Below are 144,179 nucleotides of genomic sequence, written 5' to 3'. Positions count from 1 at the left end.
TGGCCCCCCGAATTTGGTGGCGCATCATTCTGCACCAAGATTGCCATTCTTGGGGATTGAGTGAACTCCAGGGGTGTCCTCGCTTAAGAGCCCGCTCCGAGAGTTACGGAGGGTGGTGAAGCGGCTGAACCCGCAAAATGGTGGCCGACGCCCTGGGACACGGATTTCCTCAGGGCGGCGGACTTGTGTGGCTGGAGTACGCGGGGGCCTGGTCCTGTGAGCGTGAGCCCACGATTGGTGATGTCCTTGATGCCCTGCAGTCTCTGTATGCGGCCTTGGCCCCCGGTGCCCCTGTGAAAGGTATACGGTCCGCCGCCATCTTTGATGGACCGTTCTTCATGGACGCGGCTCGACTTCGTGGTGGCGCTGCTTCGTCCCCCTCGATCGCTGCGAGGAGTGCTACCGCTGTGCATCGACAAGACTGCAAGCCTGCGGCCCCGAATCTCCTGGCAGTTGTGAGTGTGGAGTGCGAGGGCGCGGGCTCCATGTTGGGGCCCTATCCTGCTCGAGTGTTCAAGGAGCGTTGTGGACTGCTGCTCCGATCTACTTTGGTGAGGTCGTGCTGTTGTACTGCGGGGGAACCTCTGCTTTCTTATACGGCGAGACTGAACTCCTGTTTTTTGCTGCTCTTGGTGTCATTGTTGAGAGTTCCGGACTGCAGAGAAAGATTCTTGTTTTGTTGCTGGTTGCGGGGGGGCCCTGGTCTACACCCTTGCCTTGTTTTGTTCCGATTGAGTGGCCTCTACATCTTGCAATGTTTACTTCCCACTGCTATATCATGTGTGGTAGTGATGACTAGGAAAGGCCAGGGGTGATCCAAACTGAACCCCGAATACTACCGGTGAACGGATTGTGATGAGGCAGACCCCCAATCATGCTAATATGAACGATCCCTTTGAGAGTTTATGATACCTGAGATTGTGTCGATCTCGTTTAGACGCTGCATAATTGTGTGGGTGGGCGGGGGGCTGGGGCCGAACTACTCGATTGATGGTCTCCTTCCCCACTCTCTTGATTTCTTTTCCCCTTTTTTGCCTCCTTATTCCTCTCTCTCTTCTTGACTTCTCTATATTTTGGGTTCTGATTTAGGGCGACAGGCACGCTGCTGGGGGGGTAGGCCGTAGCCTTCTGCAGGGGTGCAGGGTGGGGTGGGTGGGCTGGGGCTTCTTCTTGGTTTTCTTCCTTAGTTCTATGGCTCTTTTGTATCCCTTTATGGTGACCGTCCTGTCCTCGGAAGAAGCGGTCGCTCCCACCACCTCCTCCCGACCTGGCATCTTACCATAGCACTTCAACTTAGCTAAGTACTCCTTTCTTCCGACAACCTCTGCTAAATTTACCGCACTGCTGGGCATTTGTAGCGCTTGCACTGCTGGGCTTTTGTAGCGCTTGGTGATATCGCACTGCTGGGCTTTTGTAGCGCTTGCACTGCTGGGCTTTTGTAGCGCTTGGTGTTTTACTGATCACCGAGTACACCTCACAGCTCTGAAATATTCTGCGCTCTGCTCACTGCTGGGCTTTGTCATTGCTGAGTAAGGAGTAGTTTCTGTCCTGTAACTCCAGTTCTGTAGTAGGGGTATCTCTGTTATAGTCATAATCTAGTGAATAGTCCCGCCCATGTGCGTGGACCCCGGAGCAATCAAAAATAATCTCTTACAGTGTCAAAAAATGCAGAAAATGCATAGACACTTAAGAGAGAATTTAAAGACAGATAATGCAGCCAAAAGGCTACACTGTCCAGTACTTCAACTAGAAATTTCCACCATAAAATCCACAAAACAGCAAAGCCTGTACAGATTTCCCTTGCTTAACAGCAAAATCCCTCAGGAATGATAGAGAGAAGAACCTGGACAGACAAGCCCCATAGGCTGCCATTATGTGGCTTAATTAGGATACTGTGCCTTTAAGAGAACCTTCCAGAACCTTCTCTCAGTATCCCAGAATGCATAGCAGGTCCAACTTAGCCTCAGTTCTTTTCGAGGGCGTAGGAAACGCCAGACCTGTAGCATTATGATCATGAACAACACTCCACCGGGGAGGCGGGAGGGCGCTTATGACTATAACAGAGATACCCCTACTACAGAACTGGAGTTACAGGACAGAAACTACTCCTTCTGTAGTAGGGGATCTCTGTGTATAGTCATAATCTAGTGAATAGAATGGCAAGCCCATCCCCACACCAAGCGGCGGTGGAGAATAAAATAACGCCACTACTGTGCGAACAGATTCCGCAGCGAAGCCTGCCCAACCTGAGCGTCTGCCCTGGCATCAGTGTCCAGGCAGTAATGCTTAGCAAAGGTATGGACCGACTTCCAAGTGGCCGCCTTGCAGATCTCTGCAATGGGAACATTACGGAGCATAGCTGTCGTAGCAGCTTTGCCCCTGGTGGAATGAGCCTTAGGCTTACCTCCTAAGGTCTTATTAGCTTTGTAGTAACACAACTGTATGCAGGACACAATCCACCTCGAGATGGACTGTTTAGAGGTAGCAAGACCTGTCCTGACTGAGCCATAATTGACGAACAATTGGTCTGACCTACGAATATCTTTAGTCTTATCAAGATAAAACTTCAGCACCCTCCGCACATCCAGGGAATGTAAAGACCTTTCCGCCGGAGATGAAGGATTCTGAAAGAACGTAGGCAAAGTGATAGTCTGATTGATATGAAAATCAGAAACAACCTTGGGAAGAAACTTAGGGTGAGTACGCATAACAACTTTAGCATTATGAAATACAGTATAAGGTTCTTGGCAACACAATGCCTGAATCTCACTCACCCTGCGGGCCGATGTAATGGCCACGAGGAACGCCGCCTTCCAGGACAGGTGCTGCAACGAAGCCTTATGAATGGGTTCAAAAGGCTCCTTCATCAATCTGGACAGCACCACATTCAAGACCCATGAAGGCGAAGGAAGCCTGACAGGAGGGAACACTTTCTTCAAGCCTTCCAAAAAATCTTTGATCACAGGGATCTGGAAAAAGGAAGTCTGTGAAGGGCCTTTCCTGTAGGCAGTCAAAGCAGCCAGATGAACCTTAATGGAATGGACATTAAGGCCCGACTGCGCCAGATGAAGCAGATATGGAAGGATGACATCTTCCTTGCATGACGTAGGGTCATAGTTCTTAGACTTGCACCAGATGCAAAACCTCTTCCACTTGTAAGCATAGGAAGTCCTAGTGGAAGGTCGCTTAGCCTCCTTCAGTATGCCCATACAATCCTCTGGGAGATTCAGATGGCCATATTGCACTATTTCAGGAGCCATGCCGCCAAACTCAAAGACGAGAGGTTGGGGTGCACCATCCGCCCCCCGAACTTCGTGAGAAGGTCCGGCCTGCACGGCAGCTTCATGTGAGGAAGGAGAGATCGGTGAAGCAGGTCCGTGAACCACCACTGTCTGGGCCATTCCGGGGCAATCAGAATCATTCTCGCCCTGGATTGAGACAGCTTGATGAGAACCGCCGGAATCAGGGGAATTGGTGGAAAAGCGTACAGAAAGCTGTTCGACCAGTTGATCCATAACGCGTTCCCCAGCGTCCCTGGCTGGTAGTACCTGGAGGCGAAGCCTCGGCATTTGCTGTTTTCGGCGGTGGCAAACAGATCTACGTCTGGAGTTCCCCACCTTGCGAAGACTTCTCCTAGTACTTCGTCGTTTATGACCCATTCGTGGTTTTCCTGCACGATTCTGCTCAGCTCGTCTGCCTGAACATTCTGCACACCTGGCAGATGGGTGGCCGTTATCGACAGTCCTCGAGCCAGAAGCCAGTGCCAGATCGCCTGCGCCTCCTGCGACAGAGTGCGCGATCTCGAGCCCCCCTGCTTGTTGAGGTAATACATCGTAGTCGTGTTGTCCGTCTGAACAAGCAGAGAGTTGGTCTGAAAGGACGGATGAAAGGCCTTCAGTGCCAAGTGAACAGCTCTCAGTTCCAGGAAATTGATGTGGTACGTGGACTCCGTCGGGGACCACGTCCCTTGAATTTGCAGATCTCCGGAATGCGCCCCCCAACCTAGGAGAGACGCATCCGTCACGATGGTCTGTGTGGGAATGTCCTTGTGGAAGGGAACGCCTCTGAGGAGATTCTCCTTCGAGCACCACCACTTCAGAGACTGAAGAGCATGTAGAGACAGTCGTATCCTGTCGTCCCAAGAACCTCTCCTCTGGTCCCACTGATCCTCCAAGCACTCCTGCAGAGGACGCATCTGTAGCCGTGCGTGAGGAGTGAGAAAAATGCAAGAGGCCATCGATCCCAGTAGAGAAGACACGGTCCTCACCGTCGTAGACGGAGTTTTCATGAGAGCCTGAGCCTTCCGAACGAGTGATAAACGTCGCTCTTCCGAAGGAGACACGCTTGCTGACAGCGTATTGATGGAGGCCCCCAAGTACTGGATGCACTGCACCGGAATCGGGACCGACTTGGACATGTTGATGTGCAACCCCAGCCTGTTCAAGAGAACGCACGTCTTCTGGAAGTGTGCTCGAGCTTCCGAGAAGGAGGAGGCTTTGATCAACCAATCGTCCAGGTACGGGTAGACAAACACCTTGTTCTTCCTCAGGTGTGCCGCTACCACTGCCATACATTTTGAGAATGTCCTGGGTGCAGACTTCAGTCCGAAGGGTAGCACCGTGTACTGATAGTGATTGGTGCCGACTTGAAAGCGCAGAAATTTTCTGTGTTTGCATGCAATGGGCACGTGGAAGTATGCGTCCTGTAGATCTATGGCACACATCCAGTCTCCCCGTTGCAGCTGAGGGTAGATCTGATGCAACGACAGCATGCGAAACTTTTCTCTGCGAATCCACTTGTTTGCCTGCCGCAAATCCAGAATGGGCCTGAACTCGTTTTTGTCCTTCTTGCGGACAAGAAAGAACCGAGAGTACAGACCTCTTCCTCTTTGAGACAGAGGTACGTCTTCGATCGCCCTTTTCCTTAGCAGAACGTCCGCCTCCGTCTGAAGCTCGCGCAGTTGATACTGCGAGCTGACGGGAGGAATCGATGGAGGAGGGCTGGTGAAACGTAGACTGTATCCATTGCAAACAATATTCAGCACCCACTTGTCCTGAGTAATTTTTCTCCACTCTGCCAGAAAAAATTGAACGCTTCCCCCCACCGGAGCGGGTAACGGACGAGGGGGAAGTAACAGCTCAGGGACGGGACCCGGCCGGGCCCTTGGTCGCGGTAGAGGACTGTTGACGACCTCTACCACCCTGTCGCTTCTGGAAGGGCTGCCTGTACTGCTGCTGCTGCTGCCGCTGTTGATGTTGACCAGCAGACTGCCCCCTTCCACGACCCTGCGCCCCAAACCGACGCTGGTACTGTCGGAAGGGTTTCTTTTCCTTGGGCTTTTCCAGGCCCACTGCCGTCAGGGTCTCCGCTTCGGCCTTCATCCTGGCCATCTCATCATCCGCGTGCTTCCCGAAGAGGGTATCTCCGGAAAACGGGAGATTCGCCACGCGTTGCTGTGCCTCCGGTTTCAACGATGTCAACCTGAGCCAAGCATGGCGTCTCTGGTGAATCCCGTGGCAATATCCGTGCGCGGACAGCAACGATATGTCTGCTGCAGCGCCGATGGCCTGATTAGAGACCAACATCCCCTCCTTGACGATCTCCACAAAGTCCTCCTTGCGGTCTCGAGGGACGAGGTCTGCGAACTGCTCCATCGAGTCCCAAAGGGACCGGTCGTAACGTCCCAGCAAAGCCGAGTCACTGGCTGCCTTCATGGACGAGGCGGATGTCCCACACGCCTTGCGACCAGCAGAATCGATCCACCGGCTCTCCTTGTCCGGAGGCACCGTGGACGCAGGGGAGGTGGAATGAAGCTTCCGAGCAGCAGTCACGATGACTGAATCCGGTACCGGGTCTTTCCTCAAGAAGGCTGGGTCTGAGTCCGGAGCCCTGTACTTTTTCAGTATCCTGGAAGGGACAGATCTCACCGTCGCCGGCGTCAGGAATAGCTGGTCGGCGGGCTCAAGGAGCCCCGGCACCAGAGGTAACAGGGGGCGAGACAAGTGCCTCTTGTGTAAAGTCTCAAAGATTACCGAGGTAGAAGCCGTAGGCGCTTCAACCTCAATGCCCAACTTCGCCGCACCACGCAGGAGAACCTCCTGAAATGTGCTAATATCGTCTATCGGAGACACCCTAGTCTCCGGCGAATCGGACAGCGTGGGCGAGTAGGAACGGGTCCCAGAAGGAGAACGTGACCTGGACCGACGTCTCTTGTGATGATGCCTGGATCGTGATGAAGATCCGCGGCCACTCCTCGATCTGTCCCGTCTCCCCGAGCGAGACCTCGACCTCTTGGGCCTCGGACGCTCCTTCGGCCTCCCAGGGTCAGGAGCTCCAGGCTTCTTAGGAGTCTTCTTCGGAGGCGTCGGGAACTTAGGCATCGACACCTCCCTCGGTGGGATCGGGGGTGGAGGGGCAACCGGACGCGGGTCCCGCGGAGCCGGCTTCGGAGGCGGGGTAGGGGCCTTCGGAGGAGGACCCTTCGGCACAGCAGGCCGCGGAGGAGGCGTAGACGGCTTCATCGGAGTATCCACCCCGGAATGCGCCGGTCCCGGCGAGCCATCACCTCTACCAGAGAGTGGGGAGCCCCCCACAGTCCTGGGCCTGTCCTTAGGACCTACAGACGCTGAAGACCGGTGTCCAGACGACGACCGATGTCCCCTCGACGTCGAACGGTCCTTCGGCGTCGACCGAATCACACTCCTCGACGTCGAACCGTGTCTTCGTCTCGACGTCGACCCCGACCAGATCGACGAGCCACGAAACCTCGACGACGGGCGATGGTGCCTCGACGGCGACCTCGACCTCTTCGCCGGTCTCGACGTCGACTTCCTGGATCGCTTCGACGGCGACCCTTTGGATCTCCTCGACGTCGACCTCTCCGACCTTCTCGACGTCGATCTTCTCGACCGTCTCGACGTCGGCCTTTTGGAATGCTTCGACGTCGACCTCTTCGGCGCCGGAGATGCCTTTTGTCTCGACGGCGACCTTGACGACGAGGATCCCCTCGACGACGATGTCCTCGACGGCGAACGGCGGTGTCGCCTCGACGGCGAGCGCCGACGCCGGGCCCTCCGATGTCGATCACTCGACGCCGACAGCGACGACGAGGATATCGACACCGGCTTCGACGGCGGCCGGAACACGTTCCTCGACGTCGACGGGCGACGTTTTCTCGACCCAGAGCCCTGGGGAGACCTGGAACTGGCCGTTGACCGTCCCCTCGACGTCGTGGTCAGCGCAACTGACCCAGACGGAGACCTTGGGCGCGGGCTGGTCTTCCTGCCCCTGGGGAGCCCCCCAGAGGCCTCAGCATGGGTAGAAGGAGCCCCTCCTGACCCACCTCGTGCCTTCAGCTTCCTCTCCTCAAGCCCCTGAAGCCTGATCTTCTTCCTCTCCTTCAGGGTCCTTCCAGAGAAGCTTCTGCAGATCCTACACTCCTCAGGGATGTGGGAAGAGGGAAGGCAGAGAATACAGACCTCATGGGAGTCTGTCTTGGCCTTCTTTCTTGAGCACTCAGGGCACTTGTCGAATAATGCAGGCATTATTGGACAAAAAAGAGTGCAGAAACACAGAAAGAAAGTCACCAGAGTACTTTAAAAGTACCAAAAATCGAAATCAGTGTAAAACACCAACAAAAACCCTTGAAAGGGAGAGCTCAATGCTCCAGGGTCCTGCTTGCAGGAGCCGGAAAAAAGAACTGAGGCTAAGTTGGACCTGCTATGCATTCTGGGATACTGAGAGAAGGTTCTGGAAGGTTCTCTTAAAGGCACAGTATCCTAATTAAGCCACATAATGGCAGCCTATGGGGCTTGTCTGTCCAGGTTCTTCTCTCTATCATTCCTGAGGGATTTTGCTGTTAAGCAAGGGAAATCTGTACAGGCTTTGCTGTTTTGTGGATTTTATGGTGGAAATTTCTAGTTGAAGTACTGGACAGTGTAGCCTTTTGGCTGCATTATCTGTCTTTAAATTCTCTCTTAAGTGTCTATGCATTTTCTGCATTTTTTGACACTGTAAGAGATTATTTTTGATTGCTCCGGGGTCCACGCACATGGGCGGGACTATTCACTAGATTATGACTATACACAGAGATCCCCTACTACAGAAATCTTGCTTCGACTTACTGGCTGCACAATTCGATAGCTTATTGCACATTACCTATAGTACTGCCAAATCTCGTAGCGCTTTACCCTCCCCCATAAGGGCTCCACTATTATTACTGCCTGTGCCTAATCTCGTCCTGCCTTGCAGCATTTGTTTACTGTTGCTGCCATTTTGTTTGTAGTGCCGTCCTCCCACACCGTCACTCCACCGCGACCCCACCTCCCAGCGGCCCCTCCCACCCACTATAGCTAATTGGCGTCCGAGCCCTCGTGGAGAGCTGTGACCGTCCTGTCCTCGGCAGAAGCGGTCGCTCCCACCACCTCCTCCCGACCTGGCATCTTACCATAGCACTTCAACTTAGCTAAGTACTCCTTTCTTCCGACAACCTCTGCTAAATTTACCGCACTGCTGGGCATTTGTAGCGCTTGCACTGCTGGGCTTTTGTAGCGCTTGGTGATATCGCACTGCTGGGCTTTTGTAGCACTTGCACTGCTGGGCTTTTGTAGCGCTTGGTGATATCGCACTGCTGGCCATTTGTAGCGCTTGGTGATAACGCACTGCTGGCCATTTGTAGCGCTTTGTGTTTTACTGATCACCGAGTACACCTCACAGCTCTGAAATATTCTGCGCTCTGCTCACTGCTGGGCTTTGTCATTGCTGAGTAAATCTTGCCTCGACTTACTGGCTGCACAATTCGATAGCTTATTGCACATTACCTATAGTACTGCCAAATCTCGTAGCGCTTTACCCTCCCCCATAAGCGCTCCACTATTATTACTGCCTGTGCCTAATCTCGTCCTGCCTTGCAGCATTTGTTTACTGTTGCTGCCATTTTGTTTGTAGTGCCGTCCTCCCACACCGTCACTCCACCGCGACCCCACCTCCCAGCGGCCCCTCCCACGCTCCGTCCCCTCCACTACCCATTTATGACAGATGTCCCAACGCGCAGCGTCCACGCGCCGAAGGTGCGCCAAAGGTAAGCCCGTCCGCGCCTGGACCGCGCCCAGCGCCAGACCCCCGCTTCACCCACCCCACCCGCATTACATACGACGCCTCCACCATCTTAGCACTAAAACGCGGTCGACTCCCCAACTGCGCCCAAGCCGCACCTGGACACACCCATGGACCCTTCACTTGCAACTCCTGCAAGTATGACGGCACCAATACCAACTCCTCATCCACAAACACCAAACAGAGATCTGACACCAACCACCTAAAATGCATCCTGCTCGACACCCGCTCGGTCCACAGACACGCCATCGACCTTTGGAATCTACTAGACACCATTTCTTCGGACGTCGCCTTCCTAACAGAAACCTGGATGAACGCCTCATCAACTCCAGACATCACCATAGCCATCCCGGAAGGCTACAAGGTCATCCGAAAAGACCGCACAACCAAACAGGAGGAGGCATCGCTATCATCCATAAGAATTCCATCCGCATCTCAACCAGTTCAGACGTCAACCTCGCTAGCGCCGAACACCTTCACTTCCAGATCCACACCAACCCCAAGACCACACTCCGAGGCACCCTCCTCTACAGGCCACCAGGACCCCGTGCACAATTCAGTGAAGACATCACTGACTTTATCACCCCACACGCCCTCCCCTCCGAGGACTACATTCTATTGGGAGACCTCAATTTTCACCTGGAAAAGAGCAACGACAGCAACACCGCCACCCTCCTGGACAATCTCGCCAACCTCGGACTCAAACAACTTGTTAATACCCCCCACACACTACGCAGGACACACACTCGACCCTATCTTCACCTCCAGCAAACACATCTCCTTCAGTCACACCACAGTTCTCCATTGGACGGACCACAGCTGCGTTCACTTTGTCTACAAAAAGACCACAACCCACAACCATCTTCAACCCACTCTGCGAAGAAACTGGAACAAAATCACCATCGACCAGATTTCCTCATCGCTTCTTCAAAACCCCCCTGCCCACTCATCGAACCCCAACCAAGCAGCCATTAACCTCACTCAATGGCTAACCAACAGCGCCGACAACCTAGCACCGTTGAAAAAACGTCAAATCAAACTAGGCAACAAAAACGCCCCCTGGTTCAACGATGATCTTAAGAAATCCAAGAAACTCTGTCGCTCCCTTGAGAAGGCCTGGAAAAAAGACCCAAACACCAGCACGAGGGACGCCTTCAAAAACGCCACCCGCATACACCACCAACTGATCCGGACTGCCAAGAAAGCCGCATTCAAAGACCGACTAGACAACGCCCACAACAGCAAGGAATTATTCAACATCGTCAAAGAGTTTACCAACCCCACTGCCAACTCCAACGACATCACTCCCTCTCAAACCCTTTGCGACTCCTTAGCTTCGTTCTTCCACGACAAAATAGCAGACATCCACAACAGCTTCGACAACCAACCCGGAGACCAAGCCACCCAACCTTCTACCATACCTTCACCCCCCTTGAACATCCTTAATAACTGGAACCCAATCTCCACTGAGGACACCATCCGCCTGATGAACTCCATCCACTCAGGACCCCCCACAGACCCATGCCCTCACCACATCTTCAACAAAGCAGACTCCATCATAGCACCACACCTCCGAGACGTCATCAACTGCTCCCTCAACTCCGCCACCTTCCCGGAAAGCTGGAAACACGCCGAACTCAGCGCCCTTCTGAAAAAACCCACAGCTGACCCCACCGAACTCAAAAACTACCGCCCCATCTCGCTCCTTCCATTCCCGGCCAAAGTCATTGAGAAAGCTGTCAACAACCAGCTCGCCGCCTTCCTCAAAACCAACAAATCCCTCGACTCCTCACAGTCCGGCTTCCGAGCCAAACACAGCACTGAAACCGCACTCATCGCAGCAACAGACGACATTCGAATTCTACTGGACAATGGAGACACAGTCGCCCTCATCCTCCTCGACCTCTCTGCAGCCTTCGACACAGTCTGTCATAGCACCCTGTTACAACGCCTCAGAGACATCGGAATCCAAGGAAAAGCACTGGAATGGATCACCTCATTCCTTGCCGGAAGAACTCAGAGAGTCCGCCTCCCACCATTCAAGTCAGAAGCCACCGAAGTCATTTGCGGCGTGCCACAAGGATCCTCTCTTAGCCCCACCCTCTTCAACATTTACATGAGCCCCCTCGCGACCATCGCACGCCAACACAACCTCAACATCATCTCCTACGCTGATGACACTCAACTGATCCTCTCACTCACCAATGACCCTAACACCACCAAAATCAACCTACATGAAGGAATGAAAGAAATAGCCGAGTGGATGAAGCACAGCCGTCTGAAACTGAATTCAGACAAAACAGAAGTCCTTATCTTAGGTACCTCCCCCTCCGCCTGGAACGACTCTTGGTGGCCAGAGGCCCTTGGAAAAGCACCCATCCCGACGGACCACGCACGGAACCTGGGCGTCATCCTGGACTCCTCACTCTCGATGACCGGACAAGTCAACGCCGTTTCTTCATCTTGCTTCAACATTCTTCGCATGCTCAAAAAAAGATTTCGCTGGATCCCCACCGAAACTAGAAAAACGGTCACCCACGCACTGGTTACAAGCCGCCTGGACTACGGAAACACCCTATACGCCGGTACCACCGCAAAACTTCAGAAAAAACTCCAACGCATCCAGAACGCATCAGCCAGACTCATACTAGACATCCCGCGTAAAGACCACATTTCTGGTCACCTGAAAAACCTCCACTGGCTCCCCGTCAATAAGAGGATAACTTTGTCTCCTCACCCACGCACACAAAGCACTTTACGAACTTGGACCCGAATCCTCAACACGCGACTTTCCTTCTACACCCCCTCCCGCCAGCTACGCTCTTCCAACCAAGCCCTTGCTGCTGTTCCTCGCATCAACAAAACCACCATGGGAGGAAGATCCTTCTCCTACCTGGCGGCTAAAACCTGGAACTCACTTCCCATTCACCTTCGCCTCACTCAAAACCACCTAGCATTCAGAAAGCAACTTAAAACCTGGATATTCGACAAGTAAATCCCCACCCTTCCTCAAGCGCCTTGAGAGCCTCTGGGTATGTAGCGCGCTATATAAATTATCTGACTTTGACTTTATCGGAGCGCCGCGTCTGTGCTTGTCTCCCATGGTACGATTGAGGGTGGGAACTGGAGGTGTATTGTTCTCCTTCTTACGGTTTTGCCACATTGCTCTTACGACTCACATGCCCACCTTGCTGGCGATATCCTTACTTTCTTTGCGTGCTTGCATCGGTGGGGCGCTTGCATCGGCGCGGCGTTCTCTCCTCCTTGCTTTTATTACTTCTCCCCTTTCCTCCCTCCCTTCTCCCTTCTTTTTCCTTCTTAGGTTAGTATAGCGGATGATTATATTCACTGTTGCTATTCCGGTTCCTCCGTTCTGTCTAAAACATGTAACTGGGTGCTAGGTAGACAAGAGACGAGCCACGGTGGGTACTGCTCTGATATATGGCGTCCATATCCTGATTGATGTACACTATTGCTGATGCTTATCCATATTGATGCCCTTATGTTTTGCTGTTTGCTTCGTGGCCCGCTATGGGAACTTGGATATCCATAAACTGCAATTGATCCTGCTATACTCCTTATTATAAAATTAACCTTCTTTGATCCTGCTCGATGGCCGTATTCAACCTTTCCAGACTCAACTGATTGCTTCTATATTGTTGGCTGATTCCAGGGCACATCCTTCCGGAGTCATTGGCCTTTCCTACTGTGTCGTGGCCGGCCTGACTGGTTGTAGGCCCATATTTGTATATTCCTTACTGCATAATAAAGGTTTTAAAAAAATAAATTAAAAAAAACACTGAGCATTCTTCCTGATTTAAACTTGATGATGATAAATTAAAAATGGGTAGAGTATCTATTCTTCCTTGTTCTCCTCCCTCAACCATCCCTACCGCCAATACTGCTGTTTCCTTGTTTTCAAATATGGCTGCTGATGTTGAGGCACCATCTGTTGTGGCTCTCGTCTGTCCGGGCCCCATCTCCTGTTCCTCCCACGAAATTGGCCTCCCGATAAAAAAAAGGAGATTGGTCTTGGTAAGATTGTTGTCCCATCGATCTACCATGATAGGGGTGAGTATCGAATTGTGGGTCATGCATTTCTTGAGCTGCATCATTGTCTGAGTCTGACGAAAAGGTCTCCGAAAAATTTAGGACCCTTCTGCGATAACCACTAGGGTTTCCTTGTTGGCCCGGATTCTAATTTATGTCTTGACAGTACTTAGAATTGAGATAAGGATATGCCCTCTCTTGGGTATACCACCTGATATCTTTTTTTAGTTTCTCAGTTTTTTTGTTTATCAGGTAAGTCTCAAAGTCCTTCATATCGTTATTTATTCTTTCTAGTCTAGCCTTTGCTTCTTCGAATGGCGTTGAGGCATTACATTTTTCTTCTAGTGTCAAGATCTCCTTATTCAATACTTCCATAATTTCCCTTGCTGTTTCGATTATCAGCATCATCCAGTCCCTGGAGCAGCGGTCAGCAAATTGTAGTTCTTTTGCATAATTGTAGTTCTGTCATCATAGAAGTTTGTCTTCTATGTCGCCAATAGTCCATTCATACGTAATACGTTCAGCACGCTGAATGGAACCATTCACTAAACACGGAAGCGAGCGGCCGGTAAAGAGAAGTCGTTTGCACAAAGTTACAGAGTAAGTGAAAAATAATAAGCAAGCAATCGCGGGTAAATACTAGTTAACGGTAAGGCCATATAGACATAACGCGCTAACAACGTGGCAGGACCGCGGGGTAGCAGCTGACTAAAGTGCTAGAGTAGACAAAATCGTTTACCACCACTAGTTTTGACATATTATGAAGCAACGGGCAAACACATTAATCGTAACAAAAGTCTTCCTTGTACAGATCTTTTATACAGATTTCCCATCGTACCACGCAACAATTACGTGAGTAAAATGGTTTTTCGTTTCATACGCGAAATGCATGTTTCACAACTACACAGTTAAAACTCACTATTAAAACACACAATGCTGCATGCACCCACAAAGAACCAATGTAATTGAATAGGTTAAGTAAATTGTTTAAGCATATCCTGGTATTATAATGCATTTTCAATATTATTTCCATAGACTGTACTCCCTGATGAAGAGCAAACATTGCTCGAAATGCATTGGAGAACAATGTAAAACTAACATGTGGAAATTTAACCTGTAGTACAGAGGAAATTGAAGAATAATGTCAAAAAATAAAAAACAAATTGAAGAATACTAATGAATGAATAAAATTCATTAATAAGATAACAAGAATTTTTGTTTGAAATTTATTGAAAACTTTATTGGTCACAGAAAGGAGTGCCCCAAAGGGGGTTGCAACCAAGACATTTGGAAGTACTCATAAATATTAGTTTACAAGACGTTCATACAGGACGGAAACGTCACCCCTGGGAGCAACCTAAAAACACAAAAAATACTTATCGAAATTGGAAACTTTCACAAAAGGAAACAAGATATATACCATTTCTAAAAAAAACTGGTTGTGCGCAAGCAATCCTTAAAGCAATGTAGAAAGACACCAGGAGCCAGGATGGATATTTAGGTCTTCTTTATTAATCTTCAGTTCAGGTTACATTTGTCTTGACTCCAGCCAGCCTAGTGTGGTACCAGCCCCACCAGGAGCAGCCTGCCTAGCTGCTCAGCCCATCTCTCACTGTCGCATTCATCCCACTCAGTCACCCAGGCATTCCACGCATCACAGTCACACCAACATTCCAATGAACAACTCGCACTCTGGCTGAGCAGCTAGAGGCAGCAGGGCTAGAGTACATGTTATACTAGTAAGTAGGGTATAACATTATCCCTTTTTCTTTAAACAAAAACAAAAATGAAACGAGAGAACTAAGCACAACTAGAATAATGTAACGAATCACAAAGATGCAGCAAATGGACAAAGCATCAAAGAAAAATCAATAATAGTACAAATCTTTAGGATGCAGCAATAAAGACAAAACATCCAGGAGAACGAACCATTAAGTAAAGAAAGGATGGTTAAGATAAATACATTTGAATAGCAATATCCCCCTTAAAATAATTTTAAAACATATTTCAGTACGTAGCATTTAGTATAATATACAGTAATGTAAAGCACTAAAACGCAAAGGGTAAAAGACCCCATAACACAAATTCCCAAGAGCATAGTGCTAAAGGTAGAATACTCTGCAACTAAGTCTAAAGTTCAAATCTGCCAGTCGCCAAAAATATGTTGTGTTCAATGTATAAAGACACCAGGAGCCAGGATGGATATTTAGGTCTTTGTGGGCATTCGAAGAGACTCACGGACACTGGAGCTCGGGGTAAAGACGGCTTTATTAATTTATATGAACGTTTCCTCTGGATCGTCTTTCGGTAGTATGGCAGTGGCGTGTCCGTCTCTTCAGAGAGCCGATCCAGGCGTTTCAGTGCTCCGACTCTTCGGTGTTCCCTGGGGATTCTGGGACTGGTAGGCCACCTATCCTCGGGATATCTCGTTGTCCCGTCCAGTGTACCGGGGAAGAAAGATTGTGGTTAGGATGGGGCCGTGGCTCGTGCACAGGGAAGGGGGTGTGACACACACGTGCAGTTAACCAACCCAGATTCCAGTGAATGGGTCGTGAGGGTAGGGGTTTACACTAGGAAATGGACGGTGGTTCAGGGAGGCTTAATCCATCTACGACCCGCCCAGCCCGCAAAGCGTGACCGTACCTGCTCAAGCCACACTTCCCGGGAAGTGTGGCAGGGCGCAGCGCCTCTCCGTTAGCCTCCTGGCTTGTCGCAGACGTCTCGTCCCGGTCTTCGCTCTTCCCCTCGTCTCCCCGACTTGCCTCTTCTGTCTCCCGCTGGTCTCTGCTCGCCTCCTCCGTCCTCCGATGGTCTCCGCTCGACTCCTCTCCTCCGCTCGCCTCCTCCTTCCTCCGATGGTCTCCGCTCGACTCCTCTCCTCCCCAGTCTTCTTCGCTTGCTCCGTACTCCCAATCCGCTCCTTCCTCATGCCAATCACCTCCGGGTGTAAAACACACCTGCTGGTTCTCTGGGCTGGGTTTTACCTTGGACGGGAGGGTGTGGTTCGGGTCCAGCTCCGCCCAATTAAAGAAACATGGTTCCGACGTTACTTCTGGTCCATTTATGTACGCGGCGTCCGGTGTCTTCCAGGACTCGGTGTGCTGTATAAAGATAGGGGACACAGGTAAGCCTGGCGGGTCCGGGTCCCCCTCGTTACAGTCTTCTTTATTAATCTTCAGTTCAGGTTACATCTGTCTTGACTCCAGCCAGCCTAGTGTGGTACCAGCCCCACCAGGAGCAGCCTGCCTAGCTGCTCAGCCCATCTCTGTCAAATTCATCCCACTCAGACACCCAGGCATTTCACGCATCACAGACACACCAGCATTCCAATGACCAACTCACACTCTGGCTGAGCAGCTAGAGGCAGCAGGGCTAGAGTACATGTTACACTAGTAAGTAGGGTATAACAAACTCCGACGGCTAGCCCACAAATATCACAAGACATACGCTGCCAAGCTTGTGCTAGATTTTGTTATACCATTTGAGGGTCCTCTTCCGCTGGGTGGGGCTTCGAAGAACTTAAAGTCAGCACTACAACACCCAGAGGTGGTTTTGCAAAAAGCTAGAAAAAGAGAAATCACTGCCTCTTCATATAACAAAGGGATTGGTAATCTCTCCCCTGGGGGTTGTTCCCAAGAAGGAAGCAGGTTAGTTCAGACTCATCCACCACCTCTCCTTCCCTGAGGGGACGTCTGTGAACGACGGTATCAGTGCTGAGGCATGTTCAGTGGATTACACTAAGTCAATGAAACCATCAACTTAGTAAGGGCCTCAGGCCAAGGAGCCTGCTCCTGGTTCCTCCAGCTAGTTTCCACCTCTTGTGTCCAGTGGGAAGGGGCGGCGTATATTGATAAAACAATGCCTATGGGGTGCACTGAATCCTGCGCATACTTTGAACAATTAAGCACCTTTCTGGAATTGGCCCTGCATGACAGGCATCCGGCGGGGGATAAACTACACTACCTTGATGACTTTCTGTTTAAAGGCTCCGCAAGGTCAACAGAGTGTGGTGACACCTTGGCGGCATTCCAAGAATTAGCCGGGGAGTAGGGGATCCCGCTGGCAGCAGAGGAAACAGTAGGCCCCTCAACTAAAATCACATTCCTGAGGTTAAAGCTAGACTCAGTTGCAGGAACATCTAGATTGCCTGAAGAGAAAGTGAGGGATTTTAGAGATGAGATAAGGGCCCCATGCGGCCTGGAAAAGGCAACCCTGTGTGAGCTCCAGCGGTTGATTGCTAGCTCTATTTAGCAGCCAGGGTCATCCCCACGGGCAGGGTTTTTTCCAGGCGCCTCACACAGCTAACAGCAGGACTCACTCACAAGCACCACCACGTCAGGCTGGGGGCAGGGGTCAGGAAGGAAGCGGGACCTGCTCATGTGGGATACATTCCTGGGAGATTTGAATAGGGTCCAGATATGGAGAGAGGGTTGGGTGACAGCCAAGCCAAGCAGATAGCCCTGTTCACTGATGCAGCAGGTAGCACATATTTCAGGGTAATTCTGGGCGACAAGTGGTGTGTAGGCCAATGGCCGCACACAAGGCATAAACAGGGCCTCACCAACATTACATTTTTGGACCTCTTCCCAATTGTAGTGGATCTAACAGTCTGGAGGCGGGAATTGAGGAACATGAAGCTGACGATTTTGTCTGACAACAAGGGGGTAGTACAGGCAATCAGCAGAGGCTCAGCCAGGTGCCCAGATATGCTGAGACCAAGGCGTCAATTGGTTAAATTGCAGTTGGAAGGGAACATAGATCTGAAGGCGCGTCATGTACCAGGGGTGGAGAACACGATGGCGGATGCCCTTTCACGAGCACAGCTGAGCAGATTCAGGGAATTGGCCCTAGGAGCGGAACAGGTTATGACCCCCTTCCCAGATCAGTTACGAACGGATCCCTCGACCCCTCGCAGTCCGGCTTCCGCGTCAACCACAGCACCGAGACCGCCCTCATCGCAGCCACTGACGACATCCGAGCCCTGCTCGACAACGGGGAAACAGCTGCCCTCATCCTCCTGGACCTCTCCGCAGCATTCGACACTGTCTGTCACCGCACCCTAGTACAACGCCTCAGGAACATCGGAATCCAAGAGAAGGCTCTGGAGTGGATCATCTCATTCCTCGCCGGAAGAACCCAGAGAGTCCGCCTCCCCCCCTTCAGATCCGAGGCCACCGAAGTCATCTGCGGCGTACCACAAGGATCATCACTCAGCCCCACCCTCTTCAACATCTACATGAGCCCCCTCGCGGCCATCGCACGCCAACACAACCTCAACATCATCTCCTACGCCGACGACACTCAGCTGATCCTCTCCCTCACCAACGACCCAGCCACCGCCAGAACCAACCTACACGAAGGGATGAAAGAAGTAGCCGAGTGGATGAAGAACAGCCGCTTGAAACTCAACTCAGACAAGACGGAAGTCCTCATCCGGGGACCATCTTCCTCCTCCTGGGACGACTCCTGGTGGCCCCCTGCCCTGGGCAGCGCACCCATACCAACGGACCACGCATGCAACCTGGGCTTCATCCTGGACTCCTCCCTCTCGATGACCAGACAAGTCAACGCCGTCTCGGCCTCATGCTTCAACATCCTACGCATGCTCCGGAAGATCTTCCGATGGATCCCCACCGAAACCAGGAAGACGGTCACACAGGCACTCGTCACCAGTCGACTGGACTACGGAAACACCCTCTACACCGGAACCACAGTCAAACTACAGAAGAGACTCCAACGCATCCAGAACGCCTCCGCACGACTCATCCCGGACATCCCCCGCCGCAGGCACATCTCCGGACACCTGAGAGACCTGCACTGGCTCCCCTTCAACAAGAGAATCAAGTTCCGTCTCCTCACCCACGCACACAAGGCTCTCCACGACCTGGGCCCCAGGTACCTCAACAACCGCCTGACCTTCTACACTCCCACCCGCCAACTTCGTTCGACCAACCACGCCCTCGCCGCCGTTCCACGCATCCGAAGAGCCACCATGGGAGGAAGATCCTTCTCCTACCTGGCAGCCAAGACATGGAATTCCCTCCCCATCCACCTCCGCCAGACCCAAGACCACCTCTCCTTCAGGAAGCAACTCAAGACCTGGCTGTTCGAGCAGTAGCAGACCCCCCTCCCCCAAGCACCTTGAGACCCTCCGGGTGAGTAGCGCGCTATATACATTTTTTTGATAGATTGATTGATTGATGGGGCCTGGCGGGATAGACTTGTTGGTGCTAGTGAACCAAGCCCTCACCCCAGAAGCAGCCAAGTGCTATAAGAAATACGCTGGGACAGTGATGCAAATAGGAGGAATCCAGACACTGGGAGATATGGTCGAGACAAGGAGGGGGGAGGGGTCGAGCAGTTTATCCAGTGGGCATTCACCAGCAAAAGGTCGAGATCATGGGCACAGGCCCATCTGTCCGCTATGGCCCACTTCACTAAGATAAGCACAGGCCAGGACCCCACAGCCTCCCACTACATCGAAGCAGCTATGAGAGGGTGAAAACAGTCAGAGAGGGTAAAAACAACAGGCGACTCAGACTTCACGAGATTGGGCCGGCTCATGGACACACTGGGGTCAATAACAAACAACACATTCCAGCTAAAACATTTCAAGGCAGCCTTCTCTGGGGCATTGTTTCAGTGAGCTGGTAGCCCCCAGGAAGTCTGGGCCAGCAGGGCGTTGCTTGCAAACAGCCAACGTCAAACCCGGCTTAGTGGAGGTTGAGTTACTCCTGAGGCGGTCAAAGAAAGACCAAGCCGGCAAAGGGACAGTGGTACGGTTGAAGTGCATCAAGGACCACAGATACTGCGCAGTCTGCTGCCTCCTAACTTACATGGCTGTGCGACCAGCAGGGGAGGGTACACTTTTTAAGCATGGAGGTGGTAGCATCCTAAGTAAATTTCAGTTCACAGCAGTGATGTGCCTGGCCCTCGCCAGAGCAGGGCTCGACCCAGCAGCAATTTGCTCCCATTCATTTAGGATTGGCACAGCAACATCAGCAGCACAACACGGGTTGACCAAGCCAGGGATACCAGCAGTTGGCAGATGGTGGTCCCGGGCATACAGGACCTACGAGAGACCCCAATTACTGTAGAAACTCTTGGCAAAGAAAATGGGGCTGATGAGGGCAGGTGCACGGCCTCCGGTGAAAGAGGACAGCTGACATTTGTGATTATTGGTTCAGGAGGAAGGCGACCCCGCCTGGTATGGGTGGTGGGGCACTCTTTCAGATCCAGGATGCAGTCTTGGTGGCAGCGGGGGGCAACAAGCAGACGGGAAGGCCGGTCAACACATTCATCCGATGACTGGGTCGTCCAGGGATGAGATGAAACCAGTTGCCAGAGGTCCCAAGGGATTTGCAGGCTGACTTGGAGCATCTTGATAATCCACCTCGGGGGGGGGGGGGGGGGGGGGGAGTGCTCCTCCAGGCCATCCAGACGGATGTGTTTTGGTAATATATCCATCATATGTTCGGAGCTGATCAGTAGAATGGTGGTTAAAAACTTGAGGAGAAAGCTTAACATCGCAGTTAACAAGTTCTGCAAAACAAAATGCCTTGGAAAGAATCAGGCACGGCCTCGCCCACCCAGGCTGCCCAGAGAGCTCTGGGCGGGCTGGGGTTCACCTATAGGAAGAAGGGAAGCATATTTCTGGGTTAACCTGTGGAGCGCATGGCTCTCGCAGGTTGCAAGTAATAAATAAATTACACAAGGGGGAGCCGCAGGAAGACGTTCGCCTCCCTGACGGCATGGCGGATAAGCAAGGGTAAAATGGTTGGTTACGGAGACACACAGACAGGGTGGTGTGTAGGAGTAGGGCCACTTACTTTGGGATGCATTACGGCATGGTGAGTAGGCCTGACAAAAGGGGATAGCAAACAGACAGTACTCGCAGCCCAGACCCCGCCAGACGGCAGGGCACAAATGAGACTAACAAGGAAGTGAGTTGGGGCCTAACTCCGGGGAGCAGCTACCCCCCACACGCTAGGAGCTTGGAAACTGAACAATTTTATGACCCAGAAGTGGCAAGAAAGGAGATAAGCCTGCAAAAGAACTGACCAAAGAACTGTCGGGTGATTTACGAATTTATGTTGTACAAATGATTTATGACAAGCAATGTGTTAGGGCAAAACCAAAGGGGGTGATGGACAGTGTTGAACAATGCAAGCACTCACCCCCAATCAACTGATCTGGGTTTAATCCATCATCATTATTTAGCTCACTTCGCCACCCCAGTTCAAACATGGCCATATGCAAATCAGTCTGACCCTGTGCCTTATGGGAACAGTCCCGCCCGAACTGCCAAGTCTTGTCTTCCCTGGACCGGAAACAAGCATCCTGGGACCGGTTTCTGGTTAATCAGCCATCATCAGCCGGGCTAGATTGAATCCAGTGGCAAAGTGAGCAAGGGACCCACGTCTGGGCTTACCTGCCAATTTAGGGCAAACAAAGCAAAACCAAAACGGGTGATTTTAGGACATGCAAAGTAGAAGATTAATGAAAAACAAGGTATGACAGTTCGCAATAATTTATGCCCAGGGTTCATAAAATGATGACCAGAGTATATGCATGTGTTCGTAATAAAACTGCGGCCAATATTGAGCACTATAACCACAACCCATGTTGGCTGTTTATTATGAGAAATATAAGTGATAAAAATGTGCATGCTATACTGGAATGGCCACAGTGTGGGGGTTATTATCCCACTTGTGCAAAGAACTGTATAGAGACAACTTTTAATGTGACATGCGTTGTTTATCAGAGGGAAAATAATTTTGGAATTTTGCCTTCAGTGTTTTGGAATACGAAAATAGTGTTGGTTATTCCATGCTGACAAGGATTGCCCACTTGGGCACATTGTGAATAACATTAAGCAGCCTTGTAAACAATATTATTTTTACTGGAAATGCCTTCTATTGAATATATATGTTGCACAGCTACGAAGCAACATGAATATTGTGAAAATGTATCTGTTTTTTTTATCACAGATAGCACAGTACTATTGGAGCAGAAATTAGTCAATCCTTCATTATTTGGTAAACAATTCAAGTTAAAAAGAGAGAAAATAATGGTGATCAGCACCGTCAAAAAAGCAAAGGCCGCTGAACACGTTTATGCGCTGTGTATTCACATTAATATTGCCTGAATAAATGCAACAATACTTAGGTGCATGCATATATCACAATAAATATATGTGTGTGTGCAAAAAAAAAAAATCAGTTAGAGGGGGTCATCCACTGCCACTCAAAACAGACAGCTGTTCTCTGAAGGAGTGTTTACTGGATTTCATGATCAAAGCCGGAGGCTCACAACCAGCCATGCCTCCTAAGGTTAGGGGTGGTACAGAGGTGTCTGAGGCATCAAGAGCAGACTTAAGGCAACTACTGGAAATAGCTTCCCCCTCTTCTATGATAGTATTCACTCTCATCCTCTACTGGTCGGGGAGGTAATTCTTTACCTCTTAATTTCCTTCTACTGTTGATGGCCATATTGATTAAGAAACAAAATTGAGTTGGCTATTCTCCATTGTGTAGCACCCACTCTGTCTACCTTACATCCCATCATCTCCAACGTTACACTGTCATCTGGTGGAAGGTCTATTGACGTCAGGACGTTGGCTCTCTTTCTAGCTGTGGCAACAATTATTAGGTCCTCCCCTGCATTGCCCTTTAAATTCAAGGAGTTGTTTGAGGAGAGACAGTTCGGTTTTCTGCTCCGCCATTGAAGTTACATCTTTACTGGATTCTGGTTCTCTAAATGTCTCCCTACATTAATGTAGTATGCTTGGGAGCATAGGAAGGTATTAGTTCCTGGCAATGATAAAGTTTGAAGAGAAAAACAAGCTTACAACTGTTCTTCCTCTAACTGCAGCCAATATTGGTCTGCAGCTCTTTTTTAACAAAACAACAAATATTGGGATGTCATCAGGAGGGGAAGGTTTTGAAGGGTTGTATCCAACATCCTCCTCTGGTGAACTGGTGTTTAGACTTGCCATTCTACCTCAGTGAGAAAATAAATTGGTCCTTCTAGATGGAGCAGAAACGTAGAGGACAACAGTGACCACCGCCAACAAAGTCCAGATCTTCATCAACCACTGTATGAAGGAAATCCTCCATAAGTGTTGGAAAAACGCCATCAGCAACAACGACCTATGGCAGTAAACTTTACAGCTCCATGTTCATGAAGAAATCCTGAAACTATGCTGGAGCTGGATGGATCATACCCTCCGAAGCCCTGCATCAAACACCACCATGCAAGCCCTGACATGGAACTCCAAAATGAAGAGTAAGGAAAAGAGAAACCTGGCACTGAGGCCTTGAGGCTGGAGAGTCCTAGTTGAAGGCCTATACCTGAGGTATAGACCTTATAAGCATGAGTAATTAAGTATATCATTTTTGGGAAGCATAGATTAATCATTTTATTGCACAGTGCTATCAAAGTTGGATCTGTGGTTTATAATGACTGAAAAATTATTAGCATCATTCGTATCCCGAACAAAGCTCCAGTTTATGTGTCATAAATATGACTCTGTAGAGTCAGTGACTGATTTTGCAGTTATTGAAGATGAACGGAGGTGAAAAGTTTTGTTTAACTTGAGGAGCTGACCAGTGCGCTTAATGTGCAGGAGCGATTTCACAAGTCATAAGAAAATTCGACCTTCATCAATATACAGGTTTCAATTTATTGTTCATATTTATTAAATACAATAAAATGTAGCCACTTCTTGGTAAATGTTGAAAAAATGAGAAAGTTTCAAAAACAGTCAGTTTGTAAAATGGGCTGAATAAAAAAGGAAACGTTAAAACTTAGGAAAATGCAAAACTCCTGAAGAAAATAATAAAAAAACAACTAAGAAATTGTATGGAGCTTCCTGTACAAAAGGGTAAGAGGTTTATTGGTTGATATGAAAAACACCATATGTTCTACACAGTATAATTTTAAACAAGTTAATATAGAAAGGTGTTGGGATGGGAGGTTAAGTAAATCTGTGGATGAAAAATTGAAACCGGTTACATGACGGACATTAACTATTTGAAATTCAAATAAATTACTTTCTGCAACTTGAATCTCATTTAGGTTCACATGCTGTGCATTACTCCAAAGTCTAGTGGTTGGATCAAGAATAGTTATTTTTTTCATCTTTGTTTTTTTGGGCCTCATTTGCGTGGTATGTCCGTTCCCTTGTGGCGTCATATGTGCCTCTGGGAAGCCTCTATGCATAATCTGCATGTTCTGATTCTTTTTTCCACCATAGGACCTGGAAACAGAAGCAGTAGCACTGGGCATGTCAACGATAATCAGGGTAAAAGTTGATGGATCATCGATACAAACTGCTGGAAGATGGTGAAAACACAAAAGGGAAGAACTGTCAAAGGGCACCTGATAAACACGGAGCATAAACTAATAAAGTAGGTGTGCCATGTGGTTAGTCAACTGCAAGGTCAAACAATGTGCATCCAGAGGGCTGGTATTGCTCAGGGAAATGAGGAACACCCCCAAGTGCCAACCAAGTGGAGTAGTGTGGCTCACTGGTTAGAGGCGGCAGACCCGAGAGCAGAGGACGGCCCGGGACCAGGGTTCGATTCCCGACGCGGCAGGTTTCTGGACCAGGGTCAGCGGACTCGATAATTCTCTCGCCGCGGTGCCCACTCTGATCAGCGATCACACTCGGCAACTCTGGGCACTAGCTTGCCTCATCTTCACTAACGGCCCCACCAGACCGCCGGGGATGCCTGGTCTCACCCTGGAGATACCCATTAAGGGACCATCTCTCAGGGAAGCCAGGAAGGGTTTCGCAGCGGTCGAAGCGCGGAGGTACCCCTTCGGGAGTGATTCCAGCGCTATATAAGCACATAATTAATAGGTTCACACAAAAAGATAGTCACAGGGACTGCAACCTGTTTGCAGAGAGTTCACAGTCCCAAAAGGTGCAACACATGCGTCAAGTTCCAGCCAAAGATGCTTAGAACCAGCAAAAAATCATAGGTGGACACATTACACCATAATACAGACAGAGCAAAAAGATAAACAGCCTGCCAAGTGATGACAAAGAAAATATCAAGTAAACACAGGTGGTGGAAAAGGAGGTGTCCAATGTTGTGGAAAATGACTAAAGTCGGTATACATAAGCGGCGTTCATTTCTGTTCACCATAGCTACTGTTGAGCGTAAAGTAAAAATCATGAAACATTGACCACACCATCTTGTCCCTTTTGAGGCACCTTCGTGCGCGTAAGTGGCAGCCATTTTAAAAACCATGGTTTCCCTGCCCTGCCCAGCGCCGCTAGCTAGCGCGTCTCTCCCTCTGACCTCGCAAGCATCCCCGCGCGCTGATAGCCCCCGCTCTCCCATACCTGAACCATAAAACTCCCCTTCAGCGCAACTGCTTCGGAAATGCATTCCGCTCCCGGCCAACACCTCCCCATCCTTTGATAAACCCCCTTTTCCTCTGTGCCCAATCGTCCTTCCGGTTCCCAGGGCGCCACCTGGCCCTGCGGATACCATTTATTGGCCCCCTTACAGTAAGCAGCTGCCCCGATTCAAAGGATCTCTGACTGATCAAAGCCCCCTCCACCCCGTGAGATCCGATCAGGCACACATTCCGGGAATCGACGGAATGGCCTGGTGTGCGATAGCCATCACCTACTGTGACCGGGGTGGGGACTTCTACTGTAAATGTGTGTGGGAACAGGCCCAAAGTGAGGATTCCGAGGATGTCTTTCCGTACATCAAAGTATTGACAAGAATGTGTTTCATGTAATAAAGCAATAAACCTGTGTATAAGAGGCCAGGCCTCAAGGATGCGTTTAGAGCACCTCGAGAAGATACCCTGTTGTCTGATTTGACGTGTTCTGCTCCGTCGGAATAAACTCCTGTTTCCTGCCTTCCAGTCTCCAGCGCCTGCCTCTTTATTTGGTAACCGTGAGTTGGGTGAGAGGCGGCTAACGCCGGGCAAACCTTGAAAAGGGGTAATCAACCTGATCTGCCTGACCCTTTTTCCACAATGTCAAGAAAGATATAGGTGAGCCCAGAAAAGGATTGCTTCTAAAGAAGGTGGCAAGAGAAGGAGACTAGAAGAGACTGTGCAGGTAACACCACAAAGCATTCAGAACACAAGACACCGTGGACGAGCAAAGGGAGGTCAAAACAAATGGATCTTACCAGGCCCCAACATAGAACACTCTGAGGATGTCCCCCAGATGCTCAGAGGGGATCAAGATTGAGAGACGGAGAAGGAGTAGAAATCATGCCAACCATAAAGTCCCACCTTTGGTGCTGAATAAAGAACGTTTTAAAGGGAAAAAAAGACACCTTGAATAAATAGTGGGTATCCTCCAGAAGAAGGGGAATTTCTATGAATCCCTGAAAGGATTTCAAAAACCTGCAAAATCAGTCAACAAAAATGGAAAATGAGGAGGAACAGGTCAAATTGAGGTCACCAATTACACCAGATTCACAGAAGGAACAGGAAGTCTTCTTTATGGAGGAAGAGGTGCATGAACAAGACTTTTTTTATAGGCCATCAACTAGGACTCTCCAGCCATCTTTGTGCTGGGCTTCTCTTTCAATCTGACTCAAAGTGTAACCAATCTCTTGTAGTCAGCCTCGAGGCCTCAGGGCCAGGTTTCTCTTTGCCTTCCTCTTTTCATTTTCCCTTCCTCTTTTCATTTTCCCTCGAGGGTTCCACATCAGGACTTGCCTGGTAGTATTTGATGTTACCTGTGGAGGGTGTGACGTATCCTGCTCCAGCATATGTTTAGGATTTCTTCATGGACAGGGAGTTGGAAAGTCTACTGCTATAGGTCGTTGTTGCTGATGGTGTTTGGGCAACAGTTATGGAGGAGTTCCCTCAGACAGTGGTTGATGAAGATCTGGACTTCGTTGATGGTGTTCACTGTTGTCCTCCAAGTTTCTGCTCCATGCAGAAGGATCAGAAGGTTGGCAGTGATAGGTCCATGGAGCTTTAAATCTTAATCTGACTGAAGCCAGCCATGCTTTGCAAATGCTTGCCTTGACTGCAGCATCTGTGTCACCCTACATATCTATGACACTGCCCAGGTAGGTGAAGGCCGCAACATCATTCTTCCATGGTTGGTCTGCTGCAGTCTATTGGCAAGTCACGGTCAGCTGGTTGTAGGTCTGGTGGAGATAGCAGCACAGGCTGGTTCAGCAGTTCTTCAGAGTGCTCCAACCATCTTAGTTTGTTGGCCTTGGTTACTCAGGATTGTCTTCCCAGTTTTGTTTCTACCAGGTCTTTCTGGGTTGCGGTATCTTCCAGAGAGTTTCCTTGTTATGTCGAAGTTCTTTCAAGCTTTCGTGACTTGCAGTTTCCTGGCCTTCTGTGCAAGACCACTGATAAATCTTCACTGTTAATTTATACATTACAGATTTCACATTTGCAATCCTAGAGTTTCATCAACAGAAGGAGCTAGAGACTGAAAATTTTACAGCGGCTTGGGAACTATCCTTGTGTATATAAATAATATAAGGAACACAATAACCCTTATTGAACACTTAAGGTGTACTCCAAGTCACCTCAGAGGTCGTACCCTAATACAAAATCTGCCAGCCACCCCTTCTTCTATTTGGTCTTGGAAATCCTAGGCGACTTGCAACACAATGTATGTTAGAGGGTTCCTTTTCCAAGTGTAGAGCTTTCATTAAAGGACTTAATGTATAGGATCAGCAAACAACAAAGACTTGAAGAAAATCAGTGCTGAATTTTTAACTGCAGAGTTAATTGGAGAATAAGAATGTGGTCGTTGTGATATCTGGATCAAAAGTTAATTGACATTTTCAAGGACAGAAAAGAGCAGAAGGGCCAGGAGGAGATAAAGAGTTACATGTTCAGAAGAGGGGAAAAATGAACACAATACGGAGTATATATACAAAAAGAAAGGTCTATGGTTTGAATAAACGGACTATAAAGATTAGCCAACAACCTGTAATAGTCCTTTTTGAGTCTCTCACTTTTTTTAATCAGCATCAATGTAACTATTGACTTTCCCCGATTTAGCTTCGAAAGACAAGCAGTCAACAAAGTACAATATAGACTTGTATTCTAATGGGAACAGCTAACCTAGGAAAGCCTTTACAAATGTAAAGCCTCCACTTCCAGGGAATGAAAGAGAAACTTTAGACTGACTGACGGACAAGGAATGCAATATCCCACCAGTTATAAGCAATCCTATGTGTGTGTTAGGGATTACTCGGTGAGGTCAAAGTGCTCCACTGGGAGTATGATGCAACATGTGTCTGGAGTGTGAGCATTCTGCATCCGGACCTTCCCTGAACCCGCCAAGCCGAACACCAGCAGCAACCACCTCAAGTGCATCCTGCTCAACACCCGCTCCGTCCACAGACACGCCATCGAACTCTGGAACCTCCTGGACACCACAGCCCCTGACATCGCCTTCCTCACGGAGACCTGGATGAACGCCTCCTCAGCGCCCGACATCGCCATCCCAGAGGGCTACAAGATCACCCGGAGGGACCGCACCGCCAACCAGATGGGAGGAGGCATCGCCATCATCCACAGAGACACCATCCGCATCACGACCAACACCGACGACACCCTTACCACCGCCGAACACCTGCACTTCCAGATCCACACCAACCCGAAGACCACCCTCAGAGGCACCCTGATCTACCGACCCCCGGGTCCACGCACACGATTCAGCGAGGACATCGCCGACTTCATCAGCCCGCATGCCCTCCCCTCCGCCGACTACATCCTCCTGGGGGACCTCAACTTCCACCTGGAGAACAACAGCGACCGCAACACCATCACCCTGCTCGACAACCTCGCCAACCTCGGACTCAAGCAGCTGGTGTCCACCCCCACCCACCTCGCCGGACACACACTCAACGCCGTCTTCTCATCCAGCAAAGACATCGCCTTCAGCCACGCAACAGGACTCCACTGGACGGACCACAGCTGCGTCCACTTCACCTTCAAAAGAACGACGATCCACCACCACCAGCAACAAGTTGCCCGAAGAAGCTGGAACAAGATCACAGCCGACCAGCTCACCGCCTCCCTGAGCCAGCACCCTCCTGCCGGCTCAGCGAACCCCAGCCAGGCCGCCGACAACCTCACGAAATGGATCAGCAACTGCGCGGACGAACTCGCCCCACTGAGGACCCCGCCCAGCAGACCCGGCAGCAGAAAAACCCCATGGTTCACCGACGAACTCAAGAGCTCCAGGAAGAACTGCCGAGCCCTCGAGAAAGTATGGAGAAGGGAACCAACAATGGACAACATGACCACCCTCAAGCTCGCCACCCGGAAACACCACCAACTGATCCGCGCCACCAAGAAAAATACATACAAGGACCGGCTGGACAACAACGCACACAACTGCAAGGAACTCTTCAACATCGTGAAAGAGCTCTCCAACCCCAACGCCGGAAACAACGACATCACCCCGTCGCAAGACCTCTGCAACTCCCTCGCGTCCTACTTCCACAACAAGATCGCGGACATACACAACAGCTTCAGCACCCAACCAACGCACGCCACAACCGCAGCGACTCCACCCACCACCACCCTCCGCGCCTGGACTCCGATCAGCACCGAAGACACCATCCGCACAATGAACTCCGTCCACTTCGGATCTCCGACCGACCCCTGCCCTCACCATGTCTTCAACAAGGCCGACGCTGTCATCGCACCCCACCTGCGGGACATTATCAACACCTCCTTCGACACCGCCACCTTCCCGGAGAGCTGGAAGCACGCAGAACTCAGCGCTCTACTCAAGAAACCTACAGCGGACCCCACCGAACTCAAGAATTACCGTCCCATCGCGCTCCTCCCGTTCCCGGCCAAAGTCATCGAAAAGACCGTCAACAAACAGCTGGCCGCCTTCCTCGCGGCGAATGGATCCCTCGACCCCTCACAGTCTGGCTTCCGAGCCAACCACAGCACCGAGACCGCCCTCATCGCTGCCACCGATGACATCCGAACCCTGATGGACAACGGAGAAACAGCGGCCCTCATCCTCCTGGACCTCTCCGCGGCATTCGACACTGTCTGCCACCGCACCCTAGTGCAGCGCCTCGGCAACATCGGAATCCAGGAGAAGGCACTGGAATGGATCACCTCCTTCCTCGACGGAAGAACACAGAGAGTCCGCCTACCACCGTACAAATCAGAGGCCACCGAAGTCATCTGCGGCGTCTCTCAAGGATCCTCGTTGAGTCCCACCCTCTTCAACGTCTACATGAGCCCCCTCGCGGCCATCGCACGCCAACACAACCTCAACATAATCTCCTACGCCGACGACACCCAGCTGATCCTCTCCCTGACCAACGACCCCGCCACCGCCAGAGCCAACCTGCACGAAGGGATGAGAGATGTAGCCGAGTGGATGACGACCAGCCGCCTGAAGCTGAACTCAGACAAGACGGAGGTCCTCATCCTGGGCTCCTCGCCCTCCGCCTGGGACGACTCCTGGTGGCCCCCCGCCCTGGGCACCGCACCCAAACCGACGGATCACGCACGCAACCTGGGCTTCATCCTGGACTCCTCCCTCTCCATGACCAGACAAGTCAACGCCGTCTCCTCGTCATGCTTCAACATCCTACGCATGCTACGGAAGATCTTCTGGTGGATCCCCACTGAGACCAGGAAGACTGTCACCCAGGCCCTCGTCACCAGCCGACTGGACTACGGCAACGCCCTCTACGCCGGAACCACCGCCAAGCTCCAGAAGAGACTCCAGCGGATCCAGAACGCCTCAGCCAGACTCATCCTCGACATCCCACGAAACAGCCACATCTCCGGACATCTGAGAGACCTGCACTGGCTCCCCGTCAACAAAAGAATCACCTTCCGTCTCCTCACCCACGCACACAAAGCCCTACACGACCAAGGCCCGAGCTACCTCAACAACCGAATCAACTTCTACGCTCCCAAGCGCCACCTCAGATCAACCAGCCACGCCCTCGCCGCCGTCCCCCGCATCCGAAGAGCGACAACAGGAGGAAGGTCCTTCTCCTACCTGGCCGCCAACACCTGGAACTCCCTCCCTCCCGACCTGCGCCTGACCCAAGACCACCTCTCCTTCAGGAAGAAGCTCAAGACCTGGCTGTTCGAGCAGTGACGGCACCCCCCCCCCCCTCCTAGCGCCTTGAGACCCTACGGGTGAGTAGTGCGCTCTATAAATGCCTTGATTGATTGATTGATTGAGCAGAATAAAGATGATGATTCCTGGTGGTTGGTCTACAATGAACTGTGTACTTGATCCAAACTAAACGTCTACTAGAAGCAGCACTGTTGTGTGAATCTTACAACTAGGCTACTATTTATAGGCATAGGTAACATTTAAGAAGAAATTAATTTGGTGCAATTTTATTTTTTTCTCTGAGTTTTATATAGCGCAAACGTGACCCGAAGGTATCAGGTATCGGAGCGCTTCACATCAGCACCAGTTGCGTTGCAGGGGGACACATTCATTTTTGTTAGGCACAGCGAGATTAAATGATTTGCCCAGAATCACAGGATGTTGAGCGTCATTGCAGAGACTCGAACCTGGTTCCCCAGATTTGAGATCTACCCCAACTTTAAGAAATTAGTTTTTTATTGTGTGGTATTTTCTAATCTAGAACTCAAGTAGGTGGGAAAAAACACATGAAATGATGGCAGACTTTTCAGAGCAGTAACACGAGAAAGCCCCAAAATAAATACTTATGCCTAGAACTGGGTGATACTGGTTGTCCTCAGGCTGCATACTGGAAAATGTGGTTCTTACCCAAGTGAGGTTCTTGGTATGTTTGTGCAAGCACATCGTACCTAGAATAGTGATTTTTTTAAAAAAGAAACTGCAAAAAAGGAGTCCTCATATTTGCCTTATCAAGTGGCAGTTACACGTTTTTATTACAGAGGCGTGCTTTGACAAAAGGTACAATGTGCTACATCTAATGATCAGACAAGACAAAGAAAAAGTGATTGTACAAAACAGTCATCCCTGAACCCCCCTTCTTTTCCCCCCCAAGAAATTCAAGACAAGTAGCCAATTATCTTAAGTAATAATACTTTAATAAAATTAAGTTCTTAATGTAATTTAGCACATTTAATACATTAACCCCTTCCCTTCTTTGTTTTCTACAAGTTGTGCAACATCATTATGCTTTTTTCTTTTTTTTGTAACTATATGCTTCAAAAACTCATACACAAGCCTAGTCTACTTTCTGCGCATGGTATCTCTCTGGGACTGAACCGAGAAGATACTGAAGAGATTAAATACCTGGATGGAACATGATCCATTTATTTCCTTAAAAAACAAATCCCAACTACAGGTCTCCTATTACAAATAGGCATTTAACTTCAAAAGAGTGGCCCACACATTTCAGAAAATCAAGGCTAGTGCTAGGGGTCGGTGTGTGGACGGCAGATTTTTAAAAAAACGGTAATAATATCAGTGCAACCATGGAAGGAAGTAATACAAACTTTTTTTGCATCAGTGGCAGACTTGGAAAGAAAGACAGTCCACTCGGCTTTGTGATAAGCAATCATACAAAAAAGAAACATTAGGAACTCTTTGTGGACTGTATATTTCGGGAAATTCTTTAAAATCAGTGCCATATTTTTTTCACGGTGTAGACCAAACCGGGCTAAATACACATACTGGGTGAAAAGGAGATTTTTCACAAATTGTACACTCTGTACCAGAGTTATTGTTTGCTAAATAAGTGCAATTCCGATAATATGGAATGCAGAGTAACAGAAATTATTATAATCCTTCAACATACTGAACAAAAATAATAGGATACATTTTCTTGTAAATTAGTGATCTGCCTAATGGTGTAATAACTCTGGTACATTTACTGCACAGTTCATGGTGTTATAACAAAGTAATAACTTTACATTGGCTCAATCGCTATTCCTGAGTCAAGTTACTTCTTAGTTAGGATAGTTTTTGGTGTTCCACTTGTGTGCCCATTCATAAATGTTGTCCCTTGGCAATGTTCAAAATGTATTATAGTTTAAGTTTTCAACAAGGCCTTTTAAAAATAAGCACATGAAATCCACTGGGTACTACACAAAGGACACTGTGACTGGGTAAATAACCATGCAAATTGTCTGATATAGTGTATGCATTGAACCTTATAGTTTTGTCACCTTAAAATGCTGAATTTAAGAAGCAAACGCTGGTAAGGTGATTAAAGAGTCTTGATTAAACAATTTCCATTCATAATTGGTTTTGTTAACTATACAGACTTGAAAACAATTTTGAAAATGGAGGAGTTACACTCAATTTCTGAACTAAACACAAGGTACTGGTTAAGACATAATAGTGGTAAACAAATGACCACCCATTTATAAAAATAAACCAAAAATCAATTGACAGATTAGGTATAAAAAAGGAAACCGATTTAAATATATTTTATTCAAAATTGTTTTTTGTTTTTTTAGAAAGTTAGTTTATTTTGGATGTCTGATATTATGGGGCTGTGGCACGTAGCTTTTGATAGATTACCCAAAGAATGTCATGTACTGCAAACTGCTGATAAAGACACACACGGGATCTCACAAAGTCTCTTAAGTAGACTGGTGTATAAATAAATCAAATCATTAGGTTTAATCTACTTTTCACCCAAGACTGTCCATTTAACACACGTTTTGATAGATTGGTATTACCCTCAAAAGCAGAACTTTTATACTGTAACAAAAGAATGCTTCAGAGGGCAGTCATTTAAAGGATCTAAACATAAAAGATCATTCATATGTCTATATTCTGGAAGAGCATATAGAATAATTATCTTTAGATGGAAACCAAGTTAAAAAAAAAACACAAATCCTCCCAAAGTTACTGAAAAGTCAATACGATTTAACAATATAAAGTTCATATAAAGTGCATCTAAGAATAATTTTCTTTATCTCCAGTCAGGGCATTACCGCAACATGAATGCACTGGCTTTGTTCAAGTAAAAATGAGGTAAAAAAAAAAATTGATGAAAACTAATACATTTCTAGCTCACTGTATTAGTAATAGCCACAGAACCCTATGGGGAGACATACCACTTAACGTTTCAACTGAAGTACCCATTTTTAATTAATAGGAATATATTTCTTTTAAGGCGGTTACTGCTCTTTTTTATTACTATTGCTTAATCTGAAATTCATTTATTTTACTTAAAACCTTTTATCTTTAAATAAAATTTCAATCTTTTCTACAGCTCAAGCTTATTTATGGCAAATTCATTGTCTGGCACCCTGATCCCTTCACGTTAAAACATTTAATAAAAAACAATGTTCAACTATCTAAGGAGTCTTGGCAAACTTATATCAAGTCATGGTATTATGGATATTAAGTGCTTGTTAAAAGTATTTTCCTTACATACTACTATCATATTGTGGACCAATGTTGGACTCAAGATGAATGTTTTTCTTCGAATCTTAAAGCCACATGTAATGTATCAAAATTACCTATTTGGGGCTTTTCTGTTTTTCATACATTTTAATTTATTCCGCTGAAAAGAGGTGGGTATCCCTAGGAAATCTAATAAAGTGATATCGTTTTTCATTTTTACAAAACTAAAATTAGTACCACAATTTCTATTATATTTCTCCCCACTACAGCTTAATGGGTCTACTAGCTGTAGCACTACAATAATAGTTCCCCTGTTAAGCTATATATGTTCTTCAGCATACCAGCTAAATTTCACCTCACGATTTTGCTCAATCTAACAAATGAATAATCACTTTAGGGGAGATCCAACTGGATTTTGTTTCCATGTCCAGTAAAATCAAGGCTTTTATACCATGTTTACAAACCACAGCAGCACTAATTTATACAAATTGTGACTGTGTGTTTAGTCATTTGAATACATGCCAACTCAAGGATTACACTTGTTTTGGACATTGAAATGCAAAATACAAACACGCCACCTGAGATATACAGGCCACTGAACTGCATTCATTTAATCCAAAGTTGTTGCATTATACAGAAGCTTAACAGTTTAAAGAGTTATAGTAACTCCACAAAGTTGCTTATTTTGAAATAATTTATGTGAGAATGTGTAAGATTGTATGTTTTTAATCAGTTTAGAAGTGCTAATATTCTTTCCATTAATGTTCCTTTATCTAACAATACCTTAGGTAACTGGAGATACATACATTGAATATATATACAGTCCACCACACCAAAGTTTAATCTTGTCAGACTATCATTTTGGGCATGAAAAGCAATTCCGTTTTTAATCTGTAAAAAGCAATAAAAGAACTATATATATTTCTACCTTAAAGGAAATTGCAAAAAAAATAAAAATGTTTTCACCTCTATCAGAGAAGGTAAATAAATCATCTTTGATGACTAAATGAGAACAGTTAGAGGATCAGCTTTTCCCAAAACTGCTTGGGAAAGACCTAGTTAAAGTGAAATTGCCTTCATTTCTACAGTGGATCAAGAATGCCAATATTATCCAAATGGAACTTTATAACAAAATACTGATGGCGGATGCTGGTTTATTTTAAATACGATGCAAAAGACATATTTGATGTGGCCTTTAAAGATTGGCTGAAAAAAAGGACAATTGAATATTTTGAAATTTAGCTCCTGCAGAGAGTGAAGTTTGTAGAATCTTGTCCAAATAAAACTTTTTTTTTAAAAAAAGCAGCATATTATGCCTGCTTGCAATTTAGGTAACCTATTAATGCTTTCAAGCCCAACATCACAATCCACCAATTGAAACCAAATAAAGAAATTATTTAATAATCAAAACACAGAATGTTATAATATAATTAAGAACAGTAAGTGGGGTATCCAGCTAATTTCTGGGAGTTGACAGAACAACAATTTTATTTTTACAACCTTTTTAACCACATGGGGAGCATGTGCCACAGGATGCAATAACCCTGTCCCCCCCCTCCTGAGGTAAATGGAAAGTTACACTTGTACATGGTATTATAATGGGCCCACATACTATGTTTAGAAGACTTTCCGGATTTGGTTAATCAATTGATTTAACGCAAATGTACACTAACATTTCCTCAGACTCCGTTCTCAGTAATTGGGATGTGCAGTTTGCCAAAAACTAATTAGGATGTTAAGTATAATATAAAGACAGGAACCAGCAGACAGGTCTCATCAGCAATCATGCTCTAGCTTAATCCTGGATAGCAAAGGGTGATCTAAAAGCGATTCCCATATTTGATAGACTATGGTCTTCATAATATGTTATAAATATAGGTCAGATTTATCTCATATAACTTTAAAATACAATCAGCTGCATTTAAACAACTGAGGTTGACATTCCATTCCTTTATGCTATTACAAATCGTATAGACTTTAAACTATAATCTAATAGAAGTTAAATAATGTGGTTAAAAAAACTTTTATTTTAGCTCTCTCTATTTTTGGTTATTAAATTTTAGGCATATAATTCCATTACAAGAATCTATTTTAAAAACAGCACCATCCAAAACCAGATTATTACTGTTTTCAGTGCAAGCACAGATTTTAATAAATACTTTAAGTACATATCTATGGTTACCAAAAATATACTGCAAATAAAAAATAAAAAAAATAAAAATCAAGCCCTCAGTGCCATTGTTTTTCAACAAAATTTTATCTTCAGTTGATTTCTTCCAATCTTCCTAACTAACCCACCCCTTAGATACATCTCAAATTTCACAACATGAAGCTGTTTCAAGATTCTGCGGTTACCCTGTTCCCTAGTGCATTAGTATGTTAGTGTTCATGTTGACCCAAGGGTTCTTTATGGTTAGGTAAAAAAAAAAATAGGGGGCCGAACGTCCCAGAAGGCCAGTGATTAACGATGTTGGGTAATGCTCAGATTGGCATACAGGTTCAAGCTCTGAATCTCTTTCATTCTTTCAGCCAAGTCAAGCGGTCTTACACCCTTCTACACTTAGGGTGTTTACAACACCAAGCATTTCAGAACCACTATTCAATTTGTTTTATGCTTCTACTTGCAGTCTTCCCATTAAATGATCACATGAGATAGATCACCTGCATGTAGCATTCTTGAAATATTCACCTTGAGTTATCCTCTTGACGCATCTTAGAACATTGATACAAGTCTAAATTTACAGTTCGTCCAGTTGGACCTAAAATGTGGATATTTTCTCAAATAATAACAGGATGCATAAAAAACAACCCTGCCTATCTGCAAGGATAGTTTACAAACCACATTTCAACTTATAAACCTTTAAGGACCAGAACCATTAGAAAACAAATTATATGCTTCTTCAAATTCTCAGAAAAAATGTCCCCAGAAGCACACAGCAGGTATGCTCCCTTTATTAATAGGTACTCAATCTAGCCAATGGTTAATTCCACACTAAGTTTCCATTACTCAAACCTATTTTGGAGGAGACATTAGTCCCTGAGTCACAACCGGATTACCCATTTTCCAAAGGATTTATTTTCAGGTACACTGTCGAGCACCAGAATATAAAGCAGATGTGTAGGACAAAATAAACCTGAATATTACATGAATTCAGGCTGAGATGAGAAGATAACCAAAGGATTAAGGACTGCACGCATGCAAATTTGTTGATTAGGGTGGACACAGGTTCTAACTTGATATTTTAAAAACTTCCAAGAGACCGTTTAGGGTCTGATGACATAACTTGAAATACATAGGATTCATCATGGGATGGAGCAGAGGCTAACATAAAAGAGGTATACATGTAACACTAAAGATCATTTTTAAGATGTTATTCTATCACTGTATAAATAATCCATGCACGTGTAGCTTTGGTGTGCAGTATTCTTACACGTGCTCTTTCTGACAAAGCGTTATTAGTAGTAGTCAGAAAATGATTGGAAGGAATATTTAGCAGTGATGTCTAACTTTTGGATCAACCCACAAGTCTGTTTTCCCTCCTCCATGATAACTCTTTTAGATTGATTAAATCTATTCAGAGGAAAAATGCACAACTTCTAGTCAACCTGTAAGATGCCCAAGGTGGACACTAAATTATACAAGTTGGAAAATTGGGCAGAACTGCCTCTTCAAGAAGGTGCCTCAAATCCTGTTCCTAGCACATCTAATGCTTGAAATAAAGTGGGAAATCACATCTTTGAGGCATCCCCGATCCTTACAAATAAGAAATAACCGTAGTAATTCTTTCTATAACAGTTCATAAAAATACACAGATAAAATAATGATGCTGTTCATCTCAGAAACCACATAACAAAGATTATTTGTGGCTTATTGTCTCTCAAGGAAACAAACTTTATTAAGGATAAAAAGGGAAGAAAAAAGCCATTCTGGGCAGAGATGGGGGATGGACCTATGAAATTATAGCATCACAAATCCCCGGGAGGGTGTCAATTTAGTGCCACTGGAGTAGCAGGAACAGGTGTGGTAAACGCCAGGAACCCCGCGAGGCTCATTAGCTAGAAATGTGTTGCACATGTTACTGGCTGGGAGAAGCACACAAAATATCACAGATGCCCTTCTACATTTGAATTCATGCTTTTTGCTTGGAAAATTGAATCTGTGGTGCTTTTGGATACAGAATAGGTCACTCACCTTCATAGAGAAGACGTATGGTGAAACAGAGCAAGGCTTACACAACATAAATTACTTTCATAAGCCAGAAACACAAGTCTTTGGGAAACTTACAGATCAACTATAAAACATCTCTTGGTATGACCAATAGACTTTCTTGCCTCAATGTCAGAACTAATGTTTCCCTAGCAGATATTTGCTTGCTCACAACTGCTTTTTCATTGTACAGATTTATATTATATTAGTCAATTGGAAATTCCTCACTCATAGAATTATGTCCTTAATCATTAAAATAAAACCTGCACTGATTTCACATAAAGGGACTATTGTGATTTCCTGTTATTAGAGGCTGTTACCTGATGGTTTCAAACATACAAAGTGATACTCTGTGAATCATTTGTGAGATACAGCCTCAGTGCAAAAGGGTTTGGAGGACCGAGCAAATTAATCACACATGATCAAAATGATGCAATGCTGAGCCACCAGCCATTGCCAAAATGAATGTGGATGACGTAGTATCTTGGCTGTAAGATCTCTTCACAGATTCACTCTGCATATCTATGTTCCTAAATTTGCATTCATTCTTCAAATTAGCACTTTTTTTTTTAACTCCTTCCCTAAATAAAATAATGGCATTTTATTTTTCCTCACTGTTGAAACAAAAGATGAAGCCAAATGTGGAGTGCAGAGGTTTGGCTCTTTCAACCATCAAGTTTTACAGATCTAAATTTAAGATGGGGAGATAGAAAAGAGCATTTTATTTTTTTTAATGATGAGGACACCACCCTCCCCTTATTATGTGCCATGGTAGCCAAATCTTTGGTTTATAATTGCTGACTCAAGGGGGACGAGATGTAGATATACGAAACCGGACAATTAGTTGTGAAACACTGAAAGGTATTGGGCCTCACAGGAAAGGGCACAAAAATTCAAAACTGCCCAGAACACAGTTTATCTCACCAGGTCTGGTGAATTTGTTCCCCAGTATTATCAGGGAACAAAGCATACATTTTGATCTTGGTTCATTATTTCTGATATGAACTGGATATGAACTCTATTTACAACAATGCCTATGGCACACTCACCCATAGAAGCGTCCTAGCCCATCCCACAGCTCTCCCATGATAAATAAGGTTAACGGTCACTGACCAAATAGAAGGAACATATTTCATAGAGGCCCTGGCTTTGGTACCAAACTTTCCTTCCATTTCTGTCCTATAGTTCATTAAAAATACAGACCTAGCTATTCACTATATGTACATTGTAACATTCGCTTCTAGCCTGCTGCAGTAACTTTACATTTTGGTGGGCAACATATTAAAAAACAAAAAAAACAAAAAACACACAAATATAAAAACAATGGTCATATCAGCCTAGCAGTCTCTATAACTAAGTAGCCTTCTAGCGAAAGCCAGCTTTTCTAAGGATACTTTTTACCACCACTGAGCAATTGGATTCTTGGATTTCAAATTAACACCCCCATGCCCTGCCTCCACTGGTAAAATGTCAGTCAGTATCAGGATTTGGTTGTATGAGTACTTCACCGCTGTACAAAGACTATTCTAATTTTACTGAAAAAAATAATAAAAAAATACATAAGGTAAACACCTTTTTCTTCTATAAAAATAAGGAAGGAATTTGATCGATAAAGGTGCTGATTTATTGTTTTTTTTTGTTCTTTTTATTCCAAAAAATAGTACCGGTTTAGTCCAGGTGGACAGATGTTTGAGGCTCTAGATTCTAGTAGCAGGGGTGACAGACCAAAACAGACACTTTCTTCCTAAGAAAAAAAACCCATATTGGCTGTATTGTCAATTCTTGGAAGTTTCTATGACTAAACGTGAATTACGTGGCATTTAATATGGATAAATGAAAAATACCTGTAACTCATTCTTTCAGTTGAAAGGAATGGTTGCTTACTACTCTGACACTAAAATGAAACCTGGTGTGGAATTGTCTGGGCTGTTTACTTATCACACGGTGTGGTTGACATATGGCTAGTTGTTGTCTTGTTTAGTATTTACATTTTTTTTTTCTCAACAATGCTTTGCTTTGGCAGACTAGAGTATCTGAACATTATTCCAACACAAGCATTATTTTACAATATTTTTTCCTATTTTAATACACTTTAATAAAAAAAATACATATAAAAAAATGCTCCAGAGTAGCCGCTTTGTGATTTTTCCTCCCTTTAAAAAAAAAAAAAAAATCTGCATTCTGTAACAATTCAGTCTAGACAATCAATTGTTTGCATGAACAGCAGACTGAGCAAATCAAGCCAACCACATTAAAAATACAAATTCAAGAGTTAATTATTGACCTTTCATTGCATAAGTCTAAATAAAAAAGATTTTATGTGGATGCAATGCTGCAGTAGCTTCTTTCAGGCATTCAATAATGTAGTATGATAATAGTCAACATTGTTTACAGTGATTATTTTTGAAGAGGATACTCAATAGTAGCTCACATCACGCCTCAACTACTAGCAGAAACAGTGGCATTCTAACTCATTCACGAGGCTCATTCATAGAATGTTGTGATATGGAGGACTTAACTGCAACCATCGCTGACAAAAATGAGTCTCCATTTCTTCCATCCTTCTTTTTTAAATTAATTTTCTTTTCGTTTTTCAAAGCTTTACTTCAATTTAGGAGTAATAAAGTGGTACTTTGTTTAGAAATGCTCATTTCCTGTCATAGGCTGCAAAGATAATTACATTTTACAATAATATGCATGATACTAGAATGGGCTTTCCAGTTAAGTCCTTCTAAGGGAGAGAGGTGGACTGGATGAAATCTTGGATAACTTTCCTACCCATTAGTTTTTGTGCTATCACTCTTCACCCCTTACATTCTGCCAACTTGTTAAATAAGTGGCTTGTGCAAGGATTTTGTCCGTCCCAAACTTTGTTGCTAATAGTTTTCTTCTTGCTTCAACCACTGCTCTGGAGTAACATCTAATAAATTTAACCTGCCTGATTCCCAGGATTCATGATGACGTCTACGACCTTCAAAAATTCACAGCAAACACTGCTGATGCCAAATTCTCATTTTGTCAACCTTTGTCACTTTTTAGTGATCACTTGAGTTCCATCTGTAAATATTATTTTTGGACTTTGGCATACGTGAGGACACAATCTAGATCTACCAAGGTCACTATGGACAATAACATACTAGTATGTTCATTCTAAATGTTTGATCCTGGAGCAGACCATTTTCACCTAACTCATTACAGTTTGCTCATCCACTGTATGTGGAGGCTTTTGAGGCAAAATTCATGCTGCACCAGCAAATAAGGGGAAGTAAGCCTTCTGAAAGGTCTCCTTAAACTCCAGGGACCAGTATAAGTAATTAAGCGTTAGCAGCACTAACGGTTTATTTTCATTTCAAAACCAAAACGCAGTGGATTTTTAAGTCTGATAGCAGGTCATCCCATAGCCAGCCACTTCTAAAATACAAAAGTTGACATTCTAATATCCACACAGTTAACAGCACTAGACCAAAGTAGAACCTGTGACTCACTGCTGACGACCTAAAGTTTTCATAAGATACTTCATAAATCCATTTTAAAACTGATCTGTACTGTAACAATTGTGATGAGGTGAAACACATGTAAGGATAGAGGTAATCAAAATGTATGAAACATTTTGAAAAAAAATAAAGTATTACTCTAAATTATGACGTTGAACAACCCACAGACCTTCTTAAGGTTAAATTGGCAGAGCACAAAACCTTCTGTATAAACATACAAAAGTAACAAGTAATAAAACACAAATCTTGACTGTCTTTAAAATGTTTTGAGTAAAAGTAAATTTTTGTGTGCTTTTTTAAAAAAAAGGAACAACATCTGGTTAAAAAAACCATATATTTGTCAAACGTTATTCTTTGGAAGGCACTGCCCTATACGGAGACTTAGAACTGGTTCACCTCTTAATCAATTAGGTTTCATATTTTTGATTCAAGGAGTACACATCCATCTTCTTATAATATTGTTGGCGGTTAGGAATCTGTACATGCCCCACAAAGTTTCATTATGACAAACCAAGAGGTGAACCATGGATTTCATAGAGCAACACAAATAAATTACTTCTATTGTCTGACACAAGTCCCAGGGGATCACACTGAGCTGTGGTCATATTAAAAGTAAGAACAATCCCACTTCAAAGGAACTGAAATTGCAAATGGGTGTGCTCATTATTACAAACTTTAAGAAATAGGTTTAATATTTTCAGGGTTACACATTTATTGATCCTAACATGATCAGAATTTAAATTGCATATCTCCCCTAATTAGTATTTCCTAAACTAATAAAAAGTGGTAAGCATGAAAATTACACACACTTTTGGGTGAGACGATCATGCTCTACCAGTAGGACTATAATTATATGACAATCAAGATCACTTTCAATCCAAGATGCCACCACTTCTGCATGCACTAAGGCAGTGAGATGATTCATGGATCAAGCATTGCCTTGCTGCATCAAGAAACTCAGCGGCGCCTGGCAAAGTTGCACACTGTATATTTTAGGACTAGATTTGAGGTGGCACAGTGGGTTATCAAAGATTACTTCCTTCAAAAATATAAGTCTTAACAATTTTTAAGTGCCCTTCATTGGGAGAACCACACTTTTCGCTTAAAACACATAGGTCACTAATTTTCAGATACTAACACAGCAACTTTGAAATGATGTACTGCAGACAGAGCTATCCTGGGCGGCATCAATTTCAAGGAGCAAGAATTGATTGAACTACTAACTTTCACTTACACTATGGAACATATATTAAAACACTTTTTAAGCATTAACTCTGGATACAAAGATACATTCTCCCTCTACATATACTCTACCATCTACAGTTTAAGGATCACTTTATCATAAAATAAAATATCCTTTCTCTTAATAAATTACCTAATAAAAAGTATCTTATTAGCCCAACTGCTGCTACATTTACATGTAATAAATGCATTTGTTAAAATATATAATTAAATTATAAAGAGATGCTTTCTTTTTGCATGTTTTTTCTCATTTTCAACATTTGTAAACACAAAACAAGTGGACTTCCGAGTAGGATTTTCTTAACAGTCTCAGCCTGCGTGTCTTCTTTTGTACAAATACTACGATAAACAAAATGCACCCTCCAAGCTAAAAAATACTTTGTTCTGGGAAAAAGGAAGGTATTGTTAGTGTTTTGAGTTAAATATAAATCAAATTTGGTTTTAATGCATTATAATACATACTATAGTCTATAAGGATATCACAGTATTATTTCTTCAGGTTCATTTTGCTCCACATCAAGAGATCAACACCCTTCTTGCACTACTCACAAAATTCCTTGCCCCTCATTCGCCCCATGGAACCAGAGTGGCCATTAACTTTCCTCCATTATAAATAGTTATAGAAATCTGGATATATGATAAGAAAAATTGGGAGAAACTTATCTATACCCTCTGTCACATTGAAAACCCATCTGCAGAGGAGCTAATATAAAATGATATACCTCCAATAGCCACTCAACCACTTCCTCCAAAACCAGACACAGATTTGGTCTGGTGAGGCCATGCACTGTAAATCCATCCAAAAGAAGACATGGACAGATAATTCCCATTGAGATACAGACCACTTCCGAAATGCTTGCATTCATCTTATCAATCTAAAATAGCTATGGAACAGTATGGGTGAAAAAGTATACAATCTCGGCAAGTTTCTTAATGCAAGTATACATGCGCTACATAGGAAAAAGGACAGGCATGCATCGTACGGAAACCTGTCAATTTTGCTAAACAGTAGTGTAAGACTTCTAGTACAAGCAGATGCTCTACTTTGACTCTGTAATTAGATCTCCAACTTGTTTGTTTACGTCTGTATCCAATGAGCTGAGGAAGTAAACTCAGACTTTGGAGATGTACAAAATGCCTTAGGGCAGGTCAAACATTATCGAACATAAATTTGTATCTGTTATGGCACCCGATCAAACGGGCCCTGCACTGGTTTCAGACCTAACAGGGTAAAGTGGGTTTGGGTAGACATAAGACTTTGCCTTACATTAAAATGCAAAGGACTATTTTGCCAGCAGACCGTTCTTTAACTATCCCTAGTTGATGGAATACACTCAATTCACATTTTGATAGTACAATTAGAATATATAATACAATCAGAGCTTTTCCACAACATTTAGGACTGTCTAAAGTATGTTGAAACTTGCCGTAAGCTAGAGATTTATTTCCAGTTTCCATAGACAAAAAGAAGTAAAAGTTTCAGGAAAGTTGAAAAAGTGGAAAGATTTTTTTCTTGTTATTTTTTATTACTAGTCAGAATTTACACCTGCTATGACCCAAAAGACAGATGACAAGTGGTGCTAAAGTTTGAATCCTTAGCCATTACCTGGCAGCAGGGGACTGAGATCACATCAGAGAGAAATGTAGGAAGAGGGGCAAGGAAAGTCATGTTGACACATGACATGGAGAGAAAACTAAAGACGATCGATAATAAACCTCCACAGCTGGAGTTAAGAAAGCTTGTACCAAGCTACGTAATGAGTTTTTGGACACGTTTATCTAAGTCAAAGATTTCTCCTGATCATATGCAAAGAGCCCATCTTTAAAAAAAAAAAACACTCCCTGCATACTGAAGGTCCCCTACAATGGCAAAAAGGCAGAGGAGAAAAATAAAGTTAATACATTGAAAAATACAAAAATTGAAATCTTTCTACATATAGATTGTTTGACTCTCACCATTTCATTTTTTGGGAATTTTTCACATGCCCCTCCAACAGAAACATCTTTATGACCCGCAAACCAACCATTCTGCTTTTAATTCTTCATGCTAAAAGGTATGCAGGCCACTAGATAGATAAATACATTTGAAGAGGGAGCAAAGTACAACAAGGTTTTGTAGACCAGGAGTCTGAAAAACTAGAAGAGTCCCCACCTAGCTACCACAATTTTACCTCTGAGTGGTCTAAACTCCAAGAAGATGACTAGTAGGTTCTGGAGTCTAACAGTTTAGTTGTGAACACATTAGTGCAAGACAACCTTTATCTTTCTCTCCCATTTTGTCTCCGGTGAAGAGGTGCAGTCCAGATTCTGAACACAGATGCACCTGTGTGTTGCCAAGTTCCACCACATATTTACAAGAGTAAGAGTTAATGGGTGGTGGGACAAGAGTTGGAAGCAGGTGTGGGTGCCCATTATTTCACATTTTGCTTGCATGACGTTGCACGAGCGACAGCACCATTGATTTAAGAATGTTTTTTGAGGTGGATGGTGTTGGTCTAGCGATCGATACTTTTATACCCAGAGATACACCAAAACACGGCAATGTAAAATACATGATCCCAGAGACATGTAACCCTTTGCCAGTGCCTTGTTATATGTGTAAAAACAAAAGGGGGTCAATGTATCACTTTAAAGTGACTCACAGGACAGATTGCCATTGCCATTCAGTCTCGGTCCTCCCAAATTGTACAAAGATGCTACATTGCAATTAGGAAAAAAAATGAACAAAATACTGCTAAATCTCTTAAGCTAGAACTGCTACATCAGCATTTTTAAAAGAAAAAAATATCAGAGAACAAACAACTGAATATCAGTTTGGAGACCAGGTGTACAAAAAGAGAAAGTGTTCAAGAATTTGTTTCTTGGAGTTTGGGTGGTTAAGAGATAACAATGACTATAAAAGAAAGTAGGGTTTGAATGAGAGGTTTGAAATGAGTACGAAGAATCATGGATGTGTCCAAGCACCAGTGCACTTCCCATCACTATTAAAATATAACCAATGCATGTACGAAGGGAAATAGATCTACACCTGCTAAAATTATACCCATGAAATGTTCGATTTTTATGCTATACCCTGAATGAAATTAGGGCTGAATATTTGAACCTTCTCTGTTACTTCAAATACCATGTTGGAATGTAATTCTTAAGCATCTCTTCTTAATTAGCTAGATGTTAACACAACTGCATCTCCTCCCTGTGACATACCCTTCCCCCAAAGAAAATCTGAATTCAAATAGGCTTAATTTGAGTATTTCGATGCCTAATGGCTGTGGAAAACCTATTCTGCATAGATTTTTAACAGTTTGGAACTATGCGGAAGAAGGTTTAAAAATTAAAACAGAGAAAGGCATCTGTACTCTGAAATGCAATAATGTTAAGAAATGACATCACAACAAGAAAGTCCCGCCTCCCACCAACAGTGTGTGGCTGGAAGCACTGCAACAAAAGAAGGATTTTTCCACTACGCCCGTTCCTGAACCCACCACACCAACCAGGCAAGAGGCAAACCTTTCAACCGGCAAAGAAAATTTCTTAACAAAACAATTAATAATATTGGCCTATTCTTGTTATTTGGCGTTCAAAATCTGCTGCTCTTTGCGGGGAGGTGAGTGTCACTCCATTTCATTCTTCAAAGTTCCCACTTCACCGGCCCTATTTGGCATTAGTTAATGGGACATCACTCAATTAAATGGTGAATTGTATTTCAGGAGTGTTGCATTTTCTCCCCCCACCTCCAAAACCATCAATCTAAATCATCATTCGTTTTTAACTTTAAAAGATACAAAACGTAGTTTTACAGGATAATGAGACCAAAACCTGGGAATGTGAACTACTCAATGACGTAGGTTTTTGGCCCATTTGATTCATTTCGTTTTAAGCACAAGAAAATTTGGTCCAGTTAAGAAAAAAATAGGTTTACAATATGATATTTTCTGAATTGTTTGGGGCCATAGGCAGCCACAGCACACACATTTTTTTTATTTAAAAAACACTTTGAGTGATATCTTTAGTGAGATTCCAGTGTTTGAGTGAGGGTAGTCAGAGTGGAAGTGAAAGTTACCCAAATTTGATTTGTGCTGTAACCGCCATTAACCACTGAAGGAAAACAAATACAGTCCAATTTCGCTAATGATATTCAAAGCTGCTGACAAGACCCCTTCGGCAGAAGAAAAAGTGGCCCTGAATCCCTGCTGTTTCTGTAGAGGTGTAGTAAACAGAAGAACACACAATTCCTACTGGTTGCTTGGAAGCACAGTTCCCACCTTGCATGGTCTTCCTTTTTAAGTAATACAAATGCAATGTTATTTAGCTGCTGCTGTTGTGGTGTTGTTTTTGTTGCTGAGGTAATAGTTGTGTCCTCCTGCTGCAGGTATCCCAGAGGTCGATTACTGAACTGCATTTATTATTACTATCGATGTTCAATTTATTTTGTTTGTCCAGTTTAAGTCAAAGGTTGCATCTGCCAGCTGAAAGTGGAATTGAAGAGATAGCTGCCCCCACCCATCCAGCGCCTGAGCCTGGGGCGGGCTAGTTACTCGATGCATGGGGGTGGCAGGATCCTGGTGTTTAAAGCTACAACAAAATATATTGACCCGCTTCCAGGAGAAGCGCACACTATAAGGCAGGTGGGGGAATTCCAGTGGTCTATTGGTCAATACAGGATATTTAGTAAAAAAAAAAAAAAAAAAAAAAAAAAACACGCACCCACTGGCTACCAATGACATCAGTTTATTTTGCCACAATCCAATGGTCTTGGGTAAGGGAGAGTCTGAAAGCGGTCCTAAAATGTACTCGCACTTCAGAATGGATGCAGGTGAAGTGGGCTTCCAAAAGTGTCTCTCGCCCCAAACATTGTAACCCCCCCACCCCCTCATTTGCCTCCGCCTCTGACAGAGGATGCTTTGCATTTTTCTCTGATTCCTAGGAGACCATGGGTCTAGGACAGTACAGAGCCAAACAAGTCTTTAACAAATGAAATTGCTTTTAAAATATGTGTTTTTCCATCTTTTGTGTCTCTTAAGACTTTGATTTAAAAAAAAGTTCTGAAGCGTATAAGGTCACCTTCTGGTACAGTCCTCAATCTCTTAGGAAAATATTCGGATGGCCTGGGTTGCTGAGGCGTGGCACACAGGGCACTCTGGCTCATTGCGTTCACAGATTCGGACAGCGCACTCCATGCAGAACAGATTGTGGCCGCATGGCACCAAGGCAGCAGTGACTTCGCTTTCAAAGCAAACCATGCACTCACGGTTGTCGGACACAGAGGTGCGAGTAGCAGTCAGCTTGGCAAAGCCAGCTAAAGTCTCTGGCTGGGTTCTCCGTTGCACAGCAGGGATGTTGGACTCCTGGATGGAGAGGGTTCTAAGAGAGTTAGTGTGGACTGCCCCCGTGCTGCCCGACCGTTGCTGTTTGGAGAATGGAACAGAGATGGGGTTGGTGTTCTCCTGTCCTCCCCACAACGGTGTCCCAGATTCTGAAACACTATAGTACACATCCTGTTTGTTGGAGCTATAGTTAGGGAAGAGGTATCCATAATTGAATTCATTCTGGTCATTCAGCCTTGGCGTCTCATAGACAGGATCTACAGTGCAGTCTCCAATGCAGCCCAGGCTGTTCTGCCGGAATGTCGAAAGTGGTTTGCAGCCAGAGGCTGGAGTGTGCACCCGCCATGACTCTGGGTACCGGTTCTCCATGCCAGAGTCCGGGCTGCTAGAGAGAAAGTCATTCTCATTATTGTACTCCAGGATTTTGCCTGTGCGGACAGCGATGTGCGTCTCAATCTCCTCCCGTGCTCGTTCGACATTCCCTGGAGCACCTGTGATCTCAAAGACTGGATCCCGATCTCTGCTGGGGGTGATGATGTATGTATTGGTCTGCTGCTGGATTCTCTTGATTGTTGCCCCCTTGGGGCCTACAACCAGCCCGACCACTCTATAGGGGACGCGGACACGGATCGTGACTTGACCTGGTAAAGTGGGAGCACTTCCAAAGGTTGTGCCTGCTTTGTTCCGGGAGGCACGGATCATGGAGAAATGCTCAGCCGCAGATATGATTTCCCTTCTTGCCATCGCCACATCTTCTCGCCGACCCGTGACCATGAACACTGGCTCTTCACCCCTCACCGGCGTCTTGATATAAGTATTGGTCTTTGCCCTTAGAGCCTTGATTTTGCAGCCTGAAGGATAAAAGAAAATAAATTAGGTCAACACCAGTAATCATATAGAATTTACAGATTAGATACAGATTCATGGCACAATACACTAAATATAATCACTTAAGTTCTTACATAAAATAGCAAGCTATGCAAATCAGTGGGGAATTAACGTATTCTTGCTTAGGTGACCAAAACATGTCACTTTTTTCAATTTGTTCTTCACTTCACTCATATCCCCCTGATCCTTGCCCCACCTCATTCTGAAACGCAAAAGCTTCTGAAAATTTTGCTTTCACAATTCTTTTTTTTTTATTTCAAAGTGTTTTATTAAATGTTATACAATACAAGAACACATTAGCTGCACAAACAATTTTAATTTACAACAATGTCAGAAAAACACCCTCAACTAGCCACTTAGCAGAAAGCACTATTAGGTTTTGACAAAACCAAACTCTATTTAACAATAAGTGAATCGAAAAAAGATATGTTGCACTAAGCCGCCTTTTTGCAATTTCTTAAGCATTGTGAATAAACTGCACCACCATTACCAAATGCAATGGTACTCATTTTACGAACTTGAGCAGGATGGAAGCCCGACATGGCCTTCCTAGGATTTCAACCGGTTACTGTGGGCCTAAAGACATAAGCAGCGAGTCTTCAACTCAAATTCATGGCGAGTAGTTCTGCATTATCCTCCGGGTAGTGGAATTATGAGACTCTGAAGTCCTGTTTTCCAGAAAATTATGAATTTGTTGCATCTGCTGCATAATCTGCAGATTCTAACAAAAACGCTCCAAATTTAAAACAGATTAAAAGTTACTAAAACCCAGGGACACGTTTTGCTGCACATTGGAAGGCTATTCGGAAAGCTTGATTGGTCGCCTTTTATTTGCTTGTACCTTTTTTTGGGTGTTAAACTGATACTAATACAATAAAACATTTGCCCATAGTTTTAACGTGTAAAAACGACAAAATATTACAGTAATTCTATCACAATAGGTGCAGCATTACGCTGCATAATTTGCCTTTTCTGGACCTATAATTTAGTCAACTCCAGTGCATAATTTTGACCTGCTCTGCTGCATAATGTCATTGGGTACTTCAAACAATAAGCTTATTTCTCAATCTGATCATGGTAAATTAACACCAAGCAACCCCAAGACACTCCATGGCAGGTGCCCACACGATAGTCTAGCCAAGCATAAGTACACTGTGAGGTATGAAGGGGTACACCAATTTAAGTTGTTTTGCATAGCAACATTTTTACAAAGACTGGCCCCAGTGCATCCTGGGATACTTGCTGAAATTCTTTGTCCATATGCAACACCTATTGAGACTGGGCTTGTTCCAACTGCGCCCAACAGATGATCGGTTTCTAGATGAGGACTGGGTCCTCTGGTGTGGAAAAAACACAGAATACGCATCTTATGAATGCCTCCTCAATGTGCTCTCTTTTCTAAGCGTTTAAGTGGCGTGATCAGCGAATGTTTAGCACAAAAGAACATTAAAAGAAAATATCATATTTCTTATTAAAGGACTTCCCAATAGTAAAACAATTGCCAACTCACTATCTATATAAACATGCATCTTCAATGCAATAGATCTCCCATTTACGCAAGTTTGAGCTATTGGCATTGTAAATGACAATGCCTTTTATTTATGTTTTGGTTTTTAAAACATAAATTAAAGGCATTGTCATATACAATGCCAATAGCTTAAACTCTTGCAAATGCGAGACCTATTGCATTCCAAATGCTTGACCCTTCTGCAGTAACAGAAACTCATTAAAGAAAATAGTGCTTACAGACTAAAGAAGACGTAGTGTGTAACAACCGAAGTAAAAGGGCCAGTCCTCATGGGAGGTTACAAATGAAGACAAGGCAGTAATAAGGAGGGACTAACAAACCCAATAACGAATCAGAAGCCAGCATTTACGAAGGATTATGGCAAAAGCCAATGACAAAAAACATGGGCGGAGAGTAGGCGGGGCTTCAAGTACATACTCCAATACAGCATGGCTCGCAGAACAGCACATGCACTTCCCAGGCTCGACCTAAAAAGTATTTTATGTTGGCTGATGCTTTGAACCCAAGTAATATTTCGTTTTTAAGACCTTTGTTACAAGTGTCCCATTTTTTTGGCTCCCTGAACAAACACCTACTTGGCTAGGGATTGCAACTACAAGCGTTCCGAATTTATGGCAAACAAGTACTAAATGCACTAAATTCTATAGCCCAATAATAATTACTGAATGGCAAACCTGCCAAAAATTGACAGTAGGGGTAAAAGGCCTGGTAAATGCATGGACATGTGATTTTTTTAGTGCTTACATCATAAGAAATCCATCCGTTATTCCAGATTTGACAAAGGAAACCTATATCTGGAGATAGTCATCACACATGGAAAATTTTAAACCCTGTTGTATCGCATTTTATTCTGTGGGATAATTGTTGGGTATGCCCAGACTTGCTCATGTTGCCACTGGATTCAAGCTAGCCTGGCCGAGGGGGGGTGATAATCCCAAACCGGTCTCAAGATGCGTGTTTCCAGTCCTGGGATGACCTGGCTTGGCAGTTCGAGCTGGACTGTTCCCATGAGGAGCAGGGTCAAGACTGATTTGCATATGGCTGGGGTGGCGAAGTGAGCTAAAGGACGAGGATGGATTCAACCCAGATCTGTGACTGGAGGTGGGTGTGTGTGTCTGAAAAGCTTCAGCGCTCCGTCCAACATCTCCTTGTGTACACTCCTAACTGTAGCCTAAATATTCGGATCCTAAACTAGTGACTTAAAACGGATAGGATAGTTCAGTGAAAACATTTTATTATCTATGGTATCTGCTCTGCAACATGCCTTTACGTTGGCCTCAAAATCCTCCACCATGCTCTGAAACTATACAAAAATGAATTTGGTTCATGGAGAAAAATAATCAAAATGCTTGCTTATGACTGAAATAAGAAACTGGGGATAGAACCTTAAAACACATTCTAGGGAAGCTGGATAAAATTATTTTCTTAATTAGGAGAACGCTTCAAAACCCATAGTGGAAAAGAGAATTTTAAGATGGCAGTGATGCTTTGTTGTCCCATGGTGGACATGATTCTGAGCCATACTTAAGTCCTTATGGTAGATGTGGAATAATGTGCATTTAAACACAGAACAAAAATTTAATTTGCAAAACCATTGTTACTGGTGAATATTTTTTTCCTTAAGCGGCAATGAACAGTACTTAGTTAAACCATTTAAATAAACGCAATAAAATGTTTCTTTAATGACTCGCGGTGAGCCCAACGAATCCCATTAAATTGAATGGAATTTTAAATAGAACTTTCAGCTTTGAATCCTTAGAAGTATTTTTAACTTGTTGACTTCCAGTTTTTTTCTTTGACATTTGTGTCAGTCCACCTTCCTATCTGCTTAGGAAGGGACTCCTAATTCAACAAGCTATGCTGCCATCTGACTTGCTCTAGATTTGAACAAGCATTTGCAATGCAATAGGTCTTGCAATTGCGAGACTTTGAGCTATTGGCATTGTAAATGCCAATGCCTTTTATTTAGGTGTTTAAAAAACCTGCAATAATAAAAAGGCATTGTCATTTACAATACCAGTAGGTCAAAGTTTTTAAAATGCAAGACCTTTTGCATTGCAAAAGTTTGTTGTTTACAAGCGCCCTATGCTGCTCTTTCACATTAATAGAGGCCACACCCCTTTCATTAGAGGAGGCGTCTCTAAAGAATGGTCAGCGGCTGCTATTATAGGGATAGTGTGGTACAAGGGGCCTTTATGTAAAAGTTCACCATGAAAGCATGCATGGCTGGCTGAATGTTGCAGGAAAGCATGTAGTGCCGGCATTAGGAGAATCACATTAAAGAAAATAGGGCTTACAGACTAAATAGGACGTACTGTGTAACAACTGAAGTAAACGGGCCAGTCCTCATGGAAGGTTAACGAATGAAGACAAGGCGGTACTAAGGAGGGCCTAACAAGCTCATTAACCTATCAGAAGCCAGCATTTACGAAGTACAATGACACAAGCCAATGACAAATATGGGCACAGAGACGGGTGGGGCTTCAAGTCTATACTCCAATACAGCATGCCCCACAGAGCAGCGCATGCGCTGCCCATGCTTGACCTAAAAACTGGAGGCATCAAGATTTCAAACGACTTCCACTAACTGTGTCATGGAACCATTTAAAGTCCAAAACATTATGCATAGAGGCATTTTCTTACACAAATAAAACTTCAAGCCATTTTATAATGTTCTCTCCCAAAAGAAGACAACAAAAGAGGCAGTGACATACACACATAGTGTATATATTATATATATATATATATATATATATATATATATATATATATATATATACACACACACACACACACACACACACATAAATATATACACACACACATATATACACACATACACATATATATACTCACACACACACCCATACATACATATTATTTTTTTAAGGCCAGAAGTTTCCCAAAGGGTAATGATCCCAAATTGGAAGGCTATTGAAATCGACCTCTTCCCACATCTCCAAATAAATGCAGAAAAACTATTCAACGTTAAAAGAAAAAGGAAATTATTTCTGTTGGCTGAAAATGAACACTGGGAATAGGCAGGTATGCAAGATTGCAGGGGGAAAGAGTCCAAGATATGCAAAAAAACAGATAAAAGACAACGCTTCTACAATATGTTTGACATAAAACATCTAAAAGCTGTCAGAAGGTGGGGCCAAAAATTCTGACTGGCTGCACTTCTTACAATTGGCATCGGATACCTTGAAAGCCATATTAAACCTGGTGCTCTCATACCTACTCGGCTCACAAGGCCCTCTCACATGACCACTTCTTTTACATACATTTTTAAATTCTAACTTGTACAAAAAGCAAAATCATTCTAGTGTTGTTCTTGTGCATTGTGACTAATACTGAAGTATAAATTAACAGGATGTACAGTCAGCTCTACTTTGTAGCATTTTGGATTGCGTTCCTTTATGACACATTTACCGGGTGTCCCAGGGTTTTTAAGAGATGCCCCCGTATGCATGTATGTATGTATGTTTGGATTTATATAGCGCTTATAACCCAGGGGTCTCTAAGCGCTTTGCCTTGGGAACCCGTCCTGGCTTTTCCCTGTGAAATAGCCCCCACAGGGCATCCCCAAGGTGAAAGCCAGGCATCCCGCTGCGGGGGCCGTTGTGGAGATTAAGCAAGCTTAATGCCCAGAGTTGCAGAGTGTGAACCCATGATTAGGTCAGGCACCGAAGCGAGAATTATCGGGTCCGTGGACATTTGAGCTCGAGACCCTGCCGCGTCGGGAATTGAACCCTGGTCCCGGGTCTGACCTCTGCTTCAGGGTCTGCCTGCTCTAACCAGTGAGCCACACTTCTCCACAGACATTATAATGTCTGGCAGTGTGGGACAACAAAAACCTTCACAAAGTTTGGTGTGTAAGAGGCCGGAAGAATTTTTTTTTATAATAAATAAATAAATAAATTTTAAAAACATCAGCTACAGTCACCTCTCCAGAGTACCCGGCTAGTGGTACTTACATCATGAACGGAGATGAGAACCCTTATATCTGGGCCAACACCCAGCAGCAGCCCGTGCAGATAAGAGCGGTGGGGGGGGGAATTTCGAGATACGACCACGAGAGAAAATTATTTATTTAATTTCCCCTCGTGGTCGTCTCAAAATCCCCCCACCTGGCCCCAACGCGGCACTGGCCGCAGCTGCCACCACCAGAGGTAAAGGGGGAGTTTGCTCACAAGCCCCATGGAAAACAATGCATTTGTACACTAGCACTTCTGATGTGGTTTGCTTTTTGTACTGAGTTTGGATTTCTGCTGTGACTCCAGGCTTACTAAATGGTCTGAACCACTTTAAACTCTGCATGGAAAGGACCTGCCCATTCATCTTCAGTGCAGCTAGTGTGGTGCTGGCAAAGCCTGGGCTCAGGCACTTGGCTGGCTGAGAGAGGTGCATTTCAAGTAAAAATTCACATAAAAGTTCAGTTAAGCGGTTGTGAAGCAGAAGGTATTCATCTGGCTTGGGGGGCACATTACAGTAACATGCCTTTTTAAACCGCAGCCTCATCTCTCCTAAAAACATGAAGCCAAGTGAAACCACCAATGCAGAACTGGCGAGAGTGACTGACACAGCTGTAGAAAAATGTGTTTTGGCAGAAACAATGTTATTGAACTGGATTTCAATGTATTCTTTGGGATAAGGAGTTCTGAGAAACAAAAGTGCAATATATTTTTCCTGTCAGAAAATAAAATGTGCATAATTAAACTACTAGAGGTTGATGGTAAGGCTATGCTTATGCAAGCCTGCTGTCATGAGGGGAAGGGGAGCCTGCCAGCAGCTTTAGTGCAAAGGATTGGATGCATAAAATGTAGGAAGGGCTGGGATGGATGAGATAGTAAGGGTCTGTTCCTTCTGGATGGAAAGTTCATGGTCGATGGTAAAGGGCCTATGTGAGATAGAAGGACATGAAGGCTCTTGACTGCACAGACTTACAGGAGAAGGCACATTTTATGTTGTAGCGTATCTGAAATGCCTTTATTTGCTTTGGAGGGAAACATTTTTTTTAGAAGAATTTGCATCCGATTTTGCCATATGCATTTTCACCTCACAGTCTAGGATTTGGATGCAGGAATATACATTAGATGGGACTTTGCTTATACCATTATTTTTGCAACTGCTTCTTCCGCATAATGATTTTGATGAACTTGCCACATAATAGATCATCTTCCGCATAATTTGCAGGCTTTAACCCAAAAACAAATTATTTCTAGCGCAAATGGATCACAAGCTACAACATGTGTTTCTGCGCAGTGGCACCCTTTTTGTCAAGCAGACAAGTCAACTTTCGGCAGATATATTGTATTGTAATTGCATTTATATGGCGCTTACTATCCCTGATGAGGCGTCAAAGCGCTTTTTCGGCGAGTAGCATGCTACTCCGGAACCGATAAAAGGATTAAGTGTTGAATTAGTTCAGTGAAATATCAAAGTAATTAGAAGTGGTTGATAGGTTAGTCATAGGAAAAAAAGGTTTGTATTTATATAGCGCTTGTCATTCCCGATGTGGTGTTGAAGCGCCATTTCTTTGTTTTTGGGGGCATTATCACGCTACTCCGGAAACCCATAAAGGATTAGTGGGGATTAGTGGGGAATTAGTATGGTGAAATATGAAAGTAATTTTAGTGGTGAATATTAGTGTGACCTCCGCTAAAGGGTGACTTGTTTCCATATCAAATGCAATTGAATAAGAACTCTCCTTGTACCAAAACGAGCAGGGGCCAGAAAACAAGCACAACTTCCTGTAAAAAAAAAGCTTACAACAAGCTTTACTCACACAATGCTGGTAGGTGTATTTGGGTCATTGTGTTGGATAGTGCGGTTTAAGGTTTCTTTTGACAGACACTGGTGGTTGTAGTGGGGAAAAAATCTATGGCAAGAGCTGAGCAGTGTTCCGACGCAAAAGAGCACTGCCAGTGCTTGGGGAAGATGATAAGGGAGAAGAAAGGACAGCTGCAGGATCCTTAAGGGATGGTGTACTTCTGGAAACTTAAGTAACAGGGACTCTGCAGGAGTTAGTGTCGATGGGGTGATACATTCTGGAGGAGGAGAGCATGGTAGGGTTGAGAGGAATATCAGTCACAAGAAAGAGAGAGTTCCTACATTTTTTGATGGAGAGTTCTACAGGATCAAAAACAGAGGAAGCACTAGGGGGAACGTGGGACAAAGAAAGATGCAGAAGACCAGAGGGAGTAAGTGCTGTAGGATCCTCAGTCTTGAGTCTCAGCGTCTGGCAGGATGGGCAAGTTTTGAAGTGTGATCCCATTTAAACCAATGGTGAGAAAACATTTTTTCCAGTCAAGGAAGGTTTTCAGAGCATGTAATCCCATTCAGGTAAATGGGAGAGATTTTGCTTATCTGAAGGGAGAAAATGAGCACGCTTGCAGGGTGGCACTCTCAAGAGGAGGGTGAGTTGAGTGGTATGTCAGGGAGAAAGAGTGTGCTGCCAGAGATTGGAAGGTTAGCATAGTGGCGATAAGGATGGGAGGAAAGCTTCGGGAGTCAGTGGGTGGTGGGGAGGACGGGCATTAGGCAGGAGACTTTGCGGGCTTGGCAGAAACAATGCAGAAGTCAGCAGTGAGAAAGAGCTGTGGGAACCGGGAGAGAGGTAAAGAGAAGAACAGCCCACTCCTTTACTCCTTATGCCCCAGAACAATCCCCACTGTGCAGTTGAATAAGCCCCCCTTTGCTTTGAAAAAATACAATCACTTCATGCACACCAACTTGTGTATGTGTGTGCCGGGGTGGGAGGGATGATGTGAAAACCGTTTCTTCAGGGGTACTACGCTTTATAAAGTTTGAAGACCGCTATATTATTCTGACATCAATCAGGAGAACTCACCCCCCACTCAAGAGTTAAAATGTGCATTGAATTCAAAACAGTGAATACTGCTTCAAAATGTGCTGCATTAGCCCTCATAACTTGGCTTTTCTTGATGCACAATTTAGTTAACCTTGAAACATAATTTGGTCCTCATAGCTACATAATTACAGCAGCCCTGATCAAAACTTGGATATGGAAACCATCTTGCACACGTGGGGAGGAAAAATGCCTGGAGTTGCCCCCTATCTTTCAACTGATTCCGTTTTTGGGAACAACATAAACTGGCCAACTTCATCTCCCAACCCCCCTGGCAGGTTAAGTGGCTGGCCACCGGCAAGTCCCTTTCTGCAAACCCCACTGCACATGCCCAAAGGCCATGCTCAGTGGGGGGGTTGGAAATTAACTGCTTTATAAAAAATTATAGTAACCGGAAAACAGCTAAAAACTGAATTATTATTCTAGCTGAACTCTGATATGCCAAAAAAAATGGCGTTCATGTTCTGCTGTTGTCTATAGCTTTGCTAGCCAGTTGCATCCCAGTCGTTCAACGTGTAATGAGTCGTAAATTGAAATTGGCTACATTTGTCCAAGTGCATCACGATTTGGGAACACAGATATGCTTTAGAGGCTTTTTTGCACACAGGTCAAATGTTTGGTTTAGAAGGCCGGGATGGGTCTCTAGCCCATCCAGTGACGATGGGCTACAGATTAGCAGAGCAGTGGGTTAGAATATCTTTATAAAACTCTTCAGCACGTGGAGATCGGAAATGGGATTAGTACTGAGCGCCGCCAGATTAAATAAAAATAAATTAGGCAAGGGAGCAGATAGTATGCACGCTGCTGTAATGACAAGTTTAATGCTAACAAGAACTGGGCCTTCTAAATGCATATTTCAGACATTGCACTTGTGCAAGTTTGCACCAATTCGGCTCGCCCAGACTGCAGTGGTGCAGGTGTGATTTTGCAGGGACTTGCAGCTACTGGCCAGAGCAAAAAAAATACTAGGCTCTGGGAGATTGAATAATTTTTTACACTGGCCAGACTGTGCAAACGTCCGTGCAAAATTAACCAGCACCTGCGCCGCCCAGGCATTCGTGATATGTTTGTGCAAAGAGGCGTGAAATCCCGGAAGCTCCGTCACGCCTCCTACCGGGCCTAGCAAAGAGGCAGTTGGCGGCAGGGACGTGCCACCGCTCTGGTTCTATCGAGTCTCCCTTCCCAGCGGAGCGCGCGCTCTCCAGGGACGGCGGGCAGAGCATCCTCACTTCCGGTTTCAGTCGATGACTCAGGCCTGCGAGTCCGAGAAAACCCAGCTCTCGTCAAATCAATTAGTGTATTTATGCCACTCGCAGTTCGTTTATTTAGAAAATATGGCAATTAAATTAAACTCAAACCCGTGAGCAGGCAGCAGCAATAGGAACAGTCCAGGCTGGGAGGTGGCTTTTGAAACTCTGAGCCCTAGAAAAGAGGCAACAGAGGACAGGCGCCGCATGGGTTGAAGAAAAGAGTCATATTCACACTGAACGGTACAGAGGAATACGATTCTGAAGAGTGTCTATTAAACATTTTATTAAAAGAGCCTCTTTGTTGCAAAACATAAGGGACTTCCTAAAATTCCTGCACATGGCTCAAGGGCAGAGTAAATAAAAAAAATAAAAAATACTAACACACCTTAACCCAACTCACAAATAAAGGGAAACAGGAGATCTCAAACAAGTTGGAAAGTAAAAAAATATATAATAAAAAAAAAAGAATATGATCGAGTAATCTTTTTCATCTCTAATCTGACAGATCAGTACAAGATGTGACAGGGGAAGAGAAAGAATGACAAAAGAGAAAGGCGTAATGGGCTAATAAAGGATTCAGTGCTGCTTGTAAGGGGGCATGGCAGGTTAGACTAGGAAAAAGAAGCACACATTTTAAAAAACAAATTAAATGAAGAAAATATCCAAAATCACATTGTGCGCACAGCGAAAGCATGTAGGGCCTAAAGGTTTATTTAGAAGACGTCCGAATGGTCTCAATTGAGTTAACAGACCCAATGCAACCCCCCAAATTAATAATCTACAAGCGTTTTCCTGAGAAAATAATATAGTTATTAGTGTTCATTCTTTATCTTTCCTCGACATGCTGCATACCTATACGTTTGTTTTTGTATTTTAAGTAAGGCATATTCAAAGGAAGAGCAATGGATTTTTCTTCTCCTTGTTTTCATGTGAGGATTGCTCACATCCGACAGATTGCCCACTTGCAGTGTGAGGTCATCGTCTATTATTGCTTGTGAGCAACGGATTTGAAAAACAAAAAAAATAAAAATAAACGAAGGCATCAGCAGAAAGAAGAGAAGTTCTATTCCTACACGGAAAGCCCCTTTTTCATATTCAGCTATTCAGCTACTCGAGTGTCGGCTCCTTCGGGAGATACTAGATGGACATCTCAAAGAAAGAACCCTCTCACCAAGTTCTGAAACTGTAAGGCTCCATTTCACAGAACCGGAAGGAGGGGCTTTGGGTCAGCCCTCTGCATCCATTGGTCTGTTCACCTGTCCCGTTCACAATTTGCTTCAACCAACCACAGCAAAAAGCAGAGACCATGCTCAGCCACTACAGCCATTGGTTCGCTTGTACTAGGTGCAGTGGCATTTAACTTATTACATTATGTGTATCCACCACCTTATTACATTGTGTGTATCCACCTAAAAAGAAGTGCACGTCATTGCCGGGGCGAGTGAACCAGTACTTCACTTTGCTGATGCTTTTTTCTTCACATTTTGCTTGCTTTTTTATTTCCTGGTCACCCTTGGGTGCTTTAACTACCATTTCAGATTACAGTATTTCAAAGCCAACAAAATATTTACTTTATGGCAGTAAAGATCCCATTATTCCATGATGTTATTTACAAATAAAAGGGGTTCTATACTTGTTCGAAGATTACCCACATTTTGGTAACCGCCCCCACCATTCTATTGAATGTGCCATTTTTTTTGGCTCCAACATTTTTACTACAAGACTATGGCTACCATGTTTAGTCGATTCTTTTATTTTTTTTTCCATTTTATTTCTGGGCATAGATATGCAATAAAAATAAAAATATAACAATCCCACTAGTTCGCCAAGGCCAGACCTATTAGCTCCACTAAATGCCAGTTTTATTTTTTATGGGGCACGGCAGATATAGAGTTCCACTTAATTGGTTTGCAGTTAAGAATCACATACACTTTTTTTGGCAAAGGTGACAACAAGGCATGCTCATTTTAGGTCTCATTCCACCATCTATCTGTGCAACTTTTCTGCAACTTACAAGAAGAAAATATTCCTGCTCGCCCCACAACTGTATGCTGTTAGGTAAACGTTATTGGCTTAGATTCAGGGACAGCAAACACACCCACTTTGCTTACTCACATTTGGAAATAATCATGGACGCCCAATTACTTTCTGCACCATAAAAGTAGCGACGATTACATCATCACGAATACCTTTCTTTTGGAAGGGCCATGGCATAGTTTGGGGTTAACTATCCTTTTTGTGTCGGGACATGACAAACTTGCACTAAGTTGGTTCTTACCTGTAAATGTAACAACAAACTAAAAACAAGCACTGGCAAAGCCAAGAGATCTGCATGCCTTTCCAGTTATAAGCCAAAGCTTCCGGGTATGCGGAATTCGTTTTTCATTTTATACACCTCCCAGTCCTCACACAGACACAAGGTCCTTGTACCATAGGCTCCACCAACCTCACTCAGAGGTCCCCCTGTTCCTCCGTCTCCAAAGGCATGCAGGCAAAGATTCGACCAACTGAACTAGGGAAGATGCTACCGGCAGCCACATCTTCAGGCCCGCAATGCTGATTTAGCTGCTGGTTGTTGTACACACCCATGAATTAATTTTCCTTACAATTAACAGTTCACCAATAAGTTAATTGGAACATATCTACAATTCATTAAAAAAACAATAAAAATGTTCCCATCGAGAAAATGAACCTGAGAAGATTACTCTCAAACACTCGTGGATCACAGTGAACACCTCCCTACACCGCTTTTGAATAAAGTTGCTAGTTACGATATATATATATATATACACACACATACACACACACACACATACATATATACATACACCGGAAACCTCCAGGCACCTCAGGTTAAATCCACCTCAAGCGGGCTATTGCAAGGAACACGTGCCAGGGACGTGCCAGAAAATTTGTAGAAAATATGTATCACCGATGTTGGTGTTGAGGGGAGTCCCCAGGGCAGGGAGGCGTAGCTCTCTTTCTTTAGGGCACTCCGCTCCAGGGGTCAGGCACCCCTTCCCCTATATTTAAGCAATGGCCCAGGAGTGGGGTCCAATAGGGCCACTATTGGCTTGAGAGGGGGGGGGGGGGACGGACACATCTGCTCCTACACTTAGAAGCTCCCAGAAGTCGAAGTCCCCTTGGCCCCTTGTGGCTCGAGGAGGGGAGGCATGCAGCCCCCTCCACTTTACAAATCTTTTGGCCCGAGAGATGAGGACCACGGGCCCGAAGTGGTTGAGGATAGGTGTTATCATGACACCTCCCTTAAAAAAAAAAAAAACTTTGGGGGGGGGGGGGTGTTCCCAGAGCCCAAAGTGACTTGGTAGGGGGGCTACACCAACTGGTTGGATGCTGGGCCTGCGGCCATCCCCACGGCATGGTCGGCTGAACCCCACAGCATGGTCAGCTGAAGGCTGTGCACAGCCTGGAGTTGGCTGCCTGTGGGGGTTGCGGGCAGGGCCTGGTTGCTGGCCCTTCCCTGTGGTCAGCCCCTCGCCGTGCATTGGGAAAATGTTACTTTATGTTTATGGGGAAAAAAAGTACTAGAAATCCACTGGAAAGAAAAACAAAGATTAAAGTAATGTTATACTTAGGTGACAATTTCAGAAACAAAGTACCCTTTCAAATGTATAAAACTACTGAAATTGACCTTTTATGGTCCCCTCTGGTAATTGTCACCCAACTAGAACGTTACTTTAAAAACCAAGGCTAAAGTGAATATATACATGTGAATGACATGCAGGTAGAACGTACTGTGGATTTTTAGGACTCTCCATAATGTAAGAAGAAACAGTTCTTGAATGCATCTCTCCTATGTGCTTTGTTCTCCTACACGAGTGGGTCAATAGTGCAGAAATACGGTCTACCAGACGTTCTAGATTAGCATTCTGCATGCAATGAGTACAGCAAAAACAGAGCGGTTTTCACAGTGTAAGTGTGTGCGCGTGCCTGGCTGCGGAATGGGCCAAAAACATTTGTACTTTATAGATTTTAAAAAAAATGCATAGTCCACAAATATTACTGATCTAAGCGCATGGATTGTGCAATAAACATCCCTTGGACACGAGACTTGCAACATTCCTTCTAGAATACATAAAGTAGCTGAAGACATAATTTCAAGAAGCATCAGAAAATCCCCAGAGCCAACAAGTCCTGCCCTTTCTTGTGAGCACCAACAACAACTACTCTCCACGATGCGGTCTGGAACAGTGCTCTTCAGTCAGATCCACACTTCATAAACAGAACTGTAATACAATGCAACACACACCTCATACAAACATGAATAAGTCACATAAAACGATACGGCTGGACGATCACAAGGAATGACAACAAAAAATACAAAGGAGCTGAGAGGGAGGTTAACTACAATCAATATTATAACAGAGGCCAGGAACTGTTTAATTATGTACTAGGAGTTATGTAACAAACACGCAGTGCACAGCATGCCAAGAAAACACAGCGGCTAGTACTGAAACTAGGTACTAGATGCGTGACCGGGAGTCAAGTCTCATCCGCTTCCTTATTGGCAGCCCAGCCCTGCACGAGATTTTTTATTTTATGCGATTTTATATAGCGCGAACCTTACCCGAAGGTGTCCGAGCGCTTTACAAAAGAACCAATAGCGTTACGTAAGGACATGAGTTACATAACAGATACAAACAGAACAAATTGCAAATTTACAAGTTGTAAAGTGACTCAAGGAAGAGATACAAACAGAAAAAATTGCAAATGTACAAGTTGTAAAGTCACTCAAGGAAGAAATCCAAACAGATAAACTCTAAAATCACATAGGATTGGTAGCAAGTACAAAGGTCTACTATATATACTAGCGGTTAGAGTTATATATACATACAAATAGTTAATTCACTCAGGATTACATTTAAACAGCTTATAACTACGCCACCTTCGTGAATTTTTATTGGTTAGCTCATCTCCTGAAATGTTCAAGTAAATTGACTATAAAACCTATTCCATGAAAACATACCCTGCAAAAGTACAATTAACCCCACCAATCAGGTCCCTCGCGTGGCTCTCTGTGCTTCAGGCAACGCCCAAGTTTCCCAACTGAGAGAGGAGAGACGCAGGTAAACAAACATGACGTCATTTAGCTGGGGAGCAGGCCCTCGGTGACAGGCCGCCCGCCTTGGAAAGGCCTCGGCAGCGGCCCAGACAAGCCTCGCGGGGATTCCCGGGGAGGAGGGCACTCGTCCGCGCGCCCGAGGAGACAAAGGGCGCAACGTGGGGGCGTGGCCGAGGCTTACGGGTGCCGCGAGGAGCCACGCTATTGAGCGTGCCGTGACTCAGCCTCCAGGGAGGCCTAATTGCACAGTTTCCTGCAGACGCTACACTTCACCAGCAGGAATACTCTCCCTGGGGGGTTTCATGTTTAAATATGACATAGGTTGTCATAATTATGCGTCTCTCTGTGAAGGCAGCCTCACATACTACATGCCCCATTGTTCAAGGCTGAATTCTGCGAGGTATTAGGGCTGGGGCTATACTGGGACGAAACTTGAACTTCAAGAGAAACATCAGCTTCACCAGTTCTCTTAAAATGAGTTTATCCTTGTAGCAGGCCACAAATTGAGAGCCTGCTGACCACAACATTTTCACCGCCTTTGTCCTTGGGATACATCCCACAGAAGGAGGAAAAGCGCAGACTCCTTCCAGATCCCCGTTACAGACCATAGACCACAATCAACCATGTAAATTTATGTATAAAATACAGAAGCACTAACATGCTTCAGTTCACAGCTCTGATCCAGTGAACCAACTTCACCAGTGACAAAGTGTCAAATCAACAGGAAAACAAAATGGCGACAAAAATTAAAAATGAATGTCGGGTAATGAGGCATTTTCTGTGGGTCGTGGCCGAAACAACACAGTCAACACTGTTTGCGACTGCTGTCTCTCGGCCAGAGATACTGTTTCGTTTAATTTGAATAGCCAGCATGAGGTTTTGTACATTGACCAGCCAAGGGTAGCGATAGCAAGCAGCCAGAGCACAACTTACTTTAAATTCAACGTGTCGTAAGTTTTATTGCTTTCAGGCTTATATATTAGCGTTGAATATCTTGTTACCACACTGATCTTGTTTCTTTTTGTTCATTAAGGCAATTTTGAATTGGCCATGCAAAAGATCCCATTTCTTAAGTATTAGGCTGTGACTGGTGATGGATTAAACCCAGATCAGTTGACTGGGGGTGAGTGTTTGATTTGCTCAAACGCTCCGTCCATCATCCCCTTTTGTATCGCTTTGTTCGCCCTAAGTGTGGCAGGGTATGCTCAGACGTGAGTCCCTTGCTCATTTGGCCACTGGATTCAAGATAGCCTGGCTGATGAGGATTATGAATCCGAAACCGGTCCCAGGATGCTTGTTTACGGTCCAGGGAAGACATGGCTTGGCAGTTCGGGCTGGACTGTTCCCATGAGGCACAGGGTCAGACTGATTTGCATATGGCCATGTCTGAACTGGGGTGGCTGAGTGGGCTAAAGAATGGTGATGGATTAACCCCAGATCAGTTGACTGGGGGTGAGTGTTTGATTTGGTCAAACGCTCCGTCCATCATCCCCTTTTGTATCGCTTAGGCTGCGATTATACTTACATAAACTACGCCGGCTGTCGAGATTTCTTAAACACGCTTCTTAGTCCACACCTCTTTTAGACACTTCCAGCCACCAATCATTTCCTTCCCACGTAAAGCTTTCTCTCCATATTCAAGAACTGTCTTAAGAGCACACATTTCAGCCTAATCTTCAGTGCACAGATCTCTTCCTATGGACTTCATATTACCCCAACCAGATCAGGTTCTATGCCACAGGTATGCAAGAACCAGCGGTATATGCAGGAGCAGTGGGTTGCAGGTAAGTACTTGTTTTAGGTCAAATGTTCTAACTGTTCTCCTTTCTCCGTCTACACACCCAGGATCTGGAACATCCCAACTGACTTGTTAACTACTTCATCCCTGTTGCAAATCAGAAACAAACTACAGATAAGGCTTCTTCAATGAATCCTTACCTCAAACCGCAAAAAATCTTTAGATAATTGCCTCATTATAAACAATCCAAATAGCAATGTTGGCCCTTCCTAGGCATGCCATTGCTTTCAAGGTAGATTTTTGCTATATCAATACCAACAGATACTACAAGCATTATGGTTGCCTTCAAAATACTATGTAGCACATGGGAACTCGCAAACATTTGCCCAGGGTAGAGGGTGGGTGGCAAGCAGAAGCCACAATAAAGCTTGGCTCGTTTTGGCCTTTATGCTCGAGGGTTCAAGAGGACCTCTAGCTGAGCCAGAGTGCTGCCTCGAGTTACCCAAACATTGAATTTTGATTTTTTTTTTAACATATAAAAGTCTTCACTAACATCAGACATACATTCACATGTCTACATGCACAGGATCGGACACATCCTGTAATCAAAATAGAGCATCCACATTAAAAAACACATAAGCATAATACAAGACCGAGGAACTCCTGCCTTTTCAGCCCAAATGTGTGGGTTTTATTCCACGTTTCACAGTGAAAACATTACTAACACTTCATTCCCACACAAGTAAGTTGGGAATGGAGATATTCCTGGGTTTTGTTCACATGCTTCACATTTGTTTTCATTCTACAGCCCCCAACCCCGCCCTTCCCCCAATCCACCTAGGTAAAAACACAGCATCATGGAAAGACTGAGCTCCGAGGGAATGGCCTGGGCCTTGCAGCACAACACTCAAATTCCCACACTGGACTGTTCCTGGGAGAGCCTCACAGCCTCTGGACAAGAGTTAACCCAGGCAGCTGCACACAGCGTAAGCGTTTATATTCACCCGGCAGCGCTACAAAATCTCGCGTTACAATATGAAGGCCCTCCCTTGCAGGAAAGAGGTCTTCATTCATCCAAGTGGGGCTTCCTGTGCACAACGGCCTGCTCAACAGTACACTGCTAGCCGTGGCTTAACACAGGACCCCGCAGCCACCGCGTTGCGGGCTCCCCCCTCAGCACAATCATCTGGCCAGAGAGCTCCTGATTGAGTCCGGAAGGGGGCCCTCCATAAACCTTGCAGGGGGCCCCCTCAAGTTTCGTTACACCAGTAACTGTTAGACTGGCCTTAAGGGTCCCACCATCCGTCTCAACCATGTGTGAAATCATTGCACCTTGTAAAGAATTCTGCACTGGGTCCAAAAAAAAAAAAAAAAAAAAAACGTGACCCACCCACACCCACAGCAAAACTGGTCAAGAATCTTTGAAAAACGTGGCGGAGGTAACGCTAGGCCTTAAAGCTTGGTAAGACATCTGCTGTCCAGTGGAAGCAGCATGACTGTCCATCATGCAATCCCTTAAACCGGCCGTTCTTTACAGCTTGACTTCTGTAGATCCCCACTGAATCGTATTTGGAATCAGAGCACCCACAACTGAGACATAACTGGGAGGCAGGGACTCTGCCTACGCAATCAAGGATTTGAACCTCAACATAACACACAAAAAGCCACAAACAAGAATTCAAACAAATGATGCACTATTTCTTTAATTCACAAACGAATATAATAAAAGAAAAAAAATAATCTTTTAATGGGAATGATGGAGCTTTTTTAAATTTAGTTGAAGCCATCCATCGTCCATACTATAGTTCGATGTACTTGCATTGCTCCCACAAATCTATCTGAGGATACAAACTTTATTTTTAGCTTCCGACTTATTCGGAGCAATTGCGGATCCTTTGAGTAGGTGTTGCGGACCACAGATTAGAAAGCAATGCCTTTAAGTGCAGAGGTACCAACCGGTAGGAGCCTCTGAGGGTTAGTGCTGGCCCTTAAAGCAAGAAAAGGAGCAAAAAAGGTTGATGCTGGAGTCCTCAAGAGCCATAAATAACAAGCATTGGCAAAGGCAATAGGACTGGTATTGGCAGCAGACCTTTGGGCTTTATCGGTGCTCGTTTTGTTTCCCAACGTTCTATGGGAAACAATTACAGAAAATGTTTTTTAACATGCAAATACATGCACAGACAGGTACAAGGAAGGCCATTATGAAATCGTTTTTATAATCAACTTTTACAAATATTGAAGTCTGGTCACCTTTTAATGCAAGAGAATGCACTAGCACCGATGGCCATGTTACCATGTTTAAAAATCATTAAATAATGATGTGTTACTATTACAAAATGTGGCACTTTTTCCCCTTACAGTCTGTGTTGCTTCCCCTGGCAACTTCGGTGTTGCTTGACCCACCGGGACCCTCCATGTAACGCCCAGACACGTGCCCTCCATCTTGCTCTGCCTACCCAAGCCCTACAGATTGCTTCCTCCACCCACTTTGGTGAAAAAAAGTCTTTCATGCTTTAAAAAAATATATATAAATTTACCGGCCCATGCTCCATCTTCATTTAGTAAGTTATGCATATATGGTGCACATGCTTACAAAATGACATGTATGCAGCAACATAGTGCTATTTTTTTTAGCAGGAAGCGGCCGGTCTGCTTTAGCTATGCCCACAGTATCAGCATCGCTAAAACCCATTGGCAAAGCAAATAGGTACTAAGTGCAAGACCTATTGGCTTGGTCAATGTTTTTTTCCATAATCACTGCAACTCCTCACATTCATTGTAAACTTCTTTAAAGCTCTTAAGGCTATAGCTGACAAACACCCTGACTTGTAGAAAGTTTAGTCATTTTAAAGTGCAATAGTTATAGCTGCAAAGGAACGCCTCCCACAATGATGCTTCATGGGGCGCTAGATGTAGATCAGATTTTTTTAACAGGCATTGGCAAAGCAACCAGGTCTGGCCTTGGCAAGCTTGCAATACAATTTTTTTTAATTTTTTGATCCAATTATTTACTTTAGCAAATGTATGCACTATGCCGAAAACCGCAAACATAAAAAAAAATATCAAAGTTAAGGAGTGGCAGAGCAGCCCAAGTACATCCGCCCTGACACGGAGGTGCACTCCATCTCAGGTACCTGTGCTCATGTGATAAGGCAAAGTGCCAACACTCACAAGGTGAGGACCCCAATGGATAAGTGGGCTGGCCCAGTGCCTCATGCAGTATGTTTAAGTTGGCAGAAGCAAAAAGTGAATGACAATTTGAGAGCAATGTATAAAGAGGGCTGACCAGCCTCCTGTGTGGACATATATATATATATCCATGTATTTGTTTGATTATGAATTTTTGGAAAAACATGAGGCTGACATGAAAGCTAATTCAGTCTCTGACCAGACTAGAAAGGGAGGTGGCTTAGCTGAAATAAAATCAATGTGCTTCACATTTTTCAAGCGTGTGCTCCCTTGGTGCGATTGGCAGATGTGGTCAGTTTTTTAATTCAAATTTTCAATGTAAACTTTAATTACTGTCTCGAACATGCTTCTTTTCTGACAATGCATCGCTAAGAATCCTGTATTTCTATATACTTTTACTCAGAGCCAAGTATTTGTGGAAAAGTACCCTAGGGCCAGGTAACTCAAGCGAGGCCCCGACTGTACACCCCTTTCCCAGTGCTTAATTTGAGCTAGTGGTTTCCGGTGCTCGGCACTGGCACTTAATTATCAACACCGGCGCTTGTGACAGCCTGCCACAAGGCGGCACTGTCAAGCTAATTCAGAGGCGACCACAACAGCTAATTTTTAATGCAATATTCTTTAACAATTACTACTACCTGCCGCTCAAGCCATTCTTATAGCTTTGGGGGCCTGAAATAGTCTGAATTGTTACACTTGCAGGAGTGTGAGGCCTAGTATTTGTGTTGCCACTATCATTGGCAGCGATGGCAGGGGAAATGTGAGGTGCAAGCTGCAGTGGGCACCTGACGAGAGCCCTGGCACTTTTTTATTTTTATTTATTTTTATTTTTTTTGGAGTTCAAATCTGCTTTATTGTATGAGATAGAGCACAGTACACAGCTTGCTTCGCCCACAACCCGGAGGCCGGCAGCAGAATGGAGAGGTCTGTACACAGCCATATAGCCGGCATCCCGGGGGCCCGGCGGCAATCATACACACATGGTAATCTTGTTCGGCAGCCGATGGCGTGGGGCTTGCAAGGATGAGCAGCAGTGGAACAGGGTTTTTTGCGAGAGAGGGTTCTCTCCCGTTTGTCGAAAGTCATAAACAGTAACACAAAAACACCCCAACTAGGTAACAACGAAAAGGCAATGCATGACTGTATAGCAGGATCAGTGTTAGAGTTCTGGCGTGGCGACCCAGGCAAGCAGAGGTGCGTGTGAGATCTCGTGTTCAGTATGCATGGTCCAATACAAGAGGAACCAACAAGGGTCGGTCGTGGAAAGGTGCGGGGAACCCTGGAGCATCATCCGCTGAAGGTGTAGGAGCGTGCAGAGAGTATAGTATAGAGCTTACACGTACAGAGAGGGAGGAGCGGTGGGCAGGCCAAGGCAGGATAGCCTACAATGTCAATGACTGCTCAGGGGTACAAGGGGGGGGCCCGGGCAATGAGAATCAAGATAGCCCAGACGGGACCTCAGGCTGGGTCTAGAGCACAATTCAGGTTCTTAATTGACGTCGGGCTGACCTTCCGAGCGAGCATTGTCATCCGGGCGTGCGAGCAGATAGTGCACAAGCGGCTCCCAGATGTCACTGGGACGACACGAGGGAGGCAGCAGTTCTGCAAAGGTAGCATGCTGGTCTTGGCAGTATATCAAGTCTGTGAGCCAGTCTTTGAATTTGGGCGCCCTTCCTCTGCCCCATCGGCATGCGACCCGCCGCTTGGCCAAGAGTAAGGCAGTGTCAATGAATTTCCTGCAGCCTCTAGGCATCTGCATCGTATACCCGAGGAGGGCCACCAGGGGGTCCGCAGGAACCACCTCCTCCGCCATTTCGGCAAGAGCTTCCAGCACCTGCCGCCAGTAGTGAGCCACCTGGGGACAATCCCATGCCAGATGAAGAAAATCAGCATGGTCAGCACGACAGCGCTCGCATCGGTCACTATCCGCCAGTCCAAACCTACGTTTCCGCACCGGCGTGTAGTACACTCGTTGAAGAAATTTATAGTGGATAATTTTCAACCTGCTACTGGCAGAGATACGGGAAGTGAGCGTACAGCAGTGGTGCCATTGGTCGTCCGACACCTCAGTCGCAAGCTCAGCAGACCAGCGCATCCGAGCAGCGGACTCCGGGTCAGGGGCAGCATTGCGGATCTGACGGTAGAGTCCAGAGACCAGATGTGCCCCGTCCTGTGACCCTAATAGGTAGTGCAGCGGAGGAAGGATCTCGGGCTCAATAGGATAATCAGGTAAGATATCTTTCATCCCCGCACGCAAACGAATGTAATAAAAGAGCTCGAGGGGAGTGCGCTCATGCGTACCGAAAAACAGTTCAGCTGACTTGAAACCACCCTCATGAAACAGATCGCCCCAGCAGGTGACACGCAGTGTATCACAAAGACGTCGGAAACCCGTTTCCGATAACAGTGTGAGCTCTGGGTGATAGGCAAGCGGTAACCTGGGCGAGTAGATCAATGGGCACGATAATCTCTTAGCCATGCGGCGCCACGCGTCCAGAGTGCAGGAAACCGAGGTATTCGGCGTGGTTATGGACGCCTCAGGACAGTGCAGCAGTCCATTGAGAGGGATCGGGTGCACGATCCAGTCTTCGACCGCTATGTGTGGCATAAAGGGGGTAGGAGCCATCCAGTGGTAGGCGAATTGCGCCTGTGCGCACTGGTAGTATGCCTCAAAATCAGGGACATCAAAACCTCCCTTGTCATAGGGAAGGATCAGCGTTGACCATTTTAACCGGGGGCTCTTGCCTCCCCAGAAAAGTCTGCGCAACTCCATCCGGAGCGTTTTGAAAAAGAAAGCGCCAGGGAAATAAGGGATATTGAGGAAAAGGTACAGAAAGCGGGGTAGGACCACCATTTTTATGAGCGAGGCCCTCCCGGCCATAGAGAGTGGCAACGTGATCCATCTGTCAACGGAGGCAGTTAATTTGGTCATGGCAACTCCGTAATTGGAACGCAGTGTCTCGTCCTTGTCACGAGAGATGCGGATTCCGAGATAACGGAGATCCGTACTACACCACTCCAACGGGTAATCAAGGGGGAAGTCGCGCACCGCATCCGTTAGTGGGAAAAATTGCGACTTGGTCCAGTTTATGTGGACTCCCGACACTCCGCCGAATAGAACAAATTCCCGAAGTAGGGGATTCAGATGCGTCTCAGGGTGCTTGACGTACAGCGTGATGTCATCCGCATAGAGCGATACGTCAATCTGCCGCTGAAGGCACTGCACAGCACCAGTTCGATGCAGTTGCCGTAGGCGACAGGCAAGAGGCTCAACCGCGATGGCGAATAACAGGGGAGAGAGCGGGCATCCTTGACGGGTGCCCCTCGTGAGCGTGATGGCCTGCGACAGTCGTCCATTAATCAGCACCTTGGCCGTGGGATCCGTGTACAGGAGGCGGACCCAAGACAGGAATAGTTGAGGGAACCCCATGCTGGCAAGCACCGAAAAAAGGTAAGGCCATTCAATAGAATCGAAAGCCTTGGTGGCATCAAGGAATACAGCTGCCACCGGGGTATCAGGGTGAACCGTGCGGAGCAAGGAGAAGAGGGTGCGAAGATTGTGGGATGTAGATCTGCCCGCCACAAAGCCAGACTGATCAGGCAATACAAGTCTGGTCATAAGGAGCGATAGCCGAGTGGCTAGCACCTTAGCAAGTATCTTGACGTCGCAGTTTAAAAGGGAGAGCGGGCGGTAAGAATCGCAGGATGTGGGGTCTTTATCTGGTTTTAAGAGGGAGGTGATCACCACCTCGCGCATAGAGCGGGGAAGAATACCATCAGCAAGGGATTCCGTAAACACCTCACGGAGCACTGGCGCCATAACATCGATGTAGGCTTTATAAAACTCGGCAGGAATGCCATCAAGGCCCGGGGCCTTGCCGTTCCTGAGGGACATGATGGCCTCACGCACCTCTTCGAGCTCGAAGGGCGCCGCCAGAAACTCCCTGTCCCCATCGCTGAGCCAGCATAACGCCACATCGCTGAGGTACGATGCATATGGCGCATCCGCCTCAGCCGTGGAAGTGTACAGTGAGGAGTAGTGTGTTACGAATGTGTGTAATATCGCATCCGAGTCGCTCACAGTGGTACCGGCGGCGTCAGTGATTTCTAATATGGTGTGGTGTATATGTGAGGGTTGCGTGAGTGTAGCCAGTACCTTCCCGGGCCTATCACCTTCACAGTATTTACGGGCTGCCCAGTGTTTGCCCCGGTATTTCGCTTCCCTGGCAGCCTCCTCCTCATACCTTGACAGTGTCTCCCTAAAGGTGGCATGCAGGCCGGGGTCAGTGTCCGATGTCATGCGGAGTTCCAAGGCCCGTAGCTCCTTCTCCAGTGTGGTAATGGAATGCAAAATATCACGTAATACCCCGTGGCTTTTAGATATGCAGTACCCCCTGACAGTGACCTTAAACGCCTCCCATATATTTTCAACCGATTCGACCGACCCCTTGTTCCTGGGAAAGAAGTCCGCTATCTCCTCCCCTAGTTCAGTGCGAAACAGGTTGTCAAGAAGTATGGCAGGGCGTAATCGCCACTGCGGTCGGGGAGCGTCCCACCCAGGGATACAGAACCGTAAAAGTACAGGGCCGTGATCAGAGTAGGTTCTAGGCAGGTGAGTAGCCCCCACTAATTCCGCAGCGACCATCCTAGTGACTAAGAAGTAATCCAGGCGTGCCCACGTCCCAGTGTGAGAAGTGAAATGTGTACCCTCCCTTCCATTAGGATGTAAGTGTCTCCAGACATCTAAAAGGCCACCCTCCTCGATAACTCCCTCCAGTGCCTCCCTGGCCCTCGGCTTATAAGAGCCAACCCCATCTGCTCTGTCTAATGTGGGTACCAACGCCAGGTTGAAATCACCACCCCATATTATGTGTCGCGCCCCAACAGCCACAATCTTGCCCCATAGAGTGGTGAAAAAGGCAGGTGAATCAATATTAGGTGCATATACGGACACAAACAGATACAGGTCACGGCCTATTCTGCCCCACAATAGAGCATAACGACCCTCGCTGTCCGATATGTCCCCACATGGTTGGAAAGGCACATTGCGGGCAACAAGTATTACCACACCTCTGGCATAAGTCGAATAAGAGGAAAAGATACGGTGTCCAGCCCATCTCCTCGCAAAAGTGGCGCCACCCTGTGCGGGCAGATGTGTCTCCTGTAACATGGCTAACTGCACATGATGTCTATCGAGGTAGGCAATAACATTTCGGCATTTCTTAGCATTGTTCAGTCCGCGGACATTCCAGGATAAACATGTCAATTGCGCATTCGCGTTTAAATCAGCCATGGACAAAACAACAATGAGTAAGGTAGAGCCCGAGAGGGCCGCAAAGTGCAACCTCCCCCATCCTGGCGGTGCCAGAGTGTAGCCCAGGTTATCATAAAGATACATAGTTCGTACAACCCCCAGGCATTAAGGGACAAACAGGCTAGCAGAATGCACTCAGACAGAGCCTCCATGGATAGAGCAGTAAGACAACATAGCGGTGCTAAGAAAGGCAGTGTGACATAGCCACCCCTGCCCAGCCAGCAACGGTGCGCACACCAGAACAATGTCCACGTGGAAAGTCCAGTCAATGGTTGCCTCTTGAAACATCCCCACCCCCCACCCACCCCAGCATCCCAATCATGCCAGAAGCCGATCTCTCCCACCCAACAGCCCGCCCCCCAACCCTCCCCACCCAATTCCCGCAACAGCAACAACTCAAACATTGGCAAGGTAAAGGGGATCACCCAATAGGGGTAACACATAGAGTACGCACAGTCACTCCCTGACCCTGAGCTCCATCACTGTACCGCCCTCGGGGGAGACTAGGGTCAGAAAAGTGGACCTTGGTTTTACGTTACCACAGGGGTGCAGGGTCAGCGCAGGTCCATCATCCGCAATTCCCCCAGTGTCTGTGCAGTAGTTTGTATGAAGAACACCATCCAGAGTAGACAAGGCTGACGGAGCAGCACATGGCTTTAGTTAGCCGTTTCAGGGCGCTGGGGATTAGTCTGCCTCTTCTTGTCCTTCATCATCCGCTCGACCATCCCGCTGGGTCCTTCGAAGCGATTTCAGGAAGTCCTCAACTTTTTGCGGATTAGTGAAGAATCTTTGTGTGCCTTGGTGCGTGACTCGGAGCTTCGCAGGATACAAGAGCGCATAGTCTATCTGGGCCTCTCGCAACTTTTTCTTTACCGGAAGGAATTTGCGCCGCTCTTCCTGAACCATGGGCGTGAAGTCTGGATAAATGGAGAACGTCACGCCATTATAATGTAGCGACCCCTGAGTTCGGGCCGCCCGAAGCGCAGTATCCCGGTCACGGTAATTTAAGAGACGAGCTATTATGGGCCTCGGTGGGAGCCCAGGCTTGGGCACGGGTGCCAGGGAGCGGTGGGCCCTTTCCACGATGAATTGTGGCGAGAAGGCATCCTCGCCAATCGAGCCTCTGAGCAACTTCTCGATGTACAGCTCCATCCTGCCCGTGTCTGTGGATTCCGGCACGTTGGTGACCCGTATGTTATTCCGGCGGCTGCGAGCTTCCAAGTCCTCATTTTTAGCCGCGATGACCCTAAGCAGGTTGTCCATCCTACTCAATTGTGTCGTGTGGGTCGCGGTAACATCTGAAGTGTCGGATATACGTTGCTCTGTAGCTGTGATGCGCTCTTCGTGACGGTCCACTTTGTGTACCAGCGCGTCCAGTCGAGCAGTGACTCCATCTACCTTCTCAACCACCGTGGCAAACCCCTGCCGCATCTCCTGTATTAGGTTGGTCAGATCAATGTTTGTGGTAGCTGAGCCAGTAGCCTGTGGGGACGATGCACTAGGTGCAGGATCCGCTTGTACCGGTTTCGCGCCTTTTTTTGCGCCTCCAAAGCTAAGTTTCGCCTGCCGATGTTCAGGCCGCACCATGGTGGTAAGCTATCTCCGCACCTGTGCGCCGTGGAGCGTGGTAGCGCGTCAGGGTATCACAGAAGGAGGCGACTGTAGAAGAGCAGCGACGCCGCAAGCGCCACGGTAGGGCAGCAAGGGCCAATGCAAAGGCGGGCTCAGGGGTACAGGAGGCCTGCGTGGATCTCAGGTGCCGTGAGGTCGAGCAGGAGAAGGCACCGAGGCAGGGGAGGCTCCGGGACCTCCGTGCGCGTTTCAATGGAGGCGCCGATGGCACAGGTGAGTGGACTCCGGGAGTGGCGGGGCACCGATGAAGAGGGGTGGCATAGGAGGAGCCCCCTCGGGAAGGTGCAGCGTGAGTCTCCCGTGTATCGTGGTCCCCGGAGGAGGAGCCAGGCCGCAGCCGAGTCGGGAGAGGAGCAGGGCCCCGTCCGGAGGAGCAGCCGGCGGTGCAGCAGTCCCCGGGCCCACTCAGGGTCCAGAGGTGGGGCAGCAACGTAATGGACGCGCCGGGTAAAAGCGCGGTATGTTTCAGGGACTCACCGCACCACCAAGAGCCCCGGGCAGTCGGGGGTCCCCACACGGATCCAGGACACAGGCCGCGCCGCGGCTCCCGCCAGCAACCAGCAGCGGGTCAGTCCAAAGCCCCAGGAGCGAGGGTAATAGCAGTAGATGGGAGGGGGTTCTACACGGGCGGGGTGACAGCCTCCTACCGCCCGGCCAGGTCCACACGCGAGGTCTCAGCAGCAGGCCGCCGTCAGCTCCGTCATGTGGCCCAGACCCTCGCGGTCATCCCCGGTGTATCGTAGAACGCTGCAGCCGGCCACAGCAATCCGTCAGTTCCAGTGCGATCTCCGCTGGAACTTCAGCCGCTCACATCCCGAGTTGCGAGCAACAGAGCGCCGCCAGACTTGGGACGATTGTAGAGTGGGACACCTGCAGCAGATGACGTGAAAATCAGGAGGTTTGGCACTCCGTGGCAGCAGATATATGCAGGATAATTTACCAAGGTGCGGGAGCTGCGTGTTCAAGCAGCCATTCCGCTTGCGCGCCCTCTAGCGCCCCCCTGGCACTTTTTTATTTTTATTTTTATTTTACAAATGAAGTACTGCCCCTTCCTTAACCGCAAGCCCCATAGCAAGATCGAGTACTAACCAGACACGTAGGCTCATTTTTTGTAGGCAGTGGTGCCAAATCTGCATCTTTTGTACACTACATGGGAAAATAAGGGAACATTCCAATGTCAAACGTCTACATTCTAATTCCTGTCCATGCTTTCTCTGTTTTCTTCAACTTGGATCCTTCCCTGGAGTCCTTACTCGGTTTCTTATTTCATCCCAAAGCCAGGAAAGGCTAGGAATGGATCATCTCTGGCCTTGACTTGGTCTCTTCATGGTGAACCTGATTCCGGGGTGTCCAAGATACGACCACTCCACCGCTAGCCTGCATCCTAGAAGAGGCGGTCCTGATGGGATCTCCAACTTCTGGATGCTGATGTTACGGTGAAGGAACCTGCATCATTCTACCAGGATCCAGACCACCTGCTAATGCCCACCTGATGTCCGCCCCCAGAGTTAAAGGAAGAATGGGGGGGGGGGGGGGGGAGAGAGTTTCAGCTATAATACAATAAAGGAATGGAAGTCACTTCCGCTCTCCCTTAGGAAGACTTCCTCCCTACTTGAGCTCATGAAACTGCTCAAGACGTGGCTTTTTAGAAATTAGTGTTGCCTGACTCAGCATGGTAGACCGTGAGCGTCTAGACACCTGCGGGTATTAGTGCGCACTACAAATTGTTATAACATAACCAAGATCAATGCACGTGCTGGCACCCATCAATGTCAGTCTCCCTTCTGCTATCAAGTTCTCAGATGGACTCACCAAGCCAGTCTCTCAGTGCATAAAGAAGGGGCTTTACTGTGCCCTTGAACAGTACTCACAGCGATGGAGGAGCATGGCTGGATGGGCTTGGCCTGCACTGGAACAAGTGACCTGCATATTATTTAAGTTGTGGTTGTGTACAGGAGACATGTTATTCAGGATTAAAGTTACATGTACATAGTACCAATTGGTCATGGAGGCGAAACTTTAGGTTTGTTTTGACTGAATATATACATCCATCCTAAACACACACGCTAACAATGTACCCAACTATCTTTGGCCCTTGTGTGTAAAACTTAGATTACTACAAAAAAGGTGAAACAATACATTCAAAACCTCAGTTCCAAGCCCCACGGAAAACAAACATGACCTGGCACAGATGACCACGCTGTGGCATCAACCCGTCCCTGCTGGCCGGCATCCCAGACACCCTCTAAGGCAAGGAAATGTCCTACATGCATCACACCCTCTCACGATAAGTTGTCATCTGCATGAGGGCATCACTCGAACACTTGTGACACTGCACTTACTCACAGAACCCACACTTGCACACAGAAACTCTGCTTCGTCATTGCAAGACTAACATCCCATCATACCTGGTGACCAACATTAAGGACCCCTCCCCTTCTCCCCCCCCCCACTGCCCCTTCCCCCAGTGGAACAGCACAACCTGCAGAAGCATATGGAGAAAGGAAAGAAATTCACACATAGAAACGATAAGATGCTCAGCTTTTTCTGGCCGCTCACTCTGGCTTTGAAACTACGCAACACTTTGAACCCGGCAAGTCCCAATCCTTGTCCACTTCCAGAAAAAACGGGAGGCTCATTGTTTCAAACTCCCACATTATGAACATATATGCCGGGTTAACTCCTCAAGATGTGCCTTACTTTTTTAGCAGCTTGCGTCCCGCACTACAACTCTCCCTGCCGCTTTTGTTTTGTCCCTTACACCCCACCTCCTGGCTGGACCAAAAAAGCCTGCCCTCCCCACCCACCCAAATCTCTAGGCGAGATTCTACCACCTGCCTTCCTCCCTCACTGTCCTACTGTCTGATAGTATTGTATTTTAATAAGTATATAGCGCCTACTAACCCCAGGGTGGGGCTGAAGCACATGCCCTTGTGTGCAGCACGCTATACAGTGTAGGCCATTGATACTCAAAGTACAGCCCGGGGGCCACATCCGGCCCTCTTGACCTTAACAGGTGGGCCCCTGGTCAACAGCAGCACTGGGCAGCTGTTTAATTGACTCAGCACCAGCAAAAAGATGTTAACCCGTTCGCTGCTGCCGTCGGCCGTCGCACGAGCTACCTCCCTGGTGCTGCGCACGTCCAACGGCCGACGCGGCCGCACCCGTTTCTTCGAACGTTCAGCACTGGCGCTGAACGTTCGAAGCAAGAAACGGGTTAAAAAAACAGGCAAGCACTTATTTAAAGGTTCATTGAGGTTAAAGTAAGGAGTGTGGAGAGGATGTAGCCTTACGGCTAGAGAGGTCGACCTCGTTCCAGGGGAACCGGTTTCGAGTCTCGACAACGACGCTCAACATCCTGTGCCTAACAAAAATGAACGTGTCCATCTGTAATAAACTGGTGCTCATGTAATGCGCTCCGACATTCGACTTCTCGGGTCTAGTTCGCAAAAAAAAAATTTTAAACTCAAGTCATGCACAATTTAAGTTTAGGAATACCTTCATTTAAAATAAGTCTTGCAGCAATAGATTTAAAATATTATAAAGTCTCTTCAAAATTCAAAAAGTGTATTTGACATGCAGAACTATAGTACATCACATTATATCAATGATTGGGAAAAAATATTTTAAAATTGATAGTTTTCAAACAAGAATTGAGAAACATTAATCCTTCCCCCTAACCTGACAACAATGCAAATAATTAACTAAAGCGGTAAGTCAGTTGTTATGTGCATTTTTTGGGTGGCCTGGGTTTCTGTTATACATGAACCACATTCTATATAGTTTATTAAATCAAACACAGGAGGTTTTGTCTGGCGCACACCCTGAAGTCAAGGATGTCGAGGTCTTATATGTGATAATGAAGAAAAAGGTGGGAACGTGAAATAAAACAATTTCCTAGGATCACACAATTCGGTAAAGTGGGGAAGCCAGGATTCATAGCAGGTTTTCTAGTTTCATATTGTGCGCTTCAGCTACTAGATGTATACGAATCATCACAGACCATACTTTATGGCCCCTGGGAACATGTCTGAATACCCATGGTGCAGGGTGTGTACACACTTCCCTCCTCTGCAGCGCTCTGTTGGTTTCTAGGAACCCTCTCCTGTGAACTGGGAGGAGTCACAAGCAGAAAAAGTCCTATTAATGCACTGACGTCACTCGGAGGTGGAAGACTGCTTGGGAAACATTAAAAGGATTCAGATTCCCAGAACATGTCTCGTTCGGAATTAGATTCCAGACTTTGCAATGCAGAGCGGCGCTCTAATCCGCACAATTAGGGCATCAGTAAACATCATGATTAGGTATTGTGCGGCAAACGATGCGGGCCCAGTCGGTGCCAATAATCCCGTCCCCAGCACAATCCGTGTCCGCACCGGTTAGTTAGCCTGTAATTATTCCCAGAGAGTTCCTGCACCGCGGGCCCTGTAATCACGCCGCAGTAAGCGAGAAATGCCTGCAATCACGGGTTTTTACGGACAGGGTCTGCCTGTAACGATGGCTTTACGTGCACTTTGCGCTGGTAATCGAGGCGTCAGCGCGCTCTCTGGGCCGCTCTCGCGGCTGGATTTGCCAAGACCTTTCAGGCCACTTTGTTTTCTTTCCTGCTGTTCAGTCTGGGGACAGAAAGCATGACTAAGCATGGCAGTCCGAGGGCTGGAAGCGTGACTAAGCACGCCCCTCTGGTCTCTCTTAAGGTCTACTACATATACTAGTGGTTAGAGTATATATATATATATATATATATATATATATATATATATATACACACACACACACATACATACATACACACATATATATATATATACACACACACACACACACATATATATTCAAACTATTCACTCGGAATTGAGGCCGCTCACCACTCGCAGGTCGGTTTGCCAAAACCTTTATTAAAGAAACATGCAGCTTGCAAGTCCTGTGTTGTCATCCTTTGGCCTTACGCGTTTCGAAGCCTTGTCGCTTCTCATCAGAGGCCGCATCACACGAGTCCAAATCATTGCGGTTACATCTCCCCGTGCTTTATTCTAATTGTAATTGGCCCCAGCTGTGCCTCAATTTCAAATGCAGTGTTCGCTGGGAGATGTAGTCCTTTTGCATATTTTCTACCCTCCAATGGGTCCGATTCATGTGTGCTAATTCAGGATCGATTTTAGCCCTCCAGTTTGCTCCAGGGTTGCAAACGACATGTTCAATTCTGTTGCCTGCCGTGCCATTGCAGAGGAGCCTCGTTTTCTCCCCTGCGGTCCTTTTCCCTCTAGGCAGTGCGATCCCTCCACGGCCGGAGCCGCCGTGATAAAACATTCAAACTATTCACTCGGAATTGAGGCCGCTCACCACTCGCAGGTCGGTTTGCCAAAACCTTTATTAAAGAAACATGCAGCTTGCAAGTCCTGTGTTGTCATCCTTTGGCCTTACGAGTTTCGAAGCCTTGTCGCTTCTCATCAGACACACACACACATACACACACACACCTATACATACACACACACACACAAATAGATTTTCACACACACACAGTAGATTTTCTCAGGATTACATTTTACCAGCGATTAGGCTTGGACGAGTATACATTACAGAATTACAGAGTGAACGGAGAAATGAAAATCAAAAGGGGTAGAGAGCGGTAGGTGGGGGAGAAGAGTCAGAGGCTGAGATTGGTGAGAGGAGAGAGGGGGGCCTGAGGGGGAGAAAGAGATAAGGCAGTCCAGCAAAAGAGAAATGTCTGAAGGTCGGCAGGATGGAAAGAAAAGGACAAGGATCACACAGCGGCAAGGAAAACGAGCTGAAAAGCACTGTAAATAGTTTTTTTCCATCTAGTTCTCTGTGGATTTGAACTGCCGACGTCCATTAAGGGATGGGTTCCAAAGTGCCTCATAGGCACTTATCGGCACGAGGCACAGTCCCCTCCTCCCAGGGTAAGATTGTTCTTTAAGTTAGCAGGTATGCCTCCCACTGAAATAGTTACACATCAGACACAAATGGTCCCACCCCTTGGCAACGGTGGCAGAGTGGCTCAGTGAGTTGAATGCTCGCCAATTAAATACAAGTCGACCCTCCAGCGTCCAGTCCTTGAATCCTTCCAGGACCAACCAAACGTTCCATCCTTACTTCAGGAAATGGAGTACCATGGAATTGGGTAATAGTAAAACCAGTTTATTATTATACAGGGTACTAGCTGTTCCTCAAAGTTTACTTAAGCCAATTTTAGGTCTGGCGTGTATGGCACTTTCTTCATTCACTGGAAACATACCCTGTTCAACATTTCATTTAAGTGGAATCAGATTATTTCATACTTTGGCTTCTCCTGCTATGAACCTTCAGTCACTGGCTTGAGACCTTGCCAGTCATATTTTGGCCTAGCTCAAAGCAGTATTTCAGTCTCCTGTTTTTCTATTGGCTATTTGGCTGTATCCTTCTCCCTCTATTTTGCAGAGCCCCACAGTGCTACAATCGCGGTAGTACTAGGTAGTGAGCGCATCCAAATGAGCCTGAAAACCAGACGCTACAGGAAACAAGCATTTTCAATGCAATAGGTCTCACATTTACTAGAATTTGAGCTATTGGTAATGTAAATGACAATGCCTTTTATTTACTTGTTGATTTTTAAAACAAATAAAATGCATTGCTATTTACAATGCCAATAGCTTAAACTCTCACAAATACGAGACCTATTGCATTGCAAATGCTTGTTCCTCATAGGTCATTGAGTGGACAGTAGCTTAAACTCTCACAAATACGAGACCTATTGCATTGCAAATGCTTGTTCCTCATATGTCATTGAGTGGACTGCAGACAAACGGGAAAGAAGCACTTTCACCTCCCCCTTTGACATAACCCACGTATCGGGAATGTGCCAGCAGCTTCCAGTCTGTGGATAGATGGGCGGATCCCAGTGCATTAAACCAACCAAGGCACTAGTTTGGTCTACCCCCCACCTCTTCTGCCACCTGTTAAACATCCCCACCCCTTCTTCCCCAGAGTTGCCAGCACCCGTGCCCCCTCTGTCTCGTGTTCTGTCACTTAGCTTGTATAAATCGGAGTGGGTTTAATAAAACTCTACATTTAAGATGCAGAAATGTGCCCCGTTTCATCCAGGTCCCCTGCTCTGGGGTCCCATGAGTCGCTCCACGAGGAGAGATTTCACGACACAAACGAGTCTCCTCTGCAGTCCGCGTCCGCATTTGTGTGTACTTGCGCGAGTCTGTGCATTTGTGTGTGCGTGTGTGTAGGTGTGTGTATGAATATGTGCATGCACGTGTGTGTGTGTGTGTGAGTATGTGTGTATTGTCTGCGATGCCGCAAACTATCTACTAACCACGCTTCATCCCTTTGTAGGCCGGGCCAAGATTGATCCATCACACACTGTTTTATCTGTTGCTCAGGAATGTGTTATCATAAAAAAAAAATAAAAAAAAATCAAAGGCTACGAACCCTTACATCATTAAAAAGTACTCCGCTTGAGTTTACAAGGCAATAAAGCACACTCAATATTAACAAGAGGCACAAATCTATGACCAGAGTACACAACTGCTACGACCTGTATGCCACAGGAGGGCTCGTGGAGTTAAACGCTTGCAGTTGAAACATGCTGCAACTCCTAACCAGATTCTCATCCCCTCAAAGCCGTTAGATTGAGCACAACTACATTGGCCAAATTAACTCTTGCTATTTATAGCGCAGAGAAACGGTAGAAGTGCGGTGTTCAGCACAATCGACAAAACATTCCATTATTATTTAAAATATGATACATTGGAGCCTTAGGCACACTTTGAAAAGAGGACGGTAAAAATGCGTCTGAGATGTAACATTTAATTTGATATTTTGCCAGAACTGGGTGTCTGGTAACTTATCTTTGGGCAAGTCCATACCTAGAATGTCCCAGTACACATATTTACGTCTGTGCCATTTCTTGTACCCACGCTTGTTTAACTTGTCATATAGTATAAGTATTGTGCTGACTTGTGGCTTTTCTTCGCGTTGTGGTGGGTGACGTCTATTGTTTTTACACTTTGGTCATTGGATTTTTGTGGATAGGCCGCATCAACCCTCCCTCAAGCTCGACCTCTGTTGAATCTCTTTAGCCACAAATCGCAGTGTGACAGGGACGAAGGTGGTCTCTTATTATTAGAGAAAGTCGAGACAAGCCTGATTTTCACTCGCCAAGTCATGCTCAAATGGGATGACCATCAGGGCATTATTTCTAGGTCTGCATATATTCCCTCTAAATAGTTTTGTTCCCATTTAGTGGCTATGTGCACCCCTTTACTTCTGCTTCTATTGAGGCACCCCCCCCCCCCTACGCCCCCATATAATGGAATAGATATTAATGGTATACCGTGACTAGCTTGTGACTGTGGGGGTCATGGGGGAGGGTGTTCTTGGTTTTGTTTATTTATTTGTGAGTTTCTATATATGGTGCTAGCTCAATCCTAGACCCCCCCTCCCTTCCCCCCACCGTCGCCCCAGAGTGGACAGTCCACCCGCCACTTAAAAGTGCAATAAACGTGATACAGCGGTGTCTCTGGCCTGGTGCAGGGTGACCAGCCCTTGATTCATGGGTGGGGGCGGGGGTCTGTGCGAGCTGCAAGGACTGCAGGGAATGCAGTGAGGGAGATGCACTAATCTCCCGGGCAGGGACGGATGCTCCTGTCTGACGGCCCCCGCCCGGCGAGAGGCTCTGGCTTCCATTGCGGACTGTCCCCCCCCCCCCATCTCCAGCGGGCCCGCCTGCCCCACCGCTGCCCTTACCGCGGGAGATGGGCTGCAGCCCTCCCACAAAATGAACCCTCACCCCACTCGACAGAACACTCACCCCCGGTGCTGCACCACAGACAGACACCACCTCTGGGGCATCAACATAGGGGTAATTATCACACACTCGCTCGTGTATTCAGTCTCTGGCGCCTTCCTGGCTTGTAATATTTTGATGGTGTGCGTTTGTGTTTCCGATTGTGTCTGCATGTATGTGTGCTTATGAGCGTGACTTTGTGAATGTGCCCTGTGTGTTTAAGTGTCTGTTTTTGTGTGGGTTTGTGGGTATTTGTGTTTGGCTGTGTTTGCGCGAGTCTCTCTGTAGGTAGGTCTGTGAGCGGGAATGTGTCTTTGTGTCTGTTGTGCGTCTGTCTCTATTTGTGTTCTGTGTATGCTTGTCTGTTTGTGTACCCCATCACCTTGTTTCTGTTTGAAGGGGGCTTATATTGACGCAAGGTGGTCAAGATTTTCACCTTTTGGAAGCTAAGCATTGCAAACCTTTATCGTTCTCTTCAGGACCCGCTCAACAACCTTCAGTTTGAGAGATGTTTAAAACTTTTTTTAGAGTACATTTCTCTCATGTTAGTTTACTGTCATGTTCGATCAGATTAAATTTTTCAGCGCAGGGAACTCTTTTGGTTAACAGCTGCACTTTGTAAAATAAAAGAACATAGAGGACACATCAAACATTTTTCTAGTTAAGTTATACACTCTCGAACTGTGTTTGTGTAGTTCTCATGAGGTTTATCTAACATGCACTGCACAACAATCAAGGGCATTGCAGACGAGAAACAGTGAAAGCATTCGCTAAATGTAGAAAGAAAAAATTAAAACGCCCGCGAGGGTGCGCCCGCGCGCCACTGTAAGCCATATGTCTTCAATTATCGCGCCAGTGTCTGGGCACGATAATTAAACACATATAGGCTTTGGTCTGCATAACAGACACCAATAGGCCATGGGTGGAGCAACACACCCGCCTATTGCGTGTTCTCCTACAAAACAACACGCACTCCAAGCCCAATCAGAAAAGACCATAGGAAAAACACACGCACAAGTGTGTTAATTTCCAGGGTCCATTTCTGAAACCCGGACAAAAGGACTCTCGCTGCGCAGTGTAACGCTAGGCTCGAGACCTAAAAAAGCAAATAATTTTCTGTAGCATTCATTTTAAAGAAGCTTTGATCAGTGCACACAATCAAACATTGGTAAAGACAACATATGTCAAACCAATTAGGTTTGCCAATGCTTGATAATTAAAGCAGTAGCTTAAATAGGGAGAATCCGACTTACAGCAGAGGAATACTGGCCCAATGAAGCAATTTGGCCCAGTATTTTACCATCTTATAGAAGGAGTATTCACAATCTCCCTAGTCTTTTTATTGTGTCAATGTGGTAATACTTTACTACATTGTTTGTTACGTGACAACCGCATCCCCAAAAGCACACGATCAACGGATGTGAGCCATAGTATTTTAAAAATCAGTCATGAAAAAGGTTAAATAAAATGGAAATTCAGGTGTCTGAATTGAGCTCTTAGAAATCACCCAACCAAAATATTGATTCTAGCCATATGGGGTTGGTGGAGAGTAGTTACATATTAATTACATGGCCGTCACAAGTTAAGCTTGGTTCTGCTGCTTTCAGTGACCCTTCTTCTGGCTAGGTTTATTCCAAATTCTCTAAAGAAACCCGACTGCTTTCCAAATCCCAGCCTCTTTTCTGCATTGGTAAACGCCTAGATTAATTAAGAGTCTCTGAAATGTTGAAGATGCCCTATGTAATAATAAATAATAAGTTAGTGCTACAGGAAGAGCTTACTCACTAATCATATACTATTACAAAATGCATTGTATTGCATATTATGATATCCACATCTTTTTGGAGTAAAGCCCAACTTTAAGAATATGTAAGGAAAAGGAAATCTAGATTTAGCTGTAAACATACAAGTCTGCATAGGTTTAAAGGCAGAAAATTACAGTTTGAGACCGAGTGCAGCGATTGATCAAGACTTCCACAGAATGATTTATAGATCATTTATATTAACAAAAGCTATTGGATAACTATCACTTTCGGGACTAGTTCCTTTATTTAAAAAAACTATTATTCTAGGACCTAGGTCATCAATAGGTTGTTAAATCGAAGTTGTTCTTTGAAATGTCCTATTTTGGTGAATGAAAAGAGACTAGTCTAGGTTCAGACATGTTTTGGCTATGCATAAAGTTCTAAAATCTTTCAGGAGTGTCCACAGGCTCTGCAAGAATGAAATCATGCTACCTCATTTTTGGAACCAATTATAGAAGTTTAGAAAAGTATCAAAATATTAAAAATTAGTTATTTAAAGTATAATTTGTGCTCTGAATACCAAGGAGGTTCACATAAACAACTCTCCATCACAGGACAGGAAGCCCTGAAAGGCAAGTTTGCACCCAAGAGAAAGTCTACAGATATTTTCTAAATCTGGACAAGTGTGTCTGCCCAGAATAGATTACGCATGAAACAACTAGTAATGTTTAGAGCTGGTCTGCGTTAGGCCACTGCACTTAATTATAAACCATCCCCGTGAAACCTCTAAAATCACTGAATCGGACTAAGAAAATCAATTTTTGGGATACTGCTCCCAGTTTGATAAAATGGTCAAAAATGTGGCCCTGTGATCTTGCTTTATTTTGGGGTTTTAAGAAGTAATGCAATCAGCTGATGTGATAAAGTAATGAGTGAACAAATGGTAAAAAAATTCCAGTTGGCATACTAGTCATAATCAAATTCTTTTTTAAAGTAATAACGTTTTCTAGATGACACCACTAGGGAATCCTATGAGTAGAAACGTGCCAATCGAAAATCTGGAAGATTGGTGTGATGAGTAGCCTGGTCAACTAGTCTGTTCTACAACCTGTGTGGCAAAGATACTCAAAGTCATGGAGCAAGTGTTCAAAGTCCCAGAAAATGGAGGATCCTAGCTTGGTTTTGCAACAGATTTGATTTAAAACTTGGATATTAAAAAAAGAGTAACAAAGAGACTGAACACAGTGTATTCCCGTTTACTTCTTGTGTTTGCCCTAGCATCAAAAGCAGACGAGTACAAGTGACGTACAAAAAGCCAGAAACTTACCCACCTCACTCAAATTGTAAGTGACTTTAAAAATAAAAATTCTTTCTGGCACCTCAAAGGTCGAACACACATCCTCCTCCTTGATTGAGAATAACTGAACCAATTGATCTCAACCAAAAGTCTACTCCAAATAAGTGATGAAAATAAAGCAACATTGGCCTTCTACATGCAGAACACCACAAACTGAACTGTATTTTGGCAGTTATTTTATTTATTTGTTGGCACTTCCCAGGTGCAAATAGCCACTTCCTCAGACTGTTCGATGAAGCAGTTTGGTTAGCACTCTATATAAACTCACCAATGTGTAGATTTTATTACAGCATGATTTTATTGACCATGCGTTCACTTCACATTTAGGACTTCATTGTAATCAATTACATGCTCCAACAACCATAATTACCGAAGATAAGCGTTGGCTTCCAAATTATTGTTAATGCCACATTGGTGGTTCATACGGCCAATGGTACTCAAGGGCAGCCAAAAGGAGTTTTGTTTAAGATCAAAGACACATGCAATATGGGTCCACAAACTCCAAAACTATGACTCAGTTCTTTTTCCATACTCTTCTTCTGCTCAAAAGCAGATCAATTCCTTCATTCTGCCTCTAGAATTTTGATTTTAAGGCTTCTTTCATTTTCTTTATTTTAAGTATGAATGTGGTATGTGTACTGAACGGCCAATGCTGCTAAATGTGGCAAGAAGTTAAAACAAATAAAAAAAATTACAAACTAGTTTCACTCTTGGCCGAGTAGAGCCAAAAGGCTTTTCTAAGGCTCATGACTAAGTCGTTAATGTAGATTTTCTTTGACAATTAAAATCCAAAGTGATCAGGTGCACGGTCTACATCTCATCTAAACATTGTACGGTGTAGTCCGTCTGAATTCATCTTTCGTCTGCTCTTCAATATTTCCTGTTCCTCAGCCTACGCAGGTTGAGACCCTGAGTAATATCAAATAAGGGGGCAGTTTACTCAATCTGGGTGTTACTCACCCCTTGGCTCGGATTATTTTCATCCCACAAGAATGGTGGACTGAGTTGCCACGGCGAGGAGCGGAACCAGTGACCCTCCCTGCGTCATTGTGTTGGAGTATCATGAATGTATCTTAAGTTGCACTCCTAAGTAATTCCTAGAAACAAAAGACCACGGCAGTGGACATAATTGTACCCTTATTGTAAAACACAATCTCACTAAAGCACGACACATGATTACCGGGAAGAATCTCATTATTAATGCATCGAAGCCGAACTACTAAAAGAATGATGTCATCACAGAGCGTGATATTATACCTATTTCTGGGTGGGAGAGGAGCTGGGGGAAGGGCTGATAGAGAACAAGCACTGGCTAAATCAATAGGTGTGACATTGGCAGCAAATGTACAATTTGCAATTATCTAGAAGAAAAACTAACCAGAAATAGAAAGTTTAAAAATACAAAAAGATCAAATGAAATGATGGTTTAGACCAAAAGTCCTGGCACCCATGTACACTGATTTTTAGGTGATAGTGCACATGGCATCACTCAGTGCAAGACAAGCAATGTCTTAAGCAGGCTGGCCCGCTCATGCATGGGTGGAAAGAGAATTTGAAACACAATTTAACAGACCAATGGATGAAAAGGGCTCATTGAAAGCACCTCTATGCTTTTGAGTTTAGGTGTGTCTCTTAAATATAAATATGTATACACACACACGTATATATATATATATATATATATATATATATATATATATATACACATACATATATACATATACACACACACACACACACACACAGATATATATATACACAGACATACATCTCTCTCTCTATCATATATATATATATATATATATATATATATATATATATATATATATATATATATATATGTATATACACACAGATATTTACATATTATATATATTTACACACATATATATATATATATATATATATATATATATATCACATCAGCGTCTTCTCCCACGATTACCGTAGATAAAGACACGGCACAGCAACAGTTTTTCTTTCACGATTTTTTAATTACACACCATGTGCAAAGAAAAGTGCATCAGTTGGACGGATATATATATATATATATATACACATATACACACACACACACACACACACACACACACACACACACGGATTTCTCTACGATTCTCTTACCGCAGGAGGCTAGCAAAGCTTTCTAGACCAGACCTAAAAAACAGAGCATAAGCAGAGATGTTAAAAGTGCCAAGGGCTTGCAGAGGGCAATCCTTTCTAGCTGGTGGAAGTGGAAGGAGCAGGGCTTAAGGGGGAAGCCGGGTACATAAAAACAGTGTTTGCCCAGTCAAAGATCAATATCAAAAGCTATAGAGCATCGTTTTCTATGCAAAGCCACGATAATAAATATTAATGGCTAGCTAAACTGAAAATGCTCTCTCAATTCAACAGCTCAAGGTTAGTGGACACAAATGCAGTCGCCTGGTAGCGAACATGAATGCCGGGTTATTATACAGACTTAATCGTGCCCTTTAGTCACCAGCAGAAATAACAGAACTGAGACCCATCGAGATCTGGCAGGATTGCTCAGTTTGGTGTGGAAAGTTTGGAACACCAGTGGCCTGGCTCAATGTGCACCATTCGGCTCGAAGACAAATCACATCTCTTTGTATTCAGATATTATCAGCCTTACTTTGGACGGATGCAGAGTTCTCTGCTCTTAGATTGGCCACATACAATACAGGTTGCATTTTTCATAGGAATGTTTTGATTAGAATTAATGAATGTTGTCAAAGGACCATGTAGAAATGTGGTGAGGGCCAATCAGTGTCCAGAACCCCCGTGGGCAGTGCCTAGCGGGTACTGGCGGCGACGCAGAGGCGCAAAGGATTGAGAACAGCATGGTCCGGCACCCTCTCCCATCTCCAGAGGGCACTGGATGATGCATATGGTGTAGGGAGATGTCAAAGGGCATGCCTTGTCCCCAGCATTTGTTGGGCACCACTGACATGTGTTGCTCATCTTTTCATAACCACTTTGTATATGCAAGGACACCGATAAATGATCATTGTAATGGAGGTCTCTGTGGCCCATGGTGAACCTCAGCACTGGGCTGCAGTTTACTTGATGAGCACTAACACAGGAAAGATGGTAAACTAAAAGGGCAAACAATTATTTCTATGTTACATGAAGTAAAAGATAAGAAGCACTGAGAAGTTGTCCTGTATCACTTACCTTTTGGGACACCATCTTTAAGACATTGTGCAAAAGCAGGTAAAAAAAACCAGATAGTCTCTTCGAAATTTGTGTGTTATGTAAATCGAAAATAATAAAAAGGTTTACAAAAATTATTTTCGAAACTAAAAAAATAAAGTATTACTTTAACAAGTAGTACTGTGCCAACAAACTAAGTCAATCTATTGAGTGCCATGTATCAGAAGTAATACGTTTCAAACATGAACTTACATTCATTCGGGCCCTGGTCTCAGACGAAAAAGCCTTTGGTGAACTAAGAGGCAAGTCAGATATCATGTGCATCCTCCAAGTGGTATAGATTGTGGATATACATGGAACATTATACTCTATTAAATCAATGACTATAAGGGCCCGCGTATATCCTGAACTCATGTATTTAACAGTGGTCTCATATGTAATAACGAAGAAAAAGGTGGCACAATAAAATAATTGCCTGAGATCACACAATTTGGTCAAGTGGGGGGAGCTAGGATTGATCCTGGGCTTTCTGGTTTCACATTGTGTAATTCAGCCAATAGATAGGCATGCATTTCTCGCTGCCATTTTACACCAAAAAAGTTAATGCTTTGTCTTTAATTGTTCTGGCATGAGGTTAGAGCATGGACGGCAAACAGAAGCCACATGTAGGTTTCGAGGACCCGAGAAAACTTCAAGCAGAGCCTGGCACAAGTCTCATGCTTGAATTGAGCACTCCATGGCTCACGACCCCTATGACATAATGGCAACTAAGGAGACAACGACAAAGGAGGGACATGGTTTGACCATGATCATTCAATATGTGAACTAGAAGCATCAACACCAGAGTGGAGGATTCCTGGTCTCAAGGCCTATAATCTCTCACTACACAATATCTTAGTGAGTGGATTAGGAGACTGGGTGTCCTCTCCAACACAGGTAAAATGAAATGATTGGCGTTTACTGTCCGTTTTTTTAAAAATCAAAATACCACCAGAGTTTAGTTTGATGCATGTTATTCCTATCTTCACGACAAAAAAGGAGCAGAGAAATATGCTACAAAAAAAATTAAAAAAAACTCACTGCCAAGAGCACGCAATTTGTCACAAGAGGAGGCCTGGATTTATAAAAACCATGCCTCCTGGTTCCACAATTTCTATCTTGCAAATTAGATAGCAACTGGGCTGAGAGTGGTTCTGAAGTGGACACTCAGGGACCACTTTCACCAAAGAAATGCCACAAGGCTTGAAACATGTCCCGTCTTTTACTACAGAGTTCACAAGCAGCATATTTCTGCAAAGTGGCCACACCTGGATTAAACATCAAGTCTCCCAGTGAAAACTTTTGCATTGTATCACATATAATCGGTGGAGGGTGGGTGTTTGTGTCTGCCCAGCTCAGTGAATTGCACACATTGTTGGGGTTCTTTGGCAAGGATTTGCATGGCAGTCGCCATCTTAACTGATATGGTTTTGAAACACTCCTAATGCTTGCATATAAGAAACTAAGGGCATAAGGAGACTGAGAGGCCCACAATTCAATGCCATTCCTATCCAATATTCAAGTTACTTTCCTTTTTTTTTTTTTTTACTTGACTTGCCAAAGATAATTATAGCAAGGAGGGAAGGCTTACTTCAGGGTTCCATAAAGGGAAAGCAACTCCGATTTATTGTATATCTAGTTCCAAAGACTAGCTGATTCATTTAGAGGATAGTATGGAATGAGACCCTCTAAATATCTCCATGACTCAGTTCAGACCATATGTGGATGCCTTGCCTACCCAAAGCCCACACTATCCACACCCTGCCCGCAAAATGAGGTCCTTGGTCACACCACAGACTAACATTTTTGGCCCCTGGGAAAATGTTTGTGAGCATCCACGATTGAATTATCTTGAGCAGAACTTCCACACCTACACCAAATCTTGACTGATAACAAAAAACAAATAACCCAAAAACTACTGAAACCACATTTTACCAAATGTAGTCCCCAGAACCGCTCCACCCCTGCTAACCCCACCTTTATAAGACGACAATCTTCAACTGCAGTGTACATGATCAGTTCTACAGTTATTCTAATTGGGACTTTGAAGCAGCTTTCCACAGTGCTTAGAGCTAAATGAAAGCAACACAAGCATTGGCAAAGATAACCGGTCTGGCCTTAACAAGTATGCAGCTGGTTTCTTTATTCTGCAATCATACGTATCAGGTATTAAAAGTTTAAATACAATACTAACTTCAGACTAACAATAGTGTGCCTGTTTGCACAAAAAAATAAAAAAAATAAAAGAGTAAAAAGATGTGCACTGCGTAAAAACATTAAATGAAACAGGTTGTTCCACCAGTCCTGGCACTGAAATGGTCTACTTTGTAGGTGGGTATCCACAACACTTGTGCCATCCACAGGCTCCCCTCACAATGAATGGCAGCATTTTGTGAGGGCACAAGTGGTGTGAACACCCACCTACTATTTCAGTGCAGGCCCGGTGGGACAAGAACCTCTTCCATTTAATGTTTTTATGTAATGCACAGGTTTTTTTAGGCAATGGGATTGTTCACCCCACTTTGGGCTGAGCATTGTCCCATCCTGCTGTGGTGGGCAGAAGCAAAAGCTTGGACAAACCAATAGACGAAGAGGACTGACTGAAAGTGTACGTATGTATGCATGCATGCATGCATGCATGCATGTGTATACATGGTGGTCAGGAGCATTTCTACATTTAATCCACAATTACATTACCTCTTGCCCATTGGAATCATTACGCATCTAGCCAAAACCTTCAACATCGTAAGGATTTTAAACCTTATATGCACCAGCATTGTACACTCCATTGGGAGCTGAAGATGGTTAAGTTCAGGGCCTCTGGAATTATGTGGCAGGGGAGAGCCATATTATGCAACAGGGTTGGGTAAATTATGCGGCATGAAAATGCAAATTATGTAGCATAATGCTGCACATTTTGGGCTAGTATTACTTCATCATTTTGACATTTTTAAACTTAAGTGTGTCTGGGCATTGGTTGAACCTCGTACCAGTTTAACACCCAACTAGAGCAGTAAGCTACAGAAAGGGGACCAGTCAGCCTTTGCAAAGATCCCTCCACAGCTCGTCAAAACGTGCCTTTTGAACGTTTGAGCAAGATTTATTTTATCTGCAGATTATGCAGCAGATAATGGATTATGCAGAAAGTCAACTACTATGCGAAACACACTGAGGGCGCACAGTCATAAACCAGTGGGCAAGGTTATACTCCACAAAAAATGGGGATACCCGAGTAACGAAGAGTTCAACTTGCACAGTGTTTTAGTGGATGTAAAGCCCAAACCAGTTTGACTTGACCAAGTTTTGATTCATCCTCGGATGCCATTCTATAGTCGGGACAACTAGAATTATGTGATTCTGAGGCAACTGCATTCTCGGCATCATTATGGATTTATCACACAATCCATCATCTTCTGCATATTCTGAAGATTTGACTCCCCATGCCACCCAGTAAATGGTTCCTAGCTCAAACCTACCAAAAGTTACTAAATACTTTACCACGTGTTACCGCACGGCGACAGGCTGTTTGTCTCATGGGGGGCCATTTTTCAATGGCTGATTGCTGTATCTTGGTTTTCAACTGACATTAGGTGAAACATTTAAGCATACACTGTTAACATGTGTAAAAAGTGCAAAATTATACAGCAACACTGCTTCGAAATGTGCTACATTGCGCCACACAATATGCATTTTCTTGGTGCATAATTTAGTACAACCTGCTGCATAAATTGATCTTCCCCTGCCGCATAATTACAATGGGAGTGTCAACAACAAAGATCATGAACTACCTGGAGCGACTACTCATTCCCGAAATGTGCAACTATTGCTCACAAATCCGTACGCATGGCAATAAACTGAAGAATCAGGGCTGGGTAGGTTTCTAAACATCCAACCTGCCGACGTCTCTGTCGAGGGGGAAGTTGAGGCAGGGTACCAAACACTGACAGACTGAATTCTTTTTGCACTACTGGAGGTCTTGTTAAAAGGTGTCGGAATATTTACTTTGCCCATCCGCGTGCCACTGGAGGAGCGGGTGCTATTAGTACGGAGCAGAAGGTGGATCTCGAACTAAGCCAGACATTTGAATCGTGGCCTCCCCCCTGTATGAAAATGGCCGGATATTCACTTTACCGGAATTTGCCTCCGTTTCCATTTTCTGGCAAGATTTGGGGGAGGAACGAGAGAGCTTTGAAATGGACAGAAAGCACATATTAAAAGGAAAAATCCTTAAAATAAAATACCTAAAATGGGGGCCTGTGCTCAGCCTGGAAGCTGGGCTTGCTCTGCAGTTCTTTGCGACTCTCCCCACTCACAAAGGCGTTAACGATGGATGGGGTGCAGTAGCATAGGTTTTTGGGCAGAGCGCTTTTCCAAGCTGCCCCGGGAGGGGGCGCTGTTTAAGCGATCAGTGCCGGACAATGGGAGGCTGCAGCCAGTGAGGGCCGCTTCCAGGCGGGGCTCGCTGGGGGGCAGCTGCCGTCTGAGGCCCGGGGAAGGCCTAACGCAGCCTGTCCCTGGAGGGCAGGGGGCTCATCTGGCCGGGGCAGCCTCGCTCAGCGGGCAGGTATAGAAAGCCCCCTGGCAGCTGCCGGGGACGCGGCCCGAACTTGTGGCCAGCTGGTGAAAGGAATAATGCCAAACCGGGGGGAGCCAAGGCGAGGGCACAACTTATTTGAATGTGCCAGCCTGGCCGGGGGTGTGCGGGTCTGTTCTTGGGGTGGCTGCTTTTGAACAGGCTGAGGGCTCGTTGGGGGGGGGGGGGCACAACAGCTGCTTAGACGAGTGCGAGTGCCACAGCTCACACATTCACAGCCATGTGGGGCGCGGGGCGCCGTTGACGCTTCCAAGGTCGAATCAAGATAGATGGGTATGGATGAAAACACCTCGAATATACAGGTGACAAGGCAAATGAACAAAGCCACTCAAAGGAATCCGGTAGGGCCGCGTGCTGTTCGCTCATCAATAAGCGTCGTGACGTCAGAAGGCGCTCTCTACGCTGAACTACCAAATGAATCCGATAGGACCGCGTGGTATTCGCTCATTAATAAGCGCCGTGATGTCAGAAGGCGCTTTCTACGCAGAACTACCAACGGAATCCGATAGGACCGCGTGCTATGCGCTCATCAATAAGCGTCGTGACGTCAGAAGGCGCTTTCTACGCGGAACTACCAACGGAATCCGATAGGGCCGCGTGCTATTCGCTCATCAATAAGCGTCGAGACGTCAAAAGGCGCTTTATACGTGGAACTACCACGTCAGAAAGCGCTTTATATGTGGAACTACCATAGAGTGAATGCTGCTCGCAGCCTCGCCAGGCGAGCGGCGCTCAGCTCACTTTTTAAGGCAACCCACCTCTTACCGAACGCTTTACACGCTAAAATAATGACATAACCCAGTACCATGAATACTGGAGAAAAACATGCCTGGGATGCTCCACCGTTCCAAAACATGTCAGAGAACATCTAATTACCTATTGGAGCCCTCGGGCAGGGTGAAATGGGCGCCGAATGTTTGTGCGTGGTTTGCGGACAATGCCTTCTCTCCAGAGCTGGAGGCCTGGGGCTTATGCTGGGCTGATGATCCCCATAGTAGGACAGCATAGGCCCATGAGACCCAAGGTGATCAAAGGCGCAAGGAATGGACTCTTACGAACAAACTCAACCTCAAAGACAAGGTTCGTTTGTTTTAGGAACTGAAGAAAGAAAAAGAACAAAAAGGCTTTGACGGGCCTTAAACCGACCCAGTAGTCCTCCCTGTCCGGCATAGGAGTTAAATCCACGAAATCAGCATTTGCAGGTAAATCGAGAACCTTCTTTAAACAGAGAAGAAAATAAACAAAAACTTATGTATGAAAAGTGATAACAATAAGGCGTTTTTTCCTTCACAGGGCAGGTGAGCACCAATAACCGAGAAGCGGCCCGCTACTGACGCCGGTCACTGGAATTAGTGTAGTAAATAAATTCAAACACTATAATCGGGCCAAGTGAGGCAAACTACAAATTGGGATTTTAAAGTAGTTTGACATTTTGGATTGAAGAAATTTGTGTAAAGTAGGTATGATGGCAGTATCTTGTAGGTCATGCCTAAGTGCATGATGGTTTGATTGGCCTAAGAGGGTCGGTCAAACAGTCGGGTGCGCTTTGCATCTTACCCTCCAAGCTGCATTACACAGCCTGGTGAGGAACATGCAAAGTCTCCAAGCCCCTGTCTGAGCGTCGAACCATGGCGCTCAGACCAATCACAACACCGTTTAAGGCAGCGTTGTGATTGGACAGGGGCATCCGAGAGGTTGGGAGCTCGCTGTTGAGGCGCAGAGGTGGTAGCACCCAGCGGCATTCAGGTAAGTGATTTCATTTCCATTTTTTTCATTCAACCCTCAGCTCTCCCCACCCCGCACCACCACTTGTGCTTAGTAGCGGCCACTACTGGTTTGCCCATCCCCTGGAGCAGAGCCAACATCCTTTTTATTAGCCGACTTGTCCGCTTCCACTGCTCACATTTAAGGAACTATTTTTCCTTTCTCATTAAAGTGCATGTGTTTTCAAGCTCTCTCTCATGTGCCGCTTATCTCACCTCTGCCCCATAAATACCCATACCACAGTCCATTGCTTCTCCTTCACCCATTGTGCAGTTGTTCCCTTACCACTCATGGTCTTTGAAAGTTATTTGTAATTTTCGTTTTTTTGGGTGTTTTTTAATCCCAACAGCTGACAATTGTTGTATGTGCAACACCCCCCTGCCAAAAAAAAAGCCGTTGGATGCCTCTGTTGACCACACCTGCTCTACATTACTCCTGTACCCATCGCCATTATTTTAGTAATTGTTTTTAGTTTTTTAATTTTTGAACCAGCTGTGATTTGCATCCCTCCCACTCTGCCATCCGAAAAATGCAAATAAAATCCACCATTTAGGCTCTGTACAAACATACATGTACCTACAGGATGACATGGCGGGCAGCAGCGGCTGTGGCAACACACTTTTTTTGCCAATGCAGCACAGCATCGGCAAAAAGCTATGGAAAAGACAATAGGACAACAAGGCAAGACCTATTGACTTTGGCAATACTTATTTCAGTTTGTTTCCACATGGAACCAGAGTAATTAGATCCCACAAGGCACCCTCTGGTATCCCACAACAGCTTGCCTCTCAAGTTACGTCTCCCTGCATGGTTCGGGCCTCAGGGCTTCCAAGAGGGCCGTCTCCAACCCAACCTAAAGCACAACCATTCCCTGCGGAGCTGTGCAAACTCTGTCCAGATGGCGAAGGGTCACTAGGAGCTCAGACTCCACCTACCACTAAAGAGTATGTTTTCAGGCAGCATCTATTCCTGTCCCAATTGGCTGCATCCTACTCACACCATACACATTATCCACTGACAATTCAATTCTGTGGGTCAAGGTTGCGTCCCGCCAGTGCTTTATCCGTGCAGATGGTTGCAAGTGATGGGATCCATTAATCATTTATCTGACTGGGACTTATTTTCATCATCAGACTTAGAAGCAGAACAAAAGAGAGCGAAAGATAGAAAGAAGAGAGGAGGGAAACAAAGATAAGACAAAGTGACAAAGGGAGAAAGCATGGATGAAAAAGGTAGAACTTGGAAGAGTGAGCTCATGAGACAGGAAGTGGAGGGTGGCAGACGAAAGACATGAGTAGGAATCTAGAGTAGGCAGCCTTAGTAACTGGCAACCCCGATACTTGTCTGGCAACTTCTAAGTAAAGCATTGTGCCATTGCACAATAAAGACGGCTGTAAAAAATTAGATCTACTTGCGTCCCTAAGGAATTTAAGGTCTCACTGCAATTCCTTCCCAAACCACCACTGCTTGCAAATAGTTTGCTGAAGAAATGCAGCAGATACTCCTTACAGTACAGGAACAATGAGTGTGGTGTCTAGGTATGGATAAGAAGCCATGAAAGCTTGATTTCTTCTATAAACCTTCTAAGAAAAGTTTGTACTACTAAGCTAGCCACTTGGGCAGACATTCATTTAAAGAATGCCATGATGCAAGGCTGATGGCTCACACAATATGAAAACAAATTACTCCTTTTTTTCTGAAAAGTGCTGTTTTTTTGTTTACATGGTGGCAGGATGAAGAGACCTAATCAATGTAAGAAATACACCAGCATCTAAAATACACCTTTCTCCACCCACCATTGTAGAACAAGAGACCAGTAAATGCATCGTACAGCCTGCGCATCACAGCACTACAAGATGGCCGCTATGGAATCGCCCACCCCCAATATTGGTTATTCATTAGTGCATAAAGAAGCATCTGGCTGACCCAGCCAAGATAACAGTGCTCTGGTCGTCTACGTAGCAATGGGGCCAGAGAAGCAACAGTGGAATGACCATCTCTGGTGTCAACCCAATGCCCTTATCCCCGAAGCAGAGGGTAAGACTGGATCCGCTTCTTCAAGCAATAACTGCTCATGAGGAGGAGAGGCTCTTGGTAGAGCAGGTCCAAATTCAAATACAGACCCTACATCTGAAGGACACCCTCAGGTTCCAAGCCTCATGCCCCATCTGCAGAAGCATAACAATGAAACAGTAACATTTCTGGTCTGCTTCCAGGATGAGGTCCTTACATCGGTTCACTTCAGCAATTGTATTTTTCTTGCCTCTCGCATAAGCTTTCTACAGCACACTCCCATCCGCTCACCCCCTGATCGAATAAGAGCCTCAGTCAGTCAGAAATGAGATTCAGTCTCGGTGTGGATGTCTGAACACCGGGTTTCTTACCCATTGCAATGTTTGTAACTTTATTGGCCAGTATGTTCCACAATGTGAAACAGCATGTTTGTCAGAAGGTTGCACTGATACCCTTGTCTTTTTCAAATTTTTTGTTAAAAAGGTGCCACAAAGCCTGTAACTCGTCCATGCTCTTACTCATGGAATGTGGGGTTGGTTGCAATGGCCAACAGTACATCAACAGATGCTATGTCTGGGATCTGTCTGGGAGTGAGCGGCCTACCGGAATAGGAACTAGAGATCTCCCAGTCCTGTTCTTACTTCTAGAACCAAATAGGGGAAATTAACTTATTGTGGCGGGGCGCTTCAAGTTCTTTTACCATTATCCGGCAATGTATATAGAGGTTACCATTATTCAATTTAACAGCACTAAATTGCTTACTTTAATGATTATTGAGGAAACAGGAATTACTTGAACTGCATGGCACCTCTCCCCCTGCAGAGGTTGCTAGAAACCTAGGGGTGCTTGTCCACACACATCTATCCTTTAAACCGCAGATCGCAGCTGTGGTGAAGACTGCATGCTGGATATTAAGGATGTTAAAGAAATTTTCTTAAACTCCTGTCCTGGAAACCCAGAAAACAACAGTCCAGGTTTTGATCATATCAAGGTTGGGCTACGCCAACAGGAGTCCCAGAATACCCTATTCAATAATTGCAAGAAGTACCAAATAAGGCAATCCACCTTCTGTTAAATCTTCCCAAACAAACGTCAATTGTACTGGTTACCAATGAGAAAAAGGGTCATTTTAAAAACCTTGACAGTGGCACATTCAGCCTTCTTCTATAAGACAGGGCCCTAATACCTGCACAAAAGGATGTCGGAGTACTGCCCTAAAAGATCTTTGCGTTCACAGTCGGCCCGGCTGCTGATCATTCCATTCACCAAAAGGAAGTGGGGTGGTCCAGCCTGCTCGTTATGGACAGCTTAATCCTGGAACTGCTTATCCTCTCCAGGAGCAACATTCATGGTGCTGGTTCAACTGCTGCTGCTGCAGTCGGATTCTTAAACAGACTTGCTGAAACGTGTTGGGGCCCATCTATGAAACATCCATACATCCTCCGCCTCTCCACCATCAGCTCATTGCCGGCTCAGAATGAGTGACATCAGGACATTTACCAGCATGCCTGAGGACTACAGGGATCGTTGCGGTCTTAGGACTTCAGGTTCAAACTCTGAGACAAGACTTTTCCTAGGGTCATCTACATTTTGTTCAACCACATGAGAAATATTTTCTCCCTTGGGTTCATCTTGGTGAACCCATTTTACAGACTATTGCGAGGCCTAAACACACAACTATGCCATACAACGCAAATACTGCATTCGATTTGCGATCATCCTCACTTTCGAGGCTTGACTTCAGCCCTCAACACCCCTTTGGTCGTCCATGAAACTGCTCCATCACGGACAGTTAGTTTTTAGGGCTAGAAGTGCGCACCCCCCCCCCCCCCCATCTGCAAAGCTCCCATCGCATGTGTGCAAATCCTTTTATTTGCAGTAGGAGAGCATTTTTTATTTTAATTGAAACAAAACAAATCAGAAAATATTTGCAGATCTTTTCGCTTAAAGTTTACTTTAGCAGATTTTTATATATTTTTTTAAAGTAAGACAATAAGCGACATTCACAAAAGTAACTATTTTCTCGCAAATGTAACAATGGGGAAATATTTGTGACTTTAAAGACAAAGTAAAAAAACGCCTCTTCCAGTCAAGGAGCTCAGTCGGTTAAGGCTTTTACTCTAAAGATCTAGGTGCAATATAAGGCTACAGGTAGTAGTATGCTTAGATGTATTTCAGCCTTCCGAGACACAAAATAATCAGCAGCTGAATGTGGGATTCCCGAATCACTTTCAATTTAGCACTCTTGGAACACAAGTATTTCAAATTTAAAACTCTGGCCTACCTTCTGACAAAACATCCAGATACCTGCCTTCAATGTTATGTTAGGTCAGAAGATCTCAAGCAAACATCTCAAGAGCAAATGTCTGGAGTACTCTGCCATAGAATTTAGAACCTCTTGCCTTAAGACATCTAAGCCATCTCTGTAGATTTCCAGCAGATTTGCCCAGATGGCTCAGACGCCAGCCTGAAGTATCGACGGACAGAGAGATGCTTCCCCTTATTTACTGAGCCGCGGCCAGGTGGGGTGAGGTCGGCACACCGTACGAATCGGAACAGCATTCTGATTCATAAGGCAGTGAACGTAACGGACACCTAGGATTTTCAGGTGAACTCTGTTATTGTTCCTTTTCTTTCTGGGTGTCACTTTAAGATTTTTTCTTTATCTTAATTCACATTGCAGTAGTGTCCAGTTGTTAGGTCCTGATGAAAGCAAGAGACAAGCACTGTCGTTCACTTGCAGAAACATGTTGACCAAATATGCAGCTGGGTAGTCCATCTATTCGACTACCTTGCCTACTTTTTTTTAGAGTAGACAAACGGGCAGCACCAGAATAAACTATTTATAGTGCCTGTTTATCCTATTTTAAAGTCACTCACTTTTTCAATTTTTTGTTCCATCACTTTCTATACACTGCAACACCAGTCACCCGTGTTTATACCATCTACACTACCAACATCACATTTGAGTGAGACCCTTACATCTCTAGGGAGGGATCTAATCCAGCTATGGTCCCTTAACCTTCGGGCTCTCACTGTGAGATGGTCCTTTGAGGAAACCCAAATGATGAAGGGCGGTTCCGTGTGGTGACTGATGGGCATCCGGACCAAACACTATGATTTGTCCTTTGGTTGGCTGACCCTTAATTTAAGTACACTTGGGAGTTTTAGAGTATAACTTTCTGTCTTTGGTTTCTGGCTAATACTGTCAATAGGCATCACTATACATGTTGACCCCCTGACATTTTGTTGTGTTACTGATATTTAAGGGAACAATGTCAGGGCTAGGTCGGTAAATATTTCCCTAGGGCCCTCCTCAATTAGTTGTTTTATGTGATTTCCAGCAGTGTCATGAGCACTTTACTAAGAGACGAAGACCAAATCTACAAAGGTCTATCGGCAGCAGACCGGTAAAAGCGGACTGGGGGCGAGACCTACAAAATGAAACTCCATATTCTCCTAAATATTTGGATTTCATTGGCTCCTGTAAAGGTCTGGCTTTGTGATGCAACTGGTTTGGAATATTTTTTTTACTTCCACCAGCGCGTAGAGACAACAGTGCGCCTTACAAATGAACAGTCAACTGTTTCAAGCACGTGCAGCAAGACAGCGAGTGCTGCATTAAAAATAAAAAATTGTTCAATCTCAAACAGTTCATTTGGGGGGGGGGGTCGTGGTAGATTCATTCCCCCAGTGAAGTACAGGGTCTATGCAGCGGAATGGTCTCCACATTTTGCTAGTCCTTGAATATAGGTCTGTTTTGTTCTGGTTTATGAGGCGGGAAAGGGAGTGTTGGCACTCACAGCTTGAGTTCTATTGCAATAACATTTATACAGCGCCTCTTTCCCTTGAGATGTTGCAGCGCTTTAGCTTACAGGTAAAATGTATGCTTTTCTGTGTGAAAGCAGAAAATACTAGAGTAGGTCTGTTATACCACCTTTACGGGTAGTATAGTGAGTGAGGACCAGAGTTGGGTTCTTCATTCAGCATCTACAAATGTATCTAGATGCAAAAACCAAACCCTCCAAAAAAAAGGTGGAGCGACAAGATGGCGGAGTATAAACGATGCAGTCATGCAAGTGGTCGCCTGCCATCTGGTATTGCTACCCAAATGTGTAAAGTTTGGCCAAAACAAGGGTATCCTACACAGGTCTAAAAGAAGTAAGATAAAAAAAAAAAAAAAAAAAGGATATATGTTGTTCCGGTTTATACTCCAGGTAACCACCACTAATGTACCCAAGAGAAGTAAAAGTCGGTGGTAGTACCAGGGTGTGTGCATGCTGGACCTTTTGTTGATAAATAGATTTTTAGATTAACACCAGACATTGAAAACCAGAGCCATTGAAATTTGTTGTAGGTAAATGTGTTTTACGCGGATGCCCTAAAGCTCCGCCCACATTTCTGACACTTCTAGAGCAAGACTGTGCCAGAACTCATGAAGAGATGAACAAGGGAGACCAGCCCTGCTGGACACCACAGGTGACTTGGGATTTGTGGGAGGAGAAAGGTGCCATCAGATTCCAGGAGGGTGTTCTTTTTAAGCCAGGTAGGAATCTCTTATCCAAGCCCCTTACTTTCAACCCAGAGCCAGACTGGGAACACAAACCAGCCATGGCAATTAAATCCAACCAGCCTGGGGGGGTGGGGGTGATGCTGGTGGGAAACACTGCTGTGCTTTTGTTACAGGGGGCAGATATTGCAGCCCTGCTGCAAAACTGGCCCCACCCTTCTGGCCCACCGGGAAAACACCCAGTGCCTGCTTCAACCCCAGCCTTCCTTCCAAGCATAGCATTTCACGGCATAAAAAGCTTCAGAGAGGTCTGGTGGGTTAGGCCAGCTGCTGCACTTCCATCCAGTGGTTAATTTGTAAAAAAATAAAATAATAAGTGATGGGGCTGTTGTCAGGAGGCAGCTTGCACCAGCCCATTGTTCCGGTTAGCGTCGCTTAAGACAGAACCAACTACTAACCATGAAAGTGGGGAGAGGGTGTGGGGTAATGGGCAGAGCTGTCGACTTCCGAGCTCGGGAACCAGGTTCAAGTCTCAGCATCAGTTCAATATCCTGGGATTCTGGGCAAATCACGTAATCTTCCGGCTCTTACCATAAATGAATGTGCCTTAACAGGCGCTCATGAAAAAAATTGCCGGTGTTGATGATTAAGGCTTGGCGCGGAGCAGAGGAAACCACCGGCTCAAAATAAGCACTGCTCTCTACCTCGGCTGCCCCAGCGGCAAAGTTCTGTTCACTCCGGAAAATCCAGTTCACCAGTTCGTTTCCATTTGCTCTAACTGAGTGAATGAATAAATATTTATCGTATCGGATTATTTAGATTACATTCCATAAAACACAAATGGTAACACTAGAAACACAACACAAAGTTTCTTCAGATTATAAAATGAATGTTATGTTACATATAGTTGCATTAAACTGCACTTTTAACCGCTGTCCCTCTAGTACAAACCGCATTAGATGACCCTATGTCGGTTCAAACTGTTGACAAATACGGTATTAGACCCTACTGGACTGCTGCTGAGAGAGCCCAGTTGGATCTTGTAGCTAGTTATTGGAGCCCAATGATGTTTTCGTGGCTCACTTCATTTTTGTTAACTTGTTAAAATGTTCATTTGTTTCCCCACTGGATAGCTACAGTAAAACACCCAACAACAAACTTGAGGCCCTGCACTGCAAGAAAAAAATTCAACTTCTAAACTGCAATTTCTGCCAGGCCAGGCTCTGCACCTGCAAGTTCTTGGCATCCCTGCTGAGACTGCCATCGTGGCTGGACCTCCATTAGCAACAGTTGTTGCAATGGTCTGATTATTAATCAGCACTTTCTAACTAATGGGCACAGTGGCGGCCGCCGCACAACAAATGTTGGGGAGGGGGGAGGGGGACAGGGAATTGCGGGTAAAAATAATATATATTAAAATTAAAATAAACTACATACGTCTCGCTGCCCCGATGGTCGCCTCAGTGCTTCACTGCCAGTAGTCTTTGGGAAGGCACAGGCTCCCCGCCCAATCCAGACGCTTCTCACATGCTATGGGAGCAGCGCAAGGATTGGTCTGAGGGGGCCTGATCTGCTGCTCAGACACTGCCGGTGAGCCTGCGGCTTTTCTCCAACCCGCCTGTGAACACAGCTGGGTTGGAGAAACAGAAACGCGCATGTCTAGTTGGCCAGCCTAAGACAGCTGGCCAAACTTACATACGCACTTCTAAGTGGCCACCACTCCAGCCTGTCATGGCCCAGCCCGAATGCATGCACTGTCAGCCAGAGCCCGTCACAGAAAAATAAAATGAAATTATTGTTTTAATATATCATTGTCTTTTTCTGTGACCTACTCTGACCAGTGCGGCGACGCCCCTCCGCCATTACGCAGGAGCCGCCCCTAAATGGGCAGAGAAGGTCAATGAACTTGTGTAACATATTGTGTGTAAGTAAAGTGCCTGTTCACCCTACGGGGCATTGTGGCGCTGAATAAGAGACATTTGTCACCCAACTCAATGGTACTCTGTGTATCGACCTCAGAAGAATGAAACCCTGAGTGGACCAAACCAATCGAGAATCGACCTTGCGACAATGCCGGTGAAATGCAGAACCCTAGAATAGATGCATTAGTCCGAGCCAACATTTACAGAGGCAACAGAAACATCTAACGTACTGCAGCAAATTCCGATTACTAGCTGTCTGACTCTAAAACATTCAAAAGCGGCACCTGAAGAGGACAATGCTCTCACCCGTTTTTTAATTTTTTTTTTTTTTTTTTTAGAGAGTTTTATATAGCGCGAACTTGAACCGAACCGAATCAGTTATCAGAGCGCTTTACATAGCACCAGTTACGTTACATGAGGACACACTTTCATTTTTTTTTTTTTAGGCACGGGGAGATTAAGTGATTTGCCCAGAATCACAGGGGTTTTTTGGCGTCGTTACCGAGACTCGAACCAAGTTCCCCAGGTCCGAGGTCGAGCGCCTTAGCCGTTAGGTCAACCCCTCTCTTAAGCGGGTAAGCAGGTGGTACCCGTTGTGGTACCAGCTGCTTACCCATAGCCCTTTGTGTTCCGCTGACTGGAGCGAGTACCACTTCACAAGTGTGCCGTGAAAAGCTGTTCACCCAGTGACCGATCACTAAACATTTATAGTCCTGGCAGTCAACAGACAATAAACAAGCAATTGACTATGTGTAAATACTTCAAGTGCCCAGGATCCTGAGGTCTTAAAATTCTGTATACTGGGTATGGTTGCTTAGATTTTAAAGTGCAAAAGAATTAAGTGCGTGGAAGTGCTATTTAAAAACAAAGTAGCTCAGCAGCCACTAGGAGCTGCCAGGCCCTCCAAAAATATACTTTAAACGACATTTTTATGGAGCGTGGTGGGAGGAGCGGGGGCAGTTAGCGTGTAGTGGGTGGTGGTGAGAGAGTAACACAAAAGATTAAAAAAAGTACAAAAAAATAGGGTTCGAAAAGCATGGACGAGGTGGGGGGAGAGGGAGCAACAAGAGCACACAAGGAGCTAGCATTTGAGGGGGTGGTCAGCACACAAGGGAGAGATCAGGAGAATACATGCAATCAGAAGAAAAAGCTAAAGAACAAAAAATAAGTAGTATACTGAACACAAAAAGTGGAAGGATAGTAGTCATGAAAATGAAAAGATGGTAAAAGAAGCTATGCTTCATGGGAGGGGAATAAAAAAAGTAAAGTCACCCAATAAGAAGCAAGCAAATGAGAGGGACAAGAAAGCTATCCAATGGTAAGCAATGTATTGGCTGCAAGCCCACTGCAAGGTTTGTTAAGTTCCACAAAAGGTCGTTTGACACAGACAGCTAAAAGGAAGGGCCTTAATGTAAGAATATTGGCATCTATGTATGTAGATGGTATTTATAGAATGCTATCTTTGCCAAATGCAGCATGGTGCTGTACTAGCTAGAAGACAAAAAACTTAAACCAAAGTGTTTCCAGGTGAAGAGGGCTGGTGAGTATAGAGGTGGGGTGAGGGGGTAAATACGACCTATGTTGCACAGATGTAGTGTTCTTTTGAAGAGGCGGGCCATCAGCTCTTTCCTGAAGTGAGGGTTTGTTGTAGTCCTGATGGAGACCCGGATAAAGGTGAATTGGGTCATATCGCTAATTTCTTCTTTGAGGTTGCGCCTAGTTAGTGAAACGCAGAAGACTTTGGGGCATATTTACGAGCCCCTAACACCACCGGAGCTGTGGTGGTGTTGCGCTCTACCCCATATGTACAAGAAGGCATTAAGCCACTTAACGTGGTTGGGCACCACTTTGTAAATACGCCCTTACTGCAGCAATCTGCTGTGGGTGTTCCACAGCAGCACCAAATTGCTTTTTGATTCGATCCCATACTTACATGGATGGGGCAGCAGCAAAAACGAATGCCCGGTAAAACCTGGTCTTAGGATGGCGATACAAGGAGAAACTAATAATTTCTACTCACATTTTGCTCTTTCCTTGTGTGCTGCATTCTGCTGCACACGTAGAAACAGCAAATTGCCTTTACAGATTGTTTATGTGCAGGAGGGGACACCTTCCTGCACATAAACAATCGCCCTTGCAGCGCAGGCAGCCTTGCAACATGACGCAAGGGTTCCTGCGCTGTTGCTAGGCAGTTTTTTTGCAGCAGCGCTAGGGGAAAACCAGGGGTGCACCGTATTTTTGTAAATATGGCGCATCCCCGAGTTAAAAAAAAAACATGTCGGAGCGTGGTGGTACCAATTTTGGAGTAACACAGCGCTCCGACATTTTATTGTAAATATCCCCATGTCTCTGTAAAGGAAGCGAGCCCCAGGGACTCTAGCATCATAGGCCTGAGCTACTGTCTAAATGTCCCTAATATTGAAGTTAAGTCTGGTGCGGATATGGACATTTAGAGGTTCAAAACTTAAAGATTCCAACCATCTAGGAGAGGGAAAAAAAAAATCTCACAGCTCAAGCCTGCGTATCCAACAGTCCACAACAGGCCTTTTACAATGTTGGTTAATGATGTCCTCTGGGTTTTTTTTACATTTAGATTTATTGTAACCATGAGTGATTGTCCCGTTAACATTATTGTGCGATTGCCATGACAATGATTTCCTTTTTGTTATTCACCTGTATTTTTTCATGCTCGAGCAGCAGCACCCCATGCCATTAGTTCCTAAGATTTAAGTGACCTCTCTGCGCCCAGCATTCCACACATTCTGACTCTGCGAATCAAGGTCTGGAATTAATTTGTGAACATGCAGCCTTTTGCTAGACATAAATCACACTTGCACGGGTAAAAGTTTTCGACATTCTAAGGCTAGGAGTCCAGGTGTTCACTGAATCCACACTTCCTGGTGGCAAGGAACAGGAAGTTCAGCAGTAAACAAAAAAAAAATAATTCGGAGTGAATGTAACTAGCTTTAACGCGAGGATATCCTCCCGAGGTTGAGAAGAGGCATTTCAATCTGTAGGCAAGCTGCTTATTCTGGAACGGTGTGAAACCCTAGGAGCTTCAGTAGTTCTTTAACTGCAGCATGTTGGCTCACTACACTTTGGGTGAGAATGGAGAAAATAAACGCTGAGTGAGGTACATAAGATGCTACCTAATGAGATAAACAGATGTTAAAAAATTAATCGATCATTATTAGAAGAGGACTCTGAATAAAATTATACCACATGAATAAAAATTGCGTTAGAAAGAAGGTTCACCTATACTGGGAAGTACTGGATGCGGAATCTGTTTTTCGTGTGTAAAGTTAGTGGTGGAAGAAGCTGGCACTGCCAATGTGGGGGAAGACCCCAAAATATTCAAAACATTATAGTATTGCTCCAACTGCGCCTGGTGCTCAATTTGGGCCTGTTTGTGCTAGTGCTGAGCCCCACCCTGTATCACAAACACTGGTGACTACAGACCATTGTGAAACATGCATATCGCTCTGACCCTAAGTTAATCCACGCCACCATCCCGAGGAGCATCAGCATCATGTCCAGTTGAGAGAAAGGCAAGAAGAAAACAAGAGCGATAGGAAGAGACAGAAGGAGATAATGAGATGTGGACGCAGGGATAGAGAAAAATAAAATGTGGAAAAAAATGAGAAAATGGAAAAAAAGTTCGGAAAATGTTTACCCTCAATTCAACAGGTATGACATTGTCCCATTATTTTCATGGGCAAGGTAGGAGGTAGAGCTTGCTGGGGAAGTTCAGGTTTGGAAGTTGGGACAGTCTACTAAGAAGTCAAGCAATAAATGGACTATAACAAGGTGGGTGACTGAAAGGGAAACATTGTTTGCAACAAGGGCAGAACAACGAATGCCTTGACAAGGAAGACTTTACAAACGAAGGCTTTACAACAAAACAGTCTTTACCACAACAGTTTTTTCAACAATTTTTTTAACGCGTGGATGCCTTTGTCACAGATCCATTGACAACGAATATTGTTTTAAAGTCATTAAATTCAAGTATTTAGCAGGTAAGTATTAACGGTTTTATTTCAATATGTTCATACACTAGGGTAATTTTAGAGTGGATATGGGTTATAAGATGTATTTAAATGTAAGTATTTTGCAGGTGAGTATTAAGTGTGCATAAACACGTGTAGGTCCTTTTAGGGTGGGTATAGGTTTTGGGATGGAATGGGTATTTTTATGGTTTAGGGTGGGTGTGGGTTCTTGGGTGGCAAGGGTAATTTAAGGGTTATGGGTTTGAGGGTTACTAGGGTGATGATGTATATATATCACAGAATGTAATAATTTTAGAAAATAACCAGGAAGCTAATCCCAGAATGCAGGATGAGGTGATTGAGACTGATAAGGTCCCTATCAGACTTATAACAACTTATACTTGTCATCATAACAAGGTCAGGCAGATTATCACCAAAAACTGGCCCATTTTGAAGTCTGATAGAACAATAGGCCCGGAAATAGAGGATTCTCCTAGCATCACCTTCAGGCGAGCGCCCTCTATGAGGGATGCTCTAGATAGATAGAGTCCTGAGGTTCCAAAAAATAAAAACGATTGGCTGTCCAAAAGAACTGTTTTTTTCAAGTGTAGCTCCTGTAGAGCGTGTAAATTTGGTGTTAATAGACGGGAGGTACAGGATGCATTCTCCCTAGAACCATACGAATTGAAAGGATTTTTTACATGCAAAACAGAGTTTGCCGTTTATATTTTGGAATATACTTGCCAATTAAAATACTTAGGCAGTCCGACATTACCAGTTTTTAATCGTGTTTTACAGCATTTACGTGCAATTGTCAATTCTGATTCAAGTTACCCAGTGGCACTACATTTTAAACTAGTACATCATAACAATCTTATGGATCTTAATTATTTTGTAATTGATGCCGTGCCTAAATCTATCAGAGGGGGTAATAGAGAAAGAAAATGACGTCAGCTGGAAAGTCAGTATATTGTACAATTTGACACAAAAATGCCTAATGGTTTGAATACAGGAGATGATCTTAACAATTTCTTATGAATCGAATTCTATGTAAACCCTGTTTTGCTGCTATTTTGGATTACAATTTGATAATGACATTTTTACTACTTTAACTAGATTTAATTTTTGTAAATGTATGATTTTTAATTGTATAGATAGTTTTATGCGGGCTTTTTAAACTTATTTATACTGGATTTTAGCTGGATTTACCGGGTTTCTGGTTTTATTCGTTTTTATTTGGTGTCTATGAGTGGGAAGTCTGCATTTTGCTGTTTGCACAAAATTGTTAAATCATATATTTACATGATATACATTATCTGGTATCAACTTGAGTCATGGTACTTGTTTACATGTTCTTTGCACTTTAATGCACACGTCACTTTCTAGGCTTCCAGCACTTTTATGTAGAGGTACTGTAATTGACAATATAATGGTCAAATGAAATAATGAATGTGATGCCTTATATATGAATGTACATAGTAAGTGCTGGGTGAACCGAGAAAATGTTGAATTTTTTTAAAAATACGAATCACTACTTTTTTTAGCATTAATATGGTTATTTTTCACATTAAGGTATAGCACATTGGTAACTTGATTTCATTGTTCAAAACATGCTGTCAATAATGAATTTTGGGACAACAGTCAAATAATGAGATCCTATGACTAGTAGGTCACTGATAAAGTATGTATAATTTTTACATTTAAGGGCACTTGCCCATTATGTTTAACTTTTGTACATAACATGATCTCAATGGCTTATATTTCGAATGCCTAAAAGCTCACTAATAGTCTGTTTTCCATATTGACATTCAAATGGGAGGAGCAAAATGTATAAAAAAAATGTAAATGGATACTTGTATAGCGCACTACTCACCCGCAAGGGTCTCAAGGCGCTTGTACGAATACCGCTGTGGAACCCATCCTGGCTTTCCCTGTGAGGTGTCCACTTCTGGGCACCCCCAAGGTGGAGGCCAGGCATCCATAGCGTTGTGGGGGCCGTTGTGGAGATTAAGCAAGCTATTGCCCAGAGTTGCACAGTGGGACTCCATGATTGGAATAGGCACCGAGGCGAGAATTATCAGGTCCGTGGAATTTTTGAGCCCAAGACCCGCCGAGGCGGGGAATTGAACCCTGGTCCCGGGCTAGACCTCGGCATCAGGGTCTGCCGCTCCAACCATTGAGCCACACTTCTCCACTAACCATTGAGCCACACTTCTCCAGCATGTTACGAAATGAAAAGTATTTAATCACATGGGGGGTAACGACATGTCATGTGATCAAGACCATGTTCCCCGGTCGAAAACAGTCATGTTTGCAAAGAAGGAATAAAGCACAAGATAGCTACTTGCCGTTTTGTGGTCCGTTTCCTGCTGGGAGGAAAGGCGCTGCGCAGTCACGCATATGCCTTTACCATGTGTGCTTGTACAATGGAAAAGTAAGTATTTTATAAGTATGTATAAAGACTGTACTAATATATATATATATATATATATTATATACTTCCCTGTAAAATACATACATTTTTGTGGTAAAGGCATACGTATAAAAAAAGTTAGTGTTAACATTTATGTTGCAATGACACCGTCATGGTCCCAGCGTCGTCGTAAACGCATTTGTGGTAAATGCCCTCGTCGTACCGTCATACATCCTGTCTGGAAGAATATGGGGCAGAGGTATCCATGTTTCAATACCACGTGCTGTAGACAGATGTCCAACCGGGTCATAGGAAATATTGGTTCTACTTCCACCCGACTGGGTTACAAACGGTGGACATTTCGTTGGCGATCTGGTCTCATTATCCTCTTTAACCCCTTGCGTGCCCATGATGGCTCCACGCCGTCATGAGCCACGGGAGACATGTGCTCATGATGGCGTGGAGCCGGCGTGCCGCCGCTCCTCCCACACAGCACTAATTCCCAGCCTGTGCGGGCGAATTAATGAGCGGGTGTGTGAGAACCACGCCGCCATGAGCACACGCCGCCCGTGACTCATGACGGCGTGGAGCCGTCGTGAGCACCGAAGCGCCGCGCTCACACCCTAGCCCCCCCGCGCCATGGCGGAATATGCAGCGCAGGGAAGAGGTTAACCGCTCAATGCAATAATTACATCTTGTTTTTTATTAGTCTTCCAGACCGCCTTGTGGAGTAATAAATAATGAGCGATGCCCACTTTGGTACCCTCTGCCGCCATCGCAAGGATGAAAGCCCGAGAAGACCGTACAGGATTTTTACCTGTAAGAGGCACGTTGGCCAGAGAGGTCTACACCCGAAGCATTAAGCTGTGGAGCTCTTATAGGCCTCCTGACTAGATGCAGTAACTACCAGCAAGCATGAAACTGAATACAGGCATGGGTGATGCTGGCAGTGGGCGGTGAACACACTTGCAGGGAGGGGGTCCGATGGCACACAGGCAGCAAGCGGTTTACACAGTAGCAGTTGGGTAGTCCTGTGGTGCGCAGGCAGTGGGCCGTTCCAGTTTTGCGCAGTGAACACACTAGCAGTGGGGCGGCGCTGTGGTGCGCAGGCAGTGAACACCGTAGCAGTGGGGCAGTCCTGAGGTGCGCGGGCAGTGAGCACCGTAGCAGTGGGGCAGTCCTGTGGTGCGCGGGCAGTGAGCACCGTAGCAGTGGGGCAGTCCTGTGGTGCGCGGGCAGTGAGCACCGTAGCAGTGGGGCAGTCCTGTGGTGCGCGGGCAGTGAGCACAGTAGCAGTCCTGTGGTGCGTGGGCAGTGAGCACCGTAGCAGTCCTATGGTGCGTGGGCAGTGAGCACCGTAGCAGTAGGGCAGTCCTGTGGTGCGCGGGCAGTGAGCACCGTAGCAGTGGGGCAGCCCTGTGGTGCGCAGGCAGTGAGCACCGTAGCAGTCCTGTGGTGCGCGGGCAGTGAGCACCATTGCTGTGGGGCAGTCCTGTGGTGCGCAGGCAGTGAACACAGTAGCATGGGGGGCAGTCCTGTGGTATGCAGGCAGTGGGAGGTGAACACACTAGCCGTGTGGTGTTCCTGTGGTGCGCTGGCAGTGGGTAGAGCAGTCCCAAGACAAGTTTTGGACCCTAAAAATTATTTATTGCAAATCAAGCACGAATTATGCTTGGAACTTGCAGCAATTAAAACAATGTGTGCACGTACATAATTCATTGGTGTACACCTAAACACAACTAGTCTTCCTTGCTTTATTGAACTGCTGGCTTATGTCGTCACTTCTAGACCTGCACTTTCATTCGAATTTGGGCCTCTTCGGACAAGAAGTTATGCTGCTTTTTAGAACAAGGTGGTATGTGCAGCGGCCTTAACTTGCATGGTAATAAGCTTTTAAACCTTGAATGAGAAAAAATATTAACAAGCAAGTCAGTTCTCTTAAAAGCAAATGTAATCGAGATCAGTTTAATTGTATGTAATAAACTAGAACATTTTATTATTAAAAAAATAACCTGTGATTATAGAGCACATGCTAACCGTTCGAGGCATCTTCGAATCGAATAACAGGTGTTTATTGTTACACTAGCAGCCCGCCCCAGCGTTGCCTGGGGCAGAAGGGGGCTGGGGGGGGGCATTTCAGGCTTGCGTGCACTCATGGCTCCCCCGTCCCTCCGCCCGTCCCTCTGTGCGCACCCGCGGCTCTTGGCTGCTTCACTTACCTCACCCGCCGGCGTTGCCCGGGCCAGAAGGGGGCTGGGGGCAGCATTTTGGGCTTGTGTGCACTCATGGCTCCCGCCCGTCCCTCGGTGCGCACCCACGGCTCTTGACTGCTTCACTTACCCCACCCGCCGCTCCTCCCCACGCTGCTGATTTTACCGCTCCACTGCTCCTCCGCTTCTCGCTGCTCCTCACCGCTTGACCGCCGCTCGCCGCTCCTCCCCGCGCTCATGTCCTCCGCTCTGTTGCACCTGAACGCCGCTCCTCCCCGCGCTCCCGATGTCATCACACAGAGTCGCGGCCGGCGCTACTTGAAAGGCACTACTTTATTTTTATTTCTAAATTTTTTAAACAATGTATATTTTTTATTTTTATATAGCCTATGTCCTTCTGCTTGCCCTGAGGTTTCAAATATGTCTTGGGTGTTTGGATTGGTGGTGTACTTTTCGAGTTTACCTGGCTCAAAGGACACAGTTCTCTCCTTATAATAGTAGTATAGATATGCAACTCAATGGTTCTCCTTAAACCGACCTCTGAAGGATGAAAGGCTGAGAGAACCCAGTAGGATTGGAACCGCAGAGAAACCAAACATTTTCTTGGGGTGGGTGCATAAATCCACTGAGTCACCAGACCAGGCATATTGTGCATAATGCTTATTCTTCTGCTTTACACTTTTAAATGTCTCTATCCTCTTCGGTTACTATTTCACATCGCCATGGAACGCTGAACCTTTTTGTAAGCTACTTTATTAGTTTTAGTGAGATTGATATACATCGAATATTTAATAAACTGAAAGAATTTCATGCCATTTGTCACTTCAGTGCTGAAACTGCAGGTTTTAAAATAATAGGCATTTTAGTGGCTTAAACTGGCGCCAAAAAATGGGTCTGTGATTCATGGAAACCCTCTACGGTGTATTCTCAAGATCGTGTGTGGGAAATGCTGTGATTGCCAAATGCCTGGAAAAGATGACGATTCATTTCTAACAACTACAAAACACAGGAAATCAAATACTACTTCCTGCACGGATGAGGTCACGGTTTTCACCACATGGGTCTAAGCAGATGATGCAGAGGGTGATATAGTCAGGAGTAACAGTGTGCTGGCGTCTGGGAAACTCAGGGTGGACTTCCAATCATTTTTTGCACACAAAAGAGTGTTTTGTGCATTAATGGTCAGGAGTGGTGGCTTGTCCTTTAAAACAGAGCCTAGTGTGACAGCAAGGATTTCTGTTGGTCAATTTGGTGTCCTAATTGTGGCAGATATCCCAGCAAAGCAATGTAATACCATCTGTCCCATTACTTTGAATTATTTTAACATCTTTTTAAATGTTAAATTAGCCTACAAATACAATCATATTTGGCAGCAAACCCACATATTTACATCTTTGAAATGCAAATTGTGCGTTGCCGAAACCTTGCACATTTGCCATTTTTATTTCATTTGATGGAAGCGACTTAAAAGGGAATCCCATGTAATTAATTTTAACAACCTTTTTAGGAGTCTGCGTGGTCTCCTTTTTTGTGCGATGTTCTGGTACAGCGGTATTTCAGCCATGGCTATGGCATCCCCATATGTCTGTTCATGGCGCGAGTCTCCTGGTTTTCAGGGATCGGATTCATTATAAATCTTCATCAACCCCTGCCTTACCCTTCCTAATAAGAGTTCTGAAACTTGACCCGGAAGTAGTTCCACAATAAACATTGCGCATCCCGCACTATGGTAGTAGTTTTCATATTAAAACATCTCGTTCCAGGACTTATTACATCAGCTTAGAGACATTGAAAACGATAAATGTAAATCCTGAATTAGGGGCCAAAAATGCAGCCACTTCGAGCTATTCAGTCCCATTTCATACAAACAAAGGACCTAAACGCCATCCTTGCTTTGCGGATGAACAATATAGTCAAGTGGAAAATTGCCCGAAGGACCTCTGTTTTGCAAAGAACAGAATCTCATTATAATGGGCCTCTAACTTGGGCCTCCCACTCCATTTTCTTAAAGATTAGGGACTGTGGCCCTTTTACCAGGCCCAAGCATTATTACCAGGGCCACTGGAATTAATTAATTGTGCAGCTGCAGCGAATTTCGCATAATTGTAGATTTACCACACCTGAAGCATAATATGCAGATTTTAATTTTCAAAATTTGTACTAGCTCAAACAGTTACACCATTAGTAAAAATGCAGCGACGCGCGATGCCACGCAGTAGAAGAATGACGGGTCACCTTTACGAGCTTATTGCTATATTTGGGTGTTAAACTGGTACTAATTAGGTACAACTAATTCCCCGACATGGTTAACAAGCTTACAAATGTAAAAATGATGAAGTTATACTATCACAAAATGTGCCACATAAGCTTGAATACTTTGCCTTTACTTGATATATAACTTAGTCAACCCTGCCATTTAATGTGACCCTACCCTGCCTCATATTTCCAGTGGCCCTGGTTATTACCGCTTGGATGCAAATGGAGGTAATATGCTGGGTGCTTTAGTCTCAAACCTCTATGGATAGACGCCTTCTTTTTTTCCAACAAAATGAAACCTAAGGTTGAGAAAGAAATAGGCTACTACTTTGTATGCCAAAGTAATGAAAGGAGGTGGTGCTGGGATTTAACATGTATTCTTACTCGAAAGGACAGTTCTCCCTCAGTTTATCTGAAAACCATTTAGCAGTATATCTAGCACTAAAATGCATCTGAAGTGTTTTCTTCTTGTGATTGCTGGTTTAAGTTTATATTTCAAGGGTTGGTGTAATGGACGTTGTGTTTTTTTTTGAGTGTACTGAAATAGCCATTTAAAACCCCAAGTGATTCCTAATATGGAGTTTGGCTATAAGACGTTTGAACCCTATGAAGTTCCTGACAGTCCGTTTATTTAAAAAATTTTGGTCTGGCCTTTGAGACATCTCTAGCCATCTCAGACAATTTTTTCAAAAAAAGAAAATACATAACATATATGTAGAAGGGGCTTCTGATCAGTGGACTTTGTGTTTTGATCTGCACACACCGCAGCATTACGCCAAGGGTCAGCCCTCTTTACCTATTTGAGAGACCATACATTGTTCACATCAACATAGCTTTACCTATTTGAGAGACCATACATTGTTCACATCAACATAGTTTTTATCTTCAGTGACCAATCTGGTTCAAAGTGTGCTTTAAATTTATTTTGATATCAGCTTTAAATTAAAGTTATTTATTTTGCCTACACTTCCGGTGCCCAGTAAGAAAGCTATTTGTTTTCCCCCTCCTTTTGGCGTCTTACCCACCAGAAAGTTTTTAGCTGTTAGTTTGATTAAAGACCTCAAGTGCACTACACCAAAACTTTGCAATGGGCTTAGACCCCACCCATTGCTTGCCATTGGCTGCCTTTTTTGTCACTTATTTGCTTGCTCATCATTTGATAGTTCCCTTCACTCTTTTTTGTTTGCCCTGTTCCCGGAACATAGCCTTTTACCATCCTTTTGATTAGCTGACTTGTATCCTTCCAATGCTACCTTTCAGAGAACTTTTTTCTTTCAGCAATATACGCGTGCACATGTTCTAGTTCTCCACCTAGTTTGCTACTTTCCAAACACTGCTCGCTCCGTGTTGCTCCCTCACCCCTCTTCCAGAGCTTACTCATTGCTTTCCCCAAGACTCCAGGGATTTTATTTTATTAGAGGCTTCCCCATGCCCAACCTCAAGCTCCTGCTATGCCTCCCTTGCCTACCGCACACTCCCAGCTGCCCTCCCTCGCTCGCTTTCAATTGCTCTATGAAACCCTTGAGGTTTTTATTTTAATTGTATTTACTTATTTATTAATAATAAGAGGGCCCGGCGCCTGCCATTTGCTGCTGAGCCCCTCGGCAGCTCTTGTGCCACTAAAATTATATATTTTTTATTGTCAATATAAATAGCATCAACCATCTTGGATTTCCAAAATAAAAAATAAATACAAAATGGTGACCGCTTCATTCCCTAGGGGGTACAAACGTTCAGTGATGTATGTGCATGGATACGTCATCACTCATGAGCATGCATAGAAATGACACGGATGCCAGCAGCAGCCCCATATTACTGTGCCTTCTCTTTTTTTGCCAATGCTATAGACCATTGGGAATACCAACAGATTTCTAAAAAGGGTTTTGTGTTTTTTTTTTACTTTAACAAGGCTTGTTAAAGTTGCGGTTATAAAGCTTTTGAGTGACATATTACCTGAAAGTACCTGCAATTTTAGTGCACTTGGCTATCTTCACAAATATTAATAGAATTTTTTTTTTTTTTTTTTTAAACTAGGTAAATCTGAAAGTCTGGTCATTTGAAAACCATTACTAGCAATAAGGGCACATCAGCTTTTTTTTATTGTAAAAGGTTTCTTTTATTCTGTGGGATAAAGAGTTTGTTCCATGCGGACTAGCTGCAGACATATTGGATGTAACTGGGAGTTGTTGGAGAGGTTTTCAGGAGGCCATATGAGCGAGAATGATGGCTTCAAAGGACATATCCAGTGGAACACTTTGTGGGGTCAACATGGTGCCACCATCTTCAAATGCACTGAATTTCTTAGGGTGACGACTCACCACTGGAGGCAAACCATTCTCTCAAGTAGGTCAAAAATTCTGCCTTCTCATTACTGTGGAATTTAGAACTGCACATCAATGGACGCTGTTCGAGAGGAAGCAAAGGTCCATACGTGCTGAGGAAACTCTTACATTAAACCCGCGGCTGCTTTCTGATTCAATTCTGACTCAGCATTTGTCTGAGTAAAGCAGCATCTTTACATCTGTCTGGACTAGTGCTTCGAGGCGTGGGCCTCTGGACGCCATATTGTCTGAAAAGAGCACATCTGCTTTTAGACTTTCATGGTCACACCGTAGTATGGTGTAATTACAGTACAAGCCACGAATAGCAACCTAACTGCAGGGAGGAGGGTCGTCTGCGTGAGCACTTTACAAAGTGTGCATGTCTTTTTGGGCCTGCTGTCTAGCTACAGCCAGCCACACATGCGCACTTTGAAAGCTCTAACCCAGCTGTCTGAAGACATCCAGGTTAGAGTAAGTGCAGGTCTCAAGTGTCCTTGGGAGTGGTGAGACAGGTCGTACCTGTAGTGTCCTAGCATGGACACGTTCTAGTGTCTGTATTACACTTTACACCCACCCACCACAGACGTCATGGTGTCACATGACGCTGGCAATAAAAGGGGCCGAGCGCACGTGCTTGAGGCCATTCCCACTACCCTCATCTGGTGTCTGTGTCAGGTCATTGCTGCGCCTAACATGCGGGCCTAGGGCCCTCCACCACCAACTTTACAATTAAATTTAATTTTTTTTATTATTATTTTTTTTTTTTTTTTTTTTTTAATATTTATTTATTATTAATCGTACCCTCCAATCAAGGCGCTGGTCTCGCAGCCCCAGGACTGGTTAAGGCACTTCACTATGGCTTGCGCTGCAGGAGGAAGACATGCAGCGAGGAAGGGGTTGGCCGTGTCGTAGGTAAGTGTTCTTCTTTATACACACCTCCCATTTGCCCGCTCACCGCTCCCAATAGATGCCAGCCGCCACTGTTTTGTAGAAGCACTGTCTGAAGGAAGACAAAAATCTGTGTCTCCTCAACGAGGACTGCTGACATCCTAGTGAATTCCCACATGGTCCAGGAACTGTCATATGCACGCTAGACCCCTTCTGGTGTGTAACGCACTGCGTGCCCCCCTAGGCATCTAGTACGCACTATATGAAACCAGCAGAGTGATTCAAACAATGCTGTGTATTCATATTACACTAACAACCACAAAAATACTGGAATCAAGGTTACCATTCCAGACCCTAAAACCCACTTATGACTGTAAAATGTCAACTGCTGCAAAAACAGGGCTGAGGTGGAAATATGTGCCTTACAGGACTATGGGAAAGCCAATGTGTGCAAACACCCCCGCCGCTAATGACATCCAATTTGCTAACTTTATTTTTAGGGGTAAAAATTGCCAGAGTATTCTTGCGAAGCGGGCTGGAGTGACGAGATCAGACAAAGGGAAGCAGCTGCGGAGATAAAAGGCTGATTGGGAAGAGGAGTCATTGGCCTATCAAGCGCCCAGATGCGGCCTGGGGACCGGCACACCATGTTTCGATACTCACGCAAACACGATTCGTTGATGTAGCGAACCAAATACTAAATGTGTAACGTGCCTCGCTGCCAATTATTGGAACAGTTCACAAATTCATATTCAGAATAAAAACAAAGTCTGGGGATGTAGCCTACATGCTTAGAAAACGGCGTAGTAAGATGAATTATCGTCCCTCTCTAACCTTCCTGGAGACGACCGCACAGATCTGCTCACCAATGTTCAATTGCTCACTGCAACATTTTAGAAGTCTGCATTAAGGGCGGAGTCCAGCCCTGGTGCATACATTTTTTGGGACTAACAAAAACGAAAATACAAGGGTCTGTACAAATATCGTGGACCTAAGCATTTTTAGATGAGGCCTACACTTTCTATAAATTATAGAAAGTGTAGGCCTCATCTAAAATAATAATAATGCTCCGTTCCACTCTAAAGGCCGCTGGAGGCTTACACTTTTGCCCTGGACCAGCAAGGACACGGGTGCAGAGATAACGGTCACTGAACCCAAATGGCATCCCTTTGGGAGCATGAGGACCGTCACAACATTGTTAGGGTCTCGGTTGACACAGGCCAGCAAGCTCCCACTATCCTAGATTTCCGCATGCCTTCGAAGACTGGAAATCCATCACGGGCATTGTTGGACAAACGAGTCGACAGCAGCATCAGCAGCCACGCGCAGGCAGGAGTCACTGCGCATTGGTGCACGGGCATCGCAACACCGCTTCCCCGGTTTTTGATTGGACGGCCAACTCTCGCGAGAGGCAGCGCCACGCGGTTCGCAACTGTAAACACACGCACGAGCATTTTATTATTTTTCTTCTTTAACAAAGAACTTCGACAGCCTTTAGCGCAAGAAAGGAGTCTTTATTCGGTGAAGCAGCTGTCCCATCACAGTTGTGATTATTTTTTTTGGCTGCAAACCAAGATGCCGGCTCGGTGCTCAGGGCCAGGTCCCTCTTAATTTACCCGATGACACACCGCACATGACTGCTGGGCCATTCCCTTCGGGGAAGCCGTCTTTGTGAAGAGACTACTGAGTCACTGCCTATTGGTCATGAGCAACCTGCTAGCGGGAGATTTCTGGCGGGAGAATGCAACCTTTGACCCCGCTCACACAGACAAAACAGTTACCGTTGTGCAATACTAACCCTTATTCTGGGTGCTTAGTGACAGTTCAGTGAGTTGCGTGTCTGTAAGGATGTCACTGACTCGAACTGTGTGAATTAAGTGACACTAAATGCAGGCCCACTGAAATTATGAGACATAAGAGGACCAAATTACGTGGTGTGGTTGATTATATTAAACAGCAAGAAAAGGCAAATTATGCGGAATGGTGCATATTTTGTGCTCAAATTACTTTAGTATTGTGTCATTTTTACACGTATTAACGCCGTCTGGACAAAGGTTTCACCTCATTAGTAACAGTTTACAAACCAATACAGCACCTTGACTGCTCGACCTTAGCAAAGGCCCTATCACTTAAAGGCAGCAAGTGCTGCACAGTAACTTTTGATGCCTTTGAGTTAGAAACAACCTTCTTGGGTACAATCTGAAAATTAAGCAGCAGATAACGGATTATGTTTCCAATGCGGCTAACCCGAAGTTATCTGGAAAACGCAGTGGCTGTAGAATCGCATAATCCCAGTGGCCCCGACTATTAACCTTACAATCACCCTAGAAGGATTTTAAAATCCTATTGGTGTTGTTTAGACTAGATCGATACAGACAGGCACAAATTACGCCTTTTTGTTTCCGACACAGATTTTCATGGTCGTGTTGGAGGTGGGCGGGCTTGGTTTCGGGCATATAATGGGAACGAAGAACACAATTGGATTTGTGTCAATTTGTTCACAGTTACCTCTGGTAAAAGTGGATGGTAAGCGCATTGAATCTGCAAACAAGTGCAATTTACCCTCTGCTCTGGACTAGCCACTAGTGTTAAAATGGATGCAAATACCATTTGCGCCTGCTGACCCACTACTGCAAGGGTTGAAATTACACTAATAAACTTTAAAACATAGAGCTAATATTACAAATGCTAAATAGAACTCAGCCCAAGAGAGCAAGAAATAAACAAGCATTGGCAGAGAAAAAGGTTTTGTAGGTCTGGGTTTTAATGTGCCAATGCAAGAAGCATAAACATACGAATGGCAGCAAGAGCATATGGCTAGAACTGTAAAGTAGTCGCACATGATGTTGAATGCTCAGGGGAGGCAGCAGGCTACAATTAAAATGCCAATCGCATTAAGTGAGAGAGTCAAATGCTCCAATGGGCACAGCCAAAGAAGTGATTGACAAAGTCTCAAGCCAATAGCTGAAACAGGCTGCTAGAACAAAGGCAATTGCTGAAAGGGGTGACCAAAGTCTCAGTTCCATTATATTAAAAGCAATAGGTCTTTTTGATAGCTACACTAATCAAAACACAGGCAGACAAAGGGTACAATGCAGATTTTAAACAAACAGATTATACATACATAACTTAAAATATAAAAAAGCCTCTTTATCACAAAAAATAATCTTCAAAGAAGAATAAATAGGACAACAGTCTACTCTACACCTCCTTGACAGCCAGCCCCCATCCCGCTGACAACAGACTCAAACACTCAGTGATGTCTTTGTCTAATACACTGCAACTGCCAATGACCTGCATACTGAGCTTCGAAGAAACAAACACGCCCACCAAGATCAAACGGCATAAACTAGAGCACCTTCTGTCGCCTCTCCGAACATACAGAGAAACTGCCGTAACAGGACCTTTAACCGCCATGTGCCATCAGCCACTGAACTCTCAAAATGAACTAAATACAACCGGCCCCACCCATCTACCCCTTGCCCCAAACATCAGCTGGGCGCACCACAGAGCACAAGAAGATGCCAAAGGGAGGCCATTGATCTATATTGCAGAGACAGCTCTCCCATGGACAAAGCAGTCTCCACAACAGGAGGCAAATCAAGTTCATAACAGTTTGTTTCGCAACTGTAACCATTAGAGCCCATCTAGTGATTCATGAGAACATCCTAAGGCACATTCCTACCAGCTAGCTCTACTCACCAGAGCAACATACTTCTTGGGAAAGAGAAACAGAAGTTTCCAGAACAAGCACCAAACCTCGGGATCCTTTTCCCGCCCAGCCATTGTTGGCGCAGCCTGTGGTTCTCTAGGAAGGCCTCTTCTCATTTCACAGCACCCAAGGCTTGCAGCCACCAAGAAGACTTGAGATCGGACACGCTTACTGCCACATCACTGTTGTGTAAGTGTGAGGCCATACTGCCAGTCAATATGATGCACAAGCATTGAGTCAACAACAGAAGTTATTCAGCTCACAATAAGCACACAACGTAAGCTTCATTAACAGGAAACAGGAGCAGTCTGAACAATTTGGCATTTTTAAAAATGTGTGCCCGCCTTTATGGTCACACTCACTCGTTAGTACCAAGATATGGATACACTGGGCCAAAGTAGTTCTTTAAATCTAAGTTTATCTCTACAATGGGTTACCATGTACTCTCGCACTCAGATTGCAACCAAGGGAAGAATATATGGTTATGTGAAGAGTTCTGATGTCAATGCCATTGCTTTGCTACACAGCATACAACAATGCAAGTCTCTTTCGGCCCTTAGACAATAGCAGTTGTCATCATCCAACTCTAGTGGGATTGATTTGTTTCTTTAGCTGCAGAAGTACGAGTGACAAAGAGTAATGCAGAGGTCCAAAGCTGTGACCTACTGGCTACAGCACACACGCCCTTCTACAACTGTCTCCTGTGGTAGTGTGACCGTTGCTACACAGGTTCTCATATGTAAATATTTCTTATGTGGTTTAAGTGTTCTTAGCACCACCTTCTTCCAGCCCACTTGCATCCTGCCTCACACCTGGTACCCTTGATCTAGTCACATCTTACTGTTGGGATCTGGACGTGTCAGTCAAATGTCTTCCAGGTTTGACCAAGATCACAGTCTTGTCCATCAATTCCAGGGGCCTATCGTCAAGTATCAACTAGGGCCAAGTACCCCCATCCCATGGAGCCAGGCTCTAACCAAGAGCTAAACTCGCTTATCCATTCCACGCCAGGTTCACCCATACAGATTGGACCAGATATCGCAGGCAGACCAGTCTCGCCGGTTTACCCACCAGAAGCCCCAGATAATTCAAAAGGGGTGTTAGAAAGGGTTGCAAATGTCTAACCACTGACAATTGCTACTGGTAGCATTCAAATCCATCATTTTATACCCAATGTGCCACTCTAGACAAGACTCGCCTCATGCAAATAAGTACTGATTCTGAAACTCATGGGAAAAAGTCTATCCCTAACTGCCACGTCAGGCCCTTCCAGCAGGGGACACAGCACGCCCAGATCTGACTCTGCCTCAATAGCCATTATTGGTCAGCACAGTGAAAGTGACTCATGTCAGATCATATCCTTGGCCTCTCAACACACCAGTGGGCTGATTTTTCACATCAACCGGAGAGAGCCAGATGGCCACAGCCTCAATGGTTTATCCCCTATGATAACCCAGTGAACCCCAAACTTGAAAGGTTACTGCACCTGTCCCCAAGTTTGCAAATCACTCCCAAGAGAAGGACCACTTGGCAACTGAAGCAAGTGTCACAGAGAAGCCGACTTTTTGTTTTTTCTTTGTTCGCCCTAAGTTGGCAGGGTATGCTCAGACGTGAGTCCCTTGCTCACTTTGCCATTGGATTCAAGCAAGCCCGGCTGAAGACGGCTGTAATGCCAGAAACCGGTCCTCGGAAGCTTGATTCCGGTCCAGGGAAGACATGGCTTGGCAGTTCAGGCTGGACTGTTCCCATGAGGCACAGGGTCAGACTGATTTGCATATGGCCATGTCTGAACTGGGGTGGCGGAGTGAGCTAAAGAACGGTGATGGATTAAACCCAGATCAGTTGACTGGGGGTGAGTGTTTGTATTGTCAACGCTCCGTCCATCATCACCTTTGGTTTTTCACTTGGCAACTGAAGCAAGTGTCACAGAGAAGCTGATTGTCACCTCAAAACTACGAAACCAAATTCACATATCATAGAGGGATACCGTATAACAATAGAGTCTATCCGCTCACCCTACACACACACACACACACACACACACTTGCCCTTATGCCATGGAGCCGACCTCAAGCATCACCCATGGGAGCCGCTCTCTCCACCCTGGCACTCAAAGCCACTCCCACGCAAACCACATGCAGCCAGGTCTCACAGCAAGCTGGCTCTAGGGTGCTGTGTCTGCACAGCACCGTGAGAATTTTGTTAAATAAGATTCCAAAACTGGGATAAACACCACGTAATTTAACTGATGGTGAAATTCTGACCAAAACATTAGCAGACTTTACTCACAAAAGTGTGTATTTTTACGTTGTATTTTGTGCTAGTCTGGCAGATATGGCCCTGGTGAACAGTTACAATTACACAAAGGAACGGTAGGCTTTTTATGGCCACTGGAAGAAAGAAAGGCGGATATGACGACGTGAGACTCCAGGATGTAACTTGAAAGATTCACATTTGTCTTAGGAATGTGCAATAATCCGAACAGTTTTCTAACCTGCTCGAAGGCCTTTCCTTTCGGTGATGAAATCCTGGCCCTTTCACGGAGAAACGGCAGCAGTTGGGCGCTGAATTTGTCGATGAAAAGTGAGCGCACCCAGATCTTGGCTCAAACCCCACACCAGCAAAGAAATCTCAGACGGGAGAAGCCTGTACACAAAGGGGCGTGGCACGGAGACAAAAACCACGCACACATGTTACTCCTAAAAACGAAAACACCTAGGCTGTGGTGGTGTGTGAAGGGTTCAACGGCCCACGAGCGCAAAGCAGATGCTGCCATGGTCTGCACTTAACCCCCACCCACAAACACAACCTATCACCTGGACACAATAATATTGGAAAATAAAACGACACATTAAAAATAAAAAAGAAGAGCTGAGATTCCGTTGTGTGGGCACCTTATGGAATGACTAAAGTGAGGTTAGAAGCAAACTATATTGTCCAGGCTGCTTTTGTGAATGTGTACAGCTCTGCATTCCTCCGTGTCGTCATTCACGTGCTCCGAGGCCAGGCCTGCCTCGGCAGGTTCGACGCCTGCACATTTTACGTATCCCCGGGCGGTGGATCCTAGCGGGGGAAGGCCAGACAGCTGTGAACAAGTCACCAGTGAGTAAGGGCTTCTGCGTGTCAAATGTCAGGGCTGGGGGAGGCCGACAAGCCCCCCTCAATGTACTTTTAAAGGGCCCCAATGGACTTCCTCCAAACTCACGAGAAATATCATCAAAGGGTGCAATCAAGAAGAGGTTAATGGTGAAAACGTGCGTGATAAAGTAAATATTACACCTGGAAAAAAATAACACGTTTGAACTGCTGCTCCCAATCGCCCTACCATCTCCTCTGCTTTTATTGCGTTTCCTGGAATGCGTGAAAAAGGGAGACGCGAGACTGATGTTTACATTTTCTTTTGTTAAAGAAGTATCGCATTTCATTTTGTATAGCCTTTCCACACACCTGGTGAAAGCGACTCACAACCCCTGTCTATATTCCCGCCAAGACGCAGGCATTGGAAATCCGGGGCCTGACAGACTGCGACACTCCCCCCACGGCCCAGGTGAGGGAACCAAGACTTCGGGGGACTTTCCCCGATTAGCAACGACCAACACACCGGGATCCGAGCGCTGGGGCTGCAGGAAGGGCCCGGCCGCCCCGGTGTTGCCTTTTGTACTGTACACAGTGCGTGCGCCAGCGCCTGCACGTGTTCGGCAGACAAAGAAACACAGGGCTCGGCGGCCGGGCTTTTGTTCCCACACACACCGCTCCGTGGCGCTGGAATCACCAAGCACACCCCAGAGCAAGCGAGGGCGCGCGGGGGGGCACGCCCTCGTCCTCAGGGGCCACATCTTTATTTTTAAAGGTAAATTTGTGTGTTTTACGAGCACAAACAGTGATGTCCCCCATCCCACAGAGGGAATTCGGAAGCCGTAAGGTTTTTCGAGTGGTGCTTGCTCAGGGACCACCCGGGTTTTCTAGATACTGAGGTGTGAGCTTTGCTGAACAGAAAACACGTAAGGAGTCATAAACCGCAAGGGCAGAGGTCATGTGAATTCTGCTAAATAGAGATGCAATGACACAAAACTTGGATCATGTTAATGTGCGTATGAAATGGCCCATCATAAAAAAAATATAAAGTTATCCTGGGAAGACAATTCGTGCTCTATAAATACCCACAATGTCACACCAGCTGAAACCTTGACGTCACAAGAGACATACACCTCGAGATGACATCACAATAGCTAACCCCTCAACGATGTCAGGAGTTGAAAGGCTGAGCTGTGTGACACTGTGTCCAAAGTCCACCAGACATACTCAAATTCTGCGCACTGCCTTATGAATCACCGTGTGACCCCCGAGTATCACCACACACGGCTCAGCCGAACCAACCACGCAACTCGATCTTTACACCCCTCACAATAAGTACACACGTGTTGGTGTGGCCAGCCAACATGCTTGTAAGTGGTGGCATAAACTCTGGTTAGGCACTTGGAAAGCTCTGGTTTCTAGCTCCGTTTCGCTATACACACGTGCCATCACTAACGTGCACAAAGGCCACACTTGTCCAACAATAACACTTGCTCTGTAGCCAATCCCACTTCTTCCCGGGCCAACGTGGCCGTGCAGAGTTACGTCAGCCATGACTGGTCAGAGCCCATTCACCAGCAGGCATAAGGGGCGCACCGACGCCTTGCCACAACAAAGGCTGCCAGACAGGCGGGCCTGCGCCGTCATCAGCACCGAGACCCCTCCCAGCAGGGCTGGGTACCAGGCAGAGCACCGCAGCTTCCCCCCTTTGTTCCACCACGCTTCCAGGCACACCAAAAGTGGAAACCGATTATGAGGCAATGCAAGAACAAAAGGCAGCGCCTCTAGGCGCTTAGATGTTTAATCTTGGATAGCCCGGATGTGAAAAGGCACGACCCAAGGACTTGTCAAAATGTGGCAACAATAACAACGGCTTCTTTTCCTCCCTGCCATGTTATGCACTGCCGCGTGATCCTGGGCACATCAAATTGTGAACCCATGTCAAAGATGCTTTATCAGCCCAAAAAACTGCAACATTTATGAAGTTCTATTAAAGGCTGTGTGGAGAAGGGCATCTCCACTCGCTCTTCTGCAAGCTCAGCTCAGGCAACACTCGTGCTCTTCAGCGCTCTTTGTTATTCCTGTGCACGTCACAGACAGCCAAACGTGAACGTGCACATTTTACACTTCTCCCAGCACGCGGCCGAACCAACAGAGGAGAGGTCACACCTCTATTATCTATCCACAATGCAGCGCACTGACTCCTCTCTGATGGCACTCGCCAGTTCCCTCACTTCAGTAATACCTCTCCAATTCACAGCACCACAAAGCCAAGACAGTGCACAAAGGCGCTATATTAAGGCAAGTTTATTAGAAAACAAAACGCGGTGGAACACCCCCTGCACACACAGAAAGGGCAACCAACTCTGCACATTATCCAAACTAATTCGACCCTCCTCCAGACTGCATAAGGCATAGAAAGTGCTCAAGTGCCCAGCAAAGCGCCGCAGAGACTGCTTCTGTGCGCTACAGATGTTCTGGCAATGCTTGGAAGTCCAACAGGCGAGTCATTTGTGATACATGGCATGCGTCTCTCCCACCAGCAGCTTTAGAGCTATCCTGTTTCTTTTTGTCAAGCGACCCCCTTCAGCCTGCTGTGTCATGTCAGGCACAGAAGCTTGCTGTTAATGCAAACTGCGACATCTGACCCCCACGTGATGGGGGCATAATGTAGTCTTTAAACTGCAACCTCTGCCATCTGACTCACCCAGGAGTCAAGTTACCTTTTCCCAGCAGACACCGAGATTACATGTTCCCTCCATCTGCAGAAGTTCACATCAGGATAGAAGTGCTCAGTACTTAAAAATCACTGTCAGACAACATATCTTTTTGAATGTTATTTACACGAGTGTGTAATTAATTATGACGTGCTGCACGGGGGAGGTCGCTTGTTTTGTTTCAAGAACAAAAAAAAATAAAAAATAAATATATATATATATATATATATATATATATATATACACACATATACACACACAAGAAATATATATTATATACATACACGCATCTATATACACATACGCGTATTTCACACACACAAATGTAAAATCCCTCAAGCCCTGTCAATACTCCTGTCCCTTCAAAAATGGCATTTTCCTGCCTTGCAGCTAGTGGGTGTGGCACCTACACCATGCCCAGCTCCGGTCACTGCTCACCTATCTGTCCTCATTCTCACAGTAAAGGACGCAATGGGCATTATATACACACACACACAAAACACAGAACAAAAGCGTGGCTGTGGAGCCTGGGGCGGCCACTGGTCAGCAGAGGAAATCCCAGCCATGTCAGAAAGAACAGGGAGACAGGATTCCTGCCCCTCCCCGTCTGCAGAGGGGGACCTCCAGTTCTGGCAGTCACATGGTTACCCTGAGCAGTTCAACTTTCATTAATCTGTTATTTGAACCCTTTCACGTCCTGCCCCGAGAACCCCCCCCCCCCTCCTCCTTCACAGATGCAGGCAAGAAGAAAGACGAAAAAAAACACCAACAAAAGAAACCAAGGCTTCCTGGCCATGTACAAAGACAGCGGCACCCAAAAGTAACAATTTCGGCATTTTCTTCCATTATCCAGAAACGCAGGCACATAATTCCACAATCCACAACCCCTGTCAATACACAGACAAACAAAAGAAAATCTGGTCCGCGTGCAGCGTTCCCTGCAGCACAGCTCACCGCCGCTCCGCCTTTGTCCCGCAAGCAACTTTTATGCGGTCACTTTTAAAAGCATCCTATCTTGTTTTAGGCAATTCCCTTAGCCTTGGGAGTTTTACAGCTCCCTGGTGACCCTCTCATTAAGGTCCCTACCCTAGTCCAGAAAAGCTAAATCGAGTGGGTTGGAGGGGGAACAAACTGCTCTCCTCTCCACAGACACAAAAAGAATTCTCGACAACATCTACATGCATGGGTAAACAAAGAAAGCAAGTGCACGCTAAATTAGGGAAACCGAACAGAGACACAAACGGCCTGTCCAGCGCAAATGAGAAGTGATGCTTGGCTTGTGAATTTCATCACTGCCTCCTGATGGCATGTCACACAAAGGGCGTTTAGTGGCAGCGCGTGTGTGTGTGTGTGGTGCCTTTTTTCTTCACGATCAGGGTCAATCGCCAGTGGGTGTGAGTTCCCACTACTGCTGTCGGCTCCTTCCTCCAATTCTACAAGCAGAACAAAAGTGATGCTTTCCCAACTGAGGGAAGCGAGCACACATGCTCACAACTAAGCAGTGCAAGTAACTTACAGTGCAGGGATGGCTCATTGTTTACACAGACCGGTCTTAAAAGTGACTGCATGAAGTGTGAGGGTGCCCTCGTGCAGGTGACTTCCCCTCCCACCCACAATGGACGCAGTCAGTGAGGGGGGGCAGACAATGGGCACCGCTTACCTTGCCTGCCCACAATCTCGGCCACGTGCTCGGAGCTGGGCACCGGCACGCACTCGGTGGTGTTGGAGCTCTTCAGCCGCAGCTCTGCCTCCTTGTACAGGGCGCACAACTTGTTGTCGCCCTTGGGGGGCAGCTGCTGCTGGTGGTTGTGGCTGAGGCCGGTGTTGTTGTTGTTGTTGCTGTCCTCTTGCTGCTGCTGCTGCTCCTGCACCACCACCACGCCGGCGCTGGCCGGGGGCTCCCCCAGCCCCAGCAGGCAGAGCTGGTCCAGCGCGAGCTGCAGCGCCCGCTCGTCCTCCAGCAGCGCCCCCCTCTGCTCCTTGCCGCCACCGCCCCCGAAGGTTGAGCTCCCCAGCTCGGCTGCGAAGCCCCCGTTCCTCTCCATGATCCCCGGCACTACCAGGCTAGGCATGGCTGGTAAGCACAAAGACTTGGGAACAAAGAAGAGAGAGTGGGGGGGAAAAAAAGGAACAGGCAGAGGGAGGAAAAAAAAGAAGAGGAGAGACCCTCCTCCCACCTCCCTCTGCTGGCCAGCCCCTCCGCTGCCTGTAACCTGACCCAACCCTTGCAGGCAGCACTCTGGCACTGACGGGGGGACCCCGCCGTCCGCCCGCTAACCTGCTGCCCAGACCACGCCTGGCTGTTGGGGGCCAGGCCAGCTCCGCGGCGTGCTACGGGCAAACTCTTTTGTTTCAAATTCCCTGCATGGGAAGAGACAAGGGCTGAGCTTTTTTTTTTTCTTCATCGCTTCCTCCCGGGGGCTGCCGGGAGTTGTAGTTCTTCCAAGCTGCATGGCGTGGAGGAGGAGCATCCAAAACCCTGCCCCGGCAAATCCAAGGGGACTTTCTGGGTTTTGAATGGACTCCTCCCTGCCCTGTTGGAATGGGGGAGGACGTGGAAATAGAAGGGGGACTGGCGAATGGGGAAGCTGCGTCGGATTTAAGGGATGTGTGACAGGAACATCAAACTTGCAAAGATGCTGCAGAGTTTCAACAAAGGATAAACGAGGCGCACTTCCAGAGATGTAAAGATTTCTCAAGTGTTTAGGCATAAGCTAGTCCATATTTTTCTGTGTATTATGCTACCTTTTGTTTAGGTTTAATTTTCTTTGTAGGTGGGTTTTCACTTTATTTGACCAAGCTTTTAATTAGGGTGGATGGCATCTTGCCAACTTCTGCTTTACCCTCCCTCAGTCTTAGACAAGTACCTCATACTAACGAATACCAATTAGGGCGAACTAGTCTGCGATTGTTTGGCATAGTTAAACAATCTCGGTTTCCTTCCCACCCTGACCATCATTGACACCCTGATGCCCAACATCCTAAAGATGAGATACACATGAGGGCTCCAAGCCGACGTGTGAACACGACAGAGGCTTCGGCCCAACTAGACAAATAACTTATGGTAGAATGCAATCAACCCTTTTAACAAGCAGTCGGTTAGTCCAATCCAAGTGCTTATCATAAGGACATAATAAATAAAGTGCTATTGCATAAACAAAAAATGTTGTTTGCAATTTCGATAAGCCTAGGCTAAGCGCCTGTCCCCACACCTCATAGACTGCTTGTTATTTCTGTATCCAGGTCAGTATCTGTGTTGTTCCCTTTTACAGACCCCGTTTGTCCATAATTCTGTGAATTGCAGTGTACAGTGCCAGGCCTGCAAACCGTCAACAACCATGTGTTCCCGCTTATAGGAAATGACCATCTTTTTCAGAGTCTTTCCTAGAGTTTTGCCATGTTTGTTTTTGCTGGCTGTTGAACTCTGCGCACTTACCCCTGATAACGAGTAATACAGTGCCTGTGCATAATCTTTAAACATGGTTGAATTAGCATAGCCCTATTTGGCTTATTTAACTTACCAATGAGTCCCTTGCATATGGCACAAGGTGTACCCAGGTCCTGTAGTTTAAATCTCATTCGTGGACTGCAGCACTCATAGTGCCATTCGCTACAGTGGGAGTGCAAACATGGCTTCAGGCCTACCATTGTGTAGCAGTATAAAAACTGCAATTATACATATCAAAATAAATCCATTTACCAGGCCAATACATACATTTTAAACCACCCACGCTATGTAGGCCTTAGAGGTAGGGAACATGGTATTTAAAGCAGGGCATGTACACATTTCTTCTTACCATGTCCTTACAATAGGTATCACCTCAAAGCTATTTTTACTGTAGGAAAGCTGGCTGGCCGATACGTAAACACTGGGAAGCTGCTATCTCAGGCTAGGAACCATCTAGAAGTATAATTTAACAACTCTTTTTAATATTGAACAAAAGACAATTTAATGGTGAAGTTTGATTTTTTTTAATAAACATTAAGCATATGTAACTTTTAAAAAGGTAAATTTTCCTTGCCTAAAATCTCTGCAGGCTAATTGGCATTATCTACCAGCACTCAGGGCTCAAGCCCTCAAGAGGTGTGAAAACCTCTCTCAGGGCAAAGACCAAGGTCTGGGTGTGGAGAGGTGTTCTTGTTCCTCTGGCAGGATGACAATTTGGGCTGTTCCCAAGAACCTAATTTATATGAAATGAACCTTCCCTCTCACAAGAAGATGTCAGATGACATTTGGACAAAACACTTCTTTTGTTCCCCCAGGTAAACCGGCACCAGGCCCAGTGGCACAGGAGTGGCCCATCAAACTGGCTTGGAGTGACCACAGAGATGGCTGCTCCTTAACCTGGCCACATCACAGGATAGGAACACAGGCCTGGCCTTCCACAAGGGGAGAAGAGTATCCCCATCTAGGATTTAGGCAGAGAGGGGCACTGTGGAGTTTTTTTGCACTAGGGCAGTCAGGAACAGCCACAAAAGTGGGTAGGGATACCCAATGGAACGTTTTCCTATTTGGTTATGGAGCGCTCAAAATTCACTCCCACCCACAAGCTAGTGCCAGGAATAAATGTGACACCCTTGTGCTCCCTTTTCAGAACAATATCTGGACCCAAGAAGGAACAGATGAAGACTGGATCTGGATTCTTTTAAATGAGAGGAGGCTTGAAGGACGGGACTTTCCTCTTGTACACAGGTAAGATAAGTGGACTCCAAGGGTAATACTACTGCCCTCCTGTTGAAGCTACAGGGGTGCAAGCTACAAGAGACCTTTTCTGCAACTGCCCAGATGACCAGTTCCAACTGGTCCTGCCCGTGATGCTGCTGTTGGCCTCTGCTGGAGTGAGTCCTGACGTGCAAGTCTTGTACCTGAGGTCCTGGAACATTTGACTGTGTCTAGCTTGACCTTTCCTATCACCCCTGAAAACCTGGATGTAAGAAATTGGGTTATTGATTGAGTCAGGCTTAACTTAGAGGCACTGTGTAAAGTATTTATGCAGGACACAAACAGTAATAAAGTGAAAGCACAACAAAAGAAAAAGTCCCAAGCCACATAAGAAAAATAGAGTACATTTTAATAAATAATATGGGACATGCGACCAGGTTACTCCGGCTGAAAAAGTTGCCTTCTCAAAGTCCTGTCCGAAGAGTCCAGAACTTCAGGATTTCTCATTTTATTGTAGAGGAGTGCAGCCTGATGCCAGCCAAGGGTCTAGGACTTGGGAAGGCACATTTTGGGGATCAGGACTCACTCTAGCAGAGGCCAGCAGGGCCCAGGCAGGTCCTGGTGCAGCCGGTCAGCTGGGCAGTAGCTGAGAGGCCTCTGAAGCTTGTTGTGTCCCTGTAGCTTTGAACAGTGGTCAATCGTCTAAACCATGGAGTTATTCAGGTAGCCTGCTAGGAAGGGAGCATGTCAAGTCTTCCTTTGCAAAGAGCATGGTAGGCCTCAAACAGCAGGGCAGTCCTCTGGGGACCATAAGAGGCCTTAATCAGCAGGGCAGTCCTCCGGGAAACAAGGTAGTCCTTCTTCTGTAATGTCAGCAGATCCAGGAGTGTACTGAAGAGTGGCTCAGAAGGTTCAATATTTACACCTGGTGACATCATTTGAAGTGTAAAATATTCTAGGCTACCCCAAATTCTTGTTCTGGAAAGTTCTTCCCTTCACAAAAGACTAGTGTTAGGTTTCTATGTGTGTGTTGGAGGCAAGCCCTTTCGAATGAAAGTGGGTCAGAGAACAGCTCTGCCACAAGCATCCTAGCTTGATGACCTATCCTGCCCACATCTAGTCCCCTATTGTTCAATGCCTGGGCCTAACACACATTCTTAATGGGAGAGCCGTTATTGGCCCCAGGTATCTCAAAACTAGCATTTTCATAATTGTTACTGTAGGAAGCCAGCTCTTTATATGATATATAAATAATATGATAGGCAGTTTAAAGAGTCCAGGGGTTCCCTTACGAGTGGACAGGTCTTACTACTAAGTGCTCTGTTAGGGGGTAGCGTGGTTGAACAGCCTCAGGCTTAACACAGAGGAATGTAAGACATTAGCAAAATACACACACTGATTAATAAATGACAACACAACTCAAGAAAGGAGAGATGCACTCATTTATAAAAATAGCAAGTATCTTTATATATGTTTAGGCATCAGTGAAAAATTGTTCAGGTAAGTATGTTTGCAAATATAAATTCTTTTTACTTTAACCCCTTGACCGCGGCGAAAATTCCGCCGCGGTGCGGGTGATTTACGGCGTGGGCCGGACGGCCCCCGGCCGTCCTCCGCACACGCCCACCGTGACGTCGGACGGCCGCCGGCCGTCCGACGCATGGAAGGGGTTAAAAAGTTGACAAGTAGTGCAATTTCTGAGTTCTGCAATGTTATCCAATGGAAGAAAGAACACGTTCTGCAAACAGGTATAGTACAATGACTTATAGGACCAATCTTTAGGAGTTAATGTGAGGTGGGCAAGGCCCAAGGCAGCACCAGCAGTACACCATCAGCGGGTGCAGGCTGCAAATCAGCATCGGAAGCCCAATGCGTTTCAATGGGGATCGGTCTCTGGAAAAGAAAGGCTGCAGGCTCTGGCTAGGAATCCAGTCAGGCTGAACCAGCAAGTTGACTGATGCCTTCCGATGCTTGGGGACGGGAGGCACTTTTTGGTCCTTTTTTCTAAGGGCCAGCGTCGACGGCTGCAGATGTGTCCTTAGTGTTCAAGTTTTTCCTTACCGGAGCAGATGCGGTAGAGGGGACCTGTGTGCAGAGGCTGCAGACGATGTTGGGGAGTCCAGGAGGGGTGAAACCACAATGGACTCTAGCTCTGGAGGGCAGGGGGACCTTGTTGACCCCTGTGGCCCACTTCAACTTGGGCTGGAGGCAATGGGGTGGTGGTTGCTTCAGGTATCAGGTTTTGACAGTTCCGGAGGCCTCAGAGTCTTTCTTTTGGAGTTTCTTCAGAACAGGTCGGCTGTTCACTGGAGGTCTTGAGTCTTTTTCGAAGGCAGGCAATTCCCCTGGTTTCTGTAGTCAACAGCTGCAGGATGAGTCAACTTTGGTGCAGTTTTTGACAAGGGCTGCAGACTGGCTGGTGGGGCTGGGGCCAAGTCTGGTGCGCTCTTCAGTCTTCTTCTGCAGCTCTTCGGTGTCCTCTCTCTTCGTAGGTTGTCAGAATCTGCTTCTCTGGTGCCAGGGACTCTCCAAAATACTGAATTTAGGAAAGTGTAGGGTAGTAGCCAATGGGCTACTGACCCTTGGAGTCACTACACCCCCTATATGACCATATTCTGAGGGAAGTGAACATAACCCTGCCCGAAATTCCTCGGTATGCCATCCCAAAGATGGCTACCTCTAAAAATTCATGTCCACTTCGCAGTTAGTCCACCTTAGGGATGGCACTAGCCTAGGGGTGGCATGCCTACCTGACTAGATAATTTTCCAGCCGGTCCAGGTGCCACGGGGGCTCAGGACAGAGGGGTGGCTTCCTCTTCTGTGAGGGGATTCAGATACGCATTCCAAAGGCAACAGAAGCTCGACAGCCCAAGGAGGCTAATTAGCACTTCACCCTGAGGCAAGGGGGTGTTACACCCTCTTCCCAGACAGGCTTTTGTTTCTGACCCCCTGAGAGCAAAAGGCTCTCACCCTAGGAGGTCAGAAACTTGACTCTGGTGTCAGGCTTGCTGAATCCAGTCAGCAAGCACACCAGAGGCTGGTAGGCTTTCAGGGGGTGCCTTTAAGATTCTCTTTATGTGCATGTGTTCACAAATCCTCCACTAGAATCAGTGTGGGTTTATCAAGACGAAATGTTTGGTACCAAACATCTCTATTTTCAGTGAAGTCATCAAGTATCTGGGGAACTCATTTCACCAGTGTCCAGTACATGGTTTAATACAGCTTCCCTGGTCACTTGTACTGGCAGTAATAGGACTGAACAGCACAGAGGCCCTAACATGCAGGTATGCCCTCACATGTAATATTAAGCACTCTGCCTTAGGGCTAACAGGCCTGCTGTATGACTGACTTACAAATATTAAATGCAGTGTTAGGCACAGAGTGATGTGTGACGTTGTGTTTTCACTTTTGTCTGCAACAAGACAGGGAGCCTGAAATGGTCATCTTGCATGTGCTTGGTGAGAGGTCCCTTAGGGTGGCACAATTCGTGCTGCAGCCCTAGGGGATCCTTGTTAGTACCTCAGGCCCTAGGTACTAGGGTACCATTTACTAGGGACCTATAGAGGGTGCTAAAGGTTTTGCAAATTGGTAAAAACATTTGTGAAGTTTTTAGGAAAAGAACACTGGTACTGGGGACCTTGTTAGCAGAAACCAAGTCCACTTCAGTCAAAGTTGCATTTAATACCAAGCAAAAAAAAAGGGAGGGGCGGGGACTGCAACAAAAAACCCAGTTTCCTACAGTTATCTAAAATCCGACTTTACCATTAAGGAGCATTTAAAATTATAATTATTTTTGAGTCCAAACATGACATTTCTATCTGCTTCAAATCAAAAGTCAGCACTTATTACATGTAATATAGCAAAACAAAGAAGTTATCCAATGGGAGCAATAAGCCTTACAGTAGTGAAAAAAAAATGTAGGAGCTTTTTACTACCACATCACGTAAAACGTAAGCACACATGTCTGACTTTTTAATTACAAACACAATGCACCCTGCCCTTATGGGCCTTTAAGGCCTACCTTAGTGGCAGGTGCAGTTGGCACAGGTAACAGTCGGGAATACAGAGCACCTGGAGCAAATCAGGACTAAATGCAAAGTGTGACAGCTATTGATTGATTGATAACAAAGTTTATTTAGACAATAGTCTATAAACCATACATAGAACAATGGATCACACATAGTGATAAAATATTTAAAACCACAATTCATTTTACACATCTACAACACTATAAAAACATAAAAACATAAAATTGGGATGCTCTGTAATTTTAAACTCTCCCGCCCTCCTTTGTTGCCTCCATTACACATTCTCTTGTCGCTTTCAGAAACGTCCCCAACGCAATTGTAATATCCAAAAATGACATTTCTGTAAGGAGGTCGATGGCGTCAGCACGAGAGGTCACTTCATATTTTAAGAAAATTGGACGTAAAAATGCTTTCCGAATTGCTAAAATCCATGTACAATCAAGCAGTATATGTAAAATATCATTTCTTACTCCTAAACCACATTTACAAGTACCGTCAGGTTGGATCAGGGCCACTCTTATTTTTCTTTCAATCTTCCATGGATTTAGGCCCACCCGAACCTTCAAGATTTCATGTCTTAGCCATCTATTGGGCAGCAAATCCAGGTATGGGAACCAGACCTCCTTTTCCCACTCATTCTTTACCCAGTTCACCGATTTTTTTAGCCTCAGATAGTCCATGTCTTGTGATCTGGAGTATTCAAGCCCTTGGTCTCTAAGCATTTTTTTAGTACAGACTATATTCAACAAGGGTGGGGAGAGGCTCAATTTTAAGTGCGCGGCTACCGACTGGAGGGTTTTCCTCACATCTCGTGCCCAGCGTAAGCTGCTTACTTGGATTTCCTCTCTGCACCAAATTGAAACCTTCTCATCACCACCAGACTCCTGTCGGTTCCAAAATCTTATTAAGGACATTTGAGTCTTTACATCCCATGCTGTCAGTCCCACCTCCATTCTAATAGCTTGGATCATAGAGCTATTTGGTAAGGACAGCAGCATTTTCAGAATTTTACCTTCTTCCCGGTCCCACCCTCTTTTACCACTCAGGTAAAGCACTTCTGCTCCATAAAGCACTTGCGGGGGGATCATAACTTCAAAAGCCTTTAAAATCGGTCTGTGTGACATATCACCGTAATCTTTATTACATTTTTTCAGACCACAGACCGATGAATAAGCCTTTGCCATTTGTGCCTCCAAGTTGGTATTCCACTTTAATGCGCTGTCAAACCAAAGGCCTAAATATTTATATTCACCTACTACGTCTATTTTATAATGTCCTAAAAACCAATTAAAATTATTTACCCTCTTTCCAAAACATAGGATCTTTGTTTTCTCCATATTCACAGTTAAGAGCTTTTTATCACAATACTTTTTTAACACATTTAACTTCCTTTGGAGGCCCATTTCAGTTTGATCCAAGATCACAAGATCATCGGCATATAAGAGACATGACACTTTATTGCTATTCATTCGTGGGCTCGCACTTTTTTCAACTTCCAAGACCGCTGGGAGGTCTGCTAAGAAAATTGAAAAAAGCAAGGGTGCCAAAACGCACCCTTGTCTCAAACCGTTCTTTACTGGAATTTTATGGGTTTGTGAGCCCTTTATGTCTCTGATGACCTGAGCCCAATTACCACTATGTAATTCTTTTAAGATGTTCAATATACCCTGTGGCATTCCATAGTTTTCTAGTACTTCCCAAAGGCTATTTCGGTCCACTGTGTCGAACGCCGCCCGGAAATCGAGGAAACAGCAAAATAATTTGCCGTTTTGTTCCATCGATTTCCTGGCCAATGCCCACAGTGCAAAACAATGATCTATCGTGGAGTGGCCTTCTTTGAACCCACCCTGTTCGACCGGCACGATAGACCTGTGTTCTACCCAAACTTTTAGCTTACTAAGGATTATTTTAGAGAAGATTTTTTTCTCCTATATCTAATAGGTTGATTAGCCTATAATTCTTCAGGGCATGTACATCCCCTTTCTTATGTAATGGTCTTATTATAGCTCCCTTCCAGTTTGGGGGCATAGTCCCTTGGTCTAAAATTAAAGAAAACATTTTCTCGTAGAATTCCGCCCACCAGGGCTGGTTTGAATTTAATATCAGGGCTGGTAAGTTATCTGGGCCTGCTGCTCTGGTTAGATTCAATGTCCTTATTGTCCTAAGGACATTTGTTATTGAGCATTCTTGTTTTAAGTCCTCTACTAGGCCTCTCCAATCCCATGGTGCCTCATTACCAGTCCCACTCCCAGGGGCGTATAATTGCTGTATATACTCTGCCCACGCCCCCTCTTCCACTACGCAAATCATAGGAGCAACCGAAGCTTCCGTAGCTGACTGAATTAGCTTCCAGAACTGCTGTGTATTCTTGGATTCGATTGCTTCCAATAATTTGCCCCAACACATTTCTTTATAGGTCCTTTTAGCATTGCGGATTAGAGGGGTATATTCCCTCTTTATTTTTACAAGGTTTTCTGCCCTAGCTTGCACAAATTTTTTCCGTAGGCTGCATTCTTCTCGCCTAACTTCTCTTTTCTTTAGTAAGCAGTCATGGTTAAGCCAAGTTCCTTGCTTTGCTTGTGACCTTCCATTGTTCTTATGGACGATTACATCATACCTTAATTCTACACTTATGCTTTTCACTACTTGAGTTATTTTCTCAACATACCAAGGTAAGTTTTGGCCGCACAAGCAACCTAATTGCACCTTTTGTTGCAGACTAGTTAGCCTCTCGATATATTTTTCAGTTAACCGGGTGGTTATCCGCTTTGGGTAGTCCATCTCTTGAAGAATAACTCTATCCCATGCTAAATGTTGGGCTATTACAAGCTCTAATTTTAACATTTTATGATCACTACATTCCGCGGGGTCAATCCTAAAATCTTTTACCAACCCAAAATTCCATGCTAACATAAAAATATAATCTATAGGGCAATTTTGAGTCCCATATTTAAAAGTTTTCTTTGCAGGACTGTCCTGAGTTGTCCTACCATTTAGACAAAATAAACTTTTTGTCGCTAAGAAATTGCCCAGGTTAGCCGCATCAGTCGGTATTTTAATTTCCAAAAATTCAGCTTTTTTTACTTCACAAGCCTCTAGAATTTCTGTATACCACTGATCAGACAATTTTGGGTTTAATTTGTGATTAAAATCTCCCAATAACAACATCAAATCATTTCCATACTTGTCACAAAGTGTATCCATATCATTCTTAAAATATAACAATTCGTCCCCATATTCCTTCCGTGAACTCCACTGCATATACACATTTAGGATCAGCATATTTTAATATTTTTTATCAGCAAATGATGTTTGTATTCTACAAGCCAAGAGCCACTTAGACGTCACAGGTATCTGAAAAACCTTAGTCAATAAATTTGTTGAAATCAAAGTCAGCAAGCCATCTGCTGGGTGGCCAGAGGTAGATTTTTCTGCTGGTCGGTAAATTTGTTGAAACCCTTCCACTACCGGGGGTTCTCCACAGAGCCAGGTCTCTTGTATACAAATTATTTCACACTTTTTTGCGAGTTCTTTCAAAGCTTCCTGTTATACTTGAGTACGCAACCCATTTATATTCCAAGAGACCATATATGTGCTCTGTGGCTGCCCCCTTACCTATTCTATATCGCTTAGGGGATAATTGATTACAGATTTCTCCCTATAGCTTTCTGAGGGGCCTGCCGGGCTTACGATATTACTCCAATTTTTCCAGGACACCACTAGGTCCGAATTATTTATCACTATATTGAAGTTTTCCCGCCCATGTTCCATTTCCCTTCCCGGTAGCTTCCCTTGTCTCTTGCCTAGCCCTGCATGGTACTTTAAAAAATATCTCTGCTGAGGGACCATAAGACCTTGTACTAACTCTTCTTTGGGCACTAGTCTAATCCTATCTTTTTGGATCTCCTGCTCTGCATTTATTATTGCAGTTATGGCCAGAGCCGAATAGAACTGTACCTTAGTAACCTCCTTACCATCACCATTTACCTGGAATCCCACCTGTCTCAGGTCTTCTGTGCCTATACTTTTTTAATTTGGGCAGTGTGCAAATATATTGAGAAGGTTGGACCTATTTAGATAAGCGCTCTTTTTTGCTTTTTTCCCACCCCTTCCCAATTTTACTTGTTCAAAGTAAAGCAACTTATTCCCTTTATCCATCTCTTCTCCAGATTTAGCCTCCCCCTGATGTGGTTCTGTGTTAATTCTGCGCCCCTCCTCCGGGCTACTTTCCCAATATACCTTCTTTTTAGCTGGGACCTTCCGGGCGGGCGCACTCACTTGCTCAGGCCTGTCTTATATTTTTTATCACCTTTTCCTGGTGGATTTGCTTCTTACAACCGCTCTCCTTTTTCGCTAGCCTCCTGCCCCAATTCTCTGATCTTGTTCTAATTAGTCTGGATTCCCTCACAGTTTTATGGGGCTGGGACTTAGGATCTTGTACTACTGCTTCTGTTAACTCATACCTTTCTTCACATTTTTTTGTCGCTCTTTTGCTCACCTTTTTTTTCACCCCCCTTCTTGCCACTCTTACTCTTTTTGATAAGCCATAGTTCCTAAATTCGCCTCTTCTTTTTACCAGCATTGGCCATCTTGACACATAAACTTCTTGTTCACCCGAGTGGACCACATCAACATGACTTGCTGATGGGGGATTAATAATTCCACCTTCCTCGTCCCCTTCCCTCCCTAGACCCGTGACCACCGGATCTAAGACAGGTCTTAACATTGAGGGCATTTGACCCCTAATATCCTGTAATTCTCCCTCAATTTTAGACAGGTGCATTTTTTGGCTTTTCAGAATATCATGGTTTAGCATTGTTACTTCTAACAATCCTTGTAACGATTTTTGCACCATTAACATCAGTTCCAAGATTGAAGATGCTGGAGTTTCTGACGACTCCAAGTTTATCTCAAAGAACTGGTTTTCGCCATTTGTGTCGCCATTTTTGTCCAGACCTACAAGGTCATTGCTTCTCGTTAAAACCAGCTTTTCTGTTCCAGCAAGACTTCCATCTGGGTTTGGGGTTCTTTCATCACTATGCCTCCAGGCCAGGCTAACTACCTCCTCCGGCGTCTGTCGTGACAATCGCGGAGAAGAAGAAAGTCGCAGTGACATCATTGTCCCCTTTTGGCCTATCAGAGACTGTACCGATCGATCGACCGGGTCTATTGAGTCTACCAAACAATCATCGAAGATCAAAGACGTGCCCCCTTTCCATGAATCCTCCTCTTCTTCGGTAGCCATGGCTTTAGCCGGTGAAAAAACTATTTTAACGTGCTTTCCCACAAATTCTTTGATTGTATGGGACGCTACACTCCCCTTACTTCCTCCATGTTGTAGTTCTTTAGGGGTGTTCCCGTTATTCTTTTGAGAGCGTTTGGATTTTTCCTTGACCCCTGGTGATGTCAAGCTCTCTTGGTCATCTTGTCTATTTTCGCTGTTAGACTTTGCTTTCCTTGTTATTCCTAAAGTGCTTTTGTTTTTCCGTGGGGCCATTCTAGTCCTTAAGCACTTCCCTCAAGTGCTTCTAATTAAAAGCAATTTAATTTAATTAAACTTAAATATTAATGCAAACATTATTTCCACTTACCTCTGTTGTGCCTTGTACTTGCGCTAAAGTGACCATAATGATCCTTAGATGAACGCAGGAGGACTCAGAAGAGAGGCTAGCATTGCAGCATCCAACTACTAATATTTCATAAATGCACAGCAACAGTCCACGCAAGGGCATGCGCAGTGCTTACTTTAACATCCGATAGGCTAAGAGAA

The 144,179-nt window shown here is 45.3% G+C and overlaps 1 protein-coding gene across 1 annotated transcript; it reads right to left on the bottom strand.

The window, feature by feature from the left end:
* Window positions 1–48,361: 48,361 nt before the first annotated feature.
* MEX3A (mex-3 RNA binding family member A) lies at window positions 48,362–131,927 on the bottom strand. Its single transcript, XM_078670147.1, is given in 4 exon segments — window positions 48,362–49,601; window positions 131,379–131,497; window positions 131,499–131,598; window positions 131,601–131,927. Coding segments are annotated over 4 exon segments (1,500 nt in total). The 5' UTR covers window positions 131,791–131,927; the 3' UTR covers window positions 48,362–48,510.
* Between the last annotated feature and the right edge of the window lie 12,252 nt (window positions 131,928–144,179).

The sequence above is a fragment of the Lissotriton helveticus genome, chromosome 12 (genome assembly GCF_964261635.1).
Source record: "Lissotriton helveticus chromosome 12, aLisHel1.1, whole genome shotgun sequence".
Taxonomy (NCBI): domain Eukaryota; kingdom Metazoa; phylum Chordata; class Amphibia; order Caudata; family Salamandridae; genus Lissotriton; species Lissotriton helveticus.
This window is presented reverse-complemented; position numbering and strand designations above follow the sequence as displayed.